This window comes from Chenopodium album, chromosome 26, assembly GCF_948465745.1.
Source record: "Chenopodium album chromosome 26, dcCheAlbu1.1, whole genome shotgun sequence".
Taxonomy (NCBI): Eukaryota; Viridiplantae; Streptophyta; class Magnoliopsida; order Caryophyllales; family Amaranthaceae; genus Chenopodium; species Chenopodium album.
The window spans coordinates 5,320,539-5,463,820 of NC_137859.1; the positions used below are offsets into that span (position 1 = coordinate 5,320,539).

General features: G+C 35.2%; 15 protein-coding genes and 6 pseudogenes across 16 annotated transcripts; 10 read left to right on the forward strand and 11 right to left on the reverse strand.

Moving 5' to 3' along the window:
* The first annotated feature begins 1,600 nt into the window (after window positions 1-1,600).
* On the forward strand, window positions 1,601-2,233 carry LOC145616674 (protein DMP7 pseudogene; annotated as a pseudogene).
* Window positions 2,234-3,341: 1,108 nt separating this feature from the next.
* LOC145617969 (trimethyltridecatetraene synthase-like) lies at window positions 3,342-5,173 on the reverse strand. Its single transcript, XM_081672741.1, has 2 exons — window positions 4,268-5,173; window positions 3,342-3,971 (listed from the first exon to the last, which is right to left on the reverse strand). Exons 1-2 carry the CDS (start codon window positions 5,171-5,173, stop codon window positions 3,342-3,344), a joined length of 1,536 nt encoding a protein of 511 aa, XP_081528867.1.
* A 2,457-nt stretch (window positions 5,174-7,630) lies between these two features.
* LOC145616451 (trimethyltridecatetraene synthase-like) lies at window positions 7,631-10,278 on the reverse strand. Its single transcript, XM_081671168.1, has 2 exons — window positions 9,288-10,278; window positions 7,631-8,485 (listed from the first exon to the last, which is right to left on the reverse strand). The coding sequence occupies exons 1-2, from the start codon at window positions 10,194-10,196 to the stop codon at window positions 7,856-7,858; spliced, it is 1,539 nt and encodes a 512-aa protein (XP_081527294.1). The 5' UTR covers window positions 10,197-10,278; the 3' UTR covers window positions 7,631-7,855.
* Window positions 10,279-19,381: 9,103 nt separating this feature from the next.
* On the reverse strand, window positions 19,382-20,934 carry LOC145616675 (trimethyltridecatetraene synthase pseudogene; annotated as a pseudogene).
* A 1,557-nt stretch (window positions 20,935-22,491) lies between these two features.
* Window positions 22,492-24,212, reverse strand: LOC145618214 (trimethyltridecatetraene synthase-like). Its single transcript, XM_081672991.1, has 2 exons — window positions 23,304-24,212; window positions 22,492-23,121 (listed from the first exon to the last, which is right to left on the reverse strand). The coding sequence occupies exons 1-2, from the start codon at window positions 24,210-24,212 to the stop codon at window positions 22,492-22,494; spliced, it is 1,539 nt and encodes a 512-aa protein (XP_081529117.1).
* A 1,992-nt stretch (window positions 24,213-26,204) lies between these two features.
* LOC145618215 (trimethyltridecatetraene synthase-like) lies at window positions 26,205-27,926 on the reverse strand. The gene is made up of 2 exons (XM_081672993.1): window positions 27,009-27,926; window positions 26,205-26,834 (listed from the first exon to the last, which is right to left on the reverse strand). The coding sequence occupies exons 1-2, from the start codon at window positions 27,924-27,926 to the stop codon at window positions 26,205-26,207; spliced, it is 1,548 nt and encodes a 515-aa protein (XP_081529119.1).
* A 1,104-nt stretch (window positions 27,927-29,030) lies between these two features.
* On the reverse strand, window positions 29,031-31,100 carry LOC145618137 (trimethyltridecatetraene synthase-like). Its single transcript, XM_081672929.1, has 2 exons — window positions 30,192-31,100; window positions 29,031-29,642 (listed from the first exon to the last, which is right to left on the reverse strand). The coding sequence occupies exons 1-2, from the start codon at window positions 31,098-31,100 to the stop codon at window positions 29,031-29,033; spliced, it is 1,521 nt and encodes a 506-aa protein (XP_081529055.1).
* A 3,429-nt stretch (window positions 31,101-34,529) lies between these two features.
* LOC145616398 (linoleate 13S-lipoxygenase 3-1, chloroplastic-like) lies at window positions 34,530-41,315 on the reverse strand. Its single transcript, XM_081671106.1, has 8 exons — window positions 40,812-41,315; window positions 39,755-40,035; window positions 37,760-37,997; window positions 37,006-37,332; window positions 36,721-36,914; window positions 36,333-36,634; window positions 35,659-35,922; window positions 34,530-35,563 (listed from the first exon to the last, which is right to left on the reverse strand). Exons 1-8 carry the CDS (start codon window positions 41,194-41,196, stop codon window positions 34,807-34,809), a joined length of 2,748 nt encoding a protein of 915 aa, XP_081527232.1. The 5' UTR covers window positions 41,197-41,315; the 3' UTR covers window positions 34,530-34,806.
* A 12,860-nt stretch (window positions 41,316-54,175) lies between these two features.
* LOC145616676 (uncharacterized) lies at window positions 54,176-54,577 on the reverse strand. Its single transcript, XM_081671438.1, has one exon. The coding sequence runs from the start codon at window positions 54,575-54,577 to the stop codon at window positions 54,176-54,178; it is 402 nt and encodes a 133-aa protein (XP_081527564.1).
* Window positions 54,578-55,565: 988 nt separating this feature from the next.
* LOC145617320 (RING-box protein 1a-like) lies at window positions 55,566-59,296 on the reverse strand. The gene is made up of 5 exons (XM_081672013.1): window positions 59,069-59,296; window positions 58,926-58,976; window positions 58,766-58,825; window positions 55,991-56,062; window positions 55,566-55,877 (listed from the first exon to the last, which is right to left on the reverse strand). Exons 1-5 carry the CDS (start codon window positions 59,187-59,189, stop codon window positions 55,840-55,842), a joined length of 342 nt encoding a protein of 113 aa, XP_081528139.1. The 5' UTR covers window positions 59,190-59,296; the 3' UTR covers window positions 55,566-55,839.
* Window positions 59,297-61,246: 1,950 nt separating this feature from the next.
* LOC145617243 (aldehyde dehydrogenase family 7 member B4) lies at window positions 61,247-68,147 on the reverse strand. Of its 2 annotated transcripts, none has more exons than XM_081671937.1 (16): window positions 68,003-68,147; window positions 67,768-67,912; window positions 66,761-66,847; window positions 66,504-66,635; window positions 65,939-66,011; window positions 65,662-65,684; window positions 65,511-65,574; window positions 65,235-65,280; window positions 64,390-64,570; window positions 62,895-63,071; window positions 62,635-62,799; window positions 62,174-62,314; window positions 61,954-62,051; window positions 61,664-61,813; window positions 61,500-61,568; window positions 61,247-61,411 (listed from the first exon to the last, which is right to left on the reverse strand). In XM_081671937.1, exons 2-15 carry the CDS (start codon window positions 67,900-67,902, stop codon window positions 61,514-61,516), a joined length of 1,527 nt encoding a protein of 508 aa, XP_081528063.1. In that variant the 5' UTR covers window positions 67,903-67,912; window positions 68,003-68,147; the 3' UTR covers window positions 61,247-61,411; window positions 61,500-61,513. The 2 variants fall into 2 exon arrangements, with proteins under 2 accessions (XP_081528063.1, XP_081528064.1); XM_081671938.1 differs by having other exon boundaries at window positions 61,496-61,568.
* Window positions 68,148-69,510: 1,363 nt separating this feature from the next.
* On the forward strand, window positions 69,511-72,282 carry LOC145617327 (cation/calcium exchanger 4 pseudogene; annotated as a pseudogene).
* A 1,514-nt stretch (window positions 72,283-73,796) lies between these two features.
* Window positions 73,797-77,437, forward strand: LOC145618544 (guanine nucleotide-binding protein subunit gamma 3-like). Its single transcript, XM_081673316.1, has 5 exons — window positions 73,797-74,098; window positions 76,110-76,162; window positions 76,305-76,349; window positions 76,452-76,499; window positions 77,124-77,437. The coding sequence occupies exons 1-5, from the start codon at window positions 73,997-73,999 to the stop codon at window positions 77,341-77,343; spliced, it is 468 nt and encodes a 155-aa protein (XP_081529442.1). The 5' UTR covers window positions 73,797-73,996; the 3' UTR covers window positions 77,344-77,437.
* Window positions 77,438-78,116: 679 nt separating this feature from the next.
* LOC145618244 (subtilisin-like protease SBT1.4) lies at window positions 78,117-81,226 on the forward strand. The gene is made up of 3 exons (XM_081673018.1): window positions 78,117-78,670; window positions 78,977-79,572; window positions 79,991-81,226. Exons 1-3 carry the CDS (start codon window positions 78,117-78,119, stop codon window positions 81,169-81,171), a joined length of 2,331 nt encoding a protein of 776 aa, XP_081529144.1. The 3' UTR covers window positions 81,172-81,226.
* Window positions 81,227-85,019: 3,793 nt separating this feature from the next.
* On the forward strand, window positions 85,020-86,411 carry LOC145616677 (uncharacterized). The gene has a single exon (XM_081671439.1). It carries the CDS (start codon window positions 85,020-85,022, stop codon window positions 86,409-86,411), a length of 1,392 nt encoding a protein of 463 aa, XP_081527565.1.
* Window positions 86,412-92,647: 6,236 nt separating this feature from the next.
* On the forward strand, window positions 92,648-98,590 carry LOC145616678 (subtilisin-like protease SBT1.4). Its single transcript, XM_081671440.1, has 4 exons — window positions 92,648-92,664; window positions 94,889-95,332; window positions 96,072-96,655; window positions 97,422-98,590. The coding sequence occupies exons 1-4, from the start codon at window positions 92,648-92,650 to the stop codon at window positions 98,588-98,590; spliced, it is 2,214 nt and encodes a 737-aa protein (XP_081527566.1).
* A 2,997-nt stretch (window positions 98,591-101,587) lies between these two features.
* On the reverse strand, window positions 101,588-104,601 carry LOC145616680 (uncharacterized). Its single transcript, XM_081671441.1, has 3 exons — window positions 104,495-104,601; window positions 104,253-104,398; window positions 101,588-104,187 (listed from the first exon to the last, which is right to left on the reverse strand). Exons 1-3 carry the CDS (start codon window positions 104,599-104,601, stop codon window positions 101,588-101,590), a joined length of 2,853 nt encoding a protein of 950 aa, XP_081527567.1.
* A 2,487-nt stretch (window positions 104,602-107,088) lies between these two features.
* On the forward strand, window positions 107,089-113,212 carry LOC145616681 (subtilisin-like protease SBT1.4 pseudogene; annotated as a pseudogene).
* A 6,260-nt stretch (window positions 113,213-119,472) lies between these two features.
* Window positions 119,473-123,537, forward strand: LOC145616682 (subtilisin-like protease SBT1.4 pseudogene; annotated as a pseudogene).
* Window positions 123,538-125,631: 2,094 nt separating this feature from the next.
* Window positions 125,632-130,143, forward strand: LOC145616683 (subtilisin-like protease SBT1.4 pseudogene; annotated as a pseudogene).
* Window positions 130,144-131,586: 1,443 nt separating this feature from the next.
* Window positions 131,587-135,455, forward strand: LOC145616500 (subtilisin-like protease SBT1.4). The gene is made up of 3 exons (XM_081671233.1): window positions 131,587-132,320; window positions 132,913-133,508; window positions 134,010-135,455. The coding sequence occupies exons 1-3, from the start codon at window positions 131,761-131,763 to the stop codon at window positions 135,182-135,184; spliced, it is 2,331 nt and encodes a 776-aa protein (XP_081527359.1). The 5' UTR covers window positions 131,587-131,760; the 3' UTR covers window positions 135,185-135,455.
* Window positions 135,456-143,282: the final 7,827 nt, after the last annotated feature.

Consider the following 143,282-nt stretch of genomic DNA (forward strand, 5'->3'; position numbering starts at 1 on the left):
TTATGCGTTGATCTGACGTCCATGGCATAAAGAATAATGGGTGAGGCCATTGATTATCCTCGAGATGAAAGCGTCCTAACTCCTAATAATAAAGTATATATAATTCCTTATCCCAAGTTATATTCAAGTGAAAATGATACAGATCATGCATCTAATTATACCACCAAGCAAAGCTTGATTTAGTGAGAACTTTGCATCATGATCGGCGACCCTTTTAAAGTGCAGTGCTTGGCCCACTAACACAAGCCAGAAGGACGGAGGACCTGTGAGAAGTTATGGTCCAATAGGGCCCAAAAAAAATATAATTGTATGTGTTGAAATGATGATGTTATTCATGATTTCACGAACATTACTTTTACATCTACTTAGGGTCTATTTTCTTCAAATTATTTTCAGTTCAGTTCAGTTCAATTCTTAATTTCCTTCTCTCATAAAATATTCAGTTCAATTCAGTCAATCAGAACATGGCTTTAGTAAGTAAATAATCCATTAATACTTCGAGATAGATTATTTTAAAAAAAATATTCGGAAGTATTGAGTATTGACTTGGACTCACTTTCATTAATACTTCGTACGAGTACTATTTTAAAGTGGACAATCCATATTTGCGAAATTAATGTAAGCTTTGAGAATATCAACAAGAAGAGTGATAGGCTATTAACTATCCACTAGATACCTTATTTTATACTTTGTATGTTAACTAATGTCTAATTGTTCTGATTGGTTAATTGGTATAAAATTTGCTTGGTCAATGGAATACTGATGACAAAACTCTCTACTTTATTATATCCTTCAACTTCTAAACTGTCATTGTGGCCTCGTTGTATAATCTGGTTTCTATATTTTCATATTGTGTTATAAAACTTAAAACCAGGGGCGCAACTTGATGGTTTTTAACTTTGAATGAAGCCTTTGATGAACATACAAAAAATTTATGTGTTAGCTAGCTAAGCTATGTTCTACTCATTTTATTTTCGCATATTGTATATTGGTTTCATAAGTTCACGATAAGTTAAAGTAAGATAATATAAAGGGTTGAAGTTCAAATGAGATAAAATAAAGAGCTTAATGCTTGCCTTACATTGTAAATGCCGTATAACAATTTCTTAATTCTATCAGTAAAATAATTGGGGGGGGGGGGGGGGGGGGGGGGGGAGTGATTAATGCATGATATAAACTATTTCAGTATTTGTATACGAAGTATCATTTTTCAATAAATTAATGCACAAAAGTATTTATAAATACTTTATGACATTAAAAGCGTTGTGAATGTTACATTCAAGCACCTCATAAATAGATTAACAACATGAGTACTTAACAAAAAAAACTTCGATCACTAATTGAGCTACATGTGTGCGAGATGAAAAACTTTAATCCAGCAAAGAGTTTCTAATTCGAGCATTAATTTGTTATATAATATACCTACTACTTTTTTTCATATATATATATAAACACTAAAACTCACATTAATTGAAAAATAAAACAGAACATTTTCCTTCATTTAATTTTTACCAATTTTCCTGCCTCCAATAAAATTCTCTTGTAATCCTTATATACATTTATAAAAAAAAAAAATCTCTTTCTTAGGTACAATTTTATCATGGACATTAAAATTGAAGCTCAAGATAATCAACAACAACAAAGGAAACCTCTTTTAGAAAATGAATTAGAGCCAACAAAACAACCAAAAACACAAACCCAAAGAGCCATTAGAAAAACATTCAAAAGCACATCCCACTTATCTAGCCTCCTCCCCTCGGGCTCAGTCCTCATATTTGAAATGTTTTCTCCCATTTTAACAAATCAAGGTCGTTGCGAAACGTTCCAAGCCCAACAACTAACATTATGCCTCATACTATTCGTTGGTTTATCATGTATAATAATGTGTTTCACTGATAGTGTAAGGGACGAACGTGGTAAAGTTCGATATGGTATTGCAACATTTAAAGGCATATGGATAGTCGATGGTTCCGTAACCCTTAGCCCTGAACAAGCAGCGAAGTATCGAATTAGGGTTTTGGATTTTGTTCATGCAATTATGGGGATATTGGTGTTTATGGCCGTTGCTTTGTTGGATCAAAATGTTGTCAAATGTTTGTTTCCATTGCCATCTCAAGAAACCAAAGAGAAACTTGTTATGTTTCCAATTGGAGTTGGAATTATTTGTGGTTTGTTGTTTGTTTGTTTCCCTAGCAAACGTCGTACCATTGTTTCTCCTCTTTCTAAACGCTAAATATTGTGTATTTACTTCTTTTTTTCGTTTTTTATGCATGTTGGTGTAACTTATTTCTGTTTTGATTTTTTGGGTTTATTTATAATTATGTCTCATATATTCACAGAAAGTAAGAATGGCTTTAAAGGTAGTAGTATATATACTTTTCCTTCTTCTTTTATACTTCGCATATAACAAATACGTATAGTTAAAATAGAGTTTTTCGTTCTATTTGATTTATGTGTTGATGTAAAAAGAAAACAAACAAATGATACCCTATTGCGAGGTTTAGAGTACCTTAAGGCTTTGCTAAAGAACCAGTAATCTCTTTCCTCAAAAAAAAAAAAAAAAAAAAAAAAAAAAAAGAACCAGTAATCACTTATAGAGTAACAAAAATGTAAGAATTTTTTCAGTATTAATGATTAGTTGATTACCAAAATATGTATGAACAAGTTCATAACTTTTAGTAGAGCTTAAAGTTAATTAAGCATCAACTCAATTATTTTAGAAAAAAATAACAACAAAAATTAGTTCGAACAAATAAATTCCAAATAAAAAGTAACAATAGATAATCAAGAAGAATAATTAATAGCATTAATTTTTGTAATTAACTCAAGCATGAAGTTACAATTGGAGATTAAGAAATACGCTTAACCTTCCCATTTAGTGGAGAACTACTTACCGGTTTTGGGTATTTGAAATCACTTTATTTCTGGTAAAAAGCTGTAATGGGCTAAACTTTTTCAAAAAAACAGATGGCCTTTATTAACGGGCTCAGCCCGAGAAGCCCAAAAATTTCGATTGGGTTATAAACAGCGTAAGCCCAACGACAAACTGTATTATATTAAATGGACTTCCAAGTTTCAACCAATTATGAGATTTTTATTGCAACTAAACTCTTAAATTACACCATTGACAACTGATTATTGCACTCAAAAATCAACGTTTATGAAATATCCAATTCAAATTCCTGTCAATAATTCATATATTTCTGATTAAGCTAAGAAATTGAGCTGATAATCTTATTGCCAATAGTTACGACTCGTATTATAACTTACATTAAGGAAAGGAAAATACTTAGGTTTAATTAAGACGATAATAAGCACACAACATAGGTATATATATGATCTTAATATTGATACATATGAAGAGGAAGTCGAGGCTCAGCACAAGCAACGAGAGGAATTTTCTTAGGGTTTGAGAGACCGAAAATCTCATCCATGTCCAAATCTTCGGGTTTCATATTGTCCGGTAATTTCATTGTAAATCCTTGAAGAATATTAGCCAAACTTGATTCAATGATTTTAAGGCCAAGACTATACCCTGGACACATCCTTCGCCCTGACCCGAAAGGCAATAACTCGAAATCGTGACCTTTAACTTCTATGTTCTTTCCAATAAACCTCTCCGGACAAAACTCCTCTGGCCTTTCATACACTTTAGGGTCTCTTTGTATAGTGAAAGTATTCACAAGTACTAGAGAGCCTACGGGAATATCATACCCAACAATTTGAACGTGTTCCCTTGACATTCGTGGTACAAGCATAGGTGCAACCGGGTGCAATCTCATTGTTTCTTTTACTATATTGCGAATGTAGGGTAAGTTAGGTATGTCTTTCTCTTGAACCCATCTCTCTCTTCCAACTACGCGATCAAGCTCTTCTGTTGCTTTAGCTAATATGTCTGGCCTTCTTACAAGTTCTGAAATTGCCCACTCTACTGTTACAGTTGAGCTCTCTGTACCTCCAGCAATTAAATCCTGAAACCATATAGTAGGTGTTTAACATAGATAATTGTCAATTTTACCATAATAACTCATATACTAATAACTAACTAATCTGATAACCATCCACATATCTTTTTTGACCAATAAAATAAAAAAAAAAATCCACATAACAATCACTATGTTATAATATCTTTCTTATCACAAGGGATTAGCTAAGAAAACTGAGTGGACTATATATAAGAAATAGCGTTATGCCGTTATTTATTCATTTAATTTCAAAGTCTAGTCTTAAAATAATAGTAAAATATAAAAGTTAGATTACGACATACCTGACTAAATGCCTTGACTCCAATTCGTTCAAGCTTGACTTCATTATTAGGATCATCAGCAAGTTGTAACAAAACATCCACCATATCTTTAGCCACCCAATTTTCCTTCTCTTTTTCCCTTCTAGCATTATGTTCATCTAACACATGCTCCATAAACCTATCAAATTTTTTAGCCAAAACCTTCATTCTTTTCACATAACCTTGTACATCAACGTACTTTAAACATGGGATCCAATCACCAAGATTAAACACTCCATTTAGTAAGAATAATTCATCAAGCATCAACTTGAATTCGTCCGGTGTAATGATTGGTTTCTCCTCATTTTTGTCTAGGTACCTTTTCCCTAACACCATCCGACTGATCACGTTTAAGCTCAAAGTTGAAAGGTGATCTTTTAACACGATGGGTTCTCCATTTGTGTTAAATATACCTTTTAACACGGAATTGAGCTCTTCTACACGTATGTACTCATACGATTCGAGCCTTTTAACACTAAAGAGCTCCATCAAGCACATCTTTCGTGCTTGGCGCCAGTATGAACCATACTGAGACCATGTTATATCGGAGTAATTATAAGTAGTTAGCTTTCCTGCTGAGGTTTTAGGCCTCCCAGCAAAAATAATATCATGAGTCTTAAGGAATAATTTAGCCATATCAACTGATGAGCCCACTAACACTGGGACTGACCCAAATTTGAGCATCATTAGAGGCCCATATTTCTTAGAGAGCTCATGTAGGGATCGATGAGGGAGTGACCCAATAAGGTTAAAGTTTCCGATGATGGGCCACGGTTTTGGGCCTGGTGGTAAATTAAGTTTACTACGGCGAAGGTGGTTAGTAAGGAGTACTAAGGCTATAGCCACTAGCCACGCAACCGCGTAAGCGGCCCAAGTTGGTGCCTCCATTAGTACGTGATTGGTTTTTGTGGTGGTAGTGAAAGAATAAATGTTTTTGTTTGTGATTTGAAAGTGTTAGGTTGAATGGCTTGGCCAAACTCTATGATTGTATGGATGTTTATATAGTACGTAATGCAAGAATAAACTAAGCACTTTGTAATGCATGAAGTTGCGGTTGGTAAACTTTACTCTTTTTTTTTTAATGATACTTGACATTGCAGAGTAATTGCAAGAAAGCTTCGCTACTTGATAATTAATTAATTAATTAAGCTGACCATAAAAACAAGTGATGATGTATTGATCAATCAATAATGCAATTATAGTATTAGTATATACACTACTCTATACTAAACATATAGGGGGTGAATAAAAGTCCCAATTAAAACTTGTTTACTGTTCATAAACAAGATTATATAAAAATTTTGATTTCGTTAATAGATAAAAAAAACGAACAAATTCACGTTTGATTTAACATAATGTTGACTAATTTTAGAGAGAATTTCCAAAGACTTTTATAAGTTCTTGTATAATTGATTTATAGATCCAAATTCAACTAGTACTGTTGTATATTTTTGAGAGAGACCTCATGTCATGGACTTGTTAGGTGTGTGTTTGGCTTGTTTTGTGACTTGGTGGATTTAATGTAGTCCATTTGTTATATTTTTTTAAAAAAAAAATATTTATTATTATTTTAAGGTTATAATATAAATAGTCTCAAAAAGTGTATTACATAGTGCCGGTAGACCTTAGTAGTATTTTAAAGGAGGATTGTAGCGGGGTGGCTTTACCACGTTTTTTTCCTCTGTACGTAGTTTCTGGTTTGTTTTTATTTTACGCTTTTTCTTTCTCTTGGCTGTATTCCTCATTTGAATAAAAAAAATAATTATTAATATAAAATTTTGAATTTTTCATATTGTGAGCTATAAATAATTTTGAATGAAAAATGAGAAAATACAAGTTTCTCAGCATGATAAACATATGTTTCTCAAAAGGGAATTTTGGTCTTTTGATAAAAAAAAAAATACTCACTGCTTTCAACTTCTCTCTCCTCAACAATGGACTTTGAGCATTTTTTATTTTTTGTTAGAGAACCACAATAAGGACGGGTTATGAGAATCGATCTCAGAATCCCCTAAAATTAAGAGAAAAGGTTGTTTAACCACCTGAGTTATCTCTCACTCTTAATGCACGTAGTAGTATATTAGGAAGTTTTTAACGTTTACAGTGATTTACTTGTGATTTATACTTGTGATTTATAAGTAGCTTTCTTTATATACTTTGAGTGTGACTAGTAATTTGTACTTTTTTTTTTTAATACTTTTGGACTTTGGTGTATGGTTCCTTAAATTGTCTTGCCCACGTACTTGACCATTGTTTTGTTGTTGACTGTTTTTCTTAAAAGTCGTTAATTTTAGCAAGTGAAATTTCCCACGAATCTCATGTGTAAATACTTTGAGATATCGGAGCAATTACTAACTAGTGCTACACTGCTACTACGTACTTTGTGGAGTATTATTTTTTATTAAACCAAGACAAGACTCATGAATCAATTGGGGTAAGTGAGGAAATTGGGTTTGGTAGTTCCTTGCTATTTTTTAAGAGTGTATCAACTACTAACACGAGAAGTTATTTTCATTCAACGATTTTATATATAAACAACTAATATAACCAGCTAGTTAAGATATTAATGTAATTAGCAAGCCAAATCAACCAACGGAATCAAATTTTAATCATCAACTACTCGTTAATTTCCAAACATATCCTATAAATTTTTCCAACCAAATTAGTTAAGGAAATGTGGGGTCAAAAACTCAGAAGAACATACAAGATGAGTAGATGAAAGTCCGACATTAGTCATGTGCAACTTGTAATGAGCCTAGGCCCAACAGCTAATGACTCGTACCGCAGTTTTACAGAAACTCAAGATTGGTCATCAATTTACAGTATCATTAATGTATCATTAATATGTTCATTTCCCAAATTATATGATATAATTATGGACCATCAACTAACAACGACATACTTTATCACGTTTGGCAAGCACATGCAAATTGTTAACGACTCTAGATAAGAGCGATTATTGGTTTTGTTTCTAGTGAGCCATTTGGGCAATACAAACTACAAATGAGATAAAACGATTATTGTTATTGTAAATAATTCACAATTAACTTCGCTCTTCTATGGAGTATTAGTTTATAAAATCATTAAAAACAAATTTTTGCTCTAAAATAAGTGAGGTTTATACAAGTTTAAATTGTTACTCATGAAATCTTATATTAATGACATTTAAGATTTTGTACTTTCTCTGTCTCTAAAAGTTCTTCATATTTTTAGCAATGATTGTCTCATAAAAATAAGTTATAAAAATATGATTACCTAGTAACATAAGTAATATATTTACTAGATGAACACGTGTAGTATATCAATATATGTAATTTTACATATCTCTTACAAATCCATAATTCATTCTTTCAAGCAAAACGTCAATTAAGTTCCTTAATTTGTAGGAAATCAAACAACCATCTCTTATTCAAGACATTATACATACTAGTAGCACGCAAGAAGAGATACCAAACTCTTAAGGTTTAATTAAGACAACAATGCAAATAACTAAAAGTCCTTGGTTCACTAGCTAATAACTAAACCAAATGATCGGGTTACGATCATTTTAGTTCAAGGAAATCATAATGTTCACATATGATACATATGATGAGGAAGTCTAGGTTCAGCGCATGCAACAAGAGGGATCTTCTTTGGATTTGAGAGACCATAGATTTCTTCCATATCTAAATCTTCAGGCTTCATGTTACCAGGCAATTTCCATACAAATCCATGAAGAAGATTAGCCAAACTTGATTCGATAACTTTGAGGCCAAGACTATACCCTGGACACATCCTTCTTCCCGTCCCAAAAGGCAATAACTCGAAATCGTGACCTTTGACATCTATATTATTTCCAAGGAATCTCTCGGGCAAAAATTCATCGGGTTTTTCATACACTTCGGGGTCTCTTTGTATGGTAAAAGTATTCACAAATGCTACACAACCCTTAGGAATGTCATAGCCTTTGATTTCTACATGCTCCCTTGCCATTCGAGGCACAAGCATAGGTGCCACTGGGTGTAACCTCATTGTTTCTTTTGCTATTGCGCGAATGTAGGGTAAGTTTGGTACATCTTTCTCTTGAACCCATCTTTCTTTTCCTATTACACGGTCGAGTTCTTCTATTGCCTTGGCAATAACTTCAGGTTTTTTTAAGAGTTCTGAAATTGCCCACTCTACTGTTACCGCTGAACTCTCTGTACCTCCAGCAATTAGATCCTGAAATTCAATAAAAATAGTTTTTTTTTTTTTTTTTTTTTTTTTTGAAGGGGAATAAAAATAGTTAATTAAATCACTTGATTAACCAATTAAAAGTCAGTGTATATACTGTCGACATTATTATGACATAGTTTTGTTATTTCATTGCAATCTTTCTTATCCCTGTATAATACGAAGTATACAAGTTATTAGTTTGGTTCACATGTAATCCTTTAGATCATGTATTGAGACTAATTTTTACAACATTATGATGTTCGATTTTCGAATTTTACAGTGCTAAAAATAATATACATAATACGTGTTAAGTTACTATGAAATTATGTATTGTACGATTGAAAGTATTACAAATATAAAAAAAGGTAACACTTCCTACGAGTTTATCATTACGATCGGCTCAATTACTGTATTAGTTAACTATACATGTACATATATGATATATAGTCATATTAGTCACATTGTAAATTTCCACGATAGCCCCTCATAAAGTCATAATTACATGACCAATAATACAAATTAGATTTGGCTCCATCTTCACCCGAAAGCGCCCCCCCAAAAAAAGTGTCTGTCACTCTCTCTCAGAGTACAGTAACGTTCTTTATCGTTTCCATTATTACATACTTGAATTTTACGGAACATTAAAAAATATCTCGCTTTGCATGCCAAAATAAAGAAAAAAAAATGTATTTTTCATAAAAAGTTACTATATATATTCCGTTTATTAGCACAGGTGCATTCTTGTCTAATAATAAAAAATAAAAAAAAAAATAAAAAAAAAAAAAAAAAACTTTAGATTTCGACGTACCTGGCTGAATGCCTTGACTCCAATTCTCTCAAGCTTAACTTCAAGAGTAGGATCATCAGCAAGTTGTAACAAAACATCCACCATATCTTTAGGAACCCAATTTTCCTTCTCATTTTCTCTTTTAGCATTATGTTCATCTAACACATGCTCCATAAACCTATCAAATTTGTTACCCAAAGCCTTCATTCTCTTCACATAACCTTGTACATCAATGTACTTCAAACAAGGTATCCAATCCCCAAGATTCAACACTCCATTTAGTAAGAACAATTCATCAAGCATCATCTTGAATTCTTCGGGTGCAATGAACATTTTCTCATTATTATTTCTTTCCAGGTATTTTTTCCCTAACACCATCCTACTAATCACATTCAAGCTCAATGTTGAGAGGTGATCTTTTAACATCGTTGGCTTGGTTTTAGTGTTAAATATGTCATTTAACACTAAATTAAGCTCTTCTACACGTATGTACTCGAACGATTCGAGCCTTTTTGCGCTAAAAAGCTCCATCAAGCACATCTTTCGTGCTTGGCGCCAATATGGACCATACTGAGACCATGTTATATCGGAGTAGTTATAGGTTGTGTATTTTCCTGCCGAGGTTTTAGGCCTTCCGGCAAAAGTTACATCATGAGTTTTAAGAATAAGTTTTGCCATTTCAATTGATGAGCCCACTACCACCGGGACTGACCCAAATTTGAGCATCATTATGGGCCCATATTTTTTAGAGAGCTCATGGATGGAACGATGGGGGAGGGCCCCAATAAGGTTGAAGTTCCCAATGATGGGCCATGGGTTTGGGCCTGGTGGTAGGTTAAGTTTACGACGGCGAAGGTGGTTCGTAAGGAGTACTAAGGCTATGGCCATTAGCCATGCGGCCGCGTAGGCGGCCCAAGTTGGTGCTTCCATTGGTAAATTGGGTTGTGTTGGTGGTGGAGGAACAAAAATGTTTTGGTTTGTGGTTTGGAAATGAAAGTTGGATTTGGCTTGGACTAACTTAACATGGTAAGGGGTATATATAAATAAAATAATATAATAATGCATGTTTTTTTAAAAAATTAATAATATAATAATGTTTTTTCTAAGTAATAATAATAAAATAATGGACGACATATTGCAAAAAGACGCAAAATAGTAATGCATAAAGTTGTTTCCTATGAAAATAATGCAAAAAGTTGTGGTTGTTAGACTTCACTCTATTATTTTGGGACTTTGTCATTGCATTATGCAAAGTAATTGCAAGACAATTTCGTTAAACACGAGTAAGTCAGTAAGGTAACGTACAGTCCCTTTCCACACTGTTCAATTCCATATGACTAATTTGACCACTTAGTTTGGTGGAAAGATTTTTCTGAATTTTCACTTTCCATTTTGACCATAAAATTTACTGATGGAGTAGTAATGCACTAAGGGCCTGTTCACATTTATTTAATTTCAATTCAGTTCAGCTCCAATCAATTCAGTTTAGTTCGGTTTAGCTCCAATCAGTTCAGTTCAGTTCATTGCAGTTTAGTTCAGTCCAGCTCTTAATTTCCCTTTCACATAAAATATTCATTTCAGTTCAATTCAGTTCAGTTCAGTTCAGCTTCAATCAGTTCACTTCAGCTCAACTCAGCTCAATAAATATGAACAGACCCTAATATACGTAATATGTTATTGACTTATTGTTAGATTTGTCTCTATGTATAATATTAAACTGCTCCGTATCAATGTTTTATGAAATATAATATTTAATACTTCCTGTGCAATTTCTTTTGTACATGCTAAACAGGCTAAGTACGGAGTGTTAAATAAATGCAACTAAAATAAAGTGTTAAATAAAACTAGTACGTACTCCGTTAGATATAGAGACTAGAGAGAGTACTCAAGTTTTGAGAGGTTTTAGAGTTTTAGTACTCCGTATTTGCATGACAAAAAATCTGAGTAAGAAAACAAGTGTGACAGTGGTCCATCCTTTTTGTAAATTTCATATGCAATTCTTTTGTGTAGACTTGAAAAAATAGTTGGTCCGTCGTCATGTTTGTTTTGGATTGAATAACTTCGGCTTTGGGTCGTTTTTTTTTTTTTTTTTTTTTTTTTTTTTGTCATATTTGGTTTTAAGTCAGTAACCTCTTGTATGTTGTTATTTTTGTTGATTAGCAAATGTAAAATTTAAAGCTTAACACTTATTTTCTGTTTTATCAATTATTTAATCCCATAAAATATATCTCTCTATCTAAAAATAAAATGAAAATAAGGTATTCTAATAGGAGCATCCTATATTTTTTCAAGAACTTGTACAAAAATGAAAAAAAAAAAACAATCTATTAGCATGTAGCCCTTTATGTTGAAACAAAGCTACAGATTTGAACTCTCCATTATACTATATCTACAGTATAAGGACTAAAAATCTACTCTATTTGTAAGGTAGACAGAATTACCAATTAAAACTTGGTGGAGTTAGTGGGGAACTTACCTTGTAACTTTGCTTGGGAGTAGGGGGGTTCCCTTACCTCCCTCTACTTTCAAGCGTTGACCTGCGAAGCTCACAGAACTTGCTTAACCTGTGAAAGGTATCGTTCCGTAGAATTCTTCATCATACTTTTAAAAAAACACATGAATATTCAAAGAACATTCATGATTGGGAAACGTAAATGCTCTATAGATTTTTCCTGAAAAGGTCGTAGGAGAAACTTTGTTGTAATTTCTAGTTTAAATAGTTCTTTGCCAACTTATTTCACTATAATTTCGTTCTGTTACTAGTATAACTTAGAAGTTTCAACATTCTTATCTTCTTGAAAATGTCTTCCAAATTAAATTGTTGTTAATTTAGTTTAGTATCTTTCCGCCTATATTCTTCCTGTTCCATAATAATTGACATATTTTAACTTTTTTCATACTTTGATTTTTTTTTTTTTTTTTGACAAAAGCAAATATATTTATAAAATTAGAGTTTACAAAATACAGAACAAGAACTAAACCTTAAAGCATGACTTTTAACATGCACTTAAGCCTTTACAACAACTTTTAATATAAAAAACAATGTTAAACTTGAATTGACCAGACATGTCGCAGATTAGGGACTACTTACAAACCAAGGAGCAAAAGCATACTACACACCATAAAGAGAGCAATGGAGAGAATCGAAACTAGCCTTTCCTTACCTGGCGGGATCAACTCATCACCAAGTAAGGACTTCAAACGGGTCACTTGAACTAGTGACCTCCCAATCAATAACTTTCCTTGTTGGCAAGAAAACTTTGACAACGTCGAGGCTCGAGAAACCCCAAAACAAAGTTTGGGCGCCTGGTTCAGATAAAAAAATTCAAGAGTAATGATCACAAGAATCATTACAACCGAAGAAAAAGGAACCAAACCAATACTAATCCAACAAAATACACACTTCACCTTAGCAAAGGCCAACTTCTTGTTCAAACCCCCAACAGTCACACATATAAACTCTCTTACCAATATAACCACACCAAAATCCTTAACAAAGGATCCTAACTCCCTCTTCACACAACCATCCAAATATTATAGCCAAAACCCTAGCTCCTAGGGTTTTAAAAGGGGGGACTTGAAATGGGAGAGAGAGAAGAGAGGATTTAATAGAGGAGAGAGGATAATTATTATGTCTAACAATTAGAGCTGTCAAAAACCGACCCTAACTGGTGAATCCGAACCGTTTCGAACTGTTCCGAAAAGGAACCGAACCGCTATGAACCTGTTATTTTAAAAACGTAAACCGATCCGACCCGATTTTTTAAATCATGAAACTGAACCGATCCGAATGTTTGAGAACCGTTAATGAACCGTACCCGTTATCAAGCCGAACTGATACAACCCGAAACCGAGAACAACCCGAATCGAGTACTTCCGAACCCGATAGCAACCCGACCCATTGTAAACCGAAACCGATTAAACCCGACAAAAACCCGATAAACCCAAATCGTTTACAACCTGTAACTTAAAATCGAACACTATATTGTATTAAAAAAATCTGAATCAAAAGCTAACTCTAGATTTGTTATTATTTTTTGATCTTGAAAATCTTTATACAGAAAAGGGACTTAATTAAAGCTATTGGAATAACTAATTATAGAATGTTGAGGATATACTAGTATATACGTTAACGTAACCCGTTCAAAACTGGCAAAACCAGTTGTCAAACCGACTAAGTTCAACTCGAGCCAATTATGACTTGAACCGATTACAACCCGACCCGATTAGGACCCGATATGTTTTGACCCAAAACCCGCTTTAAACTGACAAACACCGTTTTAAACCGACCAACTTTAACCCGAACCGATTATGACCCGAACCAATTATAACCCAACCCGATTAGAATCCGACCCGAAAAGAAACTGTAATAAAAACAAACCTAACCGAACCGACCCGAAATTATTTAAAACCGATCCGAACTGACTCGATAATAATTCCAACCCGTTAAAAACCGATCCGTTGTAATAAACCGATAAACCGAACCAAAAACCGAACCGCAAACTCGATTGACACCCCTACTAACAATAGTTATTGGAGAAGATTAGTTTGCCATAATACAAAGTATTAAATAACAGGTTAATAAGTAAGATGTTGTTGGAACAATACTTCGTATGAATTTATATTATTGGAATGTCATGAAGTTTCTATAATTTTTAATTACTCCCTCTGTGTTTGAAAAAGAGCATCGGTTTAATTTTTGTAATATTCATGTACTATCTTTGACTTGACTATTTACTAATCTCTTCGTGTCTAAGTTTAATTTTGTTACCCCTTCCACTCTTTATTATATATTTTTTTTCATTTGTGTTTTGTGTAACAATATTGACAATTGATATATCTTTAGTTTTTTCAAAAAAATAATACTACCTCTGTCCCTAAATTACATTCCTCCTTTTTATTTTTGGTATTCCAAAATTACATTCCTCCTTTCTATTTTTGGTAAGTTTTTTTTAGTAAATCAACTCTCTTTTTTTTGTTTTATATTTAATGCTTTCTCACTCATCCTTACCTAATCTCACTCATAATCCTTGTGCCAAATTACAATGAATATGATTGGTTAAAAATTTTCAATTAGGAGCATGTGATTGGTCCTTTTTTTTTTGCAAAGGATTGATGACATGTCATAAGTAATAATTAATCTATCTTTGTACTTCCCATAACATTATCTAATCATTGTTATTTGTCTTACTCATTCCTCCTTAATTCCCGTGTAAATTTCCAAAGAGGAATGTAATTTAGGGATGGAGGGAGTAGTATGAAAATATAAAATGTAACAAATTTAACAATATCTAATGTAGGGCCTGTTCTCTTACGTTGAAATCAGTTCAGTTCAGTTCAGTTCAGTTCAGCTGAGTTCAGTTCAGTTCAGTTCAGCTGAGTTTAGTTCAGTTCAGTTCAGTTCAGCTCCTAATTTCCTTCTCTTATAAAATATTCATTTCAGTTCAGTTCAGTTCAGTTCAGTTCAGCTGAGTTCAGTTCAGTTCAGCTGAGTTCAGTTCAGTTCAGTTCAGTTGAGTTTAGTCAATGAGAACAGGCCCGTAATTATTTTTCTCTTATATAGTAATTAAAAAATATTGTCAAAGTTTTATAAATTTGACCACATTCATAGTAAATAGGAAGATAAAAAAGAACGTAAGGAGTATGTAACTTTTATTAGGTTAGTTATAATGTATATCTTCATAATATCATATTTTAAAAAGTAAAAACTTATAAAAAATTAGAGATACTAATAATTAAATTAAAATTGTGTATTAATAGTGTATCGATCAAAGTCATACATGTAAATAGATGAATAGAGAGAACAATTCAAAATCATAGAAACATAAATATTATCGTTAAAATTATAAGTATTAATTATTATGAAACGGATAGAATAAATGAGTAACATTGTGCTAGTATTAGGGCCAATTAGGCAATTGTATTTTGTACCAAGACTAGACCTTTGGCAAACATTCTGAAGGAAAACAACTGGGGTCCTCCTTTCTGAGTGCGCACCCGTGCCCTACGCTCTAAAATGGTCCAATTCAAGTCATCAATTATTTCGATGACGGTTTCTCTTGGTGCATAATGGGCCATAATAATGCACCTAAATTTGTAGTCATCAATTTGTAGACAAATTTTGATCATGTCCCCGGCCCGTTATCATTCCCAAAATATTACTGGCTAATATGTACTTCGTATTTATTTTTAACCGCAAGGGCAAGTAACAGCTATGAGTATTACCCACCCAGAGAAGCGTAGCTTCCTCCTTTAAAATTAACTTGATATATTATTTTGGGTTTTTCTATACGATGCCCTTGAGGTATTGACTTTTCCAAGCTGTACCCACCTATTTTCAAAATTCTACGCTGCACCCCTAAGGTACTTTTAGTGTCTAAGATGTAACCCTACCCTAATCCCTCCGTTATCTTAAGTTAACTTTCCGTTAACTTCGAAATAAATAATTAAAAAAAAAAAAAACCCAACCACCTCTCTCTCCTCCCTCACAAGTCACAACTACCCACCAGCCACCACTACACCTCCGGCCGCACCGCCGCACTTTCAATAATCCAGCCGCACCGCCGCACCAGTGGCTCGCCCCTCTCTCCTCGACCGCCCACTGCCTGCTGGAATACCAGCCACCCCAATCCTCTCCCGCACCGGAAAACCCACAACCCTACTCCCAACTGCTCCCTGCTCTCCACCGCACCAAAACTGATCAGCCGCATGACCAGCAAACGCCACCGACCAGCTTCTCCTCTCACCTCGGAATACCAGCCACCCCAATCCCCTCCCGCACCACCGCAGCAGTCCCACACCACCGCAATAATTAAACGACACCAAATCCTAATTTTTCCCCCAATTTGATTAAATACACAAAACTTGTTTTAATTGATTTTTCCAATGAAAATTTGCACGAATATAGTTTAATTGGCCGAGATTGTTCAAATTTTGCCCAAAAATTTTCGAAAAATGGTCGAAAATCTGGAAAGAGAAGGAAGGAAGGAGGAGGATGATGCAGTGGTGGGTCGAGGAGAGAGAGGCAAGCCATTATGGTGCGGCGGTGCAGCTGGAGGTACGGCGGTGGTGCGGCTGGAGGTACGGTAGTGGGTACTTGTGATGGAGGAGAGAGTGGTGTTTGGGTGTTTTTGGGTATTTTTGTTTTTTTTTTTTAAAAAATTATTTTATTTTGAAGTTAACGAAAAGTTAACTTAAGTTAACGGAGGGATTAAGGTAGGGTTACAGCGTAAACACTAAAGGCACCTTAGGGGTACAGCGTAGAATTTTGAAAATGGGTGGGCACAGCTTGGAAAAATCAATACCTCAGGGACACCGTATAGAAAAACCCTATTATTTTATAGTGATCAGTATTTTTTTTAGCTTCTTATTTAGTTTTCCACTAGTAAAAATTGTACTTTACCTTAAAAGAAAAAAAAAATAGAATTTTTATCTATCTTATTGTTGAATTTTTTAAAAAAAATCAATGTTGAGGCCTAATTTTAAAAATCAGCACAGGGCCCCTGCCTGGTATATAGTATGGAGTACCAGCTAACATTATATTGCATGCATCTACACTTTGTTGTAATGTGTAGAATTGTACCCTTTTTATCTCAAAAAAATTAACATTTTAAACCTTTTTCACTGTTTATATATTAAAAAATATTTATCGTTAGCTATATTGTTAAATATTTCATAGGTATTAATATAAAGTTTTAAAATTTTAATTAGACATGATTTTACAAAGTTTTATAATTTGTATCTTCTAAAGTTTTATGTTGTTAATTTATAGCTTGGTGTAATATCGTAAACAAAATTTTTAATAAATGAAAAAGGCAAAAGCTAACAACCACCCCTGGGGCATTAGACAAGAGAACTAAATGTGAAAATACTATAGTAAAATTAACATTCATTACACCGATCGACGTTTGATTTTGTCGTGCATTCCAAACTTAATACTCCCTCCGTTTCATAATGTTGGTCCCATATGGAATCAATCATGCACATAAAATAAGAAAAGAAATATATTTGGAATCTAACATTAATGTACAACATAATTTATAATTACTTTACCTTATTTAACTTTTTAAATTTTTTATTAGAAAATCACAAGTCATCATTGCATAATTAAAGGTAAAAATTTCCTTAATAAGAGTCATGTCATCAATCCACAACTTATTAATTTAAAAAAAAAATCAAGTTATAAATGAAATATATTCAATATGGGTATATCTTTTTGAAACGGCCAAAATAGTATATGGAACTAACATTATGAAACGGAGGGAGTACTATTTTAAGTAATATGTATTAATTTCTTATCTAATGTCCCAAGGCACTTGTTATTAGCAAGATCCAATGAAAAAAGCATGAAACCCAAACTTTTAATTTTGGAAAGAGATTAATACGACGTAAGAAGTATTAGTAAATATGTGCCAAATAAAAGTGTGAATTAAATTGGATAAAATGTGAGAAGATTAGTGTGGCATTATTCATTTCTACTGGGTATAATTAATTACTTTAAGGGCATGCTTGGATTGGGGGTAATAAAAGTCAAACTAAGCAAAATGAATGTGAAAATAGGGAAGAAGGAGATTGTGATTGTAAGGCGAAAGACTTGCGTGGACCTGGTTCACAATAATATTATTGTGGATCCGAGATTTATACACACGCAACTGACATTATAGTGAACATAGTGACCCTTATTTTTAACATAGTAATAACCTTATTTTTAACATAGTAACCTTTATTAAAACTTATATAACGTTTGATATTATTGTGAACTTGAATACAACGTTATGACCGTAATTTTAACTTAGTGACCATTATTATTCATATTAACCATTATACAAAATATTTCATTAAAAAATTAACCTCTTATAGCTTATATATTACCAAAATGACTTTTATTTCAACGTAGTGACCTTATATTTATTATAGTGACTTTTTTTTTATATTTTTTTTATTGATAAAACAACCATAATTTCTCTTATATTAACGGTCCACAATAAATTAGTGTGAACCAGGTTCATTTAAGAATTTGTGGATTGTAAGAAGATTATGTAGTGATGGTATTGTGTGAGGTGAAGAAAGAGGATTTAATACCCTCATTTTGGAGGTAATAGTTACACTAGGGGGAGAGTGGGTAACTATTACCCTCATTATACCCTCATTATGAGAGTAATAATTCCTCCATCTCTCTCTTTTCCTCATGGCACAACTAGCTTATTTTATTTATAAGCACCATATCTCCTACAACAACACCTCTAATTATTTTTGTTTGACTTTTATTACCCTTTTAATGTATTACCCCTAATCCAAGCATGCCCTAATGATTGATAAATTGATAATGAGAAAAGTAAAGGTGGTAAAAAAACAAGCTTTAGAGTGGCCAAAGAAGGTGAAAGTGAAAGTTGAATTAAAGGTAATAAAGTAGGTCAAGTAACATTTGGGCCCTAACAAGCAACGTGATTTTGCAAATAAAGCAGAAATGTGATTAGAATAAGGGATCTATGTGCTATATGGCTGTTTTTTTTAGTACTTGTGATACTCGTAATATTTGTTGTGACTCTTGTGACATTATTTGTATGGTATGTTGATGGGTTGGTCATCTTTACCGGAAGATAATGTGTGTTTATACATGATTTCAATTGTCTTAAGTTTGTAATTAATCTAATTTATGAAATTAAATGTTTGATCACTAAATGGTAAATTTTTAATCGTTTTTCAAAAATTGTGTTCATATACATTATTACAATATCCTAACATACATGTGGTACTCTCATATATAACGAGAATGTCATTATTTGAAAGTTTAATTATTTAATTGATCCATTTGGAGTTCTTCAACTTCGGAGTAATATGGTTTGAAAAAAAAAAAACTTCCGGAGTTATATTTTAAATGTTTTTAGGCTTGAACTTACATCTTCTATGCTCTCAATATAATATTTTTTCCTTTGTCAATAAAATAATTATTTTTCCTTAGCATGTTATTATTTTTCCTCGCTCCTTTGCTATTTTCTTAATATAGCATAATTACGCATGTTATTATTTTTCTTCCTTTTCTATTCTTTCAAATACACATTATTGCTTGTGAATGATATGATCCAAGCCAACACGACATACGACTTTGTTGAGCTCTAATTCAGCCTAGCCAAACTTGATTCAATAACTTTAAGGCCAAGGTTATATCCCGGGCACATCCTTCTTCCTGACCCAAAAGGTAACAACTCGAAATCATGACCTTTGACATCAATCTCATTTCCTATAAATCTATCTGGCCAAAACTCATCGGACCTTTCATAAAGCTTAGGGTCTCTTTGTATGGAGAAAGTGTTCACAAACACAATGGTATCTTTAGGGATATCATAGCCTTTAATTTTAACTTGTTCCCTAGCTAAGCGAGGAACGAGCAAAGGTGCCACTGGATGCAATCTCATTGTTTCTTTTACTATTGCTCGAATGTAAGGTAAGTTTTGCATGTCTTTCTCTTGAACCCATCTTTCCTTTCCTATCACACGGTCCAATTCTTCTGTTGCCTTTTTTACGATGTCTGGTCTTCTTATGAGCTCGGCAATTGCCCATTCCACTGTTATTGTTGAACTTTCTGCACCTCCAGCAATTAAATCCTGTAATTCATTATTGTGTAAAATCTTATGTTAGTTTACAATATATAACATCTCATAGGAACTCGATGTGTAAAGAGCAAAAAAAAAAAAAAGTGATTATTACTTAAAAAAAACTTAAAATTAGATTAATATACCTGGCAAAATGCCTTGACTCCAACTCTTCCTAGCTTAACTTCATTATTAGGATCATCTGCAAGTTGTAACAATACATCCACCATATCTTTAGGCTCCCAATTCTCCTTTTCTTCTTCCCTTCTAGCATTATGTTCATCCAAAACATGCTCCATAAACTTATCAAGATTCTTTGCCGAAATCTTCATTCTTTTCACATAACCATATACATCAATGTACTTAAACAAGGGGATCCAATCCCCAATATTAAACACCCCATTTAGCAAGAACAATTCATCAAGCATCAATTTAAATTCTTTAAGTGTTACCATTGATGTCTCTTCATAATTTTTTTCCAAGTATTTTTTCCCCAACACCATCCTACTAATCACATGTAGGTTCATAGCAAAGAGGTGATCTTTTAACACTATGGGCTCACCCTTAGTGTTAAATATGCCTCTTAACATGGCTTTAAGCTCTTCTACGCGTATGTACTCATATGAATCTAGCCTCTTGATGCTAAAAAGCTCCATCGAGCACATTTTTCGTGCTTGGCGCCAGTATGGATCATATTGAGACCATGTTATATCGGAGTAGTTATAGGCTGTGTACTTTCCTGCAGCATTTTGAGGCCTCCCGGCAAAGGTTTCATCATGCATTCTTAGGAAAGTTTTTGCCATTTCCACTGATGACCCTACTAACACCGAGACTGACCCAAATTGGAGCATCATTATATCCCCATATGTCTTAGAGAGCTCATGGAGGGAGCAATGGGGAAGGGACCCTATAAGATTGAAATTCCCGATAACGGGCCATGGTTTCGGGCCTGGTGGTAGCTTAAGTTTTTGGCGGGTAATGTGGTTAGTGAGGAGTACTATGGCTAGAATTACTAGCCATGCAACTGCGTAGGCTGCCCAAGTTGGTGCCTCTAAACCCTCCATTGGTGAATGGTTTGTGGATGGAGGTAAAGTGTTTTTTTTTGTTAATTATTTTGTGGTTTTATGTTATGTAATTAGAAGTTGATATATATGAGGGTATTTATAATATAAGAATCGAGAAAAAATAATATATGATGCAAGAAATGAAAACGTCTTTGTTGGACTAAAAACGAACGCATAAAACGAAATTAGAATGTCATGCATGAACTACATACTTTTCCAATTGTCTTGGTTGGACTAATAATAAATGCAAAAGTAATAAGAAACTACAATAATGCATGAAATAAAATAAATATTATTATGATCGACTTTGTTGAACCAATTAGATGTTGTAAAGGATCTTAATTACCTTTTGTGGTTCTATGATCTGATCTCATGCATAAAAAAATATTGTTGTTGCTAAATTGGAAATTGTATAGTCAATTTTGATTGCTACCCATTCATGTAATGTAAAAGATATATAGTACTAGTAAAGTAGTACTTGGTAAGATTGTTGTTAGAACTATATATTTTGAGCTGTAATAACGGAGTAAGACTGACTTTTATGTGATATAATTTTTTTTTTTTTTGGTGCTATAAAATATTGTGATATAATTAAATTTGATAGGTCGTTATTGGGATACAAATGAATTTGCAATTCTAATTAAGGTTTAGAAACAATTAATGTACTTGTATATATTATTGAATTTAATAGATTATTATTAGAATTTTGGTTAAGGCATCGGATAAAAATATCACCACTTTTATCATATCATGAAGAAAGTATTAATATGCTGTGGCCTAGCTACTTGTAGCTCTACTTATTTTACATACAACTATACAAGTATATCACTACATGACTTTCAACTTATGTCTTGTTTTGGATCATATAATAGCCATTGTACTCAAAATTAATTATATCACATAATAGCCGTTGCCAACAATTTATACTCAAAATTACTAAACTACTGTTGTTTGATTGAAATTGTTAAAAATGTGTTACAAGTTGATTGACTTAGACCACATACATCCAATTTTGCACCGCATGCAAAATCTACATTTAAATGTGTAGTTGAGCAAATTTGAGTTAAATGTTGTTATAGTTGACCTTGCTTTACACACAATGAAGAGCTAATATATAAAAATTAATTTCACATGTATTTTCAATCACAAAACATGTCTAAATTCGCATCAAACCAATATAAACAAGTTCGTAACCGATCTCCTGATTTTCGTTTCATAACTAGTATGAATGAACGATAATAATACAATATATAAAATGAAGTTGAATTTATCACATGGCCGACATGGTTGATATATAAGATAACATAGCATTCATGTTTTGCTTATATAATTTAAATACCATTTGTTATATTTGTCAATATTTGTAACTAATATGGATCACCACAAAGACTAGTATATCGTATTATTAATTATTAATTAATTCTATTATCATCGACAGTACAACTCACACACTTTAGCTGATTGATTAAACTAAGTACTCAAGAGGGCCTCGGACTACAATTCCAAAACCCAACTTGTAAAATCAATTAAGTTTATTAGATATTTAAAGTTCACAATAAATTATAAAGATTACATATGATAAATATGATGAGGAAGTCGAGGCTTAGCACAAGCATTAAGAGGAATTTTCTTAGGATTTGAACCACCATAAACCTCTTCCATATCTAAATCTTGAGCCTTCATATTATCGGGCAATTTCCATGCAAAACCATGAATAAAATTAGCCAAACTTGACTCAATAAGTTTAAGGCCAAGACTATACCCTGGGCACATCCTTCTTCCTGACCCAAAAGGCAGCAATTCAAAATTTTGACCTTTAACACCAATATCCTTTTCAATAAATCTCTCTGGCCAAAACTCATTGGCCTTTTCATAAATTTTAGGATCTCTTTGTATAGTGAAAGTATTTACAAGCACAATGGAACCCTTAGGGATATCGTATCCTTCGATTTTAACTTGTTCCCTTGCAACACGAGGTGAAAGTAAAGGTGCCGCAGGGTGCAATCTCAATGTTTCTTTTACAATTGCGCGGATATATGGTAGGTTTTGTATGTCTTTCTCTTGAACCCATCTTTCTTTTCCTATCCCGCGGTCCAACTCTTCAGTTGCCTTTTCAATGATGTCTGGTCTTCTTATGAGTTCAGAAATCGCCCATTCTACTGTTATTGTTGAACTTTCTGCACCTCCTACAATTAAGTCCTGAAATTCATCAATGCATAAAATCAATATTAGTTTACTAGAATTAATACATATTTCATCAGAATTCTAAATAGACTAAAGAGTGAGACTAATTAATGTACATACATAATTAATTATAAAAAATGTAACTTAAATAATGTTGTAAAAAAAAACTTATAGATCAATGGGAATAATTAATATACCTGGCAGAATGCCTTGACTCCAACTCTTTCAAGCTTAACTTCATTAGTAGGATCGTCAGCAAGTTGTAGTAAAACATCCACCATATCTTTAGGCACCCAACTATCCTTCTCATTTTCTCTTGTAGCATTATGTTCATCCAACACATGCTCCATAAACCTATCAAATTTCTTACCTAAAACCTTCATTCTTTTCACATAACCTTGTACATCAATGTACTTAAACAAAGGGATCCAATCTCCGAGATTAATCACCCCACTTAACAAGAATAATTCATCAACCATCATCTTAAATTCCTCTATTGTCACGATCGATTTCTCTTCATTATTCTCTTCCGTGTACTTTTTCCCTAACACCATCCTACTAATCACATTTAAGTTTAAAGCAAAGAGGTAATCTCTTAACAATATGGGTTCCCCATTAGTGTTAAATATGCCACTTAGCATGGATTTAAGCTCTTCTACGCGTATGTACTCAAATGAATCGAGCCTCTTAGAGCTAAAAAGCTCCATCAAGCACATTTTTCTAGCTTGACGCCAATATGGACCATACTGAGACCATGTTATATCGGAATAGTTATAGGCTGTGTATTTTCCGGCAATATTTCTAGGCCTTCCGGCAAAGATTTCATCATGTGTTTTTAGAAAGACTTTTGCCATTTCCACTGATGAGCCCACTAACACCGGGACTGACCCAAATTTGAGCATCATTACATGCCCATATTTCTTAGAAAGTTCATGGAGTGAACGATGGGGGAGTGACCCTATAAGATTGAAATTTCCAATGATAGGCCATGGGTTTGGACCTGGTGGTAGGTTAAGTTTACGACGGCGAAGGTGGTTAGTAAGGAAGACTATGGCTATGGTTGCTAGCCATGCAACTGCATAGGCTGCCCAAGTTGGTGCCTCCATTGGTAAGGTCACCATTATTATGAAGGTAAAAAGTTTTTTATTTTTAATTTTTTTTGGGGGTTTACGTTTGCATGTAGAATGAAGTCATAATTTTTGGAGGTACTATTTATAGTAAATTAAGCATGAAGAATTTAATATATAATTAATGCATGAAGTAAATAACCAAATACTTTTCTAATTGTATTTTTTGGACTAAATAGTTAAAACGAACGCAAAAGCTACTCTTTAATTCATTATAACCAATCATATTAATCCTACGTTAACATCTACTGTATTAGATATAGTATGTCAAGGATCTTCAATTTTGTATGTGTGGTTCTATTTCACAGGAATTTTTTGGCTAAACTAGAAATTTTCTAGTCTATTTTGGTTGCTAGCTAGCTACTACTAGTCTACTAGTTTATGTAAACGATACTTCGTCAGTAGTACACGATAAGATTGTTAAAAAAGAAATTTCTCAAGTTGTACAACGTTTTTTGAATAAGTGACTATATTACATTATTATTGGATTTGGTATTGTAGATCGATCATCAATTCACAAATTTCTAAATTGCTTGGAACTTGATAGAGATTGTTACAATGTCTTTGTACAAGCTAAGTAAAGTTTTTTAAGCTAATGACATGAAAATTCTACATATATATGTTGAGGAAATTCAAGTTTAAGTTGTTTAAAAATCTACCTTGCAAGTTGCATTGCCTGCACTTGCACAACATAATAATCGATTAACGATAGTTAATTATTCCGTAAAAAAAAAAAAAGCGATAGTTAATTATTACGTAAGTAGAATGATATCAAAATGTGTACTGGGCGACATGGGTGTTAATTGTTAAGTGCGCCATATACTTTGAACATATGGATTAACATTTCAATACTCCCTCCGTCTCTAAATTACATTCCTCTTTCGAGCATTTATTCCTCACATAATAGAGAGAAAGAGGAATGTAATTTAGGGACAGAGGGAGTACAACATATAGCACGCCAAAGAGATAGAGGTACAAAAACAAGAGAAAAATTAAAAGTTTTCATACTTTTTTTCACCTAAAATATATACTAATATTACATTGAAGCTTTCATTGATCATCTACTACTCTATTCGTCCCATAATACTTGAGAAGTTGGAGTGGACACGGAGTTTAAGAAAAATTACAAGTGGATCCATTTAAAATATTTGTTTATTGTATAAAATACGAAGTATACTCTTTAGTATTTTTATATTGTAAAAAAACAATATAGTGGAGTGAGAGTGGGGTAGGTGAGGAGAGAGAAAATGTGGGATATATTTTTCTTATTACTAATCTCATTCCATTTTTAGTAACGTGTCAAGTATTATGGGACAGATGAAAATGAGAACTGTATCAAGTGTTATGGGACGGAGGGAGTATTCAATAAAAGCACGGGCATAATTTGGGAAAAAAATATACTTTGTATATATCTTTGGTCTAATTTGCGTTCGCACGAGCATAAAGTATTTCATTAGTCTAGAATAACCACAAATTAATTGGTTTAGCGATGGCTAGCCATACATTACCGACGGTTTGTTATACTTTTACCGATGGTTTGGAGATGTCGGTAAAAACACGCTTTCTTGTTGTGTTACTGATCTATTTATTTTGACAATAACAATGTAGAATTTACTATCTGTTTTATTACTTGGGTCAGCACTCAGCAGTTCAGGTTTTGCAGGTCGAATAAGAGCACCCCCACTATAACATATATAAAAAAATACTAGTGAATGAAATTGTGTATCGACAAGCATGAATAATTAAACAATAAAACAAAACAATTTTAAAAATTTTTAAAAAGGTAGTGTTTACTTATTTTATCATGAGTTCATGACCAGTATTTTACACACTCAATTATTAATTAAAACAAGAACACAAAAGGCCCTAACCTAGTTACCCAAAACCCAACTTGAAAAATTAAGTCTAGCCTAGTTACCCAAAACCCAACTTAAGTTTAGATACTTTAGGTTCACTACAAAGCTTAAAATTTCACAAATGGTAAATATGGTGAGAAAGTCGAGGCTCAGCACAAACACTAAGCGGAATCTTCTTTGGATTTGAGAGACCATAAATCTGTTGCATATCCAAATCTTGAGGCTTCATGTTATCAGGCAATTTCCATGCAAAACCATGAAGAATATTAGCCAAACTTGACTCAATAAGTTTAAGGCCAAGACTATACCCTGGGCACATCCTTCTTCCCGATCCAAAAGGCAACAACTCGAAATCATGACCTTTGACATCGATACCATTTCCAATAAATCTATCTGGCCAAAACTCGTCAGGCCTTTCATATACCTTAGGGTCTCTATGTATTGAAAAAGTATTTACAAGAACAACAGAGCCCTTAGGGATATCATACTCTTCAATTTTAACTTGTTCCCTTGCTAAGTGAGGCACAAGCAAAGGTGCCACTGGATGAAGTCTCATTGTTTCTTTTACTATCGCGCGAATATAAGGTAAGTTTTGTATGTCTATTTCTTGAACCCAACTTTCCTTCCCTATTAAGCGGTCCATCTCTTCTGTTGCCTTTTCAACAATGTCTGGTCTTCTTATGAGCTCAGCCAATGCCCACTCTACTACTACTGTTGAACTTTCTGCACCTCCAGCAATTAAATCCTGTAATTAATTACCGTGTAAACCCATATTAATTAATTTACTAGGATTTATGTATTGTAGAATATCTATGAGTAATGAGGGAAAAAAAAAAAAAAGAGAGAGAGATAGATTAATAATCAATTTAAATAAATAAATAAAAAAAAAAAAAAACTAAAAACTAAAATCAGGTTATACCACGCAAAATGACTTCACCCCAACTCTTCTAAGCTTAACTTCATTATTAGGATCATCAGCAAGTTGTAACAATACATCTACCATATCTTTAGGCTCCCAATTTTCCTTTTCCTTTTCCCTTCTAGCATTATGTTCGTCCAAAACATGCTCCATAAACCTATCACTTTTCTTAGCCGAAATCTTCATTCTTTTCACATAACCATTTACATCAATGTACTTAAACAAGGGGATCCAATCCCCAATATTAAGCACCCCATTTAGCAAAAGCAATTCTTCAAGCATTAACTTAAATTCTCTTAGTGTTAAAGTAGACCTCTCTTCATTACTTTTTTCCAAGTATTTTTTCCCTAACACCATTCTAGTAATCACATGTAGGTTCATAGCAAAGAGGTGATCTTTTAACACTATGGGTTCCCCTTTAGTGTTTAAAAAGCCCCTTAACATTGATTTAATCTCTTCTACACGTATGTACTCGTACGAATCAAGCCTCTTTACACTAAAAAGCTCCATTGAGCATATTTTTCGTGCTTGACGCCAGTACGGATCATATTGAGACCATGTTATATCAGAATAGTTATAGGCTATGTACTTTCCTGCAGCAATTTGAGGCCTCCCGGCAAAGGCTTCATCATGCTTCTTAAGGATATTTTTCGCCATTTCCACCGATGATCCCACTAACACCGGGACTGACCCAAATTGAAGCATCATTATATGACCATATTTCTTGGAGAGCTCGTGGAGGGAGCAATGGGGAAGGGGCCCTATGAGGTTAAAGTTCCCGATGACGGGCCATGGTTTCGGGCCTGGTGGTAGGTTAAGTTTTGGACGGGAAATGTGGTTAGTAAGGAGTAATATGGCTATAACTACTAGCCATGCAACTGCATAGGCTGCCCAAGTTGGTGTCTCCAAACCCTCCATTATTGGTTTATGTTTAAATTTGTGGAGGTAAAAATGCTTTTTATTTTTGATTGTTTTGAGTGTGTGAGTAGAAGTTTGTATGACTATGGGGTATTTAATTACAAATTAACGGAGTAAGAAAAATTGAAATATGGTGCATGAAATCCACACTTTTCCAATCGTCTTTTTGGACTTTAATCTAATGCATAAGAAATAGTTACAATACTCCGTATCATGCGTGCATGCATGAATTGAAGCAAATATTTTTCCAACTGCCTTTGTTGGACTAATCATCATAATAAAATAAAGACCAGTGACATGTTTTATTTTTCAGTGATTCTTAGTTTTTTAAATGAAATATATAGAAATCAAATCTTATACAATAATTAATATTGTTATTGTTACTGTATTGTAATTTGTTATAAGTATATATGTAGACAGTACAGCCTCTATTTCAATTTGATAGCCCCATTATGACTTTCATAGTCAAACTTTTAAAACTTTGACAAAAAAAAACTCACATTAATATTTTTATTTTATTTTATTTTATTTTATTTTTTTTGACATAAGGCTAAGCAAATTACATATAAATATTAAAGGACTAGAGACTAATGCTGGCTACAGTAGCTAAGTCATGAGCTTTCTAGACCATGTCCCGTTGAACCTTATGGACGCAGCACTGTAGATACCTGATTGTGTCTCCCCAAAAAACCAAACTCAGTAATGAGTACTTTAAAATCGTCTACAAGCCATGAGCATTTTAATTATTATTCATAATGTTTTCGATCTTATTGAGTAATAAAATATATTAGTGATTGAAATTATGTATTGAATTATTGATAATGACTAATATAAGATCGATGACTATAGAAATGAAGAAACTTATTTAATAATAATGAACTTTTTAATAGAGGTACTTCGTAGTATTTATGAGTTTTATAATAACCATTAGTCAAAAAAAAAAACATTGGTTGATTAAAACTAGAGCACAAAAGGTCTTGGACTATCACCTCCAAAACCCAATATCAATTTTTTTCTTTCTTTTTTTTTTTGGACAAGAGAAAAGATCAAATATAGATACTTGAGGTTCACTAGAAAATTTAAAATATCACAGATGGTAAATTGCTAAGGAAATCGAGGCTCAGCACAAACACTAAGAGGAATCTTCTTAGGATTTGAGAGACCACAAATCTCTTCCATGTCCAAATCTTGAGGATTCATATCATCAGGCAATTTCCATGCAAAACTTTGAAGAAGATTAGCCAAACTCGTCTCAATAATCTTAAGGCCAAGACTATACCCAGGGCACATCCTTCTTCCTGACCCAAAAGGCAACAATTCAAAATCATGACCTTTGACATCAGTATTCTTTCCAATAAATCTATCAGGCCAGAACTCATTGGGCTTTTCATACACCTTAGGGTCTCTATGTATGGAAAATGTATTTACAAGCACAACAGAACCCTTAGGGATATCATAACCATTAATTTTAACTTGCTCCCTTGCTTGGCGAGGTGAGAGCAAAGGTGCTACCGGGTGTAGTCTCATCGTTTCCTTTACTATTGCGCAAATGTAAGGCAAGTTTTGTATATCTTTTTCTTGAACCCATCTATCCTTTCCTATGACACAATCAATCTCTTCTCTTGCCTTGGCAATGATGTCTGGTCTTCTTAGGAGTTCAGATATTGCCCATTCAACAGTTATTGATGAACTTTCAGTGCCTCCCGCAATTAAATCCTGAAATTCATTTTTACGTAAAACTCTAATAATTGTAATGTATACTTTTATTACACAAGGAAAAGGGTGACGGAAATGGTGTCAACACGAATTGACCTAGTTAACCTTATTAATCCATTTTATTGCTTTTTTTTTTTTTTTTTTGAAAGGAATCTATTTTATTACTTAACTCTTACGTACTTAAATTTAATTTTTTTTTTTTTTTTTTATATATTTGGTATGCTTTGGACCTACAAAACATTAAATCCCATTAATCATTTACAGTAAATATTTTTTAATAAATACATACAAGAAAGCTCGATTATATTTAATGTAAAAAAAAAAATTAAAAAAAAAAATCGAGGGAATTGAAAATTAGCAAGGAAGAAATTGCCTTACTAAAATCCTCAAAATTTTAAAAGCCAGTATATTCAATTATAAGAAGAAGGAAAAAAAAAATACAACAATTCAAAAAAAAAAATTTAGGTCTTTTGGTTAGATTTTATAATTGAAGAATTTCTGATATTTGACTAATTAACAAAAAAAAAAGTTAAATTAGAACATATATACCTGACTAAAAGCCTTGACTCCAATTCTTTCAAGCTTTACTTCATTAGTAGGATCATCAGCAATTTTTAATAAAACATCCACCATATCTTTAGCCACCCAATTTTCCTTCTCTTTTTCCCTTCTATCATTATGTTCATCCAACACATGCTCCAAAAACCTATCAAATTTCTTAGCCAAAATTTTCATTCTCTTCACATAACCTTGTACATCCATGTACTTTAAACAAGGTATCCAATCTCCAAGATTCAATACCCCATTCAACAAGAATAATTCATCAAGCATTAACTTAAATTCCTCTAACGTTACGATTGATTTTTCTTCATTATTTTTATCCAAGTATTTTTTACCTAACACCATCCTACTAATCACATTTAAGTTCATAGTAGATAAGTGATCTCTCAACACAATGGGTTCTCCATTAGTGTTAAATATACCTCTTAACATGGAATTAAGTTCTTCTACGCGTATATACTCATACAATTCGAGTCTCTTGGAGCTAAATAGCTCCATCAAGCATATTTTTCGTGCCTGGCGCCAATATGGACCATACTGAGACCAAGTTATATCGGAATAGTTATAAGTTGTGAACTTTCCGGCTGCATTTTTAGGCCTTCCGGCAAATGTTTCATCATGTGTTTTAAGGAATATTTTCGCCATTTCTACTGATGAGCCTACTAGCACTGGAACTGACCCATAATGGAGCATCATTATAGGTCCATATTTTTTTGAGAGCTCATGAATGGAGTGGTGAGGATGAGACTTAATAAGGTTAAAGTTACCAATGATAGGCCATGGTTTTGGGCCCGGTGGTAGGTTAAGTTTACGACGGCGAAGGTGGTTAGTAAGGAGCACTATGGCTATGGCCGCTAGCCATGCAAACGCATTCGCGGCCAAAGTTGGTGCCTCCATTGGTGTACTACGTATAAGCTAATAATGAATAATATATATAGTTTTTTTGTTTTTGATTATTTTGAGAGTTTATGGTTTTCAAGTTGAAGTCAATAGAGGTTATTTATAGTAATTGAAGCAAGAATAATCCCTATTTATAGTAACTAATAATGCATGAAATTTGTGAAGTAGCGATTTAAATAGACCTCCTCCTTTGTTTTTGCATTGGTTTTATTTTTTCTATATATTGAGCCACTTGGGAATACATTATACATGGCTGACCTATGTAAATGTAACGAGTTCTTTAAAAAACATGACGTGCAATTGATAACATCATATAGTTTACAATCTTACAAAAATTAGTAGAAAGAATTATATCAAAATTAAAGGCCAGGTCAAGCAAGCTTAAAACTGAATTTGAAATTTACATTTAAAGAGTTGCTAGCTTAAGGTCCGTAACTAAGACATAATATATTTGTATGACCTCCTAGTCTAATCTATGCTACTTCGAGAATAGTCTCTCAATTTTAACAATAAGGGTACAATGTGTTTTATTATCCTAATTTTCACTTATTTAAGTTATTATTAAAATTTATTTAGTTGTATTCATTTCATTTGGCCTAGACTAAATTGAAGTTACACTTTGTACATTAAAATTTTAAAATTGGATAATTCTTTCCTTATTATTTTGAAAAAAAAAAAAAATTATCATGGCTTTTTCTCTTTTTATTCGAATTTTTTTTATTTTTAATAAATAAATAGAAAAAATAGTAGCAACAAAATCTCCCTTGTGCAATTTCATGTTGGAACCCAATGTGTATCACTTGTGAGTGTCCCACATTGAAGAAAGAGGAGAGGTGGTTCCACTTCATAAAGTATAGAAGTAACTCCAACTATTGCCAATTGGTTTTAGTATGGATCCAAAACCTTGTTTGTGGACCAAACTCTCCTCCTCCTTGTTCGGGTTGCCCAGGCCCATTTCATATTGTTTCGAAATTTAACACAATAAACCCCAGACCCCAACATAAGTGTATTTAGTGGGTTAGTTCACCCATAAAATTAATTGATTTAATGGAAAGTATATCCAATTGAACCGGTTATTTGTTGGATTGTCATTTTCGAATAGTAGTTGTAGTGTTAGTTTTATCTTCTTCTCAATTTTATATATAGTGTGCTGGTTGGGAAATGACTCGATCATCCAAGAAATTACGGAAAAATTTAAGGGATTATTTGTTTTTAGCATACGATACCAAATTGTTTTAGGCTTAACTATTGTATAAAACAAACTCTAATCGTTACTTAAATACGGAGTACTTATTAAAGACTTGTACTCGGTCTTGTGACCTATCACGGCTATCAGCGTGTATAAAATACTCAATAACTACGTGGCTCACACATGCATCATATCATGCAAGATTAATAAAAATCTTGCACATGTCACAACCATTCTAAACTAGTTGTCTCACTTTGGGGAAAATAAAAATTTAGGGTTAGTGAATGAGGTACTCCACTAAGGGCCTAGTCTGATTGACGGAACCGAGCTGAATTGAACTGAATTGAATTTATTAGAGTTGAACTGAACTGAAAATTTTATGAGAGAAAGAAATTAAGATAAGAACTGAATTGAACTTATTGAAAATGAAAATAAGTTAAAGTGAACAGGCCCTTATTATTAAGTAAGAGTTCATACTCTCGCTCTCCGCCTCTTAATACTCAACTCATTTTGTTATCTTCACATTCAACACAGCTAGACAGTTAACAATTAATCTCACATATGTTTTGTCGAACATGACCTATGTATTAATGTACGCTTAAGTTTGTCCCAGTTTACTTAAATTACAACTAAACTCTCGTACCTACTACTACATACATTTAGTCATGTCACATACTCACATTTCTTAGTCATCATTTCCTCCGTCCTAATCTTTTTTTAGAAAAATACTCTCATTTATTCTGATAGAACAAACAAAACGAAATGAATGAAGTATTATATGTATTAGGTTATTAGGTAGATACATATGGAGTGTGTATGGTTAGATACCATATCAACAACTAATAGTCTCATTACTTCATTAGACTATCACTTTTAGCTTTTGTAGCTTTACGAAGATGTGGCCGGTATTAGGCTATTAGCCTATTAGGTATGTGTTGCAATCTCTTGAGAATTATTGTCGATTTTTTGCTGGGCCTATATATTCTTCATCAATAAAAGTCTGTAATTGTAGCCTATATGCCCATTGAAAATATAATATGTCACAAATTATTTGCAAATATAATTCTATAAAACCTTGTGATAAATTGGCCGATGTTAGCTCTTAAGTAGGGTTGTAGATTAGATGTGACTCTCAATGAGTAATTCAAGGTTGAGCTCAGCTTACATATTCTTATACTTTATTCAATTCAATCTTCTAAAATAACCCAATTACAAAGTGTCTTTATTAGACTTTAATTATACGCAGTATATAAGCTAATATTTGAATTGTGATACGCATTAAAAGTCAAAATAGTTGTATTGTTAAACGAAGAAGTTATAATTCTTCTTCTATTATTATTATTATTATTTGTATGTGTACTCACGCTTTGTAATACAAGTAATAAATGTAACATACGGAGTAATAAAAGATTAAAAGCAGAAAAACTAGCAATAAGCCATTAATGCACACACAAGTTCTGGTCGCCTTTGTCAGGCCAACTATGAACTCGAAAGTTACTTATCAATCTATAACCACTTATTCTACAGTGGGATACAATAATACTATGCTATGATCTAATGGAATTAGATATTTTTAGACCTTCATATTGTGTGGTTCTCCCTTAATTGGAATAATGTTAATTAATCTTGATTTCTACGAATTGTACCTTTAATTAAAGATGATACAATATGTAGACATAATTTTAAGCTTGTAAACTTTTAAGAATATGTGAATCATTGAAGTTGGTAGGCTGTCAATTATCAAAATTTATGAATTATTGTGACCTAATTGAGATTGTTAAAAAAGTCTTACAAGTTTATTGTATTGGATCATGACATGTTTTGTACAATGTGCAAAAATCTTAAAGTTATATAGTTATATAAGGCCTTACAAGTTTATTGTATTGGATCATGACATGTTTTGTACATTATAAGGCACATAAAACACTAGATTCTTAAATTGTAGGTGCGTCACTAGCTTTCTCATGTAATCGTGTGTGCCTTATATAATATGCATATGGGTTAGCATTTCGCTAGCTAGTATTCAACATTTCTACAACATACACTAACGAGATTACAAGAATAACAAAGGTACAAATAAAACTTAACATATAAATTTTTTTTCCCCAAAACAAGATTTCATCACGTAGTTTACAGGGGATTTATTTTAACCTTGCTACAAGATTGAATTCTTCGAACGTTAAGGTTTCTTACATACCCACCCACTTCCCCCCTTCCACCTTATATTGGACAAAAAGTTGCGGCAAGGGTTGAGTTTTAATTAGGGTCCTACTTGTCCGAACCATTGGAAAAAAAGCAACCAATAGATGATGGTTGAATTCTAGTTATTATAGTTTTATACAAATCATACTTATCTACTCGACTACTCCACAAACCCTCCCTAAGCCCACTAGCATATTACAAATACTCCGTAGTTGGCTTACTCTCTAAATACACTTAGAACTACATCCCAGCCTACTTATTTGGGTTGAAGTCCGAGTACGGAGTAATAACTAACCCAAATTTATTTAATCCTCAAATAGTTATGCTATTGGGCACTCCCCTACAAGTAACTCCTGGCTCCGAGCTAGGAGCCATAAGCTCGTAAGGGATTACCCCAGCACCACACCTGTTCCTAAGGCTAGGATCCGCGTTCCTCCTATCAATCTCTTTCTCTATCCTTCGCATCTCTGAAGAGAACTCGAAGAACTTTTCAACTATCACAGGGTCCCCTGTCCATGTTGAGGGCTGTGCTCGCTCCCCAAGGTACTCTTCATCAGGAGAGTGGGTGGAAAGGGTGTCAATCACAGCGATAAACTTGCTCGTCTGAAGGACACTAGGGAGTGCAGAGAGGTAGAATCTCTGGGGGTCTGATATAAAGCTTGCATACTCAGGATCATTCTCATCAGGGATCAAACGACGCATCAGAACAGGCCGGTTTGGGATGTACCCTCCATAAGGGTACTGGCCGAAGTTCAGAGCAGCATGCTGTGCTGAGCCTAACCATACCAACGTCGTGATGATTTTCACAAGGTCATCTGTATTGTTCAATTCTGGCCACCAGCTTGCATCACTCACATCAGCATGACCGACATTTACAGCCTCATAATACCAAGCCTGAAGCTCCCTGTCATCAGCAACCAGGCTTGGATCCTTGTAGTAATGGCTCACATAATCTCGAACCCACTTTTCAATGGCATCCCAAATTAGTAGCCCATCAGCAGCATACGGATAGTCCTTGATCAAAAGCCTCAGTCCGTGTGGCTGTGTGCTGTCAGGTACAGCAATACCTCTGAAAAATGCCATTGTAACAGAGAGATGTTAGACACATAACAAAACTTCAGTTGGAAAATAACGAGTTTTTATAATGCATGTATATTATATTACCTTCGGACAAGTTCAAAAGGGAGGCCTTCCAAATCAAAGCGCCAATCCTTATAGGCAGCTGCACTCATCTCCATGCTATAGCGCCCAGGGGAGAAAGAAGACTCAATAACACCATCTCCGTTGATCAAGCTTTGCCGAGCTAGAGCATTGATATGCAATGTGTATCTCATATGCGGCTCCAAGAGCTTGTAAATAGGATGCATACAGCTCAATTGCCTGTGGGCTGATATGATGAATGGTTCCAGTGATGCATGTGTCCGCAGCCTAAATTTTCATATCAAATCAAAATTAATCAAAACACGATCATGACATTTTGGCAAGCAGTTAATTTTGTGATCAAGAAAATTGGCTTAATTTTTTCATCAACAAATAAGTATATACTACAGCTACAGGTAAGATATATTCTGACAAGTTTTAATAATGTTCATATAATTATGTTGGGGCTACCGTAGTTCAATTCATAGCTGATATACGAATTACATGCACTCGAATACTCATTTTCTTATTTAGAATTCTTGAATTGCTCAACAATCAGCAAATGAGCAAAATTATACTGACTCTAGGCGTACCCTGGTGCATAGCACATAGACTTATAGAGGTGTTAAAATATGTTCCGAGTCTTCTGACTAATTCCATTAAGTTAATTATAGTTTGGTTGTTCAAGAATTCCTTACCAGTGATGAACGAGTTGGTGCACGCCTGCATCATTGGAACAGACATGAGCCTTGGCAAGCTGCCAAATCCAGTTACTAGTGGCATCCACTGGAGGAGTCACCACCCTTTTCGACTTTGAATTAGGTCCAGCTGGTGGCGAACTTAGTTCAATGGCAATTGGCTTAAGAGTGCCAAGTGAGGTCAAGAAGAACACAGTTCTAGTAGCATAAGCTTTCCGGCCATCCAGAGCATTCAGCCGCTCCAGGAATGGCAAGTATGTGTCATGGTAGTCCACAGTAAATAATCTATTTTCGTCCAAAGCCTGATAAGAAATGACCAAGTTTCACAGCATAAGCAACTGAACCTAAGAAAATTAGCTAGATATGGTAAAATCATTACTTATCATACCTCTTGCACTGACATTCCATCTAAGTATCCGAGAATGTGCTCTTCTGTCAGGGCAGATTCTACTGGACCATAAGTTTCTGGGTCGAGCTTGCTAACTGGAGGAAAGGACTGCAGCCTCTGGATACTAGCAGGGTTAACACCAGCTAAAAATTGTCGAGCAAATTCATCATCTCGCATCCAGGCCAATTTATCCTCTGGAAATCAACCAAGCATTACATTAGCAAATTATACATACTATAATTAATACAAGTAGAGTGAAAGACAATGGTAGTAGGTGTGACTTACTAGATACTATGCTTGGGGTATCGAACTTAATTAAGCCCTGGCTTGTGGCCTGGATTTTGTGAACAACTTGGGGCAATTTTTTAACAAGTTCATCATGCAAACCAAGGTTATTAAGGAGCAAGCCTTCACTGAAAAGGCTGTCAAGGTGCTTGAACCCAGTGAAATCGTGCTTTGAAGAGATGTTGGTCGTCAAAGATGGTAGCAAGTTGTGAAGAACGGCTTTAAGCCTGCAGAAAGAGAATGTTCCTGCCTTTGATTCCTCGAATTGTTCGTCCCTAGGAACATATATTGGTAATGGCTTCTCCACACGGCTCTCATACTTCATATCTAGGTAGTATAAGAGAAAAATTACATTTGGTGCATCATAAATCTAAACTTTATAGGCTATTTCAGGTATCATTCAATTTCAGTCATGTTGTTGTGAATCTAACAAATCAAGATTCAGCAAGAAATAAGCATACTTGGTAGTTCTTGAATCATCTTGATAGATTTGTACAAACACATCGTGATAAACAGTTTATGGAACACTTATTTTACACCTTACTCATATGTTAAGTTAATCTAAACCAAAGAATTATGACTTTCCATAACCTCTTTGCATACATCATTGCTTTAAACTAATTTTTCATACTTCATTCTAAACTAAATAAATTCGATAATTGAAGTTTTAAACTAAACTACTACTAAATGCTTAAGTGTCACAGTCCAAGTATTAGAGGTGCATCCTTACAATAAGGCTAGAGAGTATACTAACCAGTTTCCATAGGAGGTCTGCCAGTACGACATCGTCTAGGGTATGGAATCTTTTCGCCACCAAGTATTGGGCGGGCGAATTCACCTCCTTTATCAGGGTTCCCCAAGTCATTATATATATCATAGTCATAAATCCTGTCTGACATTTTTCTTTCTCCTTTGCCATTGCCCCTTAATTCTTTCAGCTCCTTCTCCCTTAGAGCTCTCAGTCCTGCAGGTGTCTCATGGGGTAGATAAGGCTGCATAGAATAAATCATGTTATTGATCACGGGACTAACATTTCCATAAGAACAAAAAACATCCAATGTCATGACAAAATCACGTGTCAATTGTTGTTATTAATGCTTAATCAACAGCTAATAATGTATTGTTTCTAATTTGCATTCTTAAAAGTTACCTTTAAGATTGCATATATCATATTCGTAAAAACAAATAAGATCCCATCGTTCTATGATTGATGAATTAAAAGTGAGAAAATATTGTCCCCTCATCATGAGTGTTAAACCCATTTGCAACTTGACATTGCAAGAAAATATAGCAACTAAGTGGGGCTTATGATGGATGAAATTTGGAAACAATATGTTTTGGTGGGAGATTTTCATTAAAAAAAGTGGTCACAAATATGATATAGTGGTAAAATGATATAATGGTGCCCACAAAAACATGAACCATCCAAGATGTTTTACAAGAACAATAAAGAATTAAACGTGACTATAAATGTTGCTTTACACTATATTACCATCAACAGCACCAAAAAAGCTAGATCATGTTACATAAAGTAAAGATTTTAAAGTATCCCAAGCTTTTGAACCCTTTGTTGAATATTCCGATTTTGAGAATGATTCTTGTCCAAGTCTAATTCTAGTAGTTTCTGTACTTTTTTTTTTAATTAATGTGTTTGCGTGTTTTTCTTTCAAAAGGTACGCTTCATTATATCACTAAATGATGCACCTTTTGTCATGCATTTCTAATGCTTAATTAGGATATGTAGGATTGTACGAGTATATATCATTTAATCATTATCCAAGTAAGTTACACTCATCGGTAAATCAAACTCTAAAAAGAAAATTCACACCAATAATCACTCTAGTCATGAATGACAATAACAATTGTCCATTGGTACTTTTACACCTCATGGTTATATTATATTGTACCAAGGTAAGATCATAAAGTATCAATAAGCTTGTTGGTATTTTGAAACCTTATGTTGGCACAATAATTATACCAACGTAAAGTTAAAAAATATCAATGGGGACATTTGTTATTGTAATTGATGACTGGGGTAATTATTAATTAAGAAACTTGTTGTAAGTATTTAACCTAACTCATACAAGTGGATGATATTAATACGATCAAACAAGTCACTTAAATATAGTTATCTAGGAAGTTGAGGTTACGTACACTAGTCAATATTTTCTATTTCATGAAAATCAGAATTCATGTTCAACTAATCAGAAGATATTGTAAGCTTCCCTAGTTTTGACATCTGATCTGAAGATGTAAATATTATATGCATTCCAATTTCCAAGATTGACACATTCAAAAGAAACCAAATTTAATTTTGACTAGTAAGATAAAAAATCAATGGATGTATATTAAAATATCAACGCCACTACCACTCACCCCGTATTATTGGTTGCATGTCACTTTACAGTTCTCAAGATGCTAAGGAGTAGAGTATTCAATAACTTAATAAAAGGTCATGAAAATGATTCGATTTAATTGTATAACTGTTATACATATCGATGGTAAACAACTTCTGAATTGGTCAACTCGATAGTGTAATTTCATTAATTGTTACACCTGTCATTTCATGTTACATGATCACTTACTCACTTAGCCATCTTTTTACTCCACAATATTCGTCAAGTATAAAATATCCATAAATTACTACCCAATAGTTTATAGTAGTCCATTTTAAATATCAATGCAATAACTGATTACTAATTTAGAACAAAACGAGCACGTTAATATAAGTCGATAACTAAACAATTACCTTATTATGGAAAAAGATCCTCTTGGATTGAATATCCTTGAAAGATTGAACCCAAGAATTGCAGGGGAAATGAACAGGGCCAGTTGCAAAACCTTCAATAGTAATACTCTCTAAGAAAAACTCTTGTTGATGATTATTGGTAATTAAAATTGCTCCTGGTAAACCAAAATTGGAGTCCACCACAAATTCAGCCAAATAATTTACTCTTTCAGTCTTCAAATTCGATTTCTTTGACCAATCTTTCAACACTGCCTCCCCACTTTTCTTTGGTCCTCTTGCTCCTAATATGCCAAAATAAACCATATTATATAACAAATATTAATATTCAATAATATCATAAATCACGTATATTTTATTAGGTTCCTTAATCAATTTGCATGCTTATCCTGCATATATATAATTTATTTGCAGATACACCTACAATTATATAATAAGATTATGTATATAATAATGTTTTTGGAGTCAGTAGTTTAATAAAATAAGCAACTTTCATGTAGAAATACCTGTCATTAGCGTTACTTAGTGAAGCATAATATGATTAATATCATATGCACGTTCAATAATGTCATGCTACATTAAAATAACTAAGCATTTTACCTTGATTCAGCCTAAAGAAGAAAGTGGCATGCCTTTTTTACCTTCACAATATGTACCCAAATGAACATATTCCGTACATTAAATCAACTTTAAACAAGTATTTAATCTTTAAGCATATTTTTACTGTCTAAAAGTGTCATAAAAGATAATAATGTAGATGAGATCGGTAGACAAGTATAAATAAACATTTCTATGAGTACTTAATTTTTTACTGCCTAGGACAATAAGACAAGATAGATTTTGTTTAATGATTAATATAGTAATAGTATGATCAACAAAAGTGTAATTTTAAATATTGACGGCAATTGTCCTACAAAAAAGTCAAAACAGAACGACATTTAATAACGAAAAAGAGGTATAGTCTAATAGCGTAAGGGCAGTAATGTAGACGGGATTTCTTACTTACAATAATTGAAATAATGATCAAAAAGCAAAGTTAAAAAGAGAGAAAGGAACATACTTGGATCAATATCAGTGCTAACAATCTGAAGAACAACATTTCTGCCAATCTTATCAGAAATATTATCAAAATGTTTAACAAGAGCTTCTTTCAAATCTTCCTTAATCTTGTTTCGAACAGTAACAACAGCTCTAACTTTGATCTTAGCATCACCAGAATCATCACGATTATTGAAATCCAGATCAGACGGCTTAGATTTTTTGATCAAGTAATAATCTTCACTAATTGCAGCAACTGGTGTTACAGATAATCTTCTTCCCCTGAAATTTTTACCAGAAACAGAGCATTTTTTATTATTATTGAATTTTTGGGTTAATTTTGTGGAAGAAATAAATGGGGATTTTTCAATAATTGATGAACATAATATTTCTTTTGTTCCTGCCATTTTTAGAAAGATTTGATTTGATTTTTTTTTTTTTTTTTTTTTTTTTTTTGGGTGGGAGGATTTTTGATGAGGTGATCTTAGGAAAGAATTGGGGATGATGAAGTGGAGATGGTGGGAGTGTTTATATTGGAGAGAGAAATAAAGAAGAAAAGGGGTGAAATTAATTTATAGTCAATGAGGAGAAAGGTCTAGTCAACACGTTTGATTTTGCGAGTGTTGTATGAAAATTATGTTTTGAATGAAAATTTTGAAAAAAGTTGGTAAATTTGATGTGATGCCATTGGGGACAATTAACGGTTGGGGGTTACTAATAAATTTCTTTACTACGGAGAATTGTACTTTAAAAAAAATTTTAAAAAAAAAAATACCCCCTTCGTCTTGGAAAGAATAACCCTTATGAGCAAAATTCAAAAGTTAAATTTATGTAAGGATTGCAAGAAAGTTGAAAGAAAAAGTAATAAAAGTGAATTGAAAAGCAAAATTTACATGAAAAAGCTAACTTGTACAATTATTGTTCGGTTTTTTTACCATATACCCCTGAGTTTTTTGTTTATTCATCATATATTCATGAAAATTTTCAAATTCACCATATATCCCTTGGTTGCTACAAAATATCACCATATACCTCTAATGACAACAAGATGAGTGGAATTTGATTAATTATATATCTGAACCACCTTAAATCTCTCCCTCCATCCCTGAAACCACTCATCTCCTTTGTCCAATCCTTGAAACCACTCCAAATCTCCGTAACCATATCCATATAATTGATTTTGAAGATGATAAAAAGAAATTTGGGGTGGTTTTGGAGGTGGGAAAAAGAGGTGGGAAAAAGAAGTGGGTGATTTCAAAGTTTGAGGAATGTATTTAGGGTGGTTTCGGATCATAATTAACCCTAATGATTGACAAAGTTAACAATAATTAGTCATCAAGGGCATATGGTGTATGTTTGTGAAAACTTGGGGGTATATGATAAATTGTAAAAAGTCCATGGGTATATGGTGAATAAACAAAAAACTCAAGGGCATATGGTGAAAATTGGATAGCATTTTAATGCAAATGAGATAATTATTTTGGGAATAAATTTTTTGGCATCATTCTTATAGGGACGGATGGAATATTACAAAGTAATAGTGGGAGAACTAGTAAAATAAAAAAAAAATGTTTTGTTTATCATCATGATTAAAACAAATTAAGAGGGCAAAGTTAACAATAATATTGTACTTAGACTCGATCCATAATTATTGAGCATCAAGAAACGGTTGGAATCTTTATTACTCGTTTTGTTTTGAAGAAGTGTATCAATTTGACCTTTACTCTATTCACATATCAATTTTCATTTGATTTAACATGTTATATGTAAAGGATAAATTTATTATTTAAAGTCTTGTTAGATTCATAATCTATACTTTCATAATATCTACCTTTTATTAATTTTGCCTATAAATAATTAAAGATATTAATGGTCAAAGTTGTGTGTTGACATGTAGAACAGTCAAACTAATCTACTTAATCATACTTTAAGTAACGCAGTCGGAAAAGGTAGAAAGAAAAGCAAGCGCTAATCCTTTGCGAACAGACAGATTTACAAGCAATCTGTAAAAATAATTTGAAATCCACCAGAAAAGAGTAAAACTCTTGAAAAATTATTAAAATGTCAAAAACTCCATTTAAAGACGGCTAAAGCGTTTAAGTAGTCTAAACAAAACCCTAATACAAAAATAAAACAAAATTAAAATCCGGAAAATATTTAAACGCAATTTTCGGGCCTTAAACAAACTCGGATGGCTTAAAAAGCCTGTCAATCACGGCACAAATGCAAGTTAGACTTTTTGGCCCGTTTCCATTGCCGAAAATATATTTTATCAAACAATCCGACTCCGAGAGCCCGACTAGTAGAAATCATTACCCTTAAAAATTGAAAATCAAGCTTTATGACGTTTCACTTCTTCGTCGAACCGAGAAGCTTATCTCTGGACGTCATTAAGGGAATAATTGATTATATCATATTAATTGTCAGCTAGTTGTGCTAGCTATATTATAGCTAGGGATGCTAATTGAGTTGAGCAGCTCGTGAGCAACTCGATAAAATATTATTAATATAAAATTTGCAAACAAAGTTACTATCTTTAAACAAATTTGACACTAATTAAGCCTTAATTTATATCATAAAAAAAGAAAGAGTAAATTTTTATTAATATCTATATATAATAAGGATTATAATATAAATTGAACAAAAAATAAATAAAGACATAATAATAGAAGTACCAATATTTTAACGATCAGATTGTGAGCTACTCGACTCGAAACTTTAACGAGCACGAGCCGAGCATGTTTTATTTGCTCGAACTTTTAGCGAGCACGAGTTGAGCACATGTAAAAAGTTTTCGAGTTGAGTCGAGCACCCCTCAGCTCGTGATCGACTCGCTCGATAAGCACCCCCAAATTATAGCTAGTTTACACTTTAAATAGTTTTTTTTTATTAGTTGTTTGAGTAAATATGTTTGATAAATATTTGTTACTAGTAGATTCATTATTGTTGTTTTAACGTTAAAAATGACTATACTACTATGATATTTAGAAATACTTTGGATAAATTTTTAAGAAGGGTAAATTATTAGATGAATTTTAGGAATAAATCATGTTTGTCAAAATATTTAAAAACCTAAATTCCAAAAAAAAATAATAAAAATTAAAACCTAGCATTTGGATTGAAACCTCTCCTTCAAACTTCTCTCAATCAAATTATTACTTTTTTTTTTTTAGGGGAATCAAATTGTTACTTTGATTACATGTTTAACTAGCAAAAAGCTCCTATTATTCGTTTTGAAAAAAAAAAAAAAAAAAAAAGGCTTTTTGAATGAGTTAGTTGGCTAAGTTTATACTAGTAAACAAGAATTAAAAAAGGAAGTCAAACTCGATAACATTCTTAAAGGACGTGGAAAATCTAAGTCCCATCAATCTGGCTGCGAAAAATGATCATCGCTAATTGATCAGCTCCTTTATTTTTGTTAAACTTCTGCGAAATCACTTATAATTAAAGTGATACAAACTTTGAACGCTCAAATTCATACAATGGAATTATGGATCAGCTAGTCAAATACTCCGTACTCTACTAAATTGAACTAATTATTCTGACATTACATAGTACTAACAATCTTAGTCCCTGCTTATAGATGATAGATAATTTTGCGAATTAATTTTGTGTTTTTGTCCCCCACGGAACTTCTTCCTAGAGACGACGTGCTTGGAAATTAGACTTGTCGAATGTTCGGGTCTGATTTGGTGAGTTCGAGTCGAATCTAATTAAAATTTGGATCATGCGTAATAAATTATTTTGTCCATACAAGTCAAAATCTAAATTTGTTTATTTTCAGTTGGTTTTGAATGGTGTCAATTGGGTCAGCTTTTGACACCACTACTTAAAATAGAAATTAAAGGTGTTACACAGTCACACTCATATGTAAAAAATTGCCTTCGTCATTCGACAAGCTAAGCCTTCTTTCTCCTTGTGTACCTGAGCTTTTGATTAGTAGCTTTCAAGTGAATATATATATATATATATATATATATATATATATATATATATATATATATATATATATATATATATATATATATATGCACCGGCCTAGCTCTATGTATACTATGATAGATTGATAGTCAGGTTCATCCAAGAATTTGCATTATTGGAGTGTCTTGTAATATAAAATTCAATGCTATGAGTCTAAATCCTTTTTGTATTAACTTATTAGACCTGAAATCAGTGAAAATAAAGTAAACAGAACAAGCCATAAGTGATTAATTAACTTTCTTATTTTTGTCTTACTATATATAAGACACTCACTCATGTTATTTGAAATAAAAGACTATGGTTAGCAATCTTCCTATTCCATTGGTAAAAAAATAATCTTGTAATGATAATTTGTTGGGGACAAAGAAGCAAGGAGAAGGAAGAAAGAAATGGGTCATAAATTGCGATCTAATAGGTTGACTAAATGGTTAAAAATTGTTGGATTAGAAAAGTCAATGCATGTGTTATAAGAGCATTTCACTATTTAATAATTAGCCAAAATTGCTGTCACCGACCACAAAAATGAGAGAATGCCTCTAAACCGGGGAAATCGGCTAAGTCCTTGCATCTCGCCTTTGTTTGTATGTACACATTTTCACCGGCCTCTCTGTTTTCCTCCATTACCAACTCTATGGTCTCCCTAATTTATACATATATGCTTTGTAATATGAGAACAAAGAAAATAGTAAACTGCTCAATCTATTACCACTTTCTGCCAACTAACTAAGGTCCTGTTCTTTTGAGCTGTTGTTGTCTGCTTTGCTCTGCTGAAATCTGCTATGTTCAGAAGCTTAAAACATTATCATTAAATCTGATTGGAATTCAAGAGGTATAACTGCTCTTAAGTCAGCCTTTAACAGTTAGCTATAAAGTGTAAACCAAAGCTATTTTTTGTTCCTTTTACAAATTCCAATGCACACATTTCAACGTCATTATCTTTGACAACACAATAGAGAAAAAAATACATAAATAACACAAATTTAACAAGGTCTCACATAATAATCTTTAATTATTTACATTTAAAAAAAAAAAAAAAAAAAAACTGTAATTATTAGTAACATGATATGCTTTTGCTCTTGTTGGAACATCATTAGCAAGCTCAACCTACATTACTCAATTAAGTATTTTTGTAGTATTAATCGAATGGAGTATTATTGTCTCATAGATTGTAAATACTCCATAGAGCCGTACGTCATAATAATTGGATCGAGCAACAATAAATTTTATGTTGAATAGAGCTAAAGTCATAAAAGCATAATCACATTCAATGAACTACAAGTCTAAATTGAAATATCAAGCCAAATACACAATTAATTATATTACAATGACTTAGAAACATTCACTAATTTTTATTGATCGTTCAAAATTTTCATAAGACCACCGAAAGAAATTACTCCAATCAACGTTATAGAATTGAAGCTGATCGACGTCATAAATATTTAATTATTCATAAAATAATAAATTCAATGGAACAAGTTCACAATGGAAAGCAAGGAAAACTCTAGTGCCTTAGTGGGGCTTAAATTGCCTAACCCTATATGGCTCAGAGTATGGCCAGCAGGTGACCAATACTTTGGTCATGAGGAGAGAGAATAATATATTAGCATTATAATATTGAAAATAAACAAAAAATGGGGTTTTTAGGTGATGACCAAGGCTTCCCCATGACCAAAACTAAATTGTTGGGCAAAGCATGAGAGAGTGCCACGTGGTATTTATTAGGGTGAGATTGAAGAAAGAGAATGTATAGTGGGGTATGATAAAAGTAGGAGAGAGAAAGTTCATGACCAAACTTTCTTGAGCAACCATTGGAGTATTAAAATATGGGTGGTCATGAATTTTGGTCATTGGTAAAGTATAATAGAGAATAATAATAAATAATTGGAAAATTTGTTAAAAAAAACCTTTTAAAAACACTATTTTACAAAAAACAACCTTTTAAAAGTTTTTTTGCAAAAGAAAACCTCATTGTAAATTTTTTTTGCTGAAGACAACCTAGTATATCTAATCCACTTAGTTAACCTCTAATTTCTTCTAAAAATCACTTAACTATATAATAATTGAATTAATTTATAGATTAAAAAATAAAACCACCACCAAGGCACCAACTCGCAGGCCTCCCCCAGCTACCCACCACCGAGTCAACCCCTTCCTTTTCCCGGTTTAACCTTTACCCATTACTAACCCCTTTCCCATTACTAATCAACTAGCGTAGCTTCAATGTTCGATATCGTAGTTCCGTAAATGATATCTCATAAAATTCTAGTTTTAGGGGTCACATAAGGAACATCAAGGTAAGTTGGAAAATTAGTTTACCCTTATTCCCACGCTGTATGCTCTCTGGGTATTGCGATTTCGATAAAGGTTGGAGTAATATTAAAGGGTAATTGAGATTATATATAACACCCATGTCGCAAAAAAATGTTCTTCTTTAATTCAAAGGTTCAAACCCTCATAATATTAGCAAATAAATAGTTAATTCAACAATTATAGAAATCATGAAAATACTTTGCTACGAAAACACCAATGAAATTTGTGTTTCTGATGAAAATGAAATTAAACGCCGGCGTGTAGAGTTTGGTGAGGACTATTATCGGTGTGTAGTCGCAGCAACGGTAAAGTGGAAACCGGGAAAGGGGCCCACTCGGTGATGGAGGTGGGTTGCTGTGGGTAGAGGGTCCTATGTGGCGGCTCAATTGGGGGAGGGGGCTGCTGCTAGGGGAAGGGTGAAAGGTAGGGGGTGGTGGTATTATTAAATGGATAAGTGAAAGTTAAAGGGCAATTACAAAACATTAGAACTTAATTGAGTGAATTAGTAATACTAGGTTGTATTCAACAAAAAAATTTAACAATAAGGTTTTCTTTTGCAAAAAAACTTTTAAAAGGTTGTTTTTTGTAAAATAGTGTTTTTAAAAGGTCTTTTTTGACAAATTTTCCTAAATAATTTCATGACCAAAAGTTTTTGGTCATCCATTGGCCTTGCTCTCAATCCACCCAAAAGATATGCAATATTAAAGGTCTTATACTCTTATGTGTCCTGTCTGTTCTTTCAATAATTGCTGGTACTCAATAAAAAATCATACTATTTTTCGTTTTATGTAACGGGTATTATATCTACGCGATTTTATATTATCATACTCCGTACTTATTATGTGTGAGTGTGTGACTATTCTATTGTATATGTGGCCAATGTTTGCTACTTTAGCTTCCTCAAAGCCATAAAAATTTGATTTTATTTTTGGTAATTGACATTTATGTGACTTCTTCATCGACTTTCAGCTTTTTAATGTAGTCAAACAATAATAAAAGGTTTTTGAAACTTGGTAATAGGTTTTTTTTTTTTTTTTCAACCAAAAAAAGCCGACTTTTATTGCAAAAATAAATAATACGGAGTAATAAGCCAGTCTTATTTCCTTTATAAATTTGACTTAAACTATTTCGTATTTTGATTATTTATTATTTTTTTTTTACTCGCCTACTTTAGTACTTATAGAATTTTAGTTTTTAAAGAACTTTTTCTCCGTCCAAATTTTATGTCTTCATTGAGTTCATTCACTTCATTGGGAGTTGATGATGACATCTAAACAAGATATTGAAAACTGATAACCTTAGATGGACTAGAGCACTTTGTTTCACTAATTACAAAAGGCCCAATATTATTTGGGCTACATTTCTGTATCTGCCAAAACAATAACTCAACCCATTAGTCTGTTTGATCATGTATCGGGCCTAAAAGTTCAATCTGAAGGAAATGATTTTGAAACCTTGAGTCCTGCTCACATTATCACATTCGTAATATTTTATTTTTCATAAAAATGTTTTCTGCAAAAATAAACCGAGCATTAATAGAATAATAATACTTCCTCCATTTCTTTTTAGATGACACGTTTCTTTAGTCACGTTTGTCAATGCACTAATTCAATCATTAATATCTTTAATTAGCGATAAAGAAAAATTATAAAAAGTTGATATTTTGAAAATATACATTGTGACTTATCTAACAAGATCTATTTGACGCTATTTTTCTTCACATATAAATCACAAAACATGGTTAAAGGGAAGTATGTGGATAGTGTTAAAATCAAAACGTGTCAACTAACAGAAAACGGAGGTATACTAGTTAAGAAAATCTAGCCCAAATCAATCCTAATAAAACAAGAATGAAATCATAGCATTGGATCTACCTAATCCAAGAGGCAAGAGGCCACGATCCACTTAGATATATGAAAATAAAATAAGAGCCAATATATATCCGGTACCTCATATAAGTTCTAATTTTCAGTCTTGTTATATTTAGAAGATAAGTATCATTAATTCATTACCATATGATGTCATGTGAGATATGAAGCAATAGAAAATCCAATGAAACAAATCACATTCGTAATCATGAGAAAAGAAGAGGCCTACTAGTTATCATAAAATAGGATCTCATCAAATAAAATATTAGTGTAAATAAAGTCAAACACTAATATCCTGTCAAAAAACCAAAAAAAAAAAAAAAAAATCAAACAATAAGATACGCTTTTACGTAATTTCAAGAATCATAGTTACAACTTACAAGATCAATCTGTTTTTCTATCAAATCATCAAATATTTGCTAAAATTTCTTCTTGATCATGAGGAATTTTTAATTAGGAGTAGCTTTGTCTAATTAAAATAAGGAAACATGTATATGCATAAGGTTATACATACATACATACATAGATACATATACATACATACATATACATATACATATACATACATACATATATATATATACATATACATACATATACATATACATATACATATACATATACATATACATACATATACATATACATATACATATACATATACATATACATATACATATACATATATATATATATATATATATATATATATATATATATATATATATATATATATATATATATATATATATATATATATATATATACTCGGATATAAAAATAAAGCAATATTTAAGTTAAATCAAACATTAATTACATACATATACAGTGATAAAACTAAAAATTACAACGACCAAAACATAATTTTATAAAATGTATCTAGTAATTTTTTTTTTTTTTTTTTTTTTTTTGAAAAAATAAGGGTCTGTTCACATTTACTGAACTGGTTGGAGTTGAACTGAAATAAACTGAACTGAGCTGAAATGAATATTTTATGAAAGAAGGAATTAGGAGCTGAACTAAACTGATTGGAGCTGATTTGAACTGAGAGAAGGAAAATGTATCTAGTAGGTTGTTACTAGTTTATTACTCCGTACTATATACTACTATTATTAATAAATAATAATCACTTTTTTTTTTTTTCTTTTTTTGACAAAGGAAACTAAATATTAAAAAATAAAACTAAAAAACAAAACAAATTAAATCCCTACGCCGAGCCGCTCCCGCTAAGGAATGAGCCTGTGTAACCGAAGACCTAGCCACCTTACGTATGTGACAGGATATTCGAAATTTGGAATATAGATGAAGCAAATTGCAAAAGTTATAAGGAACATTAATCAACTACTCCTTACGTAAGCACATACGATAAGTGTTATTTATCATGCTCGTAGACTTGTAGAGTACTCATTTAGTATGCAAGTCGATCTATACCCTAAGTAATGATCGCTGGTTAATTAATTGACTTAAATAATTTAATTGCATGGAAACTTCATTACTTCTCCCTTCTTTGCCTCATTAATGGAGTTGACCTATGTAGATTGATCTGTCATACTTTCCTAATATTTATATTATTTTTGCCTTGTTCTTTGACGTTTTTCTATTATTATTGTACCAAGTATTATTGATTTATTGTTCAACTATTTTTTTTTATTAGAGGGACTAAAGAGCTTATAACTCAATTAAGTCAGAGCTTAGGCCCTGTTCTCTTACTTTGAAATTCAGTTCAGTTCAGTTCAACTTCTAATTTCCTTCTCTTATAAAATATTCATTTCAATTCAGTTCAATTCAGTTCAGCTCGATTCAGTTTAGTTCAGTTCAGCTGAGTTTAGGCAATGAGAACAGGTCCTTAATATAACTCAGTTTAACTAGGAAATTTAGGTATTTTTAATCATTATTTTAGTTCTTTAATCCTTGTATAAGTAATAAAGAGTGATGAAGCTTAATAAATGTCTATGAAGACTCGTTTGAAAATACTTATTTATTATTTCAATTAATATAGAAATGATGGAATACTAATTATGCATCCGTCGGACCGTCGCATATATTGATATATATGCATTATTGATAGTATATAATGTTTCTTGTTCGTTCATCAGAGCTTTCTTGTAGAGGGTCATATGATTTTGACCCCTTGCAATCGTAAGAGACAAATTTGTGGTGACAAAAGACCTAGATTGTATGATTGTCTATAGTTTACTAATTATAATTTGTATTCATATTTTAATATGCAATAATCTAAATTTTGTCATATTATCTTTAGATCAATTAGATGGGTATATAAAATTGATTGTTGAATCTCTTAGCTGTGACCTTGTGAAGATCCTCTATTGCGATTCATAGTCATCTAACTGAAATTCTTAGCGTCTTGTCGAGAACTATATGTCCATTTCTTGATTGCCTTTTGTATTTTTTTCTCTTTTATTATATGGAACATATACGTATATGCATTTCGTCATTATAAATCAAGTAAAAATCACTCTTTTAATCTACTACGTTGATTACGGATAATTTGGTATAAATTTTTATAAAGAAAATCTCTTGAAAAATTTAAAAAGAATTATTTCTCTATCTCCTACAATTTCATTAATACATTGTGTTCATTGCTTGTATTTTACTTCAATTCACATGTATTAAAATCATTGATTTTGTCTTGATAATATACTTGTATATTTTTCAATATCAAACATAAATGAAGTACATAGTTTGCTAAATCCTAGGATTTTAATTTTATAATCATTCCTTCTTTCAAGTATATATGCCTACCAGGGGTGGTTTATAGCATATGCAGGGTGGTCGATCGCACAAGTCCCCTAAGTAAACCTACTATAAAAGGGCCTTGGTTTTTGAATTTAATAACATATTTTTCCTCAATAAAAAGATTTTAGGGTCCAATTTCACAAAATTGCACCGGACCACTTTCAGTTTTAGTATTTTTAGCCCCGTCTCTTACGCGGTTACGCCTACACGATTTGTCATGTATACAAGGATAATTTAACGAAATAACCATGAACTTTCCAAGCTTTTACAAAAAATTAATTTCCCAAGTACGGAAGTACTATGCATATATATTTCTATTCGTATCTAAGATCTAGCTTTAGTGTGCAATATCGTACACATTTTGAATATTGATACACACAATAATTGAAACTTCCAAAGCAGAGTAAAAAATTGTAAGATTAAGGTTTTGATTGTTATGAACGTCTTTAAATATCATATGTACTACGTATGTTTTTATTTTTATTGCGTATATACTCATACTATTCACCGAGTTTCTTAGGTTTTTCATTCAATGAATGGATATCATTTCTGTTTTGAGTTAATCCTAGAGCAAGAGCAACATGCCAACACAAACTTTATTAACATTATTTAGTACTCCGTAAGTCCGTATTTACAAGTTTATAACCTAGAAATCTCTTTAAATTTGATGACTCGGAAATCTACAATTGGATGAGTGTAACTTTACTAACAATCACATTGCATAATCTTGATTCCTTGCTTACAATTACGGTTCTATAATTGCTCAAAACATCAATTAACTTATTGTAATGACGAATTGAAATAATGGAGTATACTCGTACTAATTAATTCATACAACTATTGCTGCAACAGTAAGCTGCAATTCTTCAGGGAAACGCAAAAGGCACCCATTCACTACCTACGATGGCCAGATGCTTCCGCAAAATAATGCCTTCCCATGCAAAACAGAAAAGCTGATTATATTGCTACCTACTATATATGTTTTAAAAATTAATATAGTGGGATAAAACAAATTAAGAGATATACTTTAATAATAATGGTGGAATATGTTTTTTTTTTGTGTTTAGAGAGCCATAAGGGCAGGGGTGAGAATCGATCCCGGATCTTTTAGAATCGGGAGGGAAGCTCTAACCACTTGAACTATCCCTCGCTTTCATAATGGTGGAATATGCGATGATATTATAATTATGTCAAAAGTGTAGGTGATAATACATATAGTATCAATGGGTCTACTCAAATTAATTTGTGTCCGAAAAGAGTTTGACCACATATTTTAAACAAAATTTCATGCTACCTAAAATAATCAACCAACTAATAGCAGGTGGAAGACATCACTAATCTAATATGTTAGTCATTGTCCGTCTTATTTAATACGGTAGAGATTAACAAATGGTTTTTAGCTTAATCGCATTAAGATGATCAATTTTTTTTATATGCTTAATTATAACTTTAGGAGTTGTTGAGCATCGATCTAGCCAATGTAGCATATCTACAACCATGTGTTGCATGCGTTTGTTTAAAGGTGAAGTTGCACATAGTCTGATAGTCATCTTTGACTTTATAACAGTAGATGTTTTTTTTTTTTTTTTTTTTTGACATCAATAACAGTAGATGTTATTCCGTACTTAATAAGTATAATAACTTAAACAAGATTTATTTGGCTGCATGTACTTTAATTTGTTTCCCTCTTTCATTATTATAACCGACCCTTCTTGGTCAATTTCCTCATTGTTTGAAAAAGAAGAATTAAAGAAGTCATTAACTCATTAATTATGTGATTCGTACTCTTATAATTTCAATCAATCATACTCTCGTATAACATGACATTTTAGTAGTTTAATTTGATACTGAAACTAGTTTGCCACATTTCATTTTGACCTTGTGTTGCAATATGAGACCTCATCGCTTAATATTTCAAGGGCGACAAAACGTATATATTTCTTCGTCTTAAGATTTTTTCATAGTCATTTTCTGATGAGTATGTACTCCATAGGAGTAAAATACTATTGATAGTCAAAGATTGGCTAGATATATCATCAAAAACTAACCAATTAGCATATGATATTGACAAATATTTTATTACATATATTACGTAGCACAAAATTGTATGCATATAGACGACGATCAATAAAAGCTTAAAAAATTAAAGAGCTATGTGGTTTTTTTAATTTTTTTTTTTTAATTAATTAATTTATTTATTTATTTTTTAACCATTATACTTGGCTTTTCTGTAAAAGCTAAAATGTTCTAATATATTAGTCCATTTACCATATGTCAATGCAAATATTAAAATTCATTTGATAGACCAATATAATATGGAGTAATATATAGGACTAGTTTAATTATAATATCTATATATACATAATAAAAATAATAACATTTTGCAATTCCAATACAAACTGTAACAAAATTTAATTTTTATAAAACTGTAATAACTCACATTAAATACTAAAGATCTGAAAATATTTGATCACAATAAAATGGATCTGGGGTTGCTCATACCACCATGGTAGGTTGACAAAGAAACTCCAACAACAGGAACAGCAAAAGAGGTTTCCATAAAAACCCTTTGTTGATAAGCTTCAGCTGATGCACTTGCTTCAATTAAATCCTTTATTAATGACCTATAATATTTCTTAAGCTTCTTCAACGTACAAGAATGTTGTAACCTTAGCCATTTAACACGTATACGCCTTAAAAATCGCGCTAGGAAGAAGCCTCGACGAGGTTTCTTTGTGCCTAGTTGGACCGTAGGGAGCCTCCGCCCACGTCTACGTAGACGGATCTTCGGGGGTTTAGGCCAAGTGATGGTGGTAGAGTGGGTGGTAAGGGGTTGTTTGTGGAGTAAGGCATCGGAGTAAAATGAAGCCATTTATTTATAAAAAAAGAGACTATAGTTTTATGGGAGCAAATACTTGTATATTTTTGGGGAGAGGTTGGGGTTTTATAGCCGCATAATGTTAGGATGGGCATCTTTGTGTGAGTGGGCCCGACGTCTCCATAACTAAATTTTAAGTCACTGATCACTTGATCAATAATTTATTTGTCCTTTAAAAATAAAAATAAAAAAGAGCAAATTTTATTTGTGCTTTATTTTTTTTCCAAGTATTTTTGTATTTCGGTTTTTGTACCTTGTATCTTTCGTTTTTCGCTTTTCTACGTTGTAATAAAATATTTGACAAAATCTAACCAATTAGTATATTTATGTCTACACCAATCCTCGCTATTAATCAGGTCGGGTCGGACCGTGTTAACTTTGATGACCTCTAGTATACTTAGTACGGGATGCCAGAATCTCTTGCCAAGTTATCATGAAGTTAAGTCTATCCGTTTGGCCTTGTTCAATTACATGTCAATCAGATGCATTTACACTTAATAAGTATTCTCTCCATTGCTCCTCAATTCAGTTCAATTCCTAATTTCCTTCTCTCATAAACAGTAAATCAGATTAGGCCCTGACTTGGTTATTGTTTTTAATTTAGTTTGGTGTATGTTGTCAATTTATGTTGCACTGGTACAGGTACAAAAGCCGTATGGGGACATATATTGGTACGGGGAACTGAATTAGGATAAAAAACGGCATGTTTAAAAATTTTCAGGTACGACATTTTAAATAAATTAATACTTTAAAAAAAATGGAAATCAGTACCAAAGGAATCAAGTATTGCAAACTAAAAATATCAAAATCAAAATAAAAAGGGTTAGAAATTTGAACGCTATCTCCAATACTCATACAATTTTAGGAATCTTCATTGTTTCAACCATTACTGAGGATGGTCTAACGTGAATTCAAGCCAGAGTAACATTGATCAAACTATTGATGTAAAGGGAACATAGAGTGAAAGAAAATGTAGCAGCGATTCAAGGATAGCATGGGAATCTTTTATCCATAAGTAGAAATAATCTAATTTCAGATTCAAGGTTACACAGATAATCAAGTTCTTGTCCAGAGCATGTAATCTCAAGACTTCAAGGCAACTCGGGAAACATTAGGACATTCTTCACAACTTTAACTGCGAAAAGAAAAAAAAAAAAAAAAAAAAAAAAAAAGGCATTTTTTTTTTTACAAAATCTCCACTGACCATCCCCAAATGAGCTGAAGAAAGCTGCTCTACATATTCCGCATAACCAAAACTAATGGCCATATTTCTGAAACTCCCACTCACTATTATCTGCACACAGAAAACAAAAGGAAATTTCCTTCAGCTGTCTAAGCATTTCAAAGATTATAGCAATCAGAAAGGCAATAAACAGAGACAAGTAAACAGGCTATAGCACCACATACCTAATGGGCAGACTTGTCTAGTTTTTAACCAACGGCTGATGCAATGGAAATGGAAGGCATGGTTGCAGACACCTGCCACCAAGAGCAAAAAATGAAAAGAATATGAGAAGCAAAGTAGATTCATACACATCAGTGACCAAATTGAAGAGCACTGGGACTAGATAATAGAGTACAATAGGTTACAAAGTTTATCTCCTTTGCCTAGAGCCATAAGAATACAATGATAGTCCATGATTTATATGATAGAGATAATATATTTGACATCAATAACTAATAAAATGATGGCACGTGAAACATTTACAATTTGAATACAAGTTTTATATACTTTTATTAGAGCCAGAAGAATACATTGACAGATTGACAGCGCATTAGTTATAATATAGAGTCATCACAGTCGTGATATATTTGACATCAGAACTAATCAAATGATGGTCATATGAAAACTTTACAGTTTAAAGATATTGTCTACAAATTCAATCTCAGGAATTAGACTTAGGGCTTACACAGATCACAAGTTCTCACCCAAAGCTCCCATAAGAATAGGAAGGACACTTATCCACTAACAAAAGTAGCTTGATTAATTTCACGATCTTTCTCACATCACAAGGCCACATAAAGGAAAAGAAATATATCCAACAATATAACAAATTAACAAGGCTTATCACTTCTTGGACCATTCTATTTAATTGCCATCATGTGGGATAAATTTATACTTCCTCTGTTTTTTATTAGTTGACACGTTTGGTTTTGGCACACAAATTAAGAAAAGGTAGGAGAGAAGGGAAAATAAAAATATACCCTTACTTTATTGATTACTTCTACCCCAACTTACTGTCTACTCTACCTTCTCCACAACCACAAGGCCCACCACCACCTCCACCTTCACCTTCCTCAACCTCCTTCTCACCACCTTCACTACCATCTGACCTCATCTTCTTTGGCTCTTTTTCCCACTGAAAATTCAGCGAAGGAGAAGCGAACCAATATTATATTGGAACATCTCCCACAATACTCAAAACCAAACCAATTAAAGCAAACTGTTAAACTTTCAATCTCTTCAATGGAGATTTCTCCAGCGACGTCAGCAACACAATTTTACAATTCTTAGATCCGTATCTCAACATTGGCGGTATATAAAACCCCATCAAGCCCTACAATTAAATGTTAGCCTTTCAAGCTAATTGCAAGAATCACCCTCAAATATACCATTTTAAGGATTCCCATAACCCCATTTACAGTCCGAGAAGAAAGGAGGGGAATGAGAGGAGAGAGAAATCTGAGATCTAACGGTGAAGGAGGAGTGAGAAAATGCAATTGTGGTGTCCATGGTGGTGCTCGCGTCGCGACAGAGGAGAGAGGTTAGAGAAGTAATTGAAATGGTGTCGCTGCCGCTCAACAGGGCTTCGGTCACCGGCTCCTCTATCATCAGGTTACCATGGTACGGTGGTGCTCATAGTCATGGCAGAGGAGAGAAACATAGATTGTGGGAAGGCAGCTAGGGTAGAGAGGAGAGAGACTGTTGTGGGAAATAGAAAAAAAAAGGGGTAAAATTGACATTTAACAACACAGTTTACTCACAATAGAAACGTGTCAACTAAAAGAAAACTTCCCAAACTGGAATACGTGTCAACTAATAAAAAACGGAGGTAGTAGAATTTTAAGGTCCATTCTCATAAACTCTGAAACAGAAGACAATTTACTCCCAGACAGAGACATTTTAAGCCACACCAGCAAGTACTACCTTAGAATATAAGATCGCTTCAACGGAATCTACATGTGACCCAGCAAAGAAGATTTTAGGTACTTTAAAAAACCAGCGTTTAAAGCTTCTGATGAATAAAAGTAAAGGATGCCAACTTCAACCATCCTATTGATCTTAAATTTACATCCACATTGATGTAAAATGTTGAAATATATTGTACTACTGAATCGACAAAAAACAGCTACTTAAATGAACCAACATAAGTGTCCTAGCAATATCAAAGTATGAGCTATGTTACCCTAATTTCCAACATACAAGAATCTTGAATATTTATTCATTCGTCTTTAAAGATCTCACTTATATCTACCAAAACCAATGTCCATGGTGAGACATATCCCTTACCAAAAAATAAATATATAAATAAAATAAATAAATAAATAAAACTCAATTGCAAGTCATAATTAAGTGTGTAGCCCTCAGATTACATACACGAGTAAACAGTTATCACTTCTAAAGTTCCATTTGATCACACTGACAAGTGACAACTTATTGTCTCCAACTCCAAAAATAGTTCCTAAATGACAAACAGGAAAAGCACTAAACTGTCTAATTCACAAAAAATATGACCTCCCAAATCAAGGTCAATGGATAAAAGATACTCAAGGCAGCAGGTAAGATCCAACAAACATTATCTTATCAAGTATATGACCATCAAAACAATAAGAAAAACAGGAATTGATCCTCAGGCAAAAAAGAGAATAACTTGAATCAGAGGAATAGACTATACACAATAGTCGGACAGTCAAAACATAATCCAACAATATACGGCGTACAAAGGACACAAGGATCACAACAAGCATAAAGAACTAAACATCAAAACCACAATCAATTAGTAAAGATGTAATTTTTTCTACAATTTAATTATTCAAAGATTTGACAATAGAATCATACTAATTGACTACAACATTCAAATTACAATTCTATAAACTAACAAATATAAACAAAAACCATTAAATTTGCGACAAAAATGAAAAAAAAATAAATAAAAAAATAAAAAACAGAGAAGATCATACCCCAGGCCACAGTGCACTCCTCACTCGTAGCGCTAGCTTGATTAGCTTGGCATTCAATACCTAAAATCAATTCAAAATCAAACGAAAAACAAAAAATTAGATTCAAAAACGAAAACCCTAACTAACGAAAACGCCCAAAAAAATTGAAAATTAAACTCACAAAGATCCATAATATGATTACGACAAATTGCACAATTGTCGACAACAATATCTGCAAAAAAAAAAAACAAAAACAAAATTGAAGTCAATCAATCGGAAATTTCGGGGAGATTGAAGATTAGGGTTGAAGAAGAGTAGAATTACCCCAAGCCCAAAGAGCGACGGCGTTCCACTTTTTGATCTCGAAACGTTTGGGTTTCTTGGAAGAAGGGCCGGCGGTGCTGGAACCCTCGCCGGCGGGAACCATAACTACGTCGGAATCCATTGATTTGTCAACGAAGTTTCAGATGACAGTAATTTTACGATTGATGTTTCCCAGCTGATTTTCTCTAACAAACAAGAACACGGTGTTCCGTGTACTGGACAGTTGTTTATAAGAGTAAATTATGTGAATTAAAATTTCTTAACCTTTTTTTTAATCTTAGAAAAAGTAATTTAAGTGTAGAATATCTTTTTCTTTTTCCTTTTTTAATAAACTAAGGGCATGTTCCGATTTACTGAAATTATTGATCAACTGAACTGATTGGGGCAGAACTGAATTAAACTAAATAGAGTTAAAATGAATTGTTTACTCCGTATGAGAGAAGGAAATTAGGAACTGAACTTATTAGAGCTGAACTAAACAGGCCCTAAGTCAAAGCAAAATCAATTCAGAAAATTCAAATAAAATAGAATAAATTTGGACAAACTCCGGCCAAAATCAAATAAACCAAAGTTTTGGTGATGACAATCTCTACACAATGGGCCAACCAGGCATTGTTAAGAAAAATATGAACTTAGGGCCTGTTCACTTCAGCTGAGTTCAGTTCAGTTCCTAATTTCCTTCTCTTATAAAATATTCATTTCACTTCAGTTCAGTTCAGTTCAGCTGAGTTCAGTCAATGAGAACAGGCCCTTAGTCTTATTTAAGCTCAAATTTAACTCGATTTGACATAATTCTCATATTTTGTACATACTAATAATCTAATACGAAGTACTCCATATTAAACAACCATAATACTAGCCGTTTAACACACAATCTGAAATTGATCTAAAATCAAATCTATACCCGATACATTGACCTAAGTTGTCAACCCTAACCCATTTCATTTATAAATTGGTGGTAATTGAGGTATCGTGTTTAGTTGATTTAATTACCTCACCATTATTGCATACTTAAGATAAACCCGAGCGATTTTCCTCAATATTGTTGAAACAAAAATAAATTCACATTATACACTACTTTAAAAACAAAATCCCATGTAGAATTGGTATTTGGTTTAGCTTTAAACCGCCAACAATATTAGCGCATTAATTATTTATTTTATTTTTGTTTTGTTTTAAAAAGGAAAAGAGACTGGTTACTACTGAAATCGGGTCTCTTTGAATGTAACAAAATTAGCTTTTGGCTTAGGAAAGAAAGGAGGCAAGAGACCTGTCAACAGTAAAAAAAACGGTCTCTTTTTTAAAATCGATTTTAAGCTACACTGCTATTGCCGTAAGTGGTTATAAGTTGAACCACACATAAAAAAAAACACCGATCCTACATGGACGATATGGAAATTTTGTTTTTAAACCGATGCACAAAGGGAATTTATTTTTGTTTTAACAATATTGTGGTAAATCGCTGAGATAAACATTGAATCAACATACCATTTATACGGGTACTTTTTATTTTAGTGGTTTAGATGACCATTTGTTTTAGAAAATATAATAATGGTTATAACTTATAAACCCCGTTTAAAAGTATTATTACTATGGAGTACGTACCTAATACTGATAGAGTAATAGAGTATATGTTTAAGCTCTTGTCAACAAAAAAAAAAAAAAAAAAAAAAAAAAAAAAAAAAAATGGTATATTTTTTAATTATTATGTTGTGAAATTGTTAACATATTTTTTTTCATACTAGCTCATTTTAGTAGAGTTAATTGATTCTTAAACAACTTTGTATGATGCATATAAGTCGTAAAAATAATGTTTTCTTGAGTTCATAATACTCCATATTCAAACAGACAAAATTTTACACATTCGTTAGATATAATTTTTTCTTGAGTTCATAAGCATTGCAACTGTGGGAAGTAGCAACGATACACTATACTTCCCTGTCCCCTCATCCAATAACCAACAGTTAAGAGTGCAAACATACATATTTGGTGAATGCATACTATATTAATCTCTCGTTCTCATTTCAATTTTTGTTTCACAAAAATGTATTCTTTATAGTCATAGGGTGATCGGATGAGGAGAAAATTGATAACATTTAAGATCACCGTGCACGTGCTTATGTTAAAACGAACAAATTACCAACCGTTAGACAGTACAAAGAATTGCACATAAAGATATAAGCCAAAAGATTGTCTTTATTTCACTATGGGGAAACAGAGATGTACGAATATTCATTAAGATACAAAACTAATAACGTATACTTGTAAAAGATTCCCCCCCGTACGGCCGTACCCCCTTGTTGCATGATGCTCACAAGCAAAACACCTTCATTACCCTGCAGGCTGGGGAAAAAGGAAACGGATTATTACAGTGTGATTATTAGCTTATCATCTCTAGTAACAGTCATTGTAAGTAGGAGATTTTACCTACCTCGGATGGATGATCTAGCCGAAGTTGATTCCCTGTGCAAGGGGCAATTCACTCCCATAATTGATCGTGCTGCAATGGATGTCAAATCAGATTAGTCACTTCATAGGGAAGGATAAAGCAATGAAACTTTGAATTTATTGAGCAAACTTGGATAAGTTATATACCATGTTGCACGTCTCATGTATTGCTTCCAAGAGTCACTTCCTGCTTCCCTGCCACCTCCAGTTGCCTTTTCACCCCCAAAAGCACCACCAATTTCAGCACCATTCGTTGGTATGTTTACATTCACAATGCCACAGTCACTTCCTAAAGGCCTGCAACAAAACCAAACATGTAATTTGAGAAAGTCCAAGGATCCCAGGTTTCAATATATATGCACTTGTTAACATTTTGTCCAGGAGTCTGGCTATAGTAATTTCGTCTGCATAGAAACCAGTAATTGAACTGAACTAACCCAATCCATTTGAAGATAGCTTCAGGTCTCTGAGTGAAGATAGAGCTACTTAAACCTTGCGGAACAGAGTTGTTTATTTCTATTGCTTCTGGAAGAGTCTGCACACACAGATGGTCCATTAATTATGTTTGACATAACTGAGAATTTACAAACAGCTTCAAGGAAAACGACGTATGATAAATTTGACATGTCGACTACTGAACAAAACAAGAATATTCACCTTGAATTTCATAACATAAAGTACAGGAGCAAACAACTCTTCTTTTACGATATCAGCATCAGGCGAAATTTCAACAATTGTTGGATGAACAAAGTTTCCTTCAGATTCTATGGCTGAACCGCCTGTAAGGATTTTACCTCCCTGCAAAAGATGATGAATCATACTATGATGAAAAACCATAAGTGACCTAAATCTGGACTACGGAAAAGGTATCAATGACTTCCATGCAAAACGACCCACTATTTTTGTCATAATGCTAACAGCAAAGCACATTCGCAGCCATAGAACAGACACTAACTAAGCAATATTGGGTATATCTTCGAGGCTTTTGTATTTCTGTTAAAAATCTTCAACGCAAATTTAAAGGTGATTGGCAGTTTGGCACAGCTTGTTGGGCCTTGGGGTCAAATCGTCAAAGTTTTGAAAAAAGTAAAGTCAGCTAAGGTTAGAAGAGTTCAAACCTGAGACTTTATAGCCTCAATTCCCTTCACAAAGTTGTCTCTTGAAGTTTTAGTATGCAATGGTCCAAGTAAGGTACCATCCTCAAGAGGATCCCCAATCTTCACTTGTTTGTAGACAACAAGCAATTGCTCAAGTACCTTCTCATAAATGCCTTCATGAAGCAGCTAAGCAAATAGGAAAAAAAAAGTAGAACTTGAATGAGTCTCTTACTACTCTTTAGACTTGAAATCTGTCATTCAGGAAACAGTTATGTGATTACCAGTCTACGGCAGGTTGTACAACGTTGACCAGCCGTACCAACAGCCGCAAAGAGGATAGAACGAACAGCCAGCTTAATATCAGCATCATCCATGACAATTATGGCATTATTTCCACTCAATTCAAGCAAGCATTTTCCAAATCTTTGATTCACAGTTTGTTGAACCATCAGACCAACCTGTCATCAGTATGCAGCAGAAGTGAAATTAAAAGCTTGATTTAAAAGGTACATAAAGAACCCATCATAATAGAACTCTAAGGAAAAATTAAGTGTAGAAGCTTTAAAGCAACAAAATTTCCCCGAGGAATATACAGATTTATATAAAATTTTCAGGAGAGACTAAATAACATCACAAAATATTTTTTGGCTGGGTTAATACTTAATAGCCAATCAACATTTCAAAAGAAACTGTGAAGGACCTTTGGCAATGAGAAATAAATCTTATAAACTTCAAGTGCGCCAAAATATTAACTCTTATATACTTCATACCAAAGGTGGAATTCTGCCTATGGTTAACATGCAAGGTTAATGCAAGTGATTTTATGTGACATTATAATGATCAAGTTCACTCTTTGGAGCCCAACTTTTACAGCTCATGAGCCAATTCATTAACCAAATTCAGCAATATTGATTGAAAGTTATCTCAACAAACTAAGTTCAAGACTATAAGCAGAGTTTTAAGAAAGTCAAAAGGCCATTAAGACATTTTCACTGGTTTCTGCATCAATGTATGTGTAGCCAACCCATGCAGTTCCAAGGTTCTTAAGTTGAAGTCATGAAAGAAACACTGAACAACAAATTCCACAAGAGAGTAAACTCATTAATATCAATAAATTACCCCCTCCCTCTGATATTAATTGTCACTTTGTCCCACCCTCTCTCAATTCAGGTTAACTATGAGTTTACTAATATATACTCTCTCTATTCTTTAATGCTTGCAACATTTGGACTTTCAAATCATTCACACTCTTTTTTGATCAATTTTTGTTTTTTTTTTTCACTAGAAGATAATTATAGATATTTAATTAAGATTAAAGAATACTTTGCAACATAAGGGATTATGTAGTCACGTGGAATCTTGTCAAATTCCTCCAATAAATACTTTTAAAATATCAAATTTTCTTTTTCTTTTTTTTTTTCACTAGAAAATAATTATTGATATTCATGGTCAAAGTTATGCATTGGTAACTTGGTAAGCATGATACTCCAAGTTGTGCAAAGTTGAAAATAACAGAAGAGGTGTATCCTATATGTCTATAATATAGTTGTCTTCCTCTTTTTTCCATCCGCCCTCCAATACTTTACTTTTTTTTTTTTTTTTTTTTTTTTTTGATGCAAAGCCTCCAATACTTTACTGGAGATCCCAAATCTAATCTAGTTCTAGTTCAGGAAAAGTAACTTATTTTCTGAACATCCTAACTAGTTTATGTGTCTATATGACAATGATATCTGAATGGAAGGAGTAACTTAAAAATAGTCATACAAGAAAACCTACCTTAGAACTTCCTGTAAATGAAACAAGCGGGATGCGTGTATCTTTTGAAATTGCTTCACCAATCTCAGCCCCACCGCAAAGGGAGGTGAAAATTGCTCCTGGCAAATTATTCTTTTCGAACACACTAGCTACGATCTTGGTTATTGCAATGGTGACCAAAGGAGTTGTAGGGGCACCTTTCCTGAAACAAAGGATTTAAAGAAAGCATAGTATGAGATCTGATCTAAGGCATTAAATTGGATTATACACATGAGAATTCAACTAAACTCCTGTGAGACTCAAAGTGGCTATTATACAATTCTTCTCCACTCCCCCCCCCCCTCCCCTTCCCTAAAGTAAACATCCCACTATTGACGGGCGTTTGTGCCCTCCAATCAGTGTAGACTAATTGGAAAGGTGTTCTACTAGACCAACAGAGGAAAAATAGATCAAAAAAAATGGAAGAAATAATGCCGGTATAAGAAATTTCCTAACATTTACTCGTTTACAGCCAAAAAAAACCTTTTTGGGGCGGGTGGGGGTGAAAATAAAGTAATTATTAATAAGCAAGGACTACTTTTTTCAATATTCCATCATCATCAAATTTAAAATGTCACATTGAGCACAATGCCACAATGCAGGTGAGAATATACAGAAAAGGGTGCTGAATTTGACAATGACATACTATATATGGTCACTAGAGGACGATGAAGCATTATTAACATTATAGCTCACATGTTAGCTCTACTAACCATGACAAATTCTTGGTTCCAACAATCACATTCATTTATTCCCAGAAAATCATATTCATGCCCAGAGCAGCATTTATATCTTATATATTGAAGAATGTTAAAGATAATACTTACCAGACAACACAATTGCCACAAACTAGTGCAAGGCAAGCATTCCAACCTATACAATCAATGTAGGAATGTCATATGACACAATATGCGAGCACAGTTAAACATAAAAGAATGAAATGACAAGACATCTTACAATCAATGTAAGAATGTCATATGACACAATATGCGAGCACAGTTAAACATAAAAGAATGAAATGACAAGACATCTTGATTTTTCGACTTTAATTGAAAAGAAAATATAGATTTCTTCTTATTCACCAGAGAGAGAAGAAGACTTACCAAGAACAGCACTAGGAAAATTGAATGCTGTAATTACACCCACTATCCCAAGGGGATTCCAGACCTGTGCATTTTAAGGATATTTTAAGATGAAAAGGAAAAGATGTCTCATAACTTTATCCAGATAGATTATTATTGATGTTCAACATACCTCCAGCATTGCATGATTTGGACCTGTTATAGAAAGTAACTGGTGTTAGATGGGGGAAACATGGCTGACTGTAGACTAAAAGTAAGAACCTCCATTTTTCAAATGAAGCCAAAAAAAAAAAGGAATTTACTATCAATCACGATGGAGATTGAGCCTATTAAATACATAGAGCCTATAGGCTTCTTTTTTCAATAAGATGATTACACGACTTCCACTACATGCATTACCAAAACACATCTTTTATTCAAAAAAGTTACAAGAATAATTTTTTACTCACGTTCTGAAGGAATAATTGAGCCATTTAGTTGTCGACTTAACCCCACAGCAAAGTCACACATATCAATAATCTCCTGCACATGACATTAATTCAGTAGTTTAGACGTTTGAAAAGTATACAAGTATGATGATAATACTAATGTAACACTTAAGTGAGAAGCAGAAAGCACAAAAGGGCTCAAAACATGGAAAACAAAACGTGAAGGGAGAGAGCGTATTTTGGCTTTGTTATTCGGAAGAACTATATGGCTAGTGTCCATACTCCATATAGATCAATATTGTACAGAAGGCCAGAAGTATTATTATTATAGCTATATACTTCAAAATCATCGCTAGACATCCCTCACCTTATCTTAGTTGTTTAACAGCAGTTCCAAGAACCAACAGAATAATAAGACAAATTGTTTTGAATAACTGGGCAGTCACACTCCCTGGAGGTCCAAGCCACTCAAAACTTCTATAGCTATAGACTCAATTTAAGCAGGTATAAAAAGCCTTGAATTAATTCTGTCATTTACGGAATAACCTTAACCACAGCTAAACTAAACTACATTAAAGTAACATACCTGAACTTCTCCTATCCCTTCAGGCAGTATTTTTCCCATCTCAAGTGACACCAACCGTCCAAGCTGCTGGAGTTTAGCTCTCAAAGCATCACCAATCTGTCTAACAATTTCACCTCTTTTTGGGGCAGGCATCTTATGACAAGGTAAAAGAAATCAAAACAAGTCAAAATATTGTAACAAATATGATGTCTAAATTCCAATACAAAAATATTGCTGAAGCCAAAACAAATCTAAGACAAAAGGACTGTATTAACCACCTGCATCCACATCTTTGACGCTTCTGCACAAGCTTTCAGGCCTTCCTCATAATCCTCCAAAGAACCCTCCACGACTTCAGCAATTGGCTGAATCAACACCAAAACAAATTTCAAAAAACAAGCAATTAAACACTCTCATCTCCTATGATACTGTCGTGTATCAGATTCTCCTACACTTCGACATGACATATTGACATGACACCTAAATACAAAGTGACCTAATATAATATAAAATCTGGAGTGTCGGACACAACACCCAAATCTGAGTATGTGCAACATAGCTCATCTCTTTCAACACTTCCCATCAATCAACACATGAAATTTTTCGGAAAACAAAATATAACACCTTCATTACAGTTAAGTTCGTTGCTTTTGACCACTATCAACATATGTAACTAATTATCAAGTGAAATGTTTAATCTTACTAAATAGCTAGTTTATATTTTATACTCCAGTAACTTTCACAATTTCACTACAATATAGTAATAGAACAAAAGGATCAAATTTCACAAGATTGGACTACCAAAGTCAAACACAGCCTATTATTCTGAAATGGATAGATTAACTAATATCAAAAAATATATAAACAGATAAAGTAAACAAGAAAATACAGCAGACTGCTCAACAAAACTACTTTCACTACATTCAAAAAAAAAAAAAAACTACTTTCATTAATGCCCCTCATCCCATCAATAGATCAACAACAGCAGTACTATCTATTCAGTTTTCGGATCAACAGAATTATGAAGAAAAACCAAAACTTTAAGAAATGGGTATAATTTATAACATCAAACAAAAGTTAGAAACCTTTGAGCTCAGAAAATCATGATAAATTTACGACTCATCAGTCATCACACCCAAAAAAAAAATGATATTCAAAACCCAATTCAACAATTAATTCAAATTAAAAACCCAGAAATTAAATTCATCAGACATTCAGATGTTTATCCTACATCAATTAATCAAAAAATAAATTAAATGACAGAAATTGAAGAAATGGGTTATACCTGATTGTTGGCAGGATTAATAGTGGAGATAACAGGACCATTAGCTTTCCAATTGCCGCTCACATAGCAGCCGATATTACGTGGGCTAATATCAATCTCCTTCAGAAATTCATACTCTTTCTTTGCAAAACTCATCCCTGCAATTCTGCAAAAAAACCCAATTAAAAATTAATCACATTTTCAGAAATTCTACAAAGGGGATGAAGGAAAAAATCAAAAGATTAATAATTCATACTTAAAATTTTTCTCTTATTTTTGTTTGTCGTATGAAACTAGAAAAGGTTGAGTGAGTGAGATGGTTAGAATTGGAGTTTATATAATCGAAGTGATGGGAAGAAATCAATGATGTTATATATAGGTAGCTTTAAGTGGGGACTGCCGTATCATATAAGAACTCTTGGATGAGACTGTGACAATGCACCTACATGGCTACATTAATTTTGTATTTTGCATTATCCTTTGCAATTATTTGCAATTTTTATTTTTAAAATCTGGATTTTGATAAAGTAATTTAATTTTTTTTTTGTTTGAATAATTTAAAGTAATTCAACTTCATGGAAGATGAAATGGAGATTGAAGATATTACAAGGGTTGTAATTTTTTATTTTTTATATATATTTTATAATTATAAAGGTTGTAATGTTAGATACTTAGATGTTATAAGTTATAACATATGTTTGCAATGAAATAATTTGGAAACTCACCCTCAAACAAAATTTTGTTTTATTAAGTTTTTAATAGCCTTTTCCTCCTCAATAAAACTATAACAAAGTATAATTTTCTAGTAAACCTAAACCCTCTTATGTAGGCTAAACTAGAAACCCACATCGATTATGATATTTTATATTTTTATTTGCTCCCCAAGCCTAAATATTCTTAGATTGTTTATAAACCTAAAAGCTATCTAGTTTCTTAATTACAATCCTCATCTAACTAGAAAAGCAACATAGAAATAAATAAAAGATAAACTATATCTATTCCCAAAACAAATCTCGTTAGTATTTGGTAAATTTAGTTTATTTCCTAACAATCCTTTGCAATTTTTTAATTTTTTATATCTGGATTTTGAAGAAGTAACGGAACTTTTATGGAAGATGAAATAATAGAGATTGATGATATTTCCCTAAAAGGTTTATAATCGAACGACTAACACTTTTTAAGTTTGTAATGTACAGAGTACTAATTTTATTATTGTTATATCGATTGGATATTTGGTTTAATGATTGAGTAACTTTTGGAAGTTTATAAGAAATCTTAGATTTTATGATATTGAAATTGCATTATGTGGATTACTTCTAGGACTTGTCCTGAAGACATTCGTTAGCAAGACCCAAATGAAAAATAAGTTTGACCTTGTACTCGGGCTTCAAATAAGCAAATGGATTACTTCTAGGGCTTGTTATGGACATCAAAAATCAAAAGACAGTCCAACACTCCAACTTGACCATTTAGCCAAGCACAAACTTTTAAATAAAACGGAGGTTCAGTAAATTACTGAACATCCGTTATAAAGTGACAATAAAAGGCGCAAAAGTTACACTAAAACGCACAAAAGTTACTCTGACATATATAAGAGTTATTTATGGTTCATTGATAAATTTGACAAAAGTGATACTAAATTTAACAAAAGTGACATTAAATTTGACAAAAGTGAACTCGATGTACAGTAAATTACTGAAAACCGGGTGTATACAAAAGTGATTGTTAGCCAAGTCCATACTATCATTTCCTCGTCATGTTTACCACGTTAACTTCTCTCTCACAAGTCACACCCAACAAAGCAACAACCAAAATAGTGAAAAACCCAGAATTTCCAAGAATTTTCAGAGGTTGTCATCTTCGAATTATCCAATAATTCTTGCTAACTTCACCCCAAAATAGGAAGACAGAGATTCCCAGAAAACGAATTTATTTCAAGAAATTCGATGTTCAACAGTTCAAGCAATTAAGCTTGTAATACCAGAAGAAGTTATTTTTGGGTAAGGCAGCTTAATCAAAGTGAATTTCTGTGTGTTCTTCATTATTGCCAAGAATTTGTAGAATTGACCTTTGTTTCAATACATTTTGTATTAATTTTAGTACATTTTAATGCACTAGGGTTTCAATTTTCCCCCAAATTGAAACCCTAGAATTCTTCCAATTTTGTTCGATGTAATTAGTTGCAGCTTAAGAAATGGAACAATTGGGTATTTTTCATCCTAGAAGAAGATCCCAATTTCGTGGGATTTTCAATGGATTATGTGCTGTGATCTTATTTTTCTTTTTCTTCAATAGAGAAGATGTCATTAGAAACCCTTTACTTAGGCAATCTTCTGTGATTAGTAATCGGTGGCCTGTTCATCTTAATTCTGTCGATGAGTCGGTTCATATGGAATTAATCCGGCGTAAGACAGCTGAAATTAGGGATAATTCAACGAATATTGGTAATGGGTCTGTTGTTCTAGATAATGAATTGAGTGAAGAAAATGCTGTGTTATGTGTTGGGTTAAGGGATCACGTGGGTTTTGATTCACCTTGTGAGTATTTAAAGGCGCATTCGGAGTGCTCGACTAGTGGGTTCTTTGATTACTTGCAGTTCTTTTACTGTGATTGCCAGAGATTTAAGCTATTGGGTTATGCAGTTTTGGGTGTTTGGCTTGCGGCATTGTTTTACCTTCTAGGTAATACTGCAGCCGATTACTTTTGTTGTTCATTAGAAAAGCTCTCGAATATATTGAAACTGCCACCTACTGTTGCGGGGGTCACTCTCCTTCCACTTGGGAATGGAGCTCCCGATGTATTTGCTAGCATTGCGGCTTTTGTGGGTACTGGTGCTGGTGAGGTTGGCTTGAACAGTGTGTTGGGTGGGGCGGTCTTTGTGACTTGTGTTGTTGTCGGTACTGTATCACTCTTGGTGGCTAATAAGCAGGTTCAAATTGATCGGAGATGCTTTGTCAGGGATCTTAGCTTCTTTCTGGTGACCATCCTGTCGCTTTTGTTAATTTTGTTTGTGGGGAGGATTACTGTTGGGGCGGCCATTTGTTTTTTAATGGTATATGTTCTCTATGCATTCGCTGTTGCTGCAAATGAGTTGTTGAGAAAGGAAGCACACAGGCTGAAATTGGATGCTGTCACCCCATTGCTTCCTGTAAAAGGAAGTGTCTACGCTCAAGGAGGTTCAGAGGATGATGCTATTTACAACCCCCTGCTTGACTTTGAAAGTGATAATGATGCTCCCCCTCTCCATCCTTCTTTACCACAGTGGATGTGGGCTTCCAATGTTGCAATTTACTCACATCAGTCTCTGAAATCAGAAAATGAAAGGCCTCCCTGGGGATGGAATGATGAACGTGTGGAATCTGAGAACTCTTCTTTTTCCTGCCCCAAGCTGTTCTCACTCTTGGAGCTTCCTTTATCTGCTCCAAGACGATTAACAATTCCAATGGTGGAGGAGAAAAGTTGGTCAAAGCCATATGCTGTTGCCAGTGCCACATTGGCTCCTATTCTCATTTTGTGTTTATGGAGCACTGTTGATGTTCCTGGTTCTGTTGGCAAAGATTTTGCCTATGTTATTGGATTGGCAGCTAGTTGCATGCTTGGAGTTCTTGCATACTGTTACACCATACCTGATCATCCACCACAGAGATTTTTATTACCGTGGGTTCTTGGAGGTTTCTTTATGAGTATTGTGTGGTTCTACATGATTGCAAGTGAACTCGTTGGTGTTTTGGTGGCACTAGGCATTATTTTGGGAATCAACCCATCAATTCTTGGATTGACTGTTTTGGCATGGGGGAACTCTATGGGAGATCTGGTCTCAAATGTTGCATTGGCATTGAATGGTGGGGATGGGGTGCAGATTGCCTTGTCAGGGTGCTATGCTGGTCCTATGTTTAACACACTGATCGGGTTGGGGATCTCATTGCTGCACGGTGCCTGGTCAGCTAGGCCTGCTTCATATATAGTTCCCAAAGACAGTAGCTTGTTCTACACAATTGGCTTTCTGTTAGTTGGGCTTATCTGGGCAATTGTGATCTTACTCAAGAAAGATATGCGACCCAGTAAAATGTTGGGTATTGGTCTTATATCCCTGTACCTGATTTTCCTGTCATTTAGGGTTGTCAGTGCCATGAGTGTAGGCGGTTTACAATAAGAATCAAAATACATCTTAATTGTTGCTGCCTTGCTGGAAATCAGAGAAAGCAATGATATGCCTGATCTGCTCTGAGATATTCACCTTGTAGGTATGAGCTTCTGGACTCTTGGATTTTTTTTTTCTCCTTGCGTTCCTGGACTCTGAGCCGAATAGCAGCAAATATGCTTGTAAATGACAAATTGACAACCCCATTGTTGTACCTAGTGTCCACATGTAATCATACATACTTAGAAACATAGCCTTGTCTTGATTGATTATGGAGAATTTTTTTCGCGAATATGATTTCTTTTTGTAATTCTACTTGTCATTATCACTTGAATGTTCTGCAATTATTGGTCAGAATTCAATATGGCAAATAAAATACACTATTTTCTGTAGTACTTCTTGTGTTGGTTCTTGTTAGCATATGAATAATACTCTTTTTTTATTTTTTTTTTATAATTTTGTTTGTTTTTAAGATAATGTTCGATATGGTCATTGTTTGTTGTGTCAATTGACTCAATTCCTGTTTTGTATTACTTGTACTATTGTTTGATAAATTGCTACTGTCTGATTCTTAAAGCCACATAACAGATAAGTAACTGTTGGTTGCTAAATTTGAGCAATTGCCCTTGACTATTATTACATGAAGGATTTAAGAACCCCTAGACCGCAAGACTAATGTTTCTCAATTGCTCACACTATTGAGCTACAAGTCTATGACCAAACGGCTAGAGTTGTGGGGAGGTATTATTGCTGTAGTGGAGAATGTGTCTAGGTAGGCATTAAAGCTGATGTAGTATAACAGATAGATGATACTGCATACCTGTGCAGTTGCACCTTAGCTTTTTGTCTGTTTAAGCAAGCTCCTATCCTGCAAGCCAAGCTAGAAAGATTGTTCTTCTTTCTTTGTTGTTGGAGAAGGAATTGTAAAGATAACTGTTCATTCTGCTGATGCAAAAACTAAGATCTGAAGGAATTCTACTGATTCATCAGCCATCTGATCCTTAACTGCCAATTCAGAGTAGTATTTTTACGAAGTATCTCTCCTTAAAGCTGCCGTAGTTTAGCTATAGCTATAGCACATATAGGTAACACTTCACACGCCTTCAAAAAAAAGGTAACACTTCACACGCCTTCAAAAAAAAGGTAACACTTCACATTGCATAGTGTTTTTAAGTATTACTTCTGCTCCGAGTAAGTTGCCACTAGCCACATCATTTCCTAGAACCGGTTTTGACCGGAAATAAGTGAGGTTATGGTTACATCCTCACATACATACTGAGGGCATGACATTGGTTATGTATTTGATCATCAATAGTAACAACATAAAACCCGTCATTGTTACAATTTGTGTATAGCATCTATATATCTAAATTTAGTTGTCACATACTCCCAACTCGTATTGAGAGTATACAATCACACCCTCTATTTTGAACAAGTTTAGATAAATTTAGAGGTACAAGTATTTCTTAATCAACAATATGTACCTTCATTTTAATAATTTAATTATGTTGCTCTACCCCAAAAAATTTTTACTCTCCCAAGAAAAGTAAAAAAAAAAAAAAAAAAAAGTGTAGAAAGCGGCTGTGAGGAAATCCAAGGAAAACGGTTAGATTCCCATTGGATGACGTCATAAAACCTGAGTAAACGCACGTTTATGACTGCTTGACACCTCATTCCTTTCCCTCGTAAATCTCAAACCTATAAAACGACACCGTCTTCTCCGCCGTGCTATCTTTGTCTTTTTTCATATTCCCATTTTACCCCTTCTCTCTCCCTCAATCCACTTCAAATTCCAGGGTCAATTTGGGACATCAAAAAAATTCTCTCTCCTAAAATCACCCCTCCTCTGAAAAAGTCACGTGCCAACTGTGCTCTGTTTATAGTCCTTTGCTCTGTTTCTCCTCTTCAACTCCACTATCTTCCTGCCACATTGTGAATGCACCATTTACGACGTCGTTTTCCATATTTGTACAATTTGCAGGCACTAGCTTTAGACTCTACTAGACTACTACTACTACTAGTAGCTGAAAATATGGTTGAGCTTATTTTGCAAAGTTAATACAACAAAAAGATTTAAATTTTTAAAATTAAATTCTAAAAGAGGAAAAAATGGCGGAGCAGCCGATGCCAAAGTCACCACCTAGTTTGTACGCCAAGCGCCGCCACCAAGCTAAACTTCAGGTTTTGGAGAGAGAAATTGGTTTCCTTGAGGTAATTTTGGTGTTATTTATTTTTTATTTTTTTTTGAATTGAAAGTGGTTTATGCTTATGTTGCTTGAGTGTTTGTAAATTACAAAATGTTTGTTTGATACATGCATGGAGCTTCGTGTAGCTATTAAGGAATGTAGACGAGGTTTGAGCTCGAGTTTTAAGTATTGGTTTTACCTCATGTCGTAACCTTAAGACTTTACCTACTAAGCTAGCTAACATTTACAACTTGAACGTTTTAAATGGCCAAGTTGGTTTTTTAGTCTTATGTTTGATGAGCTTTTTGGAGAGTTATAATGTTGGCTATACTGCACTAGAGGCTTCTTTAGTTCTTTAAGAGTTAAGACTCTTTGTGTTTTACGAGCAACTTAGCCAGTATCGTATTTCGTATTCATGTTCAAGCTTGTGCAGTTGAGTGTTGGACACGAGTACTTTTGAGGGTGAAAGGAGTTAGCTTCTGTCATTATCAATGGGTTGTCTTGGCTATAGGAGGGCTGCCAAATTCATTACTGAGATATGGTAAAATTTGTAACTTGACAAGGATATTTTGGTGGTCCAGAGGAAAATAAGGGCATTTTAGGAAGTCCTTAGGGAAAAGTCTATCAGAGTGATGCATAGTTTGCATATCTTAGTTAATTTGGAATTTCTCGTCTTTGAATTTGTAGTTGTATTGTTGCAAGGATAGTTTATTGATGCCTGTATTAGTTATCATTGTGATATAGCAAGGTATTTTCGGGGGAATTTGGGAACGTTTAGAAAAGTTATGTTGAGCCTTAATGGTGCATATGTTTCAGTAAATCATCCTGAATATAGAACTTATTAGTGAAGGCAGAGGCATAATAGTATCTAGCATGATAGCATTGATAGCTTGTGTTCCTAATAATACAAGAATCAAGCAATCCTTTTTCCATTTAACAAGACTTTTCTCAAAAGAAATATACTTGAATTGGCATTTAAGCCATTCCCTTTCTTTATTCCTCTGAACCTATAAGCCACCTCAATTCCCTCAATTCTTTTTCTATATAATTGGATTATTATTCATTCGAAAACTTAACCAAATATTATTAGCAATAGATAAAAGCTTTCACTCATTGTTTCCCTTTCCAATTTTATTAAACCCAAGTGCCATGTCTTCCGAAGCAATGAAGCCAAACCCACCTTCTACCGAAGGGGATAGGTACAGACAGATAGACCGTGAGACTAAAGAGATGGTTAATGCACTTACTTCTCGCATCAATGATCTTCATCAAATCCAAAAGTCGGGAGCAAGTGGGCCTCTTGGCCCCCACATGGGGGATGAGGATGAAAGCGGAGTTCGAATCATCACAATTTCTGGGACCAACACAGGGGCTACCATGAGGGGTGATTTGTTGGATCGCCATCATAAGCAGCAGCATGACCACCATGAGGAATTGCCTGGTGATGATCAGCCTGAAAGTTTGGACACTTATGTGAACAGCAACTTCCAGGCTGTCAACAACTCCATCATGTTTGGTGCTACCTACACTAGCAATGATCCAGGTGTTCATATGGAAGTCATTGATATGATAGATACCAATGGACGGAAGGTTGAGAAGCAAGGGAGGAGAGGATTACGGAAGGGGAAGGAGCCTGCTCAAGGCAATCTACAGAATGAGTTTTCTGAATGATCTTGTGACAAGAAATCAAATATGACCAAATAATTGTGTGTTTGTAATTCCTATATATTCAGCTTCTGAGTTCTGATATGTTACATAATAGAAGTAATGATACAATTAAGTTTTATATATAGATTACGTGAAAGATGTGAGGATGTATTACTTGATGAGTTGAGCAGTTCTTGTTTCTGTTACCTACTTACCTGTACCTGTTTTAAGAGTTGTACCTCTATATACGCAATAATGACAATATCTAGCTTTCCTCAGTTTTAAGTCTGAGGTTAGAATGATAATAATGGCAATGAATTATTTCTCTACTCATGAATATATGTTAATGAGATATTAAACATAGTTTCTGTTGTTCCCATGATGAGCAGGAAGAGTTGAAGTCACTTGACAACATTCAACCTACTTCTAGAAGCTGCAAAGAGTATGTAGGGCTCGTTGACTGGCTGATTTAGCTAATTATGTACTTTTAATCCCAAATAATGTTTAGGTCTTTTGCCTCTTTTCAATTTTCATCTATTATCAATCTCAAAGCCCCTTTTCATTTATGTAATTTGCGCTGACAGGATCAATGATTTCGTAGCAACAAAACCAGATCCCTTGATAACTGTGTATGTTCATGACTTTATTCTACACCTCATTTTAACTTCTTGTGATTCCATTGTATATTGATATGGAATTAATCTTTTCCCTGAAATGTTATTGATCTGCAGAAATCAGAAGTCTAGTCAGTCAGACTGTTCGTGTTCATGGAGAATCAGGTACTTTTCTTCCTTTTTTTTTTTTTTTTTTCCTCTCTTATTGTGATTGTTTTTGAAGAATCAGAGGTGCATGCATGTTGGTACTTGGTAAGAGCCCCTTCTTTTAACCATAAGCCACACTTTTGAGGCTTTTTTCTTTTTCACTCGTGTAACTCTTATGCGAGCGACTGAGCGTATTGTAATCATCAGTACTTTTTGGATGTGTAATTAGTTTGAATTTATTTGAATCATTGTGATTGAACTTGGGTAATCCTTTTTTATACTGATTGAAATTTGCTTGAATTTATTTTTCCTAAAGCTTAATATTTGAAAGTGAAAAAACAAAGCCTTCTCTGTCTATGGTTCTCTTAAGCTGAGTAGCTGAAACATGGAAAAAATAAAGGACATTATAGGTGATGACTCAAAGATTGCAATTTACGTCCTAGGCTCCAGCTACTGGTTTATTTCAAAGTTCATCTGAATTCTTCAGTGTCCTGCCATTTAAATCTCGGTCTGTTTACAGCATATATGCAAGCTTATTGAAACACTGCAGGATTAATTCTGGTAGTAGCACAGTATTAATAATGTCTGAAATATGACCAGGGGAAAATCATGTTTTAAATCATCGTGGATTTGCTGTTTCAGTGGATGCTGTCGATCAGATAAGGAGCATCATCATCAGCAACCACGAAAAAATTGCTGTTGCTCCAGGAAGAGTTGTTGTCGTCCTAAATGTTGTGGCATAAAAGGTTGTTCATGTTTCCCTCAGAATTGTTGCTTATTCAGGTTGTGCTCTAGTAATTGTTGTTGTAAGGTAAAGCTTTGTCCCAATTGTGTACCAAGTTGTTGTGGTTCTTGCTGCTAAAAAACAATGCATTATTATTACTTGCATTGATTGTTCATAATTCATGCTTAAGAAGCAGATATTTTCTCGATGAGTTTCATATTCTGCGTTGAGAAGGGTAATGCAGGATTTTTCAGTGAAATTTTCGCATCTAGTCTTTTTCAAAGTCTTTTTTGTTGAAGATCTAGCCATTATTGTGCCACTATTGTGGTTTAATTTGGTTGAAAACATATAACCATTCTTAGTTATCTAACACTTCTATGGTACAAGTTTAACATGTATGCACATTTATCGTTCTCATTAAAAAAAATTTATGTTACCATTACATAACTCAGTTATAAATTATAACCACTTTACTGTACTATTAGAGCATTGCTCTTCCCACCGTTTGATCATTTTCATCCCTTGAGCTCTCAATGACTCTAGTTTAACCTGCACCAAGACACATGCATCAATATAGGCACACAGGCGTATGAGAGATACGAAGTATGAGAATTGCAGTACCGGGACATTAGAAAAACTGTCAATATGTGGCAATAGAGACTATAATAGTTTTAGGCTATTTCTTAACCATAGCGACCTCGTGCGTGACCTCGCGCTACATGGTGGTGTTTTTCTCGTTCATATAAATCAAATGAAATAGTTTTCTAATCCAAATGGCCTAACTAAAATATTCAAATTAGACATAATAATACCCTCCTTCCGCATTTGCATGTTCATGCACATGACGCTGTCTTTTAAATAATAGAAAAACCAACATGCACTATTGCACTTACCAAAAATAGCAGACAAAAATGGCTAATCTCTCTATCTTCTTCATTCTCTTCTCCCTCTTCTTACCTTCTACACTATCAAAATCCACCTACATTGTCCACGTGTTAAAATCCCACAAGCCGAACAACTTCGTCTCCCCCAAAGACTGGTACTCCTCCATCCTTAACTCCCTCTCCACCACCACCAACACCGCCACCCCTAAACTCCTATACTCTTACACTCTTTCCTCCACAGGGTTCGCGGCACACCTCACCGCGGCCCAAGTGTCTGAGCTCCGGCGTCACCCTGCTGTCCTCACCATTGTATCGGACAAGGTCCACCACCTCCACACCACCCGTACCCCACAATTCTTGGGCCTTGAACAACGGTCCGGTCTCTGGCCGAAATCTCACTTTGCTTCAAATGTGATCATTGGTGTACTTGATACTGGTATATGGCCTGAGCTACCTAGCTTCTCTGATGAAGGATATGATCCTGTGCCTGCCACCTGGAAAGGCTTGTGCGAGGTGGGCCCTCATTTTCCGGCGACCTCCTGTAATCGGAAAATTATCGGTGCTCGTGCCTTCTTCCAAGGGTAACTTCTTTTTTACTCCATGTTTCTTACTTTGGTCTAGTACTCTCTAAATCTTCATTGCAATAGAGCGTTGACTTTTTTTTTGAATTTTTTAGAGGGAAATAATTTTTCAACTATTTTGTAAAATGAATATACTTAATTATAGATTTTGAAGATTAACTTCAATTAACTAGAATGTATCAGGAGTATCAAGATAGAGAATTAATCACTTCAAGGAAATTGAGAGTGAGTACTAAAAAGTTATGAAGATTAACATTAATTTATTTGAAAGAGAAATTAATCATGAGTTTGTCACCCTTGGGTCAGGTACGAAGCAGCTAAAGGGCCAATAAACGAGACCAAAGACTCGAAATCTCCTCGAGACACCGAGGGGCATGGGACTCACACGGCCTCAACAGCGGCTGGATCAGTTGTTCCTAATGCCGGATTATTCAATTTTGCTCGGGGGCAGGCTATGGGGATGGCCACCAAGGCTCGCATTGCAGCCTACAAAATCTGCTGGACCCTTGGATGCTATGACTCTGATATGCTGGCTGCCATAGACCAGGCCATTGCGGATGGAGTACACATTATCTCGTTCTCAGTTGGAGTTAAAAAGTCGGCTTCTAGCTATGTTAATGATAACATTGCTATTGGTGGCCTACATGCTGCTCAAAGAGGGGTGTTGATGTCTTGCTCAGCTGGCAACTCTGGGCCGAATCCTTTTACTGCAGTGAATATTGCGCCGTGGATTTTGACTGTTGGAGCATCGACTATAGATAGAGAATTCTCCGCTGATGTAGAGTTGGGTGATGGGAGGAAGTTCAGGGGCGCGTCTTTGTATGCAGGGGAGGCTTTGGATGACAGTGTTCATCTAAAGTTGGTTAATGGAGCTGATTTTGGCAGTAAATTTTGCATTGCAGGTTGGTTAATCTTTAATTTCTTTTCAATTTTGTTGTTGTTACTTTAAGTTGCTAGTGTTAAGGTGATTTGATCCTTATTTAGCTGAACATTTTAGCTAGATACTTGTTTGGTCAAGTGAAAACAGGGCTAGGTTCATCCTTTTTTTTTTTGAGTTTCTTGATTAATTATGTGTTAACTTGCATCATGCTTGTTTAATTTGAGAACAAAGCTATATGAAACAATCTCATTGCAACTTCTTGTAAGACTAGCTAGGGTGACTAAATCGAGTTAGTGTACACTTTACAGTGATTTATTGTATGCCTACCCATGACTAGTGTACTTGAGTTTGTTTAAGGTAACATGTTTACATTTCTCAAAAAAAAAAGGTAACATGTTTACAAGTACATTCTTTAACACTGAGGCCTTATATTGTCACAGGCGAACTTAATTCATCAAAAGTAATAGGGAAAATGGTGATATGTGATCGAGGAGGAGCAAATGGACGAGTTGCCAAGGATGAGGCAGTAAAACAAGCTGGAGGAGTGGCAATGATTCTGACTAACACAGCAGAAAGTGGTGAAGAACTAGTAGCTGATTCACATATTATTCCTGCTACATTGGTAGGTCAAAGTGCCGGGGACCAAATCAAGGACTATGCTTCTTCAGCCCCTAATCCAACAGCCACAATCAAATTCAAAGGGACTGTAACAGGTCCCTCGCCATCAGCCCCAAGAGTGGCAGCATTTTCGAGCAGAGGACCAAATCGAGTCACACCCGAAATCTTAAAGCCTGATGTCATAGGTCCAGGGGTTAACATCTTGGCTGGTTGGACCGGGGCTGTTGGACCCTCAGGCTTGAAGAAGATTGATCAACGTAGGGTCGACTTCAATGTCATGTCCGGTACTTCTATGTCCTGCCCACACGTTAGTGGGTTGGCCGCGCTCCTTAGAAACACTTACCCAAGTTGGAGTCCTGCAGCTGTTAAATCCGCCCTTATGACTACAGCTTACTACCTCGACAATTCCAATAAGAATTTCACAGATCTGGCAACGGGGAAACAATCCTCACCATTTGTTCACGGGTCAGGTCATGTTGATCCAAACAAGGCTCTCAACCCCGGGCTAGTCTATGACATTGATGTTAGTGACTATATTGCCTTTTTATGTTCCATCGGGTATGGCTCGAAAGATATTGCCATTTTTCTCAAAGATCCTGTTACTATTGATTGCGGGGCAAAGAATCTGTCTAGCCCCGGAAATCTGAATTACCCTTCATTCTCAGTCGTGTTTGAATCAGGCAAAACCATGGTGAAATACACTAGGGTGGTGAAAAATGTTGGTGCTTTAGTTAATGCGGTGTATAACGTTACAGTGAATAAGCCACTAAATGTAGATGTTAGTGTTTCATCTAGAAAGCTTAATTTTAGTGCCAAGAAACAAAAACTATCGTATGATATCATATTTACGAGCACGAAAACTGATCAATTTGATCAATCGATGTTAGGATCGACGAGTTTTGGGTCAATTGAGTGGAGTGATGGAAGTCATCGCGTGAGGAGTCCTATTGCAGTGAGATGGATTGAAGGGGTTCATCAGCAACACTTCATTGCTTCAATATGAGTTACTTATTGGCCGCACTTTAAGAAGTTTTAGATAATAATGTTTATTGTTTAGATACACCTTAATTAACATGCCCACCACTTGTATTATTTGATGGCTTTTAATCAATTCTTATTCTAGATTGCTGAGATTCAAGTTAAAGTTTAACCATAGAGCTCCCATCTCTCATTCATAAGATTTATAGTTAGTATTAGAACATTTTGTGAAAAACTACCTTATAAAGCACTTTTTTTGCGAGAAACTACCTAATAAAAAAAATGTTGTAAGAAACTACCTTATAAAAGAGTAAATGTTGTAAGAGACTACCATTATTGGTCGGAAAGTCACCGTTGACTTTCATTTTCCGGCGTTGACCAAATGACCACATCACGTGACTTTTAATTCACCCTTTCCCTCATTTTTTCTTAATTGGCACGTCACGTGATCAAAGCCGGAAAATAAAAGTCAACGATGACTTTTTGACCATGGGTAGTCTCTTACAACATTTACCCTTTTATAAGGTAGTTTCTTACAACATTTTTTTTTATTAGGTAGTTTCTCGCAAAAAAAAAATGTTTTATAAGGTAGTTTTTCACAAAATGTCCTTAGTATTATCATCAATCTCAAAATATAGTTAGTATTATACTCCGATCATAAGTATTCTGTATAGTATATTTGATTGTAGTTTGTGTGACACACACAAAACGAGGTCTACAATGTATTATTTAGATTTTTTTTTAGTTTATGATTGAATATTTGGAGAAAAAAGGTTATATATTCTTGTTGTACGTTACTTTTGTGACTTTCAAGAGGCAATTTTTTTTTATTTTATTTTTTATTTATTTATTTTTTTGTACAAACTATTGTCTCTTGCTGATTTTCTAACAAATGATGTGTAAAATTAAAGTAGTGTTAGTTATCATACACGAGGTACAATTTTCACATAATTATCCGAAGTATACCATAAAAAATTGTCATTTATGGGATGTGACAATGGGGTAGGTAAGACTTACTGGTAGTGTAATTACTCATTATATAACGTCATAATGATTAATTAAATTATTGCAAAGCTGGTTCATTTGCTTAGGTTTAGTACTATAGTATATGTAGTGTTAGTTAAGTAATGTCCATTGTACTTCGTACCGTTAGTGTAACTACACAAGAAGCAAAGGGTGTTATTTCTGTGTGCAACTGCGTAAGGAATTCTTAGCAAGCACGACTGTTTTTAACGTTGTTCAATAGTCTTGTTTCATGTACAAATATATTTGTTTCATTTAATTATAGTTATAAAGATGGACTTTTACGCCATTTCATGTACTCATTCTATCCCTAATTATATTTGCCCATAGTAAGTCACATTTTAAAATCTTTAATCATAAATTAAAATACTCTTAATCTATAAAATATAATAGAGTCATGTGGGATTTTAGTGGATCGGATTCGCTTCATTGTATATTTATTTAAATATAGTTTTATTTTTTATTTTTTATTTTTTTATTTTTTTTAAAGTGTATTAAATGGAGATAAAACTATTTTAAGACGCATGTGGGGTGAGATGAAGGGAGTAATACTTTAAGTCTTTAACTGCCATTGATGATTTATTGTAATAGATGTTAAAATAATATTAGTGTAATCTCGAAACTATCTACTTTTTATTACTCGTAATTTTTATTTTCGATGATTGAGATTAATATAGATGGTTAAAATACGTACCAACAAATATGAAAAAAATTAATTAAATTTTTACAAGTTCATTGTTGATAAATTCAAGTATATAATTAGTACAATTATATCAATTATAAATTAAGAATTTTCAATTAAATACACAATACCTCTAATCTATTTTGTTTAATTGCAACATTTGAAAACTTGCATTAATGAAGAATTACTCAAAGTGTAGTCTCTTATGAAATTATGTTATATTTGTCTTGATATATACTTTTAAAATATTATTTATTTATTTTTTATAATCTTGTAAGATATTAATGGTACGGTGTAAGAAAAGTTTTTTTTTTTTTTTTTTTTTTTTTTTTTTTTGACAACATATAGTGTATTTAATAAAATTAAACGTAACAATCAATTATTTAAAAAATAAAAAAAACGGAGGACGTATATACTTCATAATACTCTTTAAAGATTATTGTTATAAAATTACATACGTACATGGTACATCGATCATGCATACATGCTTATTACGGAATACAATTTACGGATGACTTTTCAATGGCTACAATAAAATTGTAGCCATTGAAACTGTTTTCAATCTTGACCGTTTAAATTTTATGAATCAATCTAGTCCGTCCATGTAGTGTTTTGACATTAAAATTTTTATTTATTTTAAAAAAATAAAAAATAAAAAACTGTATTTCCTCCTTGAAAAAATGTTTTGTCGCCATTTATGGTTTCTACATCTCCATCAAATTTGCATACAACCATGAGCCATATAAGCATGTTGTAAACATGGTGATCTGATTATGTAATTAAGAATTAACAAAGGGTAATTGGATTTTCCCCCACTGTTGGGCCCGTATTGTAATACGATCCGTAACATCTAGGGCATCAGTCCAATGGTTCAGCAAAATAGGTAAAACGGCTTGATTGGAGTAAACAAGGAAAGCACCATCATACGTATCAATCAAGAGGATACTTGCCAAAAATACACCTACAGAACAGGGAAGAAGATAAATCAAGAAGATCTTCTTCGTTTTGAATATATTTTGACAATATTTGTAAACCCTAGAGATCCCTAGGTATAAATAAGTGTAATTAGACATTTTGAGCACACATGTACGCACATATACTCTTAATATAATAGAATTACTCGGCATTCATCTACGGAGCTTCGTCCCTACTGAAGAAGGAGGCTAGTCCTTATTCAGTATTGTGTCTCTAAACTTACTCTTTTCATAGTAGAGTTCATTCTGTTTGTTTATTGTTATTTCACTGCTTATCTATTGCTTTATTATTGCTTTATTGCTATTTTATGCGCTTTTGGTAGTATGATTATTATTACCCCTCAAACCTAGCAGATTCTCATATATCCTTGTTGAGATTTGCCTAAACAATTTGGCGCCCACCGTGGGGCTGATAATCGATTAACCTACCAATTCGCCAAAAAAAAAAACAATACAAACACCATGTCTGGGCACCAAGTACCCTTTACCATGGCCGAAATCAATGAGGGAATGAACGCATTCCGTCAAACCTTAGACCAACAAAAAAGCCAAATTGAAACATTGTTGGCCCAAAAAGTCCAAACTGAAGCCAAGCTTACCAGCCTCACCAAGCAAAATGAAGCCCTCCGTAGCCAAATACAGTCAGTCGCTTCCAAAACCATTAATACCAGAAAAAACACTGAAAGTATAGCCATGCAGCTCGATATGTCAGGTGTCTTTCATACCCCTAACGGGGAAAAAGGATCTAACACTAGGGAAACAACCCTAGATCTGGACTCTTTGAATGCAGGAACCCCTAAGAAGAATGGACAAGAAGGATCTGAGGAAGGAAAGATAGAGAAGATAGTCAAAGAGTACCTCAAGGCAATAGAAGCCAAGATCGCCAAGATCCCTGGAATGCCAAAGCCCATGGAGGAAGAAGCATCAGATGGCTATATAGAGTCCCCTTTCTCAGAAGAGATCGCCATGGTAGAAGTGCCAAAGAGGTTCAGCACACCCAGCATGGCCATGTACGATGGAACAACAGACCCTGATGAGCATGTATCCCTCTACAAGCAGAAGATGATGACCAGCTCAATCCCTAGAGACATCAGGGAGGCCATCATGTGCAAAGGCTTTGGAGCCACATTATCAGGTCCAGCCTTAACTTGATTCATTAATTTAGATAATGGGACAATTCGATCTTTTGCAGGAATGGTAAACCTATTCAAGATCCAGTTCGCCAGCAGCAGGAAAATAGAAAAGCAGTCATCGGATTTGTACCGTGTTGTGCAAAGACACGGTGAATCCTTGAGAGATTACCTTAATAGGTTCAACAGGGAAAAGATTGGAATACACAAGTGTGATGCTCCTACAACCATTGAAGCGTTCAGAAGAGGATTGCTAGATCACAGTGAGCTCTACAAGGAACTGACCAAATATCCATGCACAACCTTTGAAGATGTACAAGCTAAGGCAATGGCTCAAGTCAGATTCGAAGAAGATGCATATGCAAGAAAGACTCCAGAGCTCAGAAAGGATGAAGATCGCCCGTCAAGAAGGAACAACAACTTCCCCAGGAGAGATAATCGATTCAAGCCGTATCAGCGTTCCCGCTTTGATGAAGGATCAGTCAACGTTGTCGAAGGAGAGTTTTCCGATTGGAGAGAAGATCCTGAGCTCCCACCAAAGTTGCACGAGTATTGCTTCAATGTCAATCCTGCAGGAGTAATAAGGACCTTGAACAAGATGGGAGATACTGTTCAGTGGCCTAGAAGGAGTGATAGGCCTGGGGAGAAGAAGGATCCATCCAGATGGTGTAATTTCCATTCAGATATTGGTCACACTACTGACGAATGTGTCGCGCTCAGAAAGGAAGTTGCATACCTATTAAAGAAGGGCTACCTCAAAGAACTTTTGTCAGACAGATCTAAAACTTCAGGGAAGGATAGAGAGTCCAAGCAAGGAGGTCCTCCACCCCCACCTCCAATTGTCAAAACCATCTGTTTCATATCAGGAGGGTCAGAAGTATGCGGCCTAACGTATTCAGCAGCGAAGCGGCACGCAAAGGAAAGTAACAAAGAGCAATCAGACAAGAGAGAAAAATCAAAGATAGACATCCCTATCATGTTTGAAGAAAGCGACGCAGTAGAAGGTCATCATGACGGCCTAGTAATCTCACTTCCAGTTGGAAATTGCATGATTAAGCGAATCCTAGTTGACAATGGAAGTTCTGCAAACATCATCATGCTGGATACCCTGAAGCACATGAACATAGATGAGAAGAATATAGTTAACAAGTCAACAATGCTAGTGGGATTCAGTGGGGAAACCAAGAAGACAAGTGGAGAGATTACATTGGCAACATATGCAAAAGGGATCAACCTGCAAGTCAAATTCTTAGTAATCGATACCCTGTCCTCATACAATATGATTTTGGGAAGACCTTGGATACACGAAATGAAAGCCATCCCTTCTACGTACCATCAGGTCATCAAGTTTCCTACTAGATGGGGAATTCAAGAAATCAGAGGAGATCCTAGGGAAGCCAAAGAATGCTACAAGATAGCACTGAAAGCAACATCTGCGGAAAAGAGTTCAGCATAGCAATCAGAGGATCAGCTGGGCCAAGAGAAGTTGAGTATATCAGAAGAGCAAGAAGCTACTGAAGTCCAGCTGAACCCCTTACATCCAGATCAGAAAGTCAGAATAGGGTCAGAGCTTAAAGCGGAAATCAGACAACAAATTCACGACTTTCTAGAAGAAGAGAAAGATGTGTTTGCTTGGACCCACGAGGACATGAAAGGCATTCCCCCAAGTTATCACTCACAAGCTAAACGTAGACCCAATGCATACACCAGTGAAGCAAAAAAGAAGAAAATTCGCGCCAGAAAGGAACAAGATCATTAACGAAGAAATTCAAAACCTACTGAAGACTGGAAAAATCAGAGAAGTAAGGTACCCGGAGTGGCTTGCCAACGTGGTGGTAGTAAGAAAGAAGAATGGGAAATGGCGGATTTGCATAGATTTCACAGACATCAACAAGGCTTGCCCGAAAGACCCATTCCCTTTACCTCACATTGATGCCATGGTAGACGCCACAGCAGGACACGAACTGTTATCCTTTATGGACGCCTACAGTGGTTACAACCAGATCCTCATGCACAAGGACGACCAGGAGAAGACATCCTTCATTACCAGTCAAGGAATATATTGTTACAAGGTGATGCCTTTCGGGTTGAAGAACGCAGGAGCAACATACCAAAGGTTGGTAAACAAGATGTTTGAAAAACAAATTGGGAACACGATAGAAGTCTACATAGATGATATGGTAGTTAAATCCAAGAAGGAAGAAGATCATGTCAGAGACCTCAGAGAAGCATTCGTCATCCTGAAACAATATGGCATGAAGCTGAACCCTACAAAGTGCACGTTTGGAGGAAAATTCTTGGGATACATGGTTACGCAAAGAGGAATAGAAGCCAGTCCAGAACAGGTCAAAGCTATCCTAGATCTCGAACGACCAAAATCCAAGAAGGATGTACAGAGCTTAACAGGGAAAATCGCGGCATTAAACAGGTTCATCTCAAAGTCTTCAGAAAAGAACAGAGCCTTCTACGAGGTACTGAAAAAGAACAAGGAGTTTAAATGGGAACAAGAACATGATGAAGCATTCCAGAAGCTGAAAGAATACCTAGCCAACCCGTTGATTCTCTCCAAACCTAAAGAAGGGGAACCACTCCAGCTGTACCTTGCAGTGTCTGAAGGGACGGTCAGCGCAGTCCTCACAAGAGAAGAAGAAAAGGAACAATTTCCAATCTACTATGTCAGCAAGACCCTGCTCAGTGCGGAAACACGATACGCCTCACTGGAGAAAATCATTTTAGCCTTGTTCACTGCTTTAGTAAAGCTACGTCCATACTTCGAGAGTCATCCCATACAGGTACGGACCAACTACCCCATCAGAGCTATCATGAGAAAACCAGAAATGTCAGGAAGGATGGAAAAATGGGCCCTACATCTAAGCAGGTACGACATACAGTACGAACCCAGGACGGCAGTCAAATCTCAAGCTTTAGCAGATTTCGTGGCAGACTTCAGCCCTACACTTGAAGAAGAAGCACAAAAGGAAGTACTAGCCTTACAGGAACCAAAGGTTGCACAGAACTGGACACTCCATACAGATGGTGCAGCAAACATACGAGGAGTGGGCTTAGGAGTAGTACTGACATCACCCCAAGGAGACAAGATAGCACAGGCAATAAGGTGCAACTTCAAGGCCACCAATAATGAAGCCGAATATGAAGCGCTCATTACGGGACTAACCGTTGCAAGAGATATGAAGATACAACACCTAGAAGTAATCTCTGACTCTTTACTCATGGTGAACCAAATCAACGGGCAGTATGCAGCAAAAGACACCAGAATGATTGCCTACCTAGAAGTCACAAAGAAGCTCATCAAGGAATTCAAGGAGTTCAAGATAGAACAAGTACCCCGGAACCTAAACACCGAAGCAGATGCATTGGCAAATTTGGGATCAAACATCAATCCAGAAGAATTTGGGGCAATCCCTCTAGTACATGTACTCTCACCAGCCATAGAGAAGGAATCAACCATGAGTGTCTACGAAATTCAAACAGGCCCTACAGAAGAAGAAGACAACAATTGGAGAACACCTCTGAAGGAATACCTCCTGGGCAACACGAAACCAACAGGGAACGTAACAGCTCAAGCATTCGCTCAGAAAGCCTCCAAGTACTGCCTAATCAGCAATGTACTCTTCAAGAAATCTGCAGAAGGACCATTCTTAAGATGCCTGGAAAGAAAAGAAGCTCAACAAGTCTTACAATCCTTACACAGTGGAGAATGCAGAAATCACTCCGGAGGAAGAAATTTAGCCAACAGGGCACTCAGAATGGGATACTACTGGCCCAGTATGAGAAAGGACGCAGTTGAGTTCGCCAAGAAATGCTTAGCATGCCAAAAACATGCGCCCTTAACACACAAGCCATCAGAAGAGTTACACCCAACATTGACACCGTGGCCATTCATGAAGTGGGGAATGGATATAGTAAACTTACCACCGTCATCAGGGCAGAGAGTGTACTTCTTAGCAATGACAGACTACTTTTCCAAATGGATTGAAGCAGAAGCGTACAAGGAGATCAAGGATAAGCACGTCATTTCATTTATAAAGAGGAACATTCTAAGCAGATTCGGGGTACCAGCGGAGATCATTACAGACAACGGGTCTCAATTCATCAGCAACAAAACCACCAAGTTCTGTAAGGAATGGAACATCTCCCTTATCACATCTACACCAAGATACCCACAAGCGAATGGACAAGCAGAATCAAGTAACAAAGTCCTTATAGGCAACATGAAGAAAAGGCTGGAGGGAGCCAAAGGGAAATGGGCAGACGAACTACCCAACATATTGTGGGCGGACAGAACAACTCCTAAAGGCGCTACAGGTCATACCCCTTTCTCACTGGTGTACGGATGTGAAGCAGTAATACCAACAGAGGTAGAAGTGCCTACAGCAAGGTACGGACTGATGATAGAAGAAAGAAACCAAGCAGAACTAATTCACAATTTAGACACAGTAGAGGAGCTAAGGGAAGACGCACAAATGAGAATGGCAGCATACCAACAGGAAGTAGCAAGATCCTTCAACAAGAACGTTAGAGTCAAAGTCTTCAAGCTAGGAGACTGGGTCCTCAGAAAGGTATACGAAAACACCAAAGAAGTTAATGCAGGAAAGCTAGCACCCAACTGGGAAGGACCCTATGAAATCACCAAGGTAGTAGGTAATGGAGCATACAGACTCAGGAATGCAGAAGGGAAAGAAGTGCAGCGAAGCTGGAACGCAGCACATTTAAAATTATACCATTTCTAAAGAAGGTACGCAATTGTTATTTCTATTTTGTATTTCAAGAAAACACAAAAAAGCAGAAAAACAAGCAAAAATACCAAAAAATCAGAAAACAGAAAAACACAAAAATCTCCAACAGCTAGATTCAGCACGAAAGGTACTCATCTATCTTTATCTTTTATCAATTTACTTTATGATCATTACGAGTACTGACTTTGGCATCGGAGGGCCGTTGGGGAAACCCACGGCCACCCCTCACCTTCTTCTGTTTTGCAAGGAACACGACTGGCATTACTGCACAAGGATGCAACAAATCCCTTCACTATAGAACAAAGGCAAGGCATTCCTGAAGAGAACAGACCTACTACCCTCACAAAACTTACAAACATACGTAAGTAACACCATTACTATACAACTGTAGTACATTCGTGATACAACTGCAAACACACCACACTATGCAGAAACGACAATCACACAGCAAGAAAGATAGAAATACTTAGTTGCGTTGCAACAAAATTAAACAAAACATCCAGCTACAGAAGCGTAGCACAAAATAAAAATAAATTATCCAGACTGCACTAAGACAGTAAACAGAAACAGCATCCAAAGTTGTACATTTTTGACTAAAAAGAAAGGCGACACAACACCAGCTAAACTAATTTTCTCCCGTGTTGTCAGCAGGGGCTACTTCTTCAGCTACAGGCTTCATCACCTCTGGGGCATCCTTCACTTCTTCATTGTGAGGAGAATTCACTTCCTCATCAGCAAAGCTCAGCAGTAGGGAACCAGGAGCAGCAGTCCCTTCAGGAAACGCCTTCTCAAAAGAAGCCTTGTCACCATCATAATCCCAAGCCTCATGCTTTCCCTGCTGAAATTCTTCCATCATCTCAAGACGTGCCTTCCCATAATAGTACGTAGCAGCATCAATGGCCTCATTAGCAGCTTCCTTCAGGGTACTTTTCAACCCGTCCCGCTCAGAAATGCAGTCCCGATGCTTGGCCCGTTCAGACTTCAAAGCCTCAGTAGCAGCCTTGTACTTGTCAGACAGAGCATCACGCTCCTTCTTCATAGCCTCATACACCCGAGAAAATTCGGACACCTTGCCTAAAACACCAAGGCAGGACTGGAGGCTCTGCACAGCAAAGATGAAGTGTAAGAAGCATATTTCAATAAGGTCGATTTTATGCAAAAATTTTTTGGAGTACACTATACCTGGAAGGACTGTACAACCGCTTCTTGTGAAAGATCAGCAAAAGTCATTGAAGACTGGCGATCCTTGAAGGAAGGAAACAACAAGGTATCCACATGTGGAGCAAGAGAATCAAAGGAAAACTCAGCAGCGTCAACATCAATGGGTATCTCCAACTTCCTCTTAAGACCAGCACGAGGCGGAGGCGGAGGCGCAGCACCCCTAGGAGCAACCATCTTGATGAGAACAGCTTCAGAAGTCTGGGGGGACGAACGAGACTTAAGGCGGCCCAAGATGGAAGATGAGCTAAGAAGATCATGAGACCTCAGTGACCTTGATGTATCTACAAGGAATACAGTCAGTTCAAAAATTGCGCAGCAAGGATCACATCAAATATATACAGCAAGGACGCTAATAACAAACAGCCAAGACCAACAAGTACGCGCAAATATGTTCAACAAGGAAACAACCAATTCAAAAACAAAAACACACAGACTGAAAACCAATCACGCATTCACAAAAGCATAAGCGCAACAAAACATCGAAACTCACAAGGAAGAAAGAAAACAAACCTTGAGACATGGCTGGAGCAACTTTCTGTTCAGAATCAGACTCGTCCAAAGACTTAATTTGAATAACTACTTCAGGCTGCGTCAATTTGATGAAAGACCTTTCGTCTGCACTCAACTCGTATAACTTGTCTATCAAAGATGGAGACTGAGAGCGTTGCTTCAATTTACTCACTGCAACCAACAGGCAAATAAGCCCAAATCAACAAAGAAGGAAAGAAGAACATAAAGGAATAAGAAAACAAAATACCTTCGGCCTCAACAGTGTCAATCAAAAAATCACAATCATCACCCAATGAATCAATCCTCACAAAGAAGAACTTGTGATACCACTTCTTGTCAAACGCCTTCTCCAAATCAGTCACCAAAGGACCAACACCATCCTTCAGGCGAAGACCAACCCGACCTTTACCACTGTAACTGATAGTGTAAGGGTAACACAAATCCCTCACATCAAGTTCTATACCCAATTTCACACTCAGCAAATCCAGAATTCTCAATACCCTCCAAGTTTGGGGCAATAATTGACAAGGCGAAACCCTAACTCTAGAAAGAAATTGACGAACAAGAGCAGAAAAAGGAAACGTATGCCCAATTACAAAAGGGTACTTAAAGAAACACACCCAACCAGGGGCAATCCAGTCAGCCCTCTCCCTGGCTGACGGAATTTTCACCACAACCCCATCAGGAAAACGTGCAAGTGCAGCGATGTTCTGGACTTCCTCCTTCGTAACAGTGGAAGGATAGGTATCCTTGACAGGAAAGACATTCTGCGCCACCAAGTTCGGCTTTTTCACACCCTCATCCACCCCAGCAAACACCACTCTCACATGATCATCCATCGCAAAAACAAGAGAAAAGAAAAATACAAAGCAAAACAGAGCAAACAGAGAGGAGAGAGAAAATACCTGATGAAATTGAAATTAGGGGCAAAGCAATTGAAGTGATTAGACAACAGCCTGCACACCCAATAAATACCAAAGACGGAAATAAAACCGCCCTTCACAGTTATCGAGGAACTTGCTTTAAAACCGCCACCACTTTCCATGTTGCTAACCGTTGGAGCAATTTCTGAATTTCAAAATATTTTCTAGAATTTTCTTTAGGTAATTTTCACTTCCAAATACTTGGAAATAAAAATTAGGGGCAATTGTTGGGCCCATATTGTAATACGATCCGTAACATCTAGGGCATCAGTCCAAGATCAATGGTTCAGCAAAATAGGTAAAACGGCTTGATTGGAGTAAACAAGGAAAGCACCATCATACGTATCAATCAAGAGGATACTTGCCAAAAATACACCTACAGAACAGGGAAAAAGATAAATCAAGAAGATCTTCTTCGTTTTGAATATATTTTGACAATATTTGTAAACCCTAGAGATCCCTAGGTATAAATAAGTGTAATTAGACATTTTGAGCACACATGTACGCACATATACTCTTAATATAATAGAATTACTCGGCATTCATCTACGGAGCTTCGTCCCTATTGAAGAAGGAGGCTAGTCCTTATTCAGTATTGTGTCTCTAAACTTACTCTTTTCATAGTAGAGTTCATTCTGTTTGTTTATTGTTATTTCACTGCTTATCTATTGCTTTATTATTGCTTTATTGCTATTTTATGCGCTTTTGGTAGTATGATTATTATTACCCCTCAAACCTAGCAGATTCTCATATATCCTTGTTGAGATTTGCCTAAACACCCACCCAAATTAAACATTCGTCATCATCAATTCATCACCCAAATTAACTCCTGGTTTTAGAAATATGCCATCTTTTCTCACTTCGATCGCCCTCACTGCCCTTGGTCATACTTTAAAATAAATCACCCAACTTCCATCATCCGATGCGGTCATCCCATGTGCGAGGATTTGTGATTTATAAATTTATTTTCATAATATAGTAATCGCAAATGAATGAAATAATGGAGCAAAGCAAATTAAAGTACAGTAATTGAAGGATAGAATATTTTTTTTTCTTTTTGAGGACATTGAAGGATAGAAACTGAATGAACGTGTATTGCAGTTTTTTTTTTTTTTTTTTGGAATTATTTTGTAAATTACAAAGTCATCCTAATAAAAGGTTTGGATTAGTCAAAATCTAATGAATGACTGAGATTTAATCTAGTATAATGGCTACAATATTATTGTAGCCATTTGAAAACTATCATACAATTTACGTACCATTATTGTTTAGTTTATTCAACTTCGATCACTCATATCAACTTCGTTAATAATGTTTGCAATAACACTAACAACGACGTTGATCAATGATCACCACTATATAAGCACACCCCATGCAAGCTTAAGAAGGCACAATTACATACGTACTCATCTCAATCACACTCAAAAAATGGCAACAACTTTCTCTAAACCCTTCTTTCTCCTCCCACTTTTCATCCTCTTCCTCTTTCTATGTCCTTGTTTATCCATTAAATCTACCTACATCGTCCACATGTCACATTCCCACATGCCAAACGCCTTCGCCTCCGCCCACGAATGGTAGGGCTGTGCAGAGTACGGTCTAGACCGCACCAAACCGCAAACCAAACCGCAATTTTGCGGTTTGGTGCGGTTTGCGGTTTGAAAATTACGGTGCGGTTTTCAAATTTGACCAAACCGCGGTTTTGCGGTTTGGTGCGGTTTCAAAAAAATTTCAAACCAAACCGCACCGCAAACCGTTTTACGATATTATAATATATATTTTTATAAACAAATATAAAAATAAAAGACCATAAATTTTTTTAGGGTAACTAATTTTATTATGAAGTTTCTAGTAGCCGACATCTATCTCTAATTCTCATCTCCTCCCTCCACTCCCTCTTTCTTCTTCCTCTCTAAGTCTCTGTATCAATTTCTACTTTCTTTCTCCTTCAAAACTTAATTTTTGAGAGATCAATAGATTCAAGACCATATAAATTCAGACAATCGACCACCACATGCAATCATATTGCTAATTGTCAGCCTCCACTACAAGATTCACAAAGACATCTAAAGTAAGTAGTACTTTTTAAAAAAAAAAAATTAAATCTTTGTTTAGAAATCTATCATATTCATGTTCGTTTTATACATAGTCATAGATTTTATGTAAGTAATCTGTGTATAGTCTATTTAATTTTAAATTTTGTGCAACTAATTTATTAATTTTTTTTTGGTCTAGTTTGTTCGTCTCATACATACAACGGAGTCCAAGTTCTACGGGGACTCCCCTTGCTGAAGATGTTAATGAGGAAGAATTTCTTGAGAGAGAGGATATGACATAACCTAAACAAGATGATAATTGTGGAAAAACCGCAAACCGCACCGCACCAAACCGTATATTGTGGTGCGGTTTGGTGTGGTTTGTATAGAATTGCGGTTTGGTGCGGTTTGAAAAAATCACAAACCGCAATTTTACGGTTTGGTGCGGTTTGAGACCCAAACCGCCCCAAACCGCACCGTGCACAGCCCTAACGAATGGTACTCCTACATCCTCCACTCCCTCTCCTCCAACACCACCACCAAAGAAACACAACATGAGATCCTCTACACATACACTCACTCTGCCACCGGGTTTGCGGCCCATATCTCGGAATCTCTAGCAGCCAAACTACGCCGCCATCCCTCCGTGCTGTTGGTCGTACCTGACCGGATAGTAAAGGCCGTAACAACCCAATCACCTAGCTTCTTGGGCCTTTCTGATGGGTCGGGAATATGGCCCAATACAGATTGGGGGTCAGATGTTGTGGTTGGTGTTATAGACACTGGGATTTGGCCTGAAAGTCGCAGTTTTCACGATTTGGGATTAGATGAGGTGCCTGCTAAGTGGAGAGGTACCTGCGAGGTTGGCCCTGATTTTCCAGCTAGTTCTTGTAATAAGAAAATCATTGGTGCTCGTATCTTTTACAAGGGGTAAGAATTTTTTTTTTGAATATTTACATATAACCCACAAACTTGCACTAAATCGTGTACTCTCAATATGGACATACGTAGTTAAAAAAAAATAATAATAAAAATTAAAAAAAAAAATAATAATAAAAAATAATAATAATAAAAATAATAATAAAAAAAAATCATGTCTCTCATAAGGTTGTTTCACAACGATTTGAAAATTCAATATTCGGAAATTGAACAAATTACGTCTTTAGGACCATAATTGGACTGGACTGATCGATATATTGGACTAAAACCTGAACCTATCTGGTTAATTAGAACTATATATACAGAGTTTAAAAGAGTTTTGGACTAGATAAAGAAAGATACCGAAACTAAGTTTTCAATTCAGGAACTTATAAATTATGCTCTTGATGGTAATGATGGATGAGGATTGAACACGTGAATCATTTGTTACATTGACTTCTGATACCATTTTAAAGGACCAATGCAATCAAAATTTGTTAGTTTTATACTCTTATCAATATGTAACTTATAAATAAAATGAAAGCACTTATAATTATTTAAGCATGTAAAATGGTGGATGCAATTTTATCGATAATAACATTGAAAACTTAGTGAATATATCATATCACCAAAATCAAGGTGACAATTTTGAAAAGAAGATAGTAGAATGAAGAACAATATGGTTAATCCGCCTAATAAACCCGAATAAAAACGGGAATTCCTGAAATTATATGGTTTGTTGCACTCGTAGGTACGAAGCATCGTTTGGGCCATTAACAGACATAAAATCGGCAAGGGACTCCAATGGGCATGGAACTCACTGTGCCTCAACAGCAGCAGGATCATCAGTAAGTAACGCCGGATACTACCGGTACGCAGTAGGGCAGGCTCGTGGGGTAGCGACGAAGGCTCGTATTGCAGCCTACAAAGCCCTTTGGGGAGGTGGATCAGGGTCACTAGCGGACATAGTAGCAGCCATGGACCAGGCCATTCAAGACGGAGTAGATGTCATATCAATGTCACTCTCTTCAAGTGTGACCGTTGATTATTACCAAGACGAGACCACTGTTGGCGCTTTTCGAGCAATGCAGAGAGGGGTGGTGGTCTCAGCTGCTGCCGGGAACAGCGGTCCCGACTTTTTTAGTGTTAACAATGTTGCACCGTGGATGTTGACCGTTGGTGCTTCTACCATCAATAGGGAATTTCCGGCAGATGTTATACTCGGAAATGGGCGGATCTTTACAGGATCGTCTTTGTTTAACTACAATGAAAGTAGTACTAACAATCTAATGCTTGTTACTGGTCAATCTGGCGGAAGTAGATATTGCTATGCAGGTACATGGATACTTAACTCATGCATCCATTTTCTTTCTTTCATTATATAATATATATATATATATATATATATATATATATATATATATATATATATATATATATATATATATATATATATATATATATATATGTATGTATGTATGTATGCTGCCTCAGTGATATGTTTTATACTTTTATGCAATTATAATGAGGTGGTGTGAAATTTGGAAGAATAAAATTATACTCGTAGTGAATAGATAAAATACAATATAAAATAGTAAATAAAAAAAAAAATAGATATAAGTGAATGAGGCCTTTATTTAAGGTTAATGTTTTTGGATAAAATCAAATGAGACTTTTATTTACGCACATATGTTTAAGGAAAATTTGCGAGAAAGGTCCTTTTAAGTGGTCGACCTTGTGAGAAAGGCCCTTTTATAAAAAAAGGTGGCACAAAAGGTCCTTTTATCCATTTTGGGTTGTGTAGAGGGTCCGTTGACCGAACTCCGGCGTTGACTTTTTTTTTCCGGCCAAAAAATTGCACGTGACTACTTAATCCTCCTTTTTTTTTTTTCTTTTTTTATCCCCCCTTTTCCCCTCTTCTTCCCTCTAATTCCCTCGATTTTTCCCTCTTACCCAATTGGGGTGTATCTATATATTATTGAGTTTATTGAGATATGATATCTATCATATCAAACTAATATACTATCATATCTCAATAGAGTTATAATTAATTGTAGGTTCGACTCATAATTAACTGATTAGTTTTTGTTTAATGTGAAAGGTGAACTTTATAGGTTCAGAGTATCAGGGAGAATGGTAGTTTGTGAGAGTGGAGGAACTTCAGGAGTGGCCAAGAGTTACGCAGTTCAACAAGCTGGTGGTTTAGGAATGATTTTGATTAACTCGGCTACTGATGGTGAACAATTGATGGCTAATCCCTTTGTAATTCCTGCATCTGCTGTGAATTATACCGCAGGAAATCTTATAAAAAATTACATGTCTTCGACATCGAATCCAACTGCCAGAATCATGTTCAGAGGAACTGTGATAGGCCCCTCTCCATCAGCACCGCGGGTGGCAGCGTTTTCTTCCCGTGGCCCCAACCCGATCACACCGGAGATCCTAAAGCCCGATGTCATAGCTCCCGGGGTTAACATCTTGGCCGCTTGGACAGGTGCTTCGGGGCCTAGTGGGTTAAGTTTTGACACGAGAAGGGTGTCGTACAATATTATATCTGGTACTTCTATGGCTTGCCCACATGTGAGCGGTATGGCCGCTTTGCTTAGAAAGGCTTACCCTAGTTGGAGCCCTGCTGCTATCAAGTCCGCAATGATGACTACTGCTTATAACCTCGACAATTCAGGGAACGACATCATTGATCTATCCACGGGGAAGCAGTCCTCGTGGTTTGTTCGAGGATCCGGGCATATTGACCCTAACAAGGCCCTCGATCCAGGACTAGTCTATGATCTTGATACTAGAGACTATATAGCATTTTTATGCTCAATTGGATATGACAATAGGAAAATTGCTCTTTATGTCCAAGACCCGTCTATGATTGATTGTCGTGCAAGGAATTTCTCGAGTCCTGGTGAATTGAATTATCCATCCCTCTCGGCTGTCTTTAAATCTGTCAACGATGTGGTAACATACACAAGGGTGGTGAAAAATGTTGGGAGTTCCGCGAATGCTGAATACAAAGTTAGTGTGAGTGCACCACCTTATGTTAATGTAAATGTTACTCCTACAACACTTGTGTTTAATGAGAATAGAAAAACAATGTCGTATACCATAACTTTCACTAGCATTGGCGAATTTACTATACCAACTAATGGATTGGCTACCTTCGGATCAATCGAGTGGAGTGATGGAAGTCATCGCGTGAGAAGCCCTATTGCAGCTTATTGGCCATATAGAGGTGCTCAAGAAGACTTCTTAGCTTCAATGTAACAAGTTTGGGTCTTGATCCTATGACTAGCTATGCTATTTGGTAAGTTTATATGATGGAAATTGAATAATTTCTTCAATAATGAGCTTGTATTTCAAAGACATATATAATAGCCTCCTTACACGTATGGCTGTTCTACTACATGTAAATTTGTTTCTTTGTAATTTCACTTAATAATGAAATAAAAGTTCCTACATAATACTACGTATATTATTGCAAATTGGAGTATTATTTTAAAAATAGTGATTGGAGTTTATATTAATTCATAATAAATTAATAATCAATATAACCCGTGCAGTTGTACTAATACATATATATCGTGGTCTTAGCTACGGTTTAATTGTTTTGACTGAAAATATTTTTCACTAAAATTTATGTGTGTTTTCCATTTTTTATTATTTTGAATGGCTTTTAACTGGTGAAAATGGAACATGGAAATTAGTTTCCCAAAAATAGGAAAAAAAAATTCTTTTGAAAATAAGAAATGTCATGTTTTCCTCTCCACCTATTTAATTTCGAAGAATATCTCATTCAATAAAAAAAAATTAAAAAAAAATAAAAAAAAAGTCGAAGAATGCAATTATTCTTACTTGTCCTTTCACTTTTGGAGTAAATCAATTTTCAATTCAAATTCTTAATGCAAAGTACTAAGGTCACTAGACCAATCAAAATAAATGAGCATACAAAGCATGGAAATGTATGACAATTTGAAGGAATTCAATATATGAAGTTATAGTTAATACTCTTTCCGTCCCTAAAAATAAGGTCCCATTTGACTTTTCATGATCTCTAAAATATGTCTTAAAATGTCTACCTCTCTATTTTCATGCGCACAAAAATCATAAAAACTTGATATATAATGTGACGAATCCAACAAGATTGCACATAAACATATAATCTCTTATAAATTAACGGGAGTTTATGATCAAATAAAGTTTTCAAAATTTTAACTAAATAAGTCAAATGACAATTATATTTTGTGACGGATGAAGTATTAACCTTGAATTAAATTTAATTCCAAGCCAATCCTCTTTTTAGTTGGTATGATCGTGAATACGGTGGCATTAGTTGTCCCACGTTGGAAATATAGACATACATGATGTCTATTCCGTAAATTTTAGTATGAATCTAGTGGACTACTCTTTTTATTAGATATACTATAGTTTTACAATAACATTTTATTGAATTTTTAAGTAGTTAGACACTTAGATTCTCGTATATTAAGCTAAAATAGACCAGTTATATAGACCCTGTTCTCTTCCGCTTATTTTCAGTTTAGTTACTAATTTTGTGAAACTGATTCTGGTAAGCTAGAATCAGAGGAAAAATGGAGAGAAAATGTAAATTAATTTTGGGAATTTATTATGAGAAAATCTGGAGAAATAATACAGCAGAAAGATATATATAGTTAGTTACAGAATCTAACTAACTTGACAGCTAGGACAAGAGCCATAAATATCTAAGCTATACAAAGAACTTTCCAGAAACAGAGCAATAGAAGCTTCTGTTAGAAGCTTCTCTGATCATCACCCCCCCTTCAAGCTGGAATTGAGGTTGCAGACTGATCAGGAACCACAATACCAAGCTTGAGAACCAAATTCTGATGCTGAGAAGCCCCAAGAGGCTTGGTCATGATGTCAGCCAACTGCATGTTTGAACTAACATGCTCAAGGGTTATAAACCCTGATTCCACATTCTCTCTAACATAATGAACATCAATTTTCAGATGTTTAGTCCTTTCATGCATACAGGAATTTTCTGCAATTTGCTGAGCAGATTTGTTGTCGCAGAACAAAGTAATAGGTGTTGAAGGATGAATATGCAGATCAGAAAGCAAATTATGAATCCAAGTAAGCTCACTTGTGGTATGACTCATACTGTGATATTCCCCTTCAGTTGAACTCTTTGAAACAACCTTTTGCTTCTTTGTTTTCCAAGAAACCAAAGAAGTTCCCAGAAAAATACAATACCCAGTAAGAGATCTGGCTGTATAGGCACAAGTACCCCAATCTGCATCACAGTAAGCTTGAAGCCTCAAGTTTGTATTTGCTGAATAAAACAAACCATGATGTAATGTGCCTTTCAAATATCTCAAAACATGTTTAGCTGCTAGAAAATGGGGTAACCTGGGATCACCAAGAAACTAACTAAGCTGTTGTACAGCATAAGAAATATCAGGTCTTGTCATATTCAAATACAGCAGCTTCCCAATAATCCTTCTATATATCTCTGGATCAGATAACTTCTCACCAATATCTCTGTGAAGTTTTAAACCTTTTGACAAAGGAAAATCAGTAATCTTGTAGTCTGTCATAGCAGTATTCTCAAGTAAATCCAGAATATATTTCCTTTGGTTGAGAATAATACCAGAAGAATCCCTAGTCACTTCAATACCAAGAAAATATTTCAAAGGACCCAAATCCTTAATAGTGAATTGAGTATGCAATTTTGCCTTTAACTGTTGTATCAAGGCCAAACTTGTACCAGCCACCAAGAGATCATCAACATAAGTGAAAACAACTGTAAACTCTGTGCCAGAAGAACATGTGAACATTGAATAGTCATACTTGGACTGAACAAAACCAACAGACAACAAGAACTTTGTGATCGAGTTCCAGATTCCACTGTCTTGAAGCCTGTCTTAAACCATACAAAGATCTTCTTAGTTTTAGTGTCTGACCAGGCTTCACCTTAGTGTAGCCAGGAGGAGGATGCATATACAAATCTTCATCAATATAGCCATGTAAAAAGGCATTATTGATGTCCAACTGGTGTAACTCCAAGTTACAAGCTGCAGCCATAGCAATGATTAGTCTCACAGTTGTAAATTTTGCAACTGGACTAAAAGTATGTCTGAAGTCTTTGCCTTTTATTTGCCTGTCACCTCGAGCAACTAACCTTCCTTTACATCTTTCAACAGTGCCATCAGGATTGAACTTGGTCTTATATACCCATTTACAGCCAATGGGTTTAATACCAGGAGGCAAGTCAACAATATCCTAAGTTCCATTCTTCTCTAGAGCTTCCAATTCTTTATTCATGGCATCAACCCACCTTGGGTCATTCTTTGCCTGATTGTAAGAAGCAGGTTCAATAGTAGATAACATATTTGTCAAGCTAGGCAACTCTGAAGCAGGCAAAGAAGAAAGAACAGGACACTGATATACATTAAAACTGGAAGAAAGAGAAGAAGTTGGAGCAGCTGGAATACCAGCAGTAGGAATAACAAAACCTTGAAGCTTAGAAGAAAGCTTCACAGGTCTGGAAGAACGTCTGACAGGTTGCTCAGGCTGAACTGAAACAACTGGAACAGAACCAACATCAACAGAACCAGTAGACTCAGAATTCTGGTTATTTGAATTTTCAGACATAGAATGAACAGATTCAGTATGTTGATCAGATATAGGAACCATAGTATCCAATGTATCTGAACTAGAAGAAGAATTTTCATCAGGAAATGGTGGAATATCAGGCTGAAACACAGCTGGATTCACCAAACCACCAGTTGAATCAGGAGAAGAAAACTGGTCAGAATGAACAGAAATAGGTTGATCTGTCTTGAAAGGAAATACTGATTCCACAAATGACACATCCCTGCTCAAAATGACTTTCCTATCCACCAAATTATAGAGCTTATAGCCTTTATGTCCATAAGGATATCCTAAAAAGACACATTTCTTTGCTCTGGGAGCAAATTTATCAGAAGTTTTGACAGCAGCATAACACAAACAACCAATAACCTTCAAGTGAACATAAGAAGGTGGAGTTTTCATCAACCTTTCATAAGGAGTCTTCCATTGCAAGACAGAACTAGGCATGAGATTAATCAAATAAGTAGCACCCAAAAGACAATCACCCCAAAATCTAATGGGAAAACCAGCATGAAACCTAATAGCTCTAGCAGTTTCAAGAAGATGCTTATGCTTCCTCTCAACCCTACCATTTTGCTGTGGACAACCAGGAATACTTCTCTGATGCAAGATACCTTTCTCAGCAAACAATACAGAACAGGCATCTTGAAAAATCTCAGTACCATTATCACTCCTAAAAACTTTGATAGAAGTTTGGAACTGATTTTCAACATAAGCAATGAAATTCTTGATTATAATAGGAACTTGAGTTTTGGAATGAACCAAATGAGTCCAAGTAACCCTAGATGAATCATCAAGGATTGTCAGAAAATAATGAGCACCAGTCAAAGTGCCTTGCCTATAAGGGCCCCAAAGGTCAACATGTACTAACTCAAAAGGAAAATAAGCATGAAATTTTGACAGAGGGAAAGGAGATTTATGAGCTTTAGCAAAAACACATGATTCACAACAGAAATCAATTGATTTATTAGAATCAAAAGGAACAGTCAGTTTGGACATGTTCTGTACAGAAATATGTCCTGGCCTAGCATGTAACAAACTAAGCTTAGGAATAGATGTACTAACTTGCAAAGAAAATACATCAGAAGTTTTATTTGAGACTGGAAAAGAAGAGCAACTGAACTTGTATAATCCAGCTTGTTTTGACCCAATAGCTTTAATTTGCTTAGTTGTAGAGTCCTGAAAAACATATGAATCATGCTTAAAAATAGCAGACAAGTTATTTTGTTCAACAAGTCTACCAACAGAAAGGATATTGTGTTTAAAATCAGGAATAAGAACATTTTTGAGAGAGATTTCAGGAGTTAGAACAACATATCCTATATGAGTAACATGTTTTGTATGACCATCTGGTAACCCTACTATAATAGGCTTAGACAAAACATGACATTCAGCAAATAAAGACTTATCACATGCCATATGGTCTGTAGCACCAGTATCAACTATCCAATCAGATGATTGAAAACAAGCCAAGACAGAATTTGCATTTGAAACAGAAATGATACCTGCAAAATTCACAGCAGTACCACAAGGATCAACCACATCTTGTTGCTGTCCCTGCTTCCCTTTCATCATCTTCACCATCTCTTTTGCCACAACAGCAACTAAAGCAGAATCAATATGAGGATCTTTGCCTTTTGAGGAATAATCATCAAAATCCAGAGGTGAATCAGTAACTTCCATCTCAGAAACATTAGCAGCCATCTTAGACGAACTACCTGCACCAGATTGCTTATTGCGCATAGCAATATACCACTCAGGGAATCCATAAAGCTTAAAACAGCCATCAATAGTATGACCCGATCTCTTGCAGTGATCACACTTGCGATCAGACTTATCAGATTTGAAACGCTTAACATCTCGTTTTCCAGATTGAGATGCCTGAGTATTCTTATAGGTAGAAAACGCACTAGTCTGAGAAGACAAATCAACTTTCTCATTCAACTTATGCTGCCTTTCAATCTGTAGAAGCATGTAATATGCCCTATTTACAGTAGGAAGTGGATCCATACTGATGATGTTAGTTTTGGCAGCATCATAATCTCTATTTAATCCAGCAAGGAACTGAATTAACTTCTGCTTTTGATCAGCAGCCAAGATCTTCCGAAGAATACCACAAGTGCATTTAGCAAGAGCACCACAATCACAATCTGGAAATCCTTCCAGTAGTTGAATCTCATCCCAAATTCTCTTCAGTTTAGAGTAATATTGAACAATTGAATCCGATTCTTGCTCAATAGAAATTAACTTCTTATGTAAATCAAACAATTGAGGTGCATTGGATTGACCATACCTCTAAATTCATCATACAGTTGGTGTGCAGATTGTTGAAGAATGAATCCTTCAGAAATCAACTTATCCATTGAATTCAGCAACCAGGATTGCACCATATAGTCATTGCGAATCCACTTCTGAAGATCAGAAGAATCAGATTCAGGTCTGCGACAAGTTCCATCAATGAAACAGAGCTTGTTCTTAGCTCCAAGCGCAAGACGAATCGACCGATTCTAGGTAAGAAAATTGTCTCCATTGAACTTATGAGCTCCAAGATGTTGATCAGGTTGATCACCAGATCCAAGGAAAAACTTGTCAGTATATCCAGCATTAACAGATTGCGGAATCTGAGATTCTTGAGCCGCCATTAAAATGATCGAAGAATGCAGTCGAAGAAACAAGTTCAATCGAACAGAGCAATCGATCAAAGAAGAAGAAATCAATCGATGAAACAAGTTCAATCGATCAAAAAATAGACCTCAATTTCAAGAAAATTGAGCGAAAACAAGAAATTCAATCAAGAATTTCAGCAATTCGCTGAAAAATATCAATCGAAATCAAGCGAAAATCAATCAGAATCGAGCATAAGCTCTGATACCATGTGAAACTGATTCTGGTAAGCTAGAATCAGAGGAAAAATGGAGAGAAAATGTAAAATTAATTTTGGGAATTTTATTATGAGAAAATCTGGAGAAATAATACAGCAGAAAGATATATATAGTTAGTTACAGAATCCAACTAACTTGACAGCTAGGACAAGAGCCATAAATATCTAAGCTGTACAAAGAACTTTCCAGAAACAGAGCAGCGCAATAGAAGCTTCTGTTAGAAGCTTCTCTGATCATCAAATTTTCTTCTCTCATAAACAATTTAGTTCCGTTCAATTCAGTTTGTAAATTAAAACAGGCCCGTAGTAACCTCAGTATGGGATATATGATCTTATCTTATTGGGAAGAAGAGAATTTATATAACAGTTAGTGATTGGTGGAGCTTGATAGTAACATAATTAAATTAAATAATATGCAAAACGTGTTACCGCCCATAATTCGATAAGAATACGTAAAGGTTGTGTTCTGTGTGAAATGTCCAAGACACCTGTGTACCTTACAATAAAGCAAAAAACCGAAAAGCTACATGAACTGATGAACACTCCTATTTTGTTACTCCGTACATTGTTCTTGTTATAACTATGTGATTTTCCCGAAAAAATAAAAAACTATATGATTTTTTTCCACTGACAAACATGCATGACGTTACGTACTTAACGTTATATACATTACACAACAAACTTGTTTTATATTCATTTTCACAACTCACCATTGTTGTACTGTGGTCACCAATGTAGTGAAGGAATATCAAGTGTATCATAGAAAGATATTTCAGAAAAACGTTTTACAAATAGAATTGAAAGAGGTGCAAAACGTTTTAAGCTCACATTTCCTCGCCTCAATTGCTACTCATCATGCACTTAGCTTTCATATGGTTTACAAATAGAATTTTTTTTCTTAATTTTGAGACAGCTGACTGATAACTATTGATGGAGAGTAGAGACTCGTTACATCGTACGTGCATGAATACAACCAACTTATTTGGTAAATATTTATTGGACTGTACTCTTGGGTTAGTACAATTGAAAAATAAATTTAGCAGAAAAATAAGGTTAATTGAACTTTGGTTAAACTTATGACTGAATATATTTTATACTATGGGCCCTCCTCATACCCTGCGCTTAGCTCTTGATATTATGTTAGAGGACCAACTCAACCAAAAGCTTAAGCTGATGGTTGAGGCACAGGAATAGGTTTTATACTCTATCAAATTTGAAGTTATCTTAATGACCATTAGTGATAACGAACTATGCTAAAGATTTCATGTTAATTTTATTAAAAAAGAATATAATACAAATACAGAGTAATTTTTGGGAAAGAAATTATTTTTCTCTCTAATCTTTTGTAGCTGTTGATTTTTTTTTAAAAAAAATAAAATTAAATTGATAAATTCAGTAGTACATATACCATATCAAGTTTGATTCATGATGTTGTGAAATGGCTTAAAGTCCTTAAACGTACGATTAAATTTTCAATTATTTATTAATAGTTACAAAGATATATCTACTAATGTGTTTTCTTCACCTTATTAAATCTGAATGTATTTGAACATATTATATCTTATTGAAGTTATTGGAACTTATTTGACCTATAAAAAATAAGAAGGCCGCCAAATAGGGAGTAAAAAAAGTATAGACTCAGGGTCTGTTCTCATATGTTTATTTTCAGTTCAGTTTAGTTTAGTTTAGTTCAGTTCAGTTTAGTTTAGTTTAGTTTAGTTCAGTTCAACTCTAATAAGTTCAATTCAGTTCAGTTCAGTCCCTAATTTCCTTCTCTTATAAAATATTCATTTCAGTTTAGTTCAGTTCAGTTCAGCTCAAATAAGTTCAGTTCAGCTGAGTTAAATCAATGAGAACAGGTCCTAAATGTGATTTTGAGAAAAAAAAAAAAAAAAACAAGGTAATAGTGGAGACTTATAAAAATACATACTTTGAATATTTATATATAAAAAATATAAATCAATAAATAAGTTTATAGTATCAACATTTTATAATTTTTCATTGATAAATAACTTAAAGATGGTGAAAGAAGGAAATAAAGTAATTGCCATTATTGTATTGTTTAGGTTAAAAGAAAGTAAATAATTTGGATTAGAGGTAAAATTAATCTTCATTAATATACTACGTAGTAACTTGTACAAATTTCACCGTTAGCAATATCTCCTTTTAGCACCACTATATAAGAAGACCCCATGCACACTCAATAGAGCACCACTACGTACTCAAATCATCTCTCTTTCCTTAAAAAATGGCAATATTATTTCTTTCTAAACCCTCTTCTCTTCTCCCAATTCTTATCCTCTTCCTCTCTCTATGTCCTTCCTTGTCCAAAAAATCCACCTTCGTCGTCCACATGTCCCATTCCCACATGCCGAACGCCTTCGCTTCTACCCACGACTGGTACTCCTCCATCCTCCGCTCTCTATCCACCACTACTGATGAAGAAACACAACATGAAATCCTATACACATATTCTAAATCCGCCACTGGTTTCGCGGCTCATATATCGACAGACATAGCTGCAAAGCTCCGCCGCCATCCCTCCGTGCTATCGGTCATACCCGATCAGATAGTCAAGCCGGATACAACCCAATCAACTAGCTTCATGGGCCTATCTGATGAGTCGGGTGTATGGCCCGCTACGGATTACGGCTCAGATATTGTGATTGGTGTCATAGACTCCGGAATATGGCCTGAAAGTGTCGGCTTTCACGATGGGGGCCTTAATGATGTTCCCTCTAATTGGAGAGGTATCTGTGAGGCTGGACCTGATTTTCCGGCCACTTCTTGTAATAAAAAACTCATTGGTGCTCGTTCATTTTATCAGGGGTAAGAATTTTTTAAATTCTCGTATATTAACTATGTCGCATGCTAAACTGCTAATGCACGGGGTGACGGGATATATATGTTGAATAAAAACAACATATAGTGTAATGTTAATAGTTGATGAGTCCATTAAAAAAAGAGTTATATACAATTGAAGGTACTAATCTTTGCCAAAAGTTGCAAGGGAAGGTATTAACGTTTCAAAAGTTGCAGATAGAGTACTTAACTGAAAATTAACCTTCTACAACAGGTTACCCAAAGTAAAAAAAAAAAAAAAAAAGGAAAATTAAATTTCTGACATAAAGTCAGAAGGTACTAATGTTTGCTCCATTTTCCACTAAAAAAACCTTATAATCTTCTCCCAAAACCTTCAACACTCAATCATGGATTCCCCACAATTCTAAAATACCCCATCAAATCAAAATCATCAATAAAATAAGCTCAAACCAATTCATCAGTGGTGAATTTATCAATAATGGACTTATTCTTTCAACGCTCATTAGATGATTTAATCAAAGGAATTCAACTTTATTCCCCAAAATCATCAACATCCCTTTCATCTTTCCTCTCAAAAGCCATTGAAGAAATTCGTCGCGAAATCAAATCAACAGACCCACAAATGAAATCCACTGTACCTCTCAAATTAACTTATCTTCATTTAATTTATGGGTTTGAAATTTCTTGGGATGCTTTTCATGTAGTAGAAGTAATCGGTTACCCTCAATTCAATCTCAAAATAATTGGGTATTTAGCTGCTTGTGCTACTTTTAATGAATCTACTGAAGTTCTTCTTCTTGTTACCAATCAATTCAGGAATGTTAGAATTTGAATTGAATAAATAAATAAATAAATTGTTGCTTCTAAATTTTTTTTATTTGCTGCTTCTAAATTGAAGGTTTTCTAAGGAGAGAGAAAATAGAGAAAATGAAGGATTTTTGTTGCAGTAATGGAGAGAAAAAGTTGAGAGTTGGTGAATGGTGATGAAGGAAATGAAGCTTTTTTTTTTTTAAAAAAAAAAGGAATATAAAAGGGGGAAACCGGTTGGAGCAAGTTACCACTTGGAGTTTTCACCTGGTATAATAAGTTGAGTACTCTAAATGCAACTTCTCAAACTTTAATACCTTTTGTGCAACTTTTGCCAAATTTTAGTACCTTCAATTGTATATAACTCATTAAAAAAATTAAGAGAAGTAGTGGGCAAGGTAGTTTTTGGTATTTAGCATACGTGTCCAATGAAATTAGAGAAAATAAAAAAGAGGAGGGTTGTATTAAATTGACACAAAGTATAAGAAAAGTTTGAATGAGGTAATTTTATTGAATAGTTTTGAAGTTAATAAAACTTTATTCTTTTTTCATAAAGGTGTGATCATGTGATGTTTTGCAAATAAAGGGGATTTTTTTTCTTTTAAAAAATTTTTACTTTATTTTTTAAAATTAACCCTAAAAGTGGCGGGCCATTGTGAAAGATATAAAGTTAATTAAATATTGATAGGTTGTTGCCATTTTTAATAATGTGTCAATAAATAAAGATCAAACGACATTGTGAAGGATATCAATTATTCAAAAACGGTGGAAGTATTCTTCGATATAAAACAAATTATTCTTTCACATATCTTGAATATTTTGAAAATACAAAGTTGGACCACTTAATACAGTAGTTGGATTGGACCATTCGTTAAACCGGTTCAAATCTCAAACTTGTCTGGTTGATTTGGTTCCAAACATCTTTTTTAACAAAACAAAAAAATATATAAGAATTTTTTTTTGTGAAAAACTACCTTTTAAACTTCTGATTTTGCGAAAAACTACCCTAAAAACAAAATGTTGTAATTAACTATCTTATAAATTATAAAATGTTGTAATTGACTACCTCCCACCAGAATAACACATTTACTTTTATTTCCCAACGTTGACCAAGTCACGTGACCCTTCAATGAATTGATTCTCCCCCCCCCCCCCTCCCCCTAAATTTTCTCGCTTTACACCAACTCTGTTTCTTAACAATACGATTAATCATATTTTATATAGCTTATTTGCAACCCCTTTGATAATTATATAGGCTAAATTGGTGTAAAGCGGGAAAATTTAAGGGAAAAGGGGGGAATTAAGCCATTAAAGGGTCATGTGCCATAGTCAACGTCGAGAAATAAAACTCAAATGTGTCATTTCGGTGGAAGGTAGTCAATTATAACATTTTATACTTTGGTAGCTAATTACAACATTTTATTTTTAGGGTAGTTTTTAGCAAAATCTGAAATTTAAAAGGTAGTGTTTCACAAAAAATCCTATGTATAAATGTAGGGGAAAAAGATTACTAATTAGTTTCGCTCAGATATATATATAAGGTGAAATTTCTTGTCAAAAAAATATTTAAGGTGAATTTTGTTTATATTGTTTTTCTTATTTGATCTGATTTGAACTTAAAAAAAAAAAAAAAAAAAAAAAAAAAAAAAAAGCCTAAGGTTCGTCCTTATATGTAAGTTAATCTATAAGGGCGGTAAACAAACAACAAGTGTGGTCTTGCTAAATTCATCATCGTATACTACCTCCGTTAATTATTATGTACAACTTTGGGGTATTATTTGTTAGATATAGAATAGTTCAAAGTTGCACATAATAATTAACGGAGGTAGTATAATAAATGTTTCTACATTAGTCATTCTTAAAATGACTACCACTGTATTAGAAGTATAAGGATTAAGGATTTTTAGTCGACTTGCAGGTACGAAAAGTTTTATGGTCCAATAACAGAAATTAAGTCAGCAAGGGAACTGAGCGGACATGGTACTCACTGCGCCTCAATTGCGGCAGGATCAGCAGTAGTTAACGCTGGCTACTACCGGTATGCGGTTGGGGAGGCTCGCGGGGTGGCAACCAAGGCTCGTATTGCAGCCTACAAAGTACTCTGGGTAAATGGAACTGGAGCGGCAAGGTCGGACATACTAAAGGCCATGGACACGGCCATTGAAGACGGAGTTCATGTCATATCAATGTCACTCTCAGGACCGGGCATGGATTACTATAGAGACGACACAACTGTAGGCGCGTTTCGAGCAATGCAGAATGGGGTTGTGGTATCAGCCGGTGCTGGGAATACCGGGCCAGGCCTTTCCACTGTTAATAATGTTGCACCGTGGATGCTGACTGTTGGAGCTTCTACCATCGATAGGGAGTTTCCGGCAGACGTCGTACTCGGAAATGGACAGGTGTTTACAGGATCGTCTTTGTTTACCTTCAGTCAAAGTACTACTAGTTCTATGATGCTGGTTACTGGTCAATCTAGTGGTAGTTGGCTTTGCATAGAAGGTACATGAATACTTAACTCATACATCTCTATAGTTTGTTCTTCTTAAGTTATCTATTTTTATTTTAGGTTAAGTATGATAGATAGACTGGATTTTTTTTAACAATAACCACCTCTTATTTTAATCGAAGTTATCTATCATCTCAAGTTAGGGGTCGTTTGGTTGAATTATTTGGAATGGAGTTAGAATCCATTCTATCTAGTTTTTTGTTTGGTTGAGGTTTTAGTAATGGAATCTCATACCCACGGGGTTTTAAATCCCCCCATACCCATGGCATCTCACACCCACTCCCCTCCCTTAAGATTCACAATCCACTCTATTAATGAAAGATAGAATCCATTCCAACTATAAAACCAAACAACTTTGGATTAGTATGAATTTTAGAATACATAAACTAAATTTTACCACCAAAGTACCAAGCCACTAATAATCTTGTCTTACATTTCCCTTACTCAGTATGTATATATATATGTATATATTATATAACATAAATTGGAGTTGGTGAAACAAAATAATTTATATGAATAACTTTTGTATACATCCAGTATATAAGCATTAAAATCACTCTTGAAACTTGTATAAAATTAGGAATTCATGACAAAAACACGCGTAGATCAGTGTAATTGGTGTATTTGTGTCATGAATTTCTAAATTTAAACAATTTTCAAGAGAGTTTTAAATGCTTATATGTAGTCCTAAGGGCTATGTATAACATTTTTCATATTTTATTTATAATATTGTACTCCAAATTCAGAGTAATATTAGGCACGTAATTAAGGAATGGATTTAATAGGCAACCACATATCATATCTGGTTTCAAAAAAATTACTATCTCCGTTTCGCATTATCTGCAACAAAAGAATATTCTTTTGTTGCAGATAATGCGAAACGGAGGTAGTAAGTTTTGGCTCTTTTCAATGTTTTATAATTAATAAAAGTAAACTTTTTCTTTTAATGTCAAAGGTGAACTTAATAGGGCCCGAGTGTTTGGAAAAATGGTGGTTTGTGAGGAAGGAACGACTACGGGAGCGGCCAAGAGTTATGCAGTTCAACAAGCTGGTGGTTTAGGAATGATTTTGGTAAGACAAGCAGTAGTTGGTGAAGAATTGATGGCTTATCCCTTTGTCATCCCTGCATCTACAGTGACTTATACAGCAGGGAATCGTATAAAACAGTACATATCTACGACCTCAAATCCAACTGCAAGAATTATTTTCCGAGGCACTGTGACCGGCCCTTCACCACCAGCACCGAGGGTGGCAGCATTTTCTTCCCGTGGCCCCAACTCCGTCACATTCGAAATTCTGAAGCCTGATGTCATAGCTCCTGGGGTTAACATCTTGGCTGCTTGGTCAGGTAATTTAGGGCCTAGTGGGATTAATGACTTAGATTTCGACACAAGAAGGGTGCAGTACAACATTCAATCTGGTACTTCTATGGCTTGCCCACATGTAAGCGGTTTGGCTGCTTTGCTTAAAAAGGCCTATCCTAGTTGGAGCGCTGCTGCTATCAAGTCTGCCATCATGACTACTGCTTATAACCTCGACAATTCAGGCAAAGATATCACTGATCTAGCCACGGGGATGGAAGCCACAGTGTATGCTCGTGGATCAGGACATATTGATGCTAACAAGGCTTTGAATCCAGGGCTAGTCTATGATCTTGATACAAGCGACTATATAGCATTTTTTTGCTCCATTGGATATGACTATAGGAAAATTGCTATCTATGTCAACGACACGTCTATGATTGATTGTCGTGCAAAGAATTTCTCAAGTCCTGGTGAATTGAATTATCCATCCTTCTCGGTTGTGTTTGAATCTACCAAGGATGTGGTAAGATACACAAGGGTAGTGAAAAATGTTGGGAGGTCAGTGAATGCTGTATACCAAGTTAGCATCAATGCACCACCTTCTCTTAGGATTAATGTTTATCCCACAAGACTTGTGTTTAATGCTAATAGGAAAACATTGTCCTACACCATAACTTTCGCTAGCACGGATGTTATACCACCAGGTTTTGTGGCTGCCTATGGTTCAATTGAGTGGAGTGATGGAAGTCATCGCGTGAGAAGCCCTATTGCAGCTCACTGGAAGGCTGGAAGTACTCGAGAAAACTTTGCAGCTTCAATTTAACAAGCTAGTTTGGCTCTTGAATATTAGCTTGCTTTGTCATCTGGTACTTTGGTGTGCTTTTTTCAATTCAATAAGCTTGTGTCTCTGGGACACAACACATATCAATTATCAACCTGTGTAGTATGGTTGTTTGTATGTTATATATGTAACGTTATTAAGTATATCCTCTTAATAAAGAAATAAAAGTCCGTATTACTACGTTATTATAAGAGATGATTACTTTTATACAATTCAACTATACGTAATATTCTAACCTTGAAAGAATGGTAAATGATCTTTTCATCATAATTGGACTCCCATATAAAATATATATTGTGTTACTGTTCCTAACTCCTAAGCTACCATATGATACATTTATCTAATGTCAAATTATAGATTGTAAATTTGTAACAGGTGAAATAAATTGTGAGGATGATAAGATAGATACCGACAATAATATACAGCTGCATGAACCTTAGCCTATAGTTTTATACAGTTCCATTGTTCTCGTTTTACTGAATTTACCTAACCTCGTAACATTTAAGTGGAGACCTTGCTCAAAAAAAATTTAGAGACCTTGTTAAAAAGTGTCAAAAACGAGTTTCACGTCTTGGATACAAGACAACGAAGTTAGGCAAATATTTCTTGGACCCTTAGGTCAATGATTATCGGAAAATGAGTTAATAAAAAATATATAAATAAATAAATAAAAAGAAAAAAAGAATGTGGATAAACTTTGGTTAATGATTAAATCCTAATGATGGTTCAAAAAAAAAAACCCTAATGATTACATTAGGATTATAACTTTTTTTATAATTTAATAATTTTATTAAAAGAAAATATTAAAAAGATTTTCAAAAGGAGAAAAACACAAATTGATGTAGTCGTATTGATAATTTTATTCTCAGCTCTATTTGTATATAACACAAACTTATATACTTGGCTGATTACACGCTCTTATGGTGTAGCTATTAATCATAGGGGTTACTTCATTAGTGTTATAGGGGTTATTTCATCAATATTATAGTGATTGAAGAGTCAGTGTTAGAGGCTATTTAACCAGTATTATATGGGTTACTTGGTAAGTATTACATATGTTACTTTGTTCAGTCATGTGGTCAACTGCGCACAAAATGCGTAATTTAATTTGGTTAATTTGTGAAATATTGTTACCGTGTTAGAATATATGATAATATATTCTTGTATATATCTTAGTTAGTTAGGTGTATATTGAGTATATATCCTTTCCTAGTTTGTTAGCCTAATTATAGGTGATTAGCATGATTGTAGCCGTGAATAGCTACCTTGTATTTTGTATATATTCTTTGCACAGCTAATGAGAAAGATCAACGATCATTATCTTTCATGGTATCAGATAGGGTTTCGATCCTTACTCCTCTTCTCTGACAAATTCGCCCAAGCTTCTTCTCCTTCTTCTCCCCTGTTCTTCTTCATCCTCCGCTGCATTTCATCGCCATGGCCGAATCAAAATACCACCCTGCCTTGAACGTTAACAACGTCAAGTCCCTCATTCCAATTACTCTCGATGCCGACCATGGGATGTATTATTCTTGGGCAGCCCTTTTCAAGGTTCTTGTTAGGGTTCATGACCTCTACAACCACATCATTCCTCCTACGGAGGAAAAAGAACGAGCCGCATATGAAGCCTCCAAAACTGCTGACCTTGCGTTCTGGAAACGCTTGGATGCTGCCGTCCTAAATTGGATTTACAACTCCATCTCCCCTGCTCTTCTCACTGCCATTCTTCTTAAAGATGACACCGCTCAGGGTGCTTGGACTCGTCTCGAGTCTATGTTTCAAGACAACAAAGCATCAAGGGCCTTCCATCTCGAACAAGAGCTTGCTGACCTTGATTTCGAGAGTTTCACCTCTATTGACGGCTATTGCAATCACATCAAATCCCTTGCCGATCGTCTTGCGGATGTTGATGCCCCGATTCCCGATACCCGTCTCATCCTTAAAATGACAGCCGGACTTCCTGAAGCTTATGCCGGCACGGTTGATTTTATTCAAAATCAAGAACCGCTTCCCTCCTTTGAAAGCTGTCGTTCCCGTCTCAAGCTTGCCGAGCGCACCATCAAGAACGTCTCGCCAAGGAAAATGGCACCAGCCGACCACCGACTGCCCTTCTCTCAGCCACCGGAAGCAGCCACCCATCGGAATCCTCTGCCTCAAGGGCCTCCGCCAAGAACAGCAAGCAGAAGCACAAGAATTCTAAAAATTCTAGCAAACCGGCTCGCAATTCTAACGGCCCAGCCCAGCAGTCTGGTTCCGTTAATGGGCAGCAGTGGCCTTTTCAGCAGGGCCCGTACAATTGGCCTCCTTCTTGGACTCCCTGGGCTGGTCAGTGGCCCAGTCCACCGTGCCCATACCCTGCTTCCTCGTGGGCCTCTAGACCATCCGCTCCTTCAGCAAATTCAAGGTCAAGTGGGCCTGGAATTTTGGGCCAACATCCCCAAGCCTATAGTGCAGTAAATCCGTCTCCAACTGACATTGAAGCGGCGATGCACATGCTTGCTAATTTGGGTAAACCGGATAACAACTACTATATGGACACCGGGGCCACGGCGCATATGACCGCGAATCAAGGTATTCTCTCATCCTATGTCAATTCGAGCATTAAAAATAATAACATTGTTGTTGGTAGTGGTGATTTAATTCCAATTATTGGTCATGGTAGTACTACGTTACCTCACCCATACCCTCCCTTCTCCCTAAATAATGTTTTACATGCTCCCAAATTGATAAAGAACTTGATCTCCGTCCGTAAATTTACCACTGATAATATGGTTTCTATTGCATTTGATCCTTATGGGTTTTCTGTGCATGACTTACAGACGGGGGCCAAGCTAATGAGATGTGACAGTATCGGTGACCTCTATCCTATTTTTCCAAAAAGTCAAGCCAACTTTCCCGTCAACCACTCAAATTTCACTGCTCTTTCATCAGATCTTTGGCATAGGCGCTTAGGACATCCAGGAGATGCCGTTCTTAGGTCTTTAAGTAGTCAAAATTTTATTGGTTGTAATAAGGCTTGTAATTCTTTTTGTTCTTCCTGTCCCCTCGGGAAACTTTCTAAGTTACCTTTTCATGATTCTATGTCAAAAACAGCTTTTCCATTTGATATTATCCATAGTGATTTATGGACATCTCCAATTACTAGTTCTTCTGGTCATTGTTATTATCTATTGTTGCTTGATGATTACAGCAAATTCTTATGGACTTATCCCATTGCAAAAAAATCCCAGGTCAAACACATTTTCCAATCTTTTCATAAGATAGTCCACACTCAATTTGAACGTAACATTAAGACTTTTCAATGTGATAATGGCACCGAATATGTTAATGGCACACTTAAAGAATTCTTTAACAACCATGGCATGCTCTATCGTCTTTCTTGTCCTCACACTTCACCTCAAAATGGAAAAGCCGAACGGCACATAAAATCAATTAATAACATCATTAGGACTCTTCTTGCTCATGCTTCCTTGCCTCTCTCCTTTTGGCATCATGCTTTAGAAATGGCCACATATCTTCTTAACATTCTCCCAACCAAAGTCTTAGGTTTTAAATCTCCATCTCAAGTGTTGTATCAACGTGACCCAATTTATTCGGAGTTACGCGTCTTTGGTTGTCTTTGTTTCCCCCTATTTCCCGCCACTTCTATTAATAAGCTACAAGAAAGGTCCACCCCTTGTGTCTATCTAGGCCCCGCGCCAAGTCATCGAGGTTCTAAGTGCTATGATTTAACAAATGGTAAAATCACAATTTGTCGGCATGTGAAATTCATAGAACACGAATTTCCGTTTTCGAAAGTTCACAAACCGCAAATCAGTGATTATGATTTTTTGGATGCAAGTCCATCAGATCACATACCCCATTTTCATACACACCAACCTCACGTCCAGCCCACTCCAACATCAGCGTCTGGGCCACTCCCTTCCAGCCCACACATCTCCTCTCCCCCGTCTGGGCTCCCTCCTACCAGCCCACGCCAGTCCTCAGCTCCAGGTACTGTCACGGCCCATCCTCCAAACCCCCAGCAGCCCACTCCACCCCGCAACATACCAACTGCCCATGGCAGTCCTTCCACCTCACCCATCTCCAACCCCGACAGTGCTGCCACGTCAGCCCAGTCCACCTCCCCACCACCTGACCAGCCCACTCCGACCCTCCATCACCACCACATAGATCAGCCGGCCACCCACCAAATGACCACCCGTGCCAAAGATGGCATTATTAAGCCTAACCCCAAATATTTTTCCAACTTAAACACAATGACCACTACCTCTATCTCTCCTATCCCAAAGGACCCCGTTAGTGCTATTCGTGACCCCAATTGGAAAAATGCAATGTTAGATGAATATAATGCTCTTATTGATAATCATACATGGGATTTGGTTCCTCGGCCTTCTAATGTGAATGTTATTCGCTCTATGTGGATATTTCGTCATAAACGGAATTCTGATGGTTCTTTTGAGCGGTATAAGGCTCGTCTTGTAGCTGATGGTAAAACTCAGCAGCAGGGTGTTGACTGTGATGAGACTTTCAGTCCAGTTGTCAAACCGGCTACTATTCGCACTGTTCTCAGCATTGCTATTTCTCACTCTTGGCCGATCCATCAGTTGGATGTTAAGAATGCTTTTTTACATGGTCATCTCAACGAAACAGTTTATATGCATCAGCCCATGGGTTTTCGCGACAAAAGTCGCCCTGATCATGTGTGTCTTTTGCGAGGTTCTCTCTATGGTCTTAAACAGGCTCCACGAGCCTGGTATCAGCGGTTTGCAGATTTTGTTACCTCTATTGGATTTGCTAACAGTAAATCTGATACTTCTCTGTTTATTTATAGGCAGGGATCTGATACTGCTTATATACTGTTATATGTTGATGATATCATTCTTACAGCATCTTCTGACCGTCTACGGACACATATTATGGATCGCTTGAGCTCTGAATTTGCAATGAAGGATTTGGGTCCTTTGAGTTTCTTTTTGGGTATTGATGTGTCTCGTGATGATAATGGTATGTTTTTGTCTCAGCAACAGTATGCTTCTTCTATCATTGACAGGGCCGGTATGTCCAACTGTACTCCTTGTCCTACCCCTGTTGACACAAAATCGAAACTTAGTGCTACTCATGATGCTCCATATGAGGACCCCACTAAGTATAGGAGTCTTGCAGGTGCTCTTCAGTATCTGACTTTCACTAGACCTGATATTTCATATGTTGTTCAGCAGGTTTGTCTTCACATGCATGATCCGCGCAATGCGCATATGGGTGCCTTGAAGCGCATTTTGCGCTACTTACAAGGTACATTGTCTTATGGTTTACATCTGTATAAGTCCTCTATTGACATACTTGTGTCTTATACTGATGCGGATTGGGGGGGATGCCCCGACACCAGGCGATCCACTTCTGGGTATTGTGTATTTTTAGGGGATAATTTGGTCTCCTGGTCTTCTAAACGGCAGCCCACAATGTCTAAATCTAGTGCAGAGGCCGAGTATCGTGGGGTTGCAAATGTGGTGTCTGATTCTTGTTGGATCAGAAATTTGTTGCTTGAGCTCTTTTTACCTATTCGTAAAGCAACTATTGTTTATTGTGACAATGTGAGTGCCATCTACCTCTCTGGTAACCCGGTGCAACATCAACGCACGAAACATATTGAGATGGATATTCACTTTGTTCGTGAAAAAGTCGCTAAGGGCGAGGTACGAGTTTTACATGTTCCCTCTCGGTATCAGATTGCAGATATTTTTACAAAGGGACTTCCCCGGGTTCTGTTTGATGATTTCCGTACCAGTCTTAGCGTCCGTGAGCCTCCCGCTACGATTGCGGGGGTGTGTTAGAATATATGATAATATATTCTTGTATATATCTTAGTTAGTTAGGTGTATATTGAGTATATATCCTTTCCTAGTTTGTTAGCCTAATTATAGGTGATTAGCATGATTGTAGCCGTGAATAGCTACCTTGTATTTTGTATATATTCTTTCCACAGCTAATGAGAAAGATCAACGATCATTATCTTTCATTAATAACAAGACACATGTTACCATATCAATCATACAAAATCTACTTTTTGATTTTTAATATTATCTACATTGTTTCATGTACCTTTATGAATATTAAAGGGTAATAAACTATTATTAATTAATTCACTTTAAATTGCATTTGCTAGATTTATATTGTCAATGATTTTTTTTATGCCAAAAAAGAGAGAGAATTGTCAATGTTTCCACCACGTACAATGAATAAAATTATGCCGATAGCAATATCTCCAATGAGGCAATGTGCGCTACTATATAAGGGGAGCCCAAGAAAGCACTATATTACGTACTAAAATCATCTACTTCATTAAAAATGGCAATCATTTTCCTCTTTAAACCTTCTTCTTTCCTCCCATTTCTCATCTTCTTCCTCTCTATATATCCTTCCTTGTCCAAAAAATCCACCTTCATTGTGTACATGTCACATTCCCACAAGCCGAATGCCTTCGCCTCCTCCCAGGACTGGTACTCCTCTATCCTCCACACACTTTCCTCCAAAGAAACACAACATGATGATATACTGTACACATATTCTCACTCGGCCACTGGTTTTGCAGCCCATATCTCGGCATCTCTAGCTGCCAAGCTCCGCCATCTTCCCTCCGTGCTATCGGTCATACCCGACCAGTTAGTCGAGGTAGCAACAACCCAATCACCTAGCTTCTTGGGCCTCTCCGACGAGTCGGGAATATGGGCCGAGACAGAGGAGGGGTCAGATGTTATAATTGGGGTAATAGACTCCGGGATATGGCCTCAACATCCTAGCTTTCATGATGAAGGCCTTAACAAGGTGCCTGATACTTGGAGAGGTACCTGTGAATCTGATTTTCCAGCTAAATATTGTAATAACAAAATCATTGGTGCACGCATGTTTAATAAGGGGTAAGTTTCTTTTCTTTTTTTTTTTTTTTTTTTTATTTAAATTTTTGTATGGCTTTATTTCTAGATAAAATTGTTACCCCTTCATGTTTTAATAAGTGTTGCACTTATCAAATTTGGCATATATATTTTAATAAGTGTTACACTAGCTTTCTTTTTTGGTAAATAAAATTTAGAGACCTTTGTTAAAAAGTGTCAAAAACGAGTTTCACGCCTAGGATACAAGACAACAAGGTTAGGCAAATATTTCTTGGACTCATAGGTCAATGAGTATCGTCGAAAAATGAGTTAAGGAAAAAAAAAAATCCTAATGATTAAATTTCTGATTATAACTTTATCATAATTTAATAATTTTATTTAAAGAAAATATTAAAAAGATTTTCAAAAGGAGAAAAAACACAAATTGGTGTAGTTTTCTCAGCTCTATTTGTAAATAACACAAACTTTTGTGGCTGACTAAACGCTCATATGGTATAGCTAGCAATCATGGGGCCAGGGTTACTTCATTAGTGTTGATTGCACAGTCAGTGTTAGGGGCTATTTAACCGGTATTACATGGATTATGTATAGGGGTTATTTCATCAATATTATAGTGATTGCAGAGTCAGTGTTAAGGGCTATTTAACTAGTATTACACGGGTTACTTGATAAGTGTTACAGATGTTACTTTGTTCAGTCAAATGATGTGGTCAACTGCACACAAAGTGCGTTGTTTTTATTACCTCCGTTTCATGTTACACTTGGGCTAAACTCGCTCTTAAAATAAATCTGATTCAGATTTTGTTGTCTGGCTTGCCAAATTATTACGATTACATTTTTAAGCTATAGAATTTTTAAGTTACAACATTATTTGGTTACGTAAAGGCTACCAAATTATTACTGCGTACTTCTTAGTATCTTACACGTTTTATTTCTTAGTAAATCATAATATTATAAGCACTGCAGCTGGTTCAATTCAGTGTGATATTTTATATAATTGGAGAATTTTTCAGGAAAAATATTTTAAAGGGTGACTTTGTTGCAAATGACATCATAAGATAAATATTGCTACACTTGCAGGTACAAAGCCATGAACGAGACATTGACAATTACAAAGCCATCAATATTGGACAGCGATGGGCATGGCACTCACTGTGCCTCAATAGCGGCAGGATCATTGGTAAAAAACGCAGCATACAACGGTTATGCACCTGGGCAAGCTCGTGGGGTGGCGACCAAGGCTCGTATTGCCATTTACAAAGCCACATGGGGAGGATCAGGGTCATTAGCAGACATAACAAAGGCCATAGACATGGCCGTTCACGACGGAGTTCATGTCATTTCAATGTCAATCTCCTCAGCCCACACCTTTGATTACTACGAAGACCCGAAAACTATTAGTGCACTTGGAGCTATGCACAAAGGGGTGGTGGTCTCAGTTGCTGCTGGGAATAGAGGGCCAAAAAAATCTACTGTCAACAATGTTGCACCGTGGATGTTGACAGTTGGTGCTTCTACTATCAACAGGGAATTTCCTGCAGATTTGATACTCGGAAATGGTCAGACGTTCACAGGATCATCGTTGTTTAAATTCGATCAATCTACTCCTGAAACTCAGATGATGTATCTAGTTACTGGTGAAGCTAGCGGCAATAAGTTTTGCGAAGAAGGTATCACAATTGCTTAACCCTGCATCCTCTGTCTCTTTCTTTCTCTTGGTTTGATCTTTTGACTTTGTATAATAGTTTATTTATTTAAGGGACTTAGTATAGTGTGGATTATATTACTACCTTCGCTACATATTATTACATTTTGAAGGGCCTTGGTAAGTTTGTTTCATCGTGATTCCACCCAAAAAATTTTAACCTTATATGAAATACCAAACTTATATTGTTTCATCCAATATTGACTCACACATACCTTCTCTACTTGAAATTGGAAGCTCTTTCCATAAAATTAAAGAAACTCAACATTATAGGTGAAAATAGAGTCTAATTTTTTTCTTATATTGCGGCAAACACATTGGGTGTGAATTTAGTGAAACAATAGTTGGCTCTATTGATATTTAATTGATAACAACTGATAAATGAGTTAACTCATTTTTTTTATTGTCAAAGGTCAACTTGACAGATCCAAAGTCAACGGAAAAATGGTGCTTTGTGAGAATGAATTTACTCCTGCAGAGCTTAAGAGTTATGCTGTTCAAAAGGCTGGTGGTTTGGGAATGATTTTGGTAAATCAAGCTAACTTTGGTGATGAATTAGAAGCATACCCCTTTGTTATCCCTTCCTCTACAGTAAAATATACCGCTGGTATTCAAATAAAAAAGTACATGTCTACAGTTAATAATCCAACAGCCAAAATCAAGTTCAAAGGGACTGTGAAAAGCTCTTCATCACCATCAACACCTAGGGTGGCTTCATTTTCTTCCCGTGGTCCGAACCGTATTACAAACGAAATCCTAAAGCCCGATGTTATAGCTCCTGGGGTTAACATCCTGGCAGCTTGGACAGGTGCTACCACAGGGATTAATAATGGGTACAACATTATGTCTGGTACTTCTATGGCTTGCGCACATGTAAGCGGTTTGGCTGCTTTGCTAAGAAAGGCTTATCCTAGTTGGAGCCCTGCCGCTATCAAGTCTGCAATCATGACTACTGCTTATAACCTCGACAATTCGAGGAATGACATCATTGATCTATCCACGGGGAAGGAATCCTCGTTGTTTGTTCGAGGATCCGGGCATATTGACCCTAACAAGGCTCTCCATCCAGGGCTAGTGTATGATCTTGATACAAGAGACTATATAGCATTTTTATGCTCTATTGGATATGACAACAAAAAAATTGCTCCTTTTTTAAAAGCAGTAGACCAGCCAATGATTGATTGTAATGCAAAGAAAATCTCGAGCCCTGGTAATTTAAATTATCCTTCTTTCTCGGTTGTCTTTAAATCTGCCAACGATGTGGTAACATACACAAGGGTGGTGAAAAATGTTGAGAGTTCAGTGGATACTGAATACCAAGTTAATGTTAGTCCACCATCTTATGTGACTGTAAGTGTTTCGCCTACAAAACTTGTGTTTAATGCGAAACAAAAAACATTGTCCTACGCCATAACTTTCACTAGCAACATTGGTGGACATGGTGGAATAGCAATTGAGGGAACGGAGAGCTTCGGGTCTATTGAGTGGAGTGACGGATGTCATCGAGTGAAGAGCCCAATTGCAGCTTATTGGATGGTTAGTAGTGCTCAAGATGACTTTGTTGCTGCAGCATAACAAGTTTATGTCCAAATAACTAGCCTTTTCAGTTTGGTGTAGTATCTTGTATCTATGTGGAACCTGTTTCTTCAAAAGACCCGTCTATGATTGATTGTCGTGCAAATAATTTCTCGAGTCCTAGTGACTTTAACTATCCATCCTTTTCGGTTATGTTTAAATCTGCCATAGATGCGGTTACATACAAAAGGGTGGTGAAAAATGTAGGGAGCTCAGTGAAAACAGTATACTGAGCTAGAGTGAGTGCACCAAATTATGTTTGAGTTAGTGTATCTAGTACAAGACTCGTGTTCAATGCGAAACTAAAATTGTCCCACACCATATTGTGCTTATTGGAAGCCTACAAGGCCTCAAGAAGGTTTCGTTGTTGCATCAATATAACAAGATTGGCTCTTAAAATTATAATTGGAACTTTCTTTCTTCAATAAGCTTGTATACTGTTCTATCGATAAAATATAATTTATCTAAGCTACTAGCTGGTAAAGTAAACTTTTTTTATCTTTTTATTTTTAATATATAAGGCCGTCAAAATTTTTTGTATTTACACTACAATTTTAAAAATAGTTGCTTTTAGAGTTAAAAATTAACATTTCTCATTTTCTAAACTTTTTATCACCAAAAATATTTTCGAGTAGTCTTGATGAATTGAATTAATCATCCATTTCAATTTTATTTTCAAATCTATCAGTAATGTGGTTATACAAAGAAGAGTGGCGGATGAAAGAGAAACCTCACACCATGTGGCTCTAAACATGTTACTCGCATGGAAGCTGAGTTAGGACTCGCAAATTGCATCTATCTTCCAACTCATGAAATCTAACTTTAAGTTTAGTTTATTGCACGATGAAAAATCATAGCCAATTTGCTTCTATCTAGGAGGACAAAATTTATTTATCTTTATTATTTTATTAATCTAGTTATTAAAATAATTTCTGTTACCAAATAAGACAAGTAAATTAAGATCGAGGAATATCGAAGTAGCTAGTAACTAGATTATTAGTTGGGAGCTAAAATCAGTTAAGGTGAGCTGTGAAGTACAGTAGTAGCTAGTACATGTAATCTTGCGGTTGGACTCATCAATAAATCAACACGTGCACGTGTCAGCTCGCACGTTGGACTCATTAATCACGAGTTTAATATATGGGCAATTAGGTCATTGTGCTGCCCATGACCCACGAGTTTATTATACTCCCTCCGTCCCCAAATGATAGTCCCTTATGGCCTATTTTTAGTCCCAAATTGATAGTCCCATTTGTTTTTTTCAAGTACCATTAATATCAATTTAATATCAAAAATTCCTCCAATTACAACAATATTTGTGCAAATTTAACTTTCCCATGTGAATTTTGTTTTTCAATATATTTTTATTACTTTCTCTCTCTATTATTTTACATACCCAATGTAAATTCATCTTTTCAATGTAATTTTACTACTTTTATTTAAGTTTCTTAATTCCCGTGATTTTTGCCCATAAAGGACTATCATTTGGGGACGGAGGGAGTATTTGTTTTTAAGAACACTACCTACATATATATCCTTTTGATTTAAAAATTGTAAGTGATGATCAAAGTAACTCCATCCACGTACCTTTAATTTTACTTTTTCACTAGACTATATCAGATTTCTGATCCTCCGCCTCTCTAAAATTGTCTCGATTTTATTTCTTTTGGAAATCCCCCGAAGTGTTAATATGTCCTTGCTGCACGGTGACTAATGGTGAATAACCTGAACTCGGATTAGCATCTTCCATTAGTTTATGAGCCAAACAAAAAATATTTGTATGTATTAAGAGATGGAATTTGCTAATCTAGATTGGTGTTATTATTGTCAACTTATTCTTAATACGAGTACCTACTTCATATTATGTTGAAGTATATATCTTACGAAATAACACATGTAAACATTTCACATTAATAAAACTCTAGAGAGTTAAACACTTTATAAGAATAAGGGCTAATATCTCCTATTGTCATATAGTTTTGGGATGAAACTTGCTTTTGGTTTTGTGACTTAAAACTCTTATATTAGGTCAAAGATCATTCCATAGGAGAATAGGTATTCTTGTTATTTTGAATAAATTGAGATGGAGAGATCATATGTTATTATATAGTATTAACCATTTAGCAAACCATAACTTTGATTGGTTTAATTTGTACAATAATATTGTACACCTTCGTTCACTAGATCATCAGTTCAACTTTGTCAACAGTTTCCAATCTAGATGCAATTGCTCCAATTATTATATATGTTGATCCATTTCAATCACGTATTTCGTATATAAGGAGTCAAGGAGACCCATGCATACACATAACGTATTCATTTCACACCCAAAAAATGGCAACCCTCTCCAAACCCTCAACTCTCCTTCCATTTTTCATCCTCTTCTTTTTTCTATGTCCTTGTTTATCCATAAAGTCCACCTTCATCGTCCACATGTCACATTCCCACATGCCAAACGCCTTCGCCTCTGCCCACGACTGGTACTCCTCCATCCTCCACTCCCTCTCCTCCACCACCACCACCACCTCAACCGAAGAAACACAACATGACATCCTCTACACATACTCTCACTCAGCCACTGGTTTTGCAGTTGTTATCTCGGCATCTCAAGCCGCCAAGCTCCGCCGCCATCCATCCGTGCTGTCGGTCATACCCGACCGGATGGTTGAGCCGGCAACTACTGAAACAACTACATTCTTAGGCCTCTCAGATGAGTCGGGAGTATGGCCCGACACAGACTGGGGGTCAGATGTTATCATTGGTGTCATAGACACCGGAATATGGCCTGAAAACCCGAGCTTTCATGATACTGGCCTTGATAAAGTGCCTGCTAATTGGAGAGGTATCTGCGAGGTGGGTTCTGATTTTCCGGCCACTTCTTGTAATAACAAAATTATTGGTGCTCGTTTCTTCTATAAGGGGTACGTAACACTTCTTTATTACAACTTTATCAAATTATTTCTTTCCTTATTACATTCCAAACTTTTCAATAAAATATTATCCTCATTCCTCAGTATTCACGATTCTATAATACTATACCCAGACTATCTCACTTACATTTTTTTTGACATTAAAGTCAATTAATTTTTATTACCTTTTTTTTATACCGATCAAATGTAACACTTAAAAAAAAATTAATAAACAGAGATCGTATAATTAAGTAATATGCAAATCGAATATATGGTATCACACTTGAAAATTCTATAGTAGTCGTTTGAAAAATGAGTACCACAAATTATAAAATTAGACGGATGTGATTTAATGAGTTTTGAATTATTTTTAAATGCTATTATTGATTTCTCAAAAACATAATACTATTATTAATTAAAATTCTTTTTTTTTCTTATTTCAAGAATTCATTTAAATTTTTTGAAAATTAATTCTTTTGATCTTTTGATTTTTTTTGTTTAAATAAAATAATTTATAAAATTCATCTTTAGTTGTTTATAACATTAAAAATCTGAAAAATTATAAGTTTTTGTCAGAAAATATTTATATTGACTTTTAATTAATAATTAACATTTGAAAATAATGCAAAAATCATTACATCTCAACCGTTCATTTTTAAAATTATAATTGTTATTTTCAAACAACAAACATAAAATGATCCGTAGGACACAAAGATGTGCAACTATCATGCATGCTAAGACATGTTAAACTATTTGCACGACAACATGTGGTGAATTTCACCGTATAATTCCCTAAATTCATGTAATAATAAGAGTATGAGTCTGTTTTCCAACTCATAAAATAATGTATAGATCGAATTTTAATTTATGGCATAGTGGAAGAATCGTGGCTTTTTTTTTATAGGGGACAGTTTGATTTTGAGATCTGAACCATATTCAATGATATTATAATACTTGGTATTAATTGTGAGTAATCTGAATATAATACTACGGAGAACCTGGTGGCTATGGAGGAGGTTCCAGCAGTGATTGATTACTGATTAGTACATTAACCAGATGTGTGTGTGTGAAAAAAAAAAAAAAAAAAAAGAAAGAAAAGAAAAAGAAAAAGAAAAAAGAAAGAAAGTGTTTTACATGAAAAAGAAAAAAGAAAGAAAGTGTTTTACATGTGTGTGTGTAAATATTGCGACAGTAGAGCGCAGGACTACTTATAAGTCAAATGGTACTAGCAATATGCAAATTTATATATTTTGTTTATCAAATGAAAAAATTGTAGATAAATTAACCATTTAATTTGTCCAGTCGGCATGACATTTTTGTAGATAAATCAACAACGGTTAGTCCTATATTTGACAAAAAGTTAGTTGTCGATTTATTTACATTTTTATTATTTGATAAACATATTTTGTTTATTAAGGAGATAAACTTGTATTTTTTTTCTTAATAATATATAATCAAAGATATAAAAAGTGAAATTAAGTTTATAAAAAAATATAAAAAGTCAAAATGTACAAAGTATATATATGCATCTAAATGGAAGAAGTATTAGCAAGGTACATGATAATGTGATTAGCAAATTACACTAGGCTCATTGTGTATTGTAACTTTGTAAGTGTAATCATTGTTGCACTTCTAGGTACGAAGCAAAACATGGGCCATTGACCATGATAAAGTCACCAAGGGACTCAACGGGGCATGGAACTCATTGCGCCTCAGTCGCGGGAGGATCAGTAGTGGACAACGTTGGATTCTACGGGTATGCATCAGGGCGGGCTAATGGCGTTGCACCCAAGGCTCGAATTGCAGCCTACAAGGTCTATTGGGGAACATCATCCTTAGGGTCATCGGCAGACATACTTGCTGCCATGGACCAAGCCATACTAGACGGAGTTGATGTTTTATCTATGTCACTTGGAGCAACTTCCACTGATTACAACCTAGACGTCTTAGCTGTAGGTGCATTTGGAGCTATGATGAAAGGGGTGGTGGTCTCGGCCTCGGCTGGTAATACAGGGCCGGAATCTTTTACTGTTAAAAATGTTGCACCGTGGATTATCACCGTTGGAGCTTCTACTATCTATAGAGAATTTCCTGCAGATTTAGTGCTTGGAAACGGCAAGGTTTTGACAGGATCTTCGTTGTTTAATTACAAAAAGAATTCTACTACTTCAACTTTGATGCTGATTACTGGTCAAGCTTGCGGCAGTAGTGTTTGCAAAGAAGGTATATATCATCAGATCAGTGTAATACTCCCTGCATTATCAATATCTTTCTTTTGTTTTTATCATCTAAATAATATGCTTATCGATATACTTTTTAATTAACCTAGCTAACTCACTATGTATCATCAGTATAACTTTATTTTTAAATTCCTCATTTCTAAAAAAAAAAAAAAAAAAAGTGTATAATAATATAAATAAGTTGTATAAATTTTTTTTAAGAAAATGAGAGATTTTTTTATGGACAAAAGGATCAAATACAAAAAATATAATTTTAATAGGAAAAGAATTGCAAAATTTAGTTAAAATGATACACGAAATATTGCCTAAAAACGTATATAGTCCATATGTTAAGATAACAATCTAAGCAGAATGTGTGATAGTGTGAGTGGTGTCGAGTTTTATTAGTCTTAATTACTCTTTACTAGACAATTAACTACGAAGCAAATCTTTATTTTGGTAGGTAACAAACTAACAATCTAAACAAAATGTGTGACAGTGCGTGTAACATTAGTGATGACTAATTATTTTTGTTAAATGTGAAAGGTGAGCTTGATAGATCCAAGGTATATGGGAAAATGGTGGTTTGCATGGCTGGAGAAACTTCACCAGTGGCTAAGAGTTACGCAGTTGAAAAAGCTGGTGGTTTAGGAATGATTTTGATAAACAAAGCTATTAAAGGTGATGAATTGAAAGCTTTGCCATATATCATCCCAGCAACTACGGTAACTTTTACTACTGGAACTATCATCAACACGTACATTTCTAACACCGCGTATCCTAAAGCTAGAATCATGTTCCGAGGGACCGTAATAGGTCCCTCACCATCAGCACCGAAAGTGGCAGCATTTTCATCTCGGGGCCCTAACCCTATCACACTCGAAATCTTAAAACCCGATGTCATAGCTCCGGGGGTTAACATCCTGGCGGGTTGGACAGGTTCGTTGGCGCCTAGTAAGCTAAGCTACGACAAGAGGAGGGTGGAGTACAACATTATATCCGGTACCTCCATGGCTTGCCCACATGTTAGCGGCTTGGCTGCTTTGCTAAGAAATGCGTATCCTAGATGGAGCCCGTCTGCTATCAAGTCTGCAATCATGACTACTACTTATAACATCGACAATGCAGGCAAAAAAATCACTGATCTCTCGTTGAAGAACCAGTTCTCGTTGTTCATTCAAGGATCTGGACTAATTAACCCTAAGGATGCTCTCAATCCTGGCCTAGTTTATGATATTGATTCTACCGATTACATAGCATTTTTGTGTTCTATTGGATATAGTTCTAAAAAGATTGCCCAATTCGTGCAAGATCGGTCACTGATTGATTGTCGTGCTAAGAATTTTTCGAGTCCTGGTGAATTGAATTACCCATCCTTCTCGGTTGTTTTCAAATCTACCAACGATGTGGTTACGTACAAAAGAGTGGTAAAAAATGTAGGGAGGTCAGTGAAAGCAGTATACCAAGCGAGTGTGAATGCACCGAATTATGTTCGAGTTAGTGTTTCTCGTACAAGACTTGTGTTCAATGCTAAACAAAAAACATTGTCCTACTCCGTAACATTCACAAGCATTCTTGGAGGATCTACAATACCAACTAATGGAGTCGAGAGTTTCGGATCGATTGAATGGTGGGACGGAAGTCATCGTGTAACGAGTCCTATTGCAGTTTATTGGAAGCCTAGAAGAGTTCAAGAAGACTTCGTTGCTTCAATGTAATAAGTTTTGCTCTCCAATATGTATTATTGGAACTTTAATTCTTTCTTCAGTTTCCACTTGATGAAATAAAATATATCTACCGGTATGCATTATTGGTTTTATATGACTGTCGTCATTCATAAAAAATGGTTACTTTGAAAAATACGAGTTGACTACAAATTAATTAACGTTTTTTATGATTTAAACTTTAAATTTTAGTTATGATGTTAGCATAATAATGTGACAATAAGTCAAATCTTTATATAATGTACATTATGTTGCATGAGATTAAAGTGTTAATGTCTATGAGTTATTATTTCATTCTCATATTTTCATAATACGTGTTAGAATATATGTTAATATATTCTTGTATATTAGTATATATCTTTTTAGTTAAGTGTATATTTAGAGTATATCCTTTCCTAGTTTGTTAGCATAATTGTAGCCGAAGATTGCTACTGTATTTTGTATATATTCTTTGCACAGCTAATGGAATTGATCAACGATCAAATTACTTTCAAAAAAAAAAAATACGGAGTACAATCTAACATTATTAGCTTAGCTAGTAAAAGTAGAAGTAGTGACCATAATTATTTGCAAATAGTTTTATGTAATTTTATGAACAAACTCAATTATTATTATGTATGGAGTATTATAGAGTCTCTTTCACGCTTCTCCATATAAATCATTTCCTTTATTTGTTATAATTATTTGAGTAAATGGACATTGGGCACGAAGCTTCCGTGAACTATCTAGTGTGGTTCTTATTATGTCCATATTCCTATGGTTAAGGCTTTCACCTTTCAATGTTGCTACACCTCCAAATTCCAAAATAGGGAAGTTTACAAGCAAAAGTGTTCTACGCTAGCTTAAAACTTGTAACTTTGGGAAGACACCTTTAAACCTCGTCTCTATTTAAATATCACATAAGCAAGTACTAATTAATTCGATCTTACATCAACAAAGTGTTGACTCACTTTGTAAAGACTCTTACCTCAAATCTCATAGGCCTAGGGTTCGAATCCTATTAAGTGAAGGTACTTAAGGGTAGGGAATAGGGATTCCCATACCCTCTCTATACTAGTCTCAAGTTATTCGATCGCAAATAATGGCCTAAAAAACCGTGAGGGTTGAGGTTTGATCATGAACCCTCTTTTACCTTTTTTTTTCCCCAAAAAGGTACTAAATAAGGCCAATAAGGGTGCATGTTAAATATAACCTAAAAGAAAATGTCAAGTTAAGTTTAGAAGATTTCAGATAGGATCTGGATATAACAACTCAATAAAAGAGAGTTATTAATATTGTACTATATATCAATTTATGTTTGACCATCTTTAACGCCCTTTGATCAAAAAAATAATTCACTAATCCACTAATTTCATGTCCGATTTATGTCCTATTAAATCAATTCTTATCAATTACTCCATATAATCTTATACACAATTGTGATATCCCTCAAAAAAGCAAAGAAAAAATGAATAACACAAAAAAAAAACAAAGCAACCGTTCAAAATAATGTGAATCTAACCTGTCAAGATCCAAATCCCATCATCCTCTTTTCCGAATCTCCACAACTATAATAAGTAATCCACTCATTTCATCCACCAAATAATAAAATTTTAAAATTAAAAGATCAAAATGGCTAATTTCTCGCTCCTCCTTTTCCTCTCTTTCTCTCTCTTCATTTCCCTCACCCAATCAAAATCCACCTACATAGTCCACGTGTCAAACTCCCATAAGCCCACCACCATCTCCTCCTCAAAAGACTGGTACTCCTCAATCCTCCACTCTCTCTCCTCCTCCACCACCACCACCACCCCACCACACCTTCTCTACTCCTACTCTCACTCTTCAACGGGCTTTGCGGCCCATCTTTCCCAGGCCCAAGCGGCCCACCTCCGCCGCCACCCCGCCGTCCTTTCCATCACCCCTGACCGGGCCCACCAGATCCACACCACTCGCACCCCTCACTTCTTGGGCCTCCAGGATGAATCTGGGCTTTGGCCCAATTCTGATTACGCCTCTGACGTCATCATCGGGGTGTTGGATACTGGTATTTGGCCTGAGCTTCCTAGCTTCTCCGATGATGGGTATGATCACGTGCCTTCCACGTGGAAGGGTTTATGTGAGGTGGGCCCCGAATTTCCCGCCGGTTCTTGTAATCGGAAAATCATCGGCGCTCGTGCTTTCTATAAAGGGTAATTTTATTGGATAAAACATCAAAGCATTGACTTTTTTTTTTTTTTCTAGATTTTATTGTTCTTGAATTTAAAGATTTTATAATATTATTCTTTAATTTTCGGCAGATTAACATAATTTATTCAAAAGTATACTGTCATATGATTATGAATTATATGTAAATTTTATTCTTGCAATGTTATCAGGTTGTAATTTGGTTTCTGATCACGCATTGATCAATGTTATTCATATTTTGCAAATGCTTTTTTTTTTTTTTTTTTTTTTTTTTTTTTTTTTTAATTTTTGCTTCTTATTATAGTATCATATGCTTAATTAGTGTTATTAATGTTTAGCTAATACATAGTGTTCTTAATGTTACCGATATTTTAATGTTTAGCTTCTTATAGTTAGCCTTTACGACAACAAATATCATTTCCGTGATCATATTTATTAATCAGTGCTATTAATGTTTATCTAATGCTTAACTTTTCTATTTTAGCTTCTTATAGCTATCCCTTACGACAAATTATACCATTTCCCTAGCTATATGCTCCATTAGTTTGAGTTTTAGTAATAGCTTAAGCATTGATGAGGATATATAATCATTGGTAGGTATGAGGCGTCCAAAGGACCGATGAATGAAACAAAAGAGTCAAAATCACCTCGAGACACTGAGGGGCATGGCACTCATACAGCCTCAACAGCTGCTGGATCAGTGGTTCCGAATGCAGGACTATTCGAGTATGCTCGAGGGGAGGCTCGAGGGATGGCAACCAAGGCTCGCATTGCTGCCTACAAGATCTGTTGGAACACTGGTTGCTATGATTCTGACATCTTGGCTGCCATGGACCAGGCTATTGAGGATGGAGTCCATGTGATTTCGCTTTCTGTTGGATCTTCAGGGTTGGCTCCTAACTTTGATGTTGATAGCATTGCTATTGGTGCGCTACATGCTGCCCAAAGTGGGGTTGTGGTGTCTTGTTCAGCTGGGAATTCAGGGCCTAATCCTTTTACTGCAACGAATATTGCACCGTGGATTTTGACTGTTGGAGCTTCAACCATTGATAGGGACTTCCCCGCGGATGTAGTATTGGGTGATGGGAGGAGTTTTAAGGGAGTGTCTTTGTATTATGGAGATGGTTTGAATGACAGTGTTAATTTGGAGTTGGTTAGAGGTGAAGATTGTGGCAGTAGACTTTGCAAAGCAGGTACTTGTTATTCCTTGCATTCAAATTTAATTCTGGCTGTTTTTGGATTATTTTGTTTGAATGTTTGGTTCTAATTAGTCACATTATTGCTTGGTATCCCTTGTTTAAATGCGCCAATGCAAGATCTTTAACAAAATCTTTGCTACACGTGATAGCTATGCTGTCTTTTCCCATACTTCCATTCATAAATTTTGACTATGCACGGTTATAAATATTCTTTTGCTGAATGCAACTTCCTCCAAATTCTGTTGATGATCCATGTTTTAATTGAGCTTTTTGATGTGATTTTGTCTGAATTTGTCTGAAAATAGAGAGTGAGTTCAGCTGATTTGTAGAGTATAGTGCTCAAAATTATGCCAAGCCCATAAGTATTGTATTGAATTAATTTTGTATTCAATTAACATTATTAGAGAATCATTGTCTATAGTTAATTCATAAGCCAAAATTTTGGTTGGATGTTAGTGTTATCACTTAAAGGCTATATCTTGTGAATTTCCTCAGGTGAACTTGATTCTTCAAAAGCAGCAGGAAGAATGGTGATATGTGACCGAGGAGATACTGCTCGAGTTGCAAAGGGTGATGCTGTTAAGCAAGTTGGAGGTGCTGGAATGATTCTGGCTAACACAGCTGAAAATGGCGAAGAACTAATAGCTGATTCACATTTGATCCCTGCTACTATGGTGGGTCAAACTGCTGGGGACCAAATCAGGGACTATGTTTCTTCGGCCCCTAATCCAACAGCCTCAATCAGGTTCAGAGGAACTGTGGTAGGCCCCTCACCATCAGCCCCTAGAGTGGCAGCTTTCTCTAGCCGAGGACCCAGCCATCTAACACCTGAAATCCTCAAGCCTGATGTCATAGCTCCTGGTGTTAATATCTTGGCTGGTTGGACCGGGGCTTCTGCACCCACAGACTTGGAGATTGACCCAAGGAGGGTTAAATTCAATATCATCTCAGGCACTTCTATGTCATGCCCTCATGTAAGTGGGTTGGCTGCTCTGCTCCGAAATGCACACCCTAGTTGGAGTCCTGCAGCTGTGAAGTCTGCCCTTATGACCACAGCTTACTACCTTGACAACTCTGGGAAGAACTTTACAGATCTTGCCACAGGAGCGCAATCCTCACCTTTTGTACATGGATCAGGTCATGTCGACCCCAACAGGGCACTGAACCCTGGGCTAGTATATGACATCGATACTAGTGACTACATTGCCTTTTTATGTGCCATTGGGTACGACTCAAAGAAGATTGCCATTTTCCTCAAAGAGCCAGCTACTATTGATTGTGAAGCAAAGAAGTTGTCTACCCACGGTAATCTGAATTATCCTTCATTTGCAGTTGTGTTTGAATCTGGTAAGAGTGTAGCAAAATACTCTAGAGTGGTGAAAAATGTTGGAAGCTCTGCTGATGCAGTTTATGAAGTTACTGTGAACGCCCCTCCAAATGTAGATGTCAGTGTTTCTCCTAGTAAGCTCGAGTTCAGTGCTGAGAAACAAACACTATCTTATGAGATAACTTTTACAAGCACTAGTGGAACATATCTAACTGGTGAACCAATCTTGGGAACATCAAGTTTTGGGTCGATTGAGTGGAGAGATGGAAGTCATCACGTTAGAAGTCCCATTGCAGTGAGATGGATCGAGGGTACTCAGCAACATTTTATTGCTTCGATTTGAGTTCAGCTCTATAAAATTGCTGTAAATTGTGCAGGGTATTTGCTGAACGTTTGAGGTGGTTCTTATGTTCAACAGCTCCTTCATACATCTATACGCATTGATATACATTATTGAGCCTGCACCCCCTTCATTTCTGAATTTCTCTACTGTAAACATTCTTTTCCTTTGTATATTGTTAGTTCCTGTTACACATCTTAATGCTCTGATTACTGAAGTTATTTACTTTCTGTGAATTTAATCTCTCTGATAATACGGAACTGGATTTCGGTTATGCACTTAATTTTTTTTTTTTTTTTTTTTTTTGAAACAGTTATGCACTTCAAATTTTAATCAATGTGAAATAATCTTGAAATATTACGTAACAACAAAACTGTACACTCTTTGGAGTTCTAAAAAGATTACATGTCTGGCAATTTAGCAAACTGTTGAGAGTAAAATGTGTCCCATTGTATAGAGAAAGAGCCACGAAGGGAACATATGTAGATGCATTTTACTCCGTACATAAAGGTTAGGAGAAGGCTCCCATACTAACCTAAAACTTCACACAAGTCAATTCGGCCTGAGTTAGTAAGCAAGGTTCCTTAAAAGTGGGCGGAAAGAGTAAGGAAATCCGCACCCCTACAGTGCTTTTAGTAGTTTGTATAAGCAAGTAGTAGCATGATCCACGATGATGTGCTTGAAACTCTATTCAGAAAAGCTGTTGTCCACAATTTGCAAATCTAAGCCCACTTTAATAAACTTACCAAATCCGTTAACAACATTTAGGCTTTAAATTGTTCACTTGGTTTCTCTGCTTTCATGGTTATCAGTTTATCAATCATAGCAGAGCAGTTCATACAGGCAGAATCGAAAGCAGAGGCCACTGCGTTGGACTGGTTGTGTGGTTCGGGTTTGAATTGGTTATGAACAATTGGAAGGACTTACAAAGGTTAATCTACTCCGTATTCCATTTCTTTTTTCATGAAAACGCTAGTCTTAGCCCCAAATGCACAATATTTGCATTTGATATCACTTAACATCAAGTAATTTCATTTTAAAAAATATATTACTACTTCGTATATATTTATATCGAGTAACAACTCAGTTTGTAGGCTGAAACGGTGAAGACTGATGGATTTATAAATAGTTATTTTATAGGGAAAGTCTTAATCATAACGATACCCATGAAGCCATGGTAAATATATTTATTATTAATTATACGATGTATATAATTTACACTCAACATCCCTATGACGTGTATTAATTCCACTACTACTAATTACGTAAACAAATCATTAAAGATTTTATTTTAACTTGATTCATCAACACCATGATGCATAAAGCTAGCTTATGTCAATAAAATTGACATATAAACTTTGAGAAATGACTCTTTTAGTTCCAATTGTACAAGAGTACGTTTTAACACGAATAAGCCAAGAACAAATGATGTAAAAAGTGTATAAATCTATTTGGCAAAGCATATTTTATAATGCAAGCTGTTACTTGTTACTTTAACGATTAAAAATGCAAAAAATGAAGAAATTCGAGATATTTAATCAAATGATTTGTAATTTTTAGCAGATAAGATAAGACTTGGACACGTGAGGTAGCACAATTCAAGTTGTGAAAAGAATAAAAACTCATCCACTACTTTATTTTTCTACTCAAAGCTTCTTTAAAATGATTATTTTCATAAGAAAAAGGGGAATAATTTAGTTTATTTGTTTGGTCATATTCTATATGTTTTTACAAATAAATACAAGTTGGCATGGTATCATTCGTATCAATCATTGATCGTTAATCTAATCACTCATGATGGGAGAAAATAATGTACACATCAATTAATCAAAATAAAGAGTGATAGCAACATGCAATACTGATTGTAGCCGTTAAGATATAAAAATTGATATAGGTGATATTAGTTACATTTCAGTTTTGGCGGGAATTTCTGTTATTTCTTATTTTTTGTCGTTTTGCAGTTTGTTATGTGAGGGAATCTTTCTGTTTTAAGCTTGTGGCTGTAATGAGTTTGTTAATTGCTACTTAAGGAAATTATTAGCTGTAATTGTATCAGGAAGAAATCAATTACAATCCTTATCCTATCTCTCTCTCTCTATCTCTCCTTCTCTCTTTAGATTCTCTGTATCTTCTTCTCATTCTGTTCTTCTTCTGTAATTCCCATCTTATTCTCTCTTTTCTGGAAATTTCATCACCCTTAGACATTCATCCTTATCAGTGGTATCAGAGCAACCCGCTGCTCTTACTCCATTCTGGCACCTACCTTGACAACTCGGGTAACTAAGATGGAAGCTCAGCTTGCTGCATTGGAGAAACGGTTTGCTGCAGTAGAAACTCAGTCTGCTGCTGCTACTCAGCAGTACCAAGAGATCATGTCAATGATGCAGAAGCTCCAGGACAGCATGCCAGCTAATCATGACAACAGATTCTCTGCTTCTGATGATCGTGCTAAGTCACCTAAATTGGGGTATACACCTAAACTTGATTTCCCTAAGTTTGATGGTAGTAATCCTAGAATTTGGATTAAAAAATGTTGTAAGTATTTCGTGTTGTGCAAAATCCCTGATGATCAGAAAGTTGATCTAGCTTCATTGAATATGGTTGATAAGGCAGAGAACTGGGTATCTAGCTATCTGGCTAACCGTGTTGTGGTAGATTGGAATGATTTTGTTATTGATGTGTCTAGTAGATTTAAGGATGAAAAGGGTTTAAATGTGGTAGAAGAGTTTAATAAGTTGCAACAAACTAATAGCATTGAATCATATGTTGATGAATTCGAAAATTTGAGATCTATTATGCTGCAGAATAGCTATGTTTTGCCTGAAAAATATGTGTTAGATAGTTTCATTGGGGGGTTGAAACCTAGTCTAAGACCCTTTGTAAGGGCGTTTAAACCCCAGAATATTGCTGCTGCAATTGAATATGCCCGTTTACAAGATGAAACCATTAATCTCACCACCCAGAAAACACACAGACCACCCTTACTCCACAAAACAAACTCAGCCTCTTCTTTCACCCAAAATCTACCACCCTTGTTGCCTACCCCACCTTTGAAACCTTCCCAACCACACAAACCAGCTACTAAACCTTTTCAAGCTCACAAATATGTTCCTGCAAATGTTAGAGCTGAGAAAATTGCAAAAGGTCTATGTTATTTTTGTGATGCACCTTATGATAGAAATCATAAGTGCCCATTCAGGGAGCCACAGCTATTTACAGTTGAGGTTCCGGGGTTGGATGAGGTTGATTCAGCAGTTGTTGAGCTGGAGGATCAGATGGATGTGCTCACTTTGGACCCTAGGATATCTTGGTGTGCTTTATCAGGCAGCCAGAATTATAACACTATGAGAATTCAATGTAGGTAATACCATTTTGCATACTCTGGTGGATTCTGGCAGTACACATAATTTCTTGGATGTGCACTTGGCTAAGCAGTTGGGGTGTAAGATAGAACAAATTTCAGGTCAATCTATCTTGGTTGCAGATGGAAATCACTTGCTGTGTCAGTCAGTCTGCAAGGATTTTACATGGAAAATAGGGAAACATTCTTTCACCTCAGATGTCATGCTCATTCCTTTGGGCAGTTGTGACATGGCTGAGCACTCTGGGGTCCATTTCTTGGGATTTCAAACATTTGATTATGAGATTTGAGATTGCCCAAGGTCAAATGGAAATTAAAGGATTGTCTGCTCAGAAGCTTAAGGTGGTTAAGGAGGGTCCAGCACTTAAAATGATGACTGGTGCTGCTCATATTTGTATGTTACAGGTCACTGATTTGGGTTTCTCACCCATTCCTTCCTGTTTTATACAACTGACAGAAAATGAGTAAGAGTTTGAGGAGTTACAGGCACTCAAGGAGAAGTTTGCTGTACTCTTTGAGGAACCAACTGGATTACCTCCAAGCAGGGGCATCTTTGATCACAGAATCACTCTTGAGGGGGGCAGCATAGCAGTGAATATCAGGCCTTATAGATATCCACTCAAGCAAAAGGATATCATTGAGCAATTGGTTCAGGAAATGTTAGATAGGGGCATAGTCCAGAATAGTACTAGCCCTTTTGCTTCTCCAGTTGTTTTGGTGGGCAAGAAAGATGGTTCTTGGAGGTTATGTGTGGACTACAGGGAGCTGAACAAGAAGACTGTAAAGAACAAGTTCCCTATACCTGTCTTGGAAGAGCTTATAGATGAACTTGCAGGGGCAACTGTGTTCAGTAAGCTTGATTTGAGAGCTGGATACCATCAGCTCAGAATTCATCCAAATGATGTGTTCAAGACAGCATTTAAAACTCATCAAGGGCATTATGAATTATTAGTCATGCCCTTTGGGTTGACTAATGCTCCTTCCTCTTTCCAAAGTTGGATGAATGCTGTTTTTCAGCCTCTTTTAAGGAAGTGTGTGCTGGTCTTTTTTGATGACATATTAATTTACAGCAAGTCTTTAGATGATCACTGGAAACACCTTGCTGCAGTTTTTTCTATCATGGCTCAACATTCTCTTTATGTTAAGTTGAGTAAGTGTTCTTTTGTTACTAGGAAGGTGGAATACTTGGGACATTTTATCTCTGGAAAAGGGGTAGAAACTGACCCTAATAAAATCAGTGCAGTGAGTTCTTGGCCTTGTCCTGTTTCTGTCAAGGATCTCAGAGGTTTTCTTGGGTTGGCAGGCTATTATAGAAAGTTTGTTAAGGGATATGCTGTTATTAGCAAACCCCTCACCAATCTCCTTAAAAAGGGAGCATTTGAGTGGAATGATGCTGCTCAAAGTGCATTTGAACAGCTGAAATCTGCTCTGGTGAGTGCACCAGTTTTAGCTCTCCCAGATTTTTCAAAAAAATTTGTAGTGGAGACTGATGCTTCTAAGACTGGAATTGGAGCAGTTTTGATGCAGGATGAGCACCCTATTGCATTTATTAGTAGAGCTTTGGGTCCTAAATGGCAAAAACTGTCAGTCTATGAGAAGGAGCTACTTGCCATGGTGTTTGCAAAACAAAAATGGGAACAATATCTTTTGGGATCCCATTTTGTAGTCAGAACTGATCAAAAAAGCTTGAAATGGCTTTTGCAACAAAAAATTTCAACTCCCTTTCAGCAGTTCTGGTTGTCTAAGTTAATGGGATTTAACTATGAGATACAATACAAGTCTGGCAAGGAAAATACAGCAGCTGATGCCTTGTCTAGGGTTAATGGTTTTGAGATTCTGTTAATGGCTCTTACTGTGATTGAATCAAATTTAGCTCAGCAAATTAGAGCTAGTTATGCACTTGATGATAATAATGCTGCTATTGTTCACAAGTTGAACAACAATGAGGTGGTTCAAGGTTTCAGTCTGCAGGATGGAATTTTGAGGAGACATGGTAGAATTGTGGTGGGTCCAGATGATAATTTGAGAAAGAAATTGATCAATTGGCAGCATGCTTCTTTGGAAGCTGGTCACTCAGGGAGGGATCATACAGGAAAAAGGATGCAAGGCATCTTTTATTGGAGAGGGATGATGAAAGAGGTGAGCCAATTTGTAAGGAAATGTGTTGTATGTCAGGCTTCTAAGTATGATACCTCTGCTAAACCTAGTGCTTTACAGCCCTTGCCTATCCCTGAGAATGTTTGGACTGACATTTCTATGGACTTTATCTCTGGCTTACCTCTATCTATGGGCAAAAATGTTATTTTTGTGGTTGTGGATAGACTGAGTAAATATGCTCACTTTATGGCTTTAAAGCATCCTTACACTGTTATTGAGGTGGCTCAGGTTTATTTAGACTATGTCTTCAAATTGCATGGCTGGCCAAGAAGCATAGTGAGTGACAGGGACCCTATATTTCTTAGCCAATTTTGGAAAGGTTTGTTCTCTTTGCATGGTGCAGAATTTCTTCTGTCAACTGCCTATCATCCTGAGACTGATGGCCAGACAGAGGTGGTCAATAGATGCTTGGAAGCTTATTTGAGGTGTGTCACCAGTCACAAACCCAAGGATTGGTGTAAGTACCTTCCTTTGGCAGAGTGGTGGTACAACACTCACTTTCAAAGTGCTGCTCAAATGACTCCTTATGAAGTGGTTTACAACCAGGCACCACCACTTCATCTTCCTTATTTGCCAGGGGAATCAAGTAATGCAATTGTAGACAGGAGTATGCAAAAGAGAGAAGAAATGCTGGCTGTATTGAAAACAAACTTAGTTAAAGCTCAGCAAAGAATGAAGGCACAGGCTGACAAGAAAAGATATAAAAGAAGTTTTGCTGTAGGGGATTGGGTTTGGTTGAAATTACAGCATTACAGGCAGCAGTCAGTTCAGTACAGAGCCAACAGCAAGTTAGCTGCTCGTTACTTTGGTCCTTTTCAAGTTACTGCTTGCATTGGTAAAGTAGCATACAAACTGAAATTGCCAAGTTCTGCCAAAATTCATGATACTTTTCATGTATCTCAGCAGAAAATTTTTTCTGGCAATTTACCTGTTGTGGCTATTATTCCTCCCTTGGATGAAGTTCCAGCTCTGCAGCCTCTCATTCCTTTGGCAATTCTGGATCAACGTGTGAAGCATGTTGCAGGACAAAATGAGAAGCAATTGTTGGTTCAATGGCAAGACAAGCCTGCTCATGAAACTTCTTGGGTTTCTGCTGCTGATTTTGTTGCTCAGTATCCTGGTTTTTCTCAGAATATGACTTGAGGGCAAGTCAGTTTTTAAAGGGGGAGGGTATGATATAGGTGATATTAGTTACATTTCAAATTTGGCGGGAATTTCTGTTATTTCTTATTTTTTGTCGTTTTGCAGTTTGTTATGTGAGGGAATCTTTCTGTTTTAAGCTTGTGGCTGTAATGAGTTTGTTAACTGCTACTTAAGCAAATTATTAGCTGTAATTGTATCAGGAAGAAATCAATTACAATCCTTATCCTATCTCTCTCTCTATCTCTCCTTCTCTCTCTAGATTCTCTGTATCTTCTTCTCATTCTGTTCTTCTTCTGTAATTCCCATCTTATTCTCTCTTTTCTAGAAATTTCATCACCCTTAGACATTCATCCTTATCAAAAATGGTGAGTTCTTTTATTTTAATTACACTTACATTACTTGGGGTCTTGGGTGATTGATTGTACTCTAATACTCTGTATACATATTCTCTTACTGAGACTGAGTGTTGGAGAAAAGTGAAGACCTCATAATTATTTTAAATATAAGGGCGTCATTAGTAATTTAGGATGAAGAGAGTATATATAAACCATGAATGTTGTTTTAGTCTTTCTCACTTATTTTCTGAATATTGTCTCCAACCCATGCAATGAGCGTTAATTTATGTGATCATGTGTTGATAACATTATTAGGTGACCCTAGACAAAACTAGTCTTAATTAGTTTGATTTGACTAAGCAAAAAACAGTGACCTAATAATAATCAATGAATTAAACATAGACTTGTGGCTGAATTGAAGACTTATTATGATTGAATTATTGTGGTTAAATCAATCATATTGATTAGGTAAACTACTTGCGGTGAAGGCAAAGATGAAAACAACTTGTACCTTGTTTTAACTTGCGGCTTGAAGTGATATGTATAATTTGTAGTTTTCTTTGCAAAAAACAGTCATTTTCATGAAAATCGACAAAATCAGAATAAGTCCATTATAAGGGAACTACATACTTTTCACATTATTATCCCCTAAAATGAAGTTAACATAAGAAATTATGGCCTTTTAGGAGCGAGTATTAATCAAGGAATATAGTGAATTAGTGATAATATAAAATTAGTGATAATATAAAATTAGTGATATTATAAAACTCCTTAAAAAGTTATTAGTAGATTACTGTCCATAATATATTACGTAAAAACATTAGATTTGACTAATCTTCAACTGATTATACATTCAGCATCAAAGGGGGTGAAATAAAAATCCTTATATTTCAAGGTACTTGATGAAAAGTGTCCGAACAAACATCATTAGAAGAAAAATAAGCAAAGGATTGTCTCAAAAGTGGAAGAGACACGGGAATGAAAAATCAAAGATCATGAAGGGATAATGGGAGAATCACTATACATAAAGTTGAATTGTACACTAAACTTTTGGAAATATCGTGGCAATGCAATCATGTTCTCAATACCAATTTATGCAATGAGA

Excerpts from the sequence above, each read along its gene's own strand:
- LOC145617969 (XM_081672741.1), bottom strand. The coding sequence starts at position 5,173 with ATGGAGGCACCAACTTGGGCCGCTTACGCGGTTGCGTGGCTAGTGGCT. Across the intron at positions 3,972-4,267 it reads GAGTCAAGGCATTTAGTCAG|GATTTAATTGCTGGAGGTAC; the intron begins GTATGTCGTAAT and ends ATATGGTTTCAG.
- LOC145616451 (XM_081671168.1), bottom strand. The coding sequence starts at position 10,196 with ATGGAAGCACCAACTTGGGCCGCCTACGCGGCCGCATGGCTAATGGCC. Across the intron at positions 8,486-9,287 it reads GAGTCAAGGCATTCAGCCAG|GATCTAATTGCTGGAGGTAC; the intron begins GTACGTCGAAAT and ends ATTGAATTTCAG.
- LOC145618214 (XM_081672991.1), bottom strand. The coding sequence starts at position 24,212 with ATGGAGGCACCAACTTGGGCAGCCTATGCAGTTGCATGGCTAGCAACC. Across the intron at positions 23,122-23,303 it reads GAGTCAAGGCATTCTGCCAG|GACTTAATTGTAGGAGGTGC; the intron begins GTATATTAATTA and ends GATGAATTTCAG.
- LOC145618215 (XM_081672993.1), bottom strand. The coding sequence starts at position 27,926 with ATGGAGGGTTTGGAGACACCAACTTGGGCAGCCTATGCAGTTGCATGG. Across the intron at positions 26,835-27,008 it reads GGGTGAAGTCATTTTGCGTG|GATTTAATTGCTGGAGGTGC; the intron begins GTATAACCTGAT and ends AATTAATTACAG.
- LOC145618137 (XM_081672929.1), bottom strand. The coding sequence starts at position 31,100 with ATGGAGGCACCAACTTTGGCCGCGAATGCGTTTGCATGGCTAGCGGCC. Across the intron at positions 29,643-30,191 it reads GAGTCAAGGCTTTTAGTCAG|GATTTAATTGCGGGAGGCAC; the intron begins GTATATATGTTC and ends AATGAATTTCAG.
- LOC145616398 (XM_081671106.1), bottom strand. The coding sequence starts at position 41,196 with ATGGCAGGAACAAAAGAAATATTATGTTCATCAATTATTGAAAAATCC. Across the intron at positions 37,333-37,759 it reads CAGACCTCCTATGGAAACTG|ATATGAAGTATGAGAGCCGT; the intron begins GTTAGTATACTC and ends TATACTACCTAG. Across the intron at positions 36,635-36,720 it reads ATGGAATGTCAGTGCAAGAG|GCTTTGGACGAAAATAGATT; the intron begins GTATGATAAGTA and ends ATTTCTTATCAG.
- LOC145616676 (XM_081671438.1), bottom strand. The coding sequence starts at position 54,577 with ATGGCTTCATTTTACTCCGATGCCTTACTCCACAAACAACCCCTTACC.
- LOC145617320 (XM_081672013.1), bottom strand. The coding sequence starts at position 59,189 with ATGGATTCCGACGTAGTTATGGTTCCCGCCGGCGAGGGTTCCAGCACC. Across the intron at positions 58,826-58,925 it reads TAATCATATTATGGATCTTT|GTATTGAATGCCAAGCTAAT; the intron begins GTGAGTTTAATT and ends AATTGATTTTAG. Across the intron at positions 55,878-55,990 it reads TAGACAAGTCTGCCCATTAG|ATAATAGTGAGTGGGAGTTT; the intron begins GTATGTGGTGCT and ends TTCTGTGTGCAG.
- LOC145617243 (XM_081671937.1), bottom strand. The coding sequence starts at position 67,902 with ATGAGTTTTGCAAAGAAAGAGTATGAATTTCTGAAGGAGATTGATATT. Across the intron at positions 66,848-67,767 it reads TTAATCCTGCCAACAATCAG|CCAATTGCTGAAGTCGTGGA; the intron begins GTATAACCCATT and ends GTGTTGATTCAG. Across the intron at positions 61,569-61,663 it reads TACATGAGACGTGCAACATG|CACGATCAATTATGGGAGTG; the intron begins GTATATAACTTA and ends CATCCATTGCAG.
- LOC145618544 (XM_081673316.1), top strand. The coding sequence starts at position 73,997 with ATGGCGGAGCAGCCGATGCCAAAGTCACCACCTAGTTTGTACGCCAAG. Across the intron at positions 74,099-76,109 it reads GAGAAATTGGTTTCCTTGAG|GAAGAGTTGAAGTCACTTGA; the intron begins GTAATTTTGGTG and ends CATGATGAGCAG. Across the intron at positions 76,350-76,451 it reads CCAGATCCCTTGATAACTGT|AAATCAGAAGTCTAGTCAGT; the intron begins GTATGTTCATGA and ends ATTGATCTGCAG.
- LOC145618244 (XM_081673018.1), top strand. The coding sequence starts at position 78,117 with ATGGCTAATCTCTCTATCTTCTTCATTCTCTTCTCCCTCTTCTTACCT. Across the intron at positions 78,671-78,976 it reads GCTCGTGCCTTCTTCCAAGG|GTACGAAGCAGCTAAAGGGC; the intron begins GTAACTTCTTTT and ends CCCTTGGGTCAG. Across the intron at positions 79,573-79,990 it reads CAGTAAATTTTGCATTGCAG|GCGAACTTAATTCATCAAAA; the intron begins GTTGGTTAATCT and ends ATATTGTCACAG.
- LOC145616677 (XM_081671439.1), top strand. The coding sequence starts at position 85,020 with ATGGTAAACCTATTCAAGATCCAGTTCGCCAGCAGCAGGAAAATAGAA.
- LOC145616678 (XM_081671440.1), top strand. Across the intron at positions 95,333-96,071 it reads GCTCGTATCTTTTACAAGGG|GTACGAAGCATCGTTTGGGC; the intron begins GTAAGAATTTTT and ends TTGCACTCGTAG. Across the intron at positions 96,656-97,421 it reads AAGTAGATATTGCTATGCAG|GTGAACTTTATAGGTTCAGA; the intron begins GTACATGGATAC and ends TTAATGTGAAAG.
- LOC145616680 (XM_081671441.1), bottom strand. The coding sequence starts at position 104,601 with ATGGCGGCTCAAGAATCTCAGATTCCGCAATCTGTTAATGCTGGATAT. Across the intron at positions 104,399-104,494 it reads CAACATCTTGGAGCTCATAA|ACCTGAATCTGATTCTTCTG; the intron begins GTTCAATGGAGA and ends AACTTGTCGCAG. Across the intron at positions 104,188-104,252 it reads ACTGTATGATGAATTTAGAG|AATCGGATTCAATTGTTCAA; the intron begins GTATGGTCAATC and ends CTATTGAGCAAG.
- LOC145616500 (XM_081671233.1), top strand. The coding sequence starts at position 131,761 with ATGGCTAATTTCTCGCTCCTCCTTTTCCTCTCTTTCTCTCTCTTCATT. Across the intron at positions 132,321-132,912 it reads GCTCGTGCTTTCTATAAAGG|GTATGAGGCGTCCAAAGGAC; the intron begins GTAATTTTATTG and ends AATCATTGGTAG. Across the intron at positions 133,509-134,009 it reads CAGTAGACTTTGCAAAGCAG|GTGAACTTGATTCTTCAAAA; the intron begins GTACTTGTTATT and ends GAATTTCCTCAG.